Genomic DNA, 144,179 nt, shown 5'->3' with positions numbered 1-144,179 from the left:
AGACTTTAGAGGGGGAAATCTCTACTGGTACCTTGATCTCGGACTTTCAGCCTCCAAAATTAATTTCTATTGTTTAAACCATTCAGCCTGTGTTATTGGTTATGGCATCCCTTATAATCTAATACTCTACCCATCCCATCTCCACTTAAAACTTGTAATTTTTTTCCAAGGCATATAAGTCAAGAACCAAAAGTCCTTAAGCTTAGTTTTCCATAATCTATATTACAAAACAGAATCAATATTTAACTACCTACACTGTTTTTCCTTTTGCATTGAGTAGATGTATTAGTTATTATACAACAACCTTAGCTGCTTTAAGAAATAGACCTCAATATCTTAGTGAGTTAAAAGCAAGTTTCTTTCTTGCTCAAATAAGACATAAACACATTTCTTAGTTGGCTCTATTCTAATTGGACCCTTTCATCTTGTCTCTCTGCCACTTCAACATATGACTTCCATGTTTGCTGTGCTCATCTCATCTAGATCAATGACATTTAAAATTTTAACTTGTTGAAGAGAATGAGCCAGAATATCCTGCAATATAGATCTGTCTTGTAAAAAGAGAATGCTATCAATAAAAAAAAAAAGTAAAATAGAATGAAAAAAGTAATATAAATGAAGCCACTTTAAAATGAGCTGGAGCTCTAATGGATTTGGCTCAGTAGAGAGCATTGGCCAACAGACTGAAAGGTCCCAGAGTCAACTCCAGTCAAGGGTAAGTATCTTGTTTGTGGGCTCTATCCCCAGTTTGGTGGGGGGATACAAGAGGCAGCTGATCGATGTTTCTAACTCTATATCCATCTCTTTTCCTCTCTGTGAAATCAATAAAAATATATATTTTTTAAATGAGCTGGAAAAATATATATTATCAGGCAGCTGATCGATGTTTCTAACTCTATATCTCTTTCCCTTCCTCTCTGTGAAATCAATATATATATATTAAAAATCAATATATATATTTAAAAAAGTATATATATATATATATATACTTTTTTTAATGAGGTGGAAAATATATATATTTTTTTCATCCCAGAAAAAGTTATTTGCTTTTCTTATGTCTCAAACTTTTGGAAAGTTAAAACAGAGTAAAATGACCTTTGGACTGGGCCTAAAACAACATTGTGCTCCAAGGGACTATTTGCCTAGATGACAAGAAAGCAGATATTAAGACTAGGGGACTAATGACTACCAGACTAAAAATTAAAAACATTGTTGAGAATTAGCCTTCTTTCTATTGGTGTCATTGTTCCCTTTCCCTGTCTCAGAAGTACCCCATTTCTTTGTCTCTTAATTGGAATACTATTTGGGCTTTTACTGAAAGCTATTATTGCTTCCTGACAACTATTCTTTTTATTATTATTATTTCAAATAAATGCTTTTTGCCTCCCACTTTGAAAGGCCTTTATTTATTTTTGGTTAAGCCTTATTTTTTTTCATAATGAGAAAACTTGTTTATATAGTTACCTATACTTACTGAACTTCCAGATATTCTGCATCAAATATTATGCAAATAATGAGACAGATGGTATTTCTTTTTTAAAAAAAAATTTATTGTTGACAGTATTAGGGGTGTTCCTCATTTCCCCCTCATTTGCCTCCCTTCATCCAGCACTTGCCCCACGACAGATCTTTTTGACACATTGTCTGTGTCCAAGGGCTGTGCTTATAGGCATGTATGTTCTTTGGTTAATCTTTTCCATCCCCTCCACATCCCTCCCTTCTAAGATCTATCATTCTATTCCATGCATCCAAGTCTCTGGACCTTGTTTTGTCTATCACTTTATTTGCTAAAGTCATATGATATTTACCTTTCTCTAACTGGCTTATTTTGCTTAGCATCATAATTTCCAGATCCCTTCATGCTGTCACAAAAGATGAGAGACCCTTTTTTTAAAGCCAGATAGTATTCCATTGTGTAAATGTATCAGAACTTTAAAAAACAAGCAAACATATTTATATTGATTTCAGAGAGGAAGGGAGAGGAGAGAGAAATAGAAACATCAATGATGAGAGAGAATCGTTGATTGGCTTCCCCACACTGGGATGGAGCCCACAACCGGGCATGTACCCTGAACATTGAACCAGTGACCTCTTGGTTACTGGGTTGACACTTAACCTCTGAGCCACACCAACTGGGCTTGTACCAGAACTTTTTTATCCACTCACCTACTGATGGTCACTTTGGCTGTTTCCAGATCTTAGCTATTATAAATAGTGCTGCTACAAACAGGGGTGCATGTATTCTCTCTGACTGGTGTTTCAGAATTCTTAGGATATTGTCCTAGAAGTGGGATCACTGGGTCAAATGGCAGTCCCATTTTTTATTTTTTGAAGAGACTTTATAATGTTTTCCATAGTGGTTGCAACAATCTGCATTCCCACCAGCAGATACTAGGGTTTCCTTTTCTCTCCTCACCAGCACTGGTTTGTTGATTTATCCATGATAGCCATTCTGACAGGTATGAGATGATACCTCCTTGTAGTTTTAATTTGCATCTCTGATGATTAGTGACGTTGGGCATTTTTTTCACATGTCCATTGGCCATCTGTATGTCCTCTTTGGAGAAGTATCTATTCAAGTCCATTTCCTATTTTTTAATTGGATTGTTTGTTTCCTGGTGTTGAGTTGTATGGGTTATTTGTATAGCTTGGAAATTAACCCCTTATTAGATGTATCATTGGTAAGAATATGTTCTTCTATACAGGGGGGTTCCCTTTTCATTTTGTTGCTGGTGGGTTTTTTGTTTTGGTTGTTTTGTTTTGTTTGTTTTTGTTTTGTTTTGCTGTGCAGATTTTTTGTTTGATGTAGTCACATTTGTTTTTTGTTTGTTTGTTTGTTTGTTTCTCCTGTCTAAGAGATGTATTGGATAAAATCCTGCAATGCATGATATCTGAAATTATGCTGCCTATGTTTCCTTCTGGGATTTTTATGATTTTACAACTTACATTTCAGTCTTTTATCCATTTTGAGTTTGTTCTTGTATATGATGTAGGTTGGTGGTCTAGTTTCATTTTTTTTGCATATCCCTGACTAATTTTCCCAACACTATTTATTGAAGATTCTATCTTGACTCTATTGTATGCTCTTAACTCCTTTGTCAAATATTAGTTGGCCAGAAAGGCATGGGTTGATTTCTGGGCTCTCTGTTCTGTTCCATTTCTCTGCCTGTTCTTATCCATATTTTCTCATCTGAGGAACATGCCCATTGATTGTAGAGAGGAAGGGATAGAGAAACATCTATGTAAAGTGTTAACTAAAATTTTTATTGGTAGTTCATCTCATGGTAAAATTGCATAGTATGTAATGAACCTAAAGCAGTCACATTTTAGTGCAAAAAAATAAATTTAAAAGCTATCAAAACTATATTATAAAATTTCCAAAAGCCTCCTAAGATTTAAATTAAAAAAAAAGGGGGGGGGGGGTAGCCGAAACCGGTTTGGCTCAGCGGTAGAACGGGTAGAATGTCGGTCTGCAGACTGAAATCAGGTCCCAGGTTTGATTCCGGCCAAGGGCATGTACATTGGTTTCGGGCGCATCCCCGGTAGGGGGTGTGCAAGAGGCAGCTGGTCAATGTTTCTCTGTCATCGATGTTTCTAGCTCTCTATCTCTCTCCCTTCCTCTCTGTAAGAAAATCAATAAAATATATATTTTTTTTAAAAAACGGGGGGTAGTAGAAGAATATCATGTAAGGAAAAATATCCTTTAAGTAAATTACATCTAGAAAATTTTTACTTTAGAAAACTTTCATTTGTAATGCTAACAGCAAGACACCCATGAAAAACACAAATGGTATCAAAACAAGCCAGAGGAAAATTGTTCGGGCAAAAAATGAAAAAAGATCCCAAGTCAAATTTATAGAAAATATTCCTTTATTAACTTTTTGTCGACAATATGTTTGTATATTTTCAGAAAACAACTCCAAGACCATATGGATTCCTGCAACAGAGAGGAATTGACAGTTCTGCTCCAGCCATGAAGACAGAAGAGAAACAGTCCAGAGATGGAAGACGCTGATGATGCCTTGCCATACTAGCAGTCAGCAGCTGTGCGTTGCTGCAGGTTGCCCAGACCAAACCAGAGAGGGTCAGACCTGCATTACCACCATTTGTCCATCATCCAGAACTGAAATATCATTTCTGACATGTACACATAAGGAACTGTTTGACATTGAAATTGGGACTCAAAAGAACTGTTGGTCCAGAAAGAAACTCACTACAGACTGATTCATTTGCCTCTCAGCATAACCATTATTGCTTGTCTCATTTTTGGTTCTTATATGTGTAATTCTTATATCACATTATCTCAGTCATCTAGGGGGAATAATGAACAATATAAACTGATAAACAAAAACAGCCCTGGAGACAGGGAAGCATTGATCAGACTGTCAAACCTCAGAGGGAAAGTAGGAGAAGGTGGGGGGAAGAGGGAGAGATCAACCAAAGGACTTGTATGCATGAATATAAGCCTATATTGGTCACAGACAACAAGGAGGTGGGGTCACAGACAACAGGGAGGTGGGGACATGCATGGGGATGGATTTGGGATGGGAATAGGGGGATGAGAACAAATATATGATACTTTAATCAATAAAGAAATTTTTAAAATATATAAAAATCTATGTGAGAAAGAAACATTGATTAGCTGCCTCCAATTCACACCCCAATATGAGATTGAACCCACAAACCAGGTATGTGCCCTGATGGGGAATTGAACCTGTGAACTTTCAGTGTATGGGATGATGCTCCAACCAATTGAGCCACAGTGGCCAGGGCACATTCCATATTTTTTGTAAGGTATGTGATTGTCTAATCAATATGCTGTACACCTGAAACTAATACAAAATAATATTAAATAGAAATCATAATTGAAAATTTTACTAAATTAAAAACAGTCCAGTAATATTCTTATAAAGTTATTCCATAAAGTAATTCTTATGAAGTAATTTTATAAATAATTTTAGCACTATACTTATTCCAATCAAACATTTTATTCAGTTTAGGAAAGGAATGCAAAAAGAATGCATAAATAATTTCCCAGACTTTATTAAATAGTCATTTCATTTATGCCATTTTTTCACTCTACTAATAATATAGCCAATACTAATAATTATAATTAGAGCAACAAAGTACCTTGATGATTGGAAGTATGCATACTCATGCCATAAATAATTTAGAATAAATATTTAAGTCTATTTCTTTTTAAAATATATTTTTTATTGATTTTTTACAGAGAAGAAGAGAGAGGGATAGAGAGCTAGAAATATTGATGAGAGAGAAACATAGATCAGCTGCCTCCTGCACACCCCCTACTGGGGATGTGCCCACAACCAAGGTACATGCCCTTGACCAGAATCGAACCTAGGACCCTTTAGTCTAGGTTCTAATTTAGCTGATCTAATTTAGCTGATGCTCTTATCCATCAAGCCAAACCAGTCAGGGCAAGTTTATTTCTTTTTAGAGTTCTGGGATTTATACTTTCTGGGGAGAGAGCTTACAATGCTGGGTGTTAATAGAACCTAAAAAAAATTACTGAGGATTTTTAGACTAATAATCCCCCTCTTTGTATTTATTGGAGCCAGAGGTAGTGGACAGTGCTATATGTCTTATGCCTGGCATAGTTCAATATAGATGTCTATTGGGACTGAAAAAATAACTCTGAACCCTGGAACAGATTGGGTTCCAATGGTTCTACTCAAGAAAAAGAAACTGAGAAAAAAAAAAAAAAGGTCCTGATTTCTAAATGAAATGTTTCACTATACAGCTGTTTAGAATAAAGGTCTTTTAGAAGCCATCTGCACAATTGTTCACTTAACTGGGAATATGTCCCCTCCAAATGCATGAAATCATCTTGGTGTTTTGCATTGGTGTTTACACTGATTAAAAAGTATTTGAAATTTGAAATAGGATAAGTAACTTGTATAGAATGATATTTATCTCGAATGGAAAAGGTTAAAAAAAATGCTGGAGACTAAAATTTTACAAAAGAAAAAAAAAAAAGAAGAAGGAATAAATGGAAAGTACAGCTGAAACTGGTTTGTCTCAGTGGATAGAGTATCAGCCTGCAGACTGAAAGGTCCCAGGTTCGATTCTGGTCAAGGGCATGTGCATTGGCTGTGGGCAAATCCCCAGTGGGAGGTGTGCAGAAGGCAGCTGGTTGATGTTTCTCTCTCATCGATGTTTCTAGCTCTCTGTCCCTCTCCCTTCCTCTCTGTAAAAAATCAATAAAATATATATATATGTATATTTTTTTTTTTTAAAGAAAGTACACTGCATCGACATGGCCAGTGGTGAATCTGAGGGGGGTCAGAGAAGGATTAAAGAAAACAGACAAGAGAATGTAGCTGGGACTAGGTGGGACATGGAGAAACAATGCCACAGCCTGCAAGCCAAGTCTTTATTTTACAGTCAAATCCCACAAGGCAAAGCAAGGGCATGGTCAAAATGTTTATAATGTTCTCACAAGTTTCAAATCTACTTAAGTACATGCACTTGAGAACTCTATCAAGCTTTGTTTTGGCAGCACTTGCTGTACCTCCCATAGCCACATCACTCAGCCACCTAAGACCACAGGTTCAGACCATAAGGTCAAGCTTACAACCATAACCTTTGGCTGTAATTGTGACCTGCACGTGGCTTTGCCATGAGAGGACCATGCCCTCTCATTAGTTTGAGGCTTGAACCTGTCCAAACACTGTAGCTGCTCTCCACAGAAAGCAAGAAATATAGATTGGAGAATGAAAGGATTAAGACAGCAAAATTTATATAGAATGGTAAGAAGCCACTAGAAGATAATAAGGAAAATTTTATGGCAGAATAAATTAGACAAACATCTCTGGAGGCAGGAGGATGGCTGTAGGTGTTTTATAAAGGAAATGAGATAACTAGTTGCCTAGAATGGAGGTGAGAAGGTTTGGGCACATCCCCGGTAGGGGGTGTGCAAGAGGCAGCTGGTTGATCTCATCGATGTTTCTAATTCTCTCTCCCTCTCCCTTGCTCTCTGTAAAAAAATCAATAAAATATATTTTTTTTTTTAAAAAGAAAAGAAAGTTGCAAAAGTTACGATAAATACATTATAATAATTTCTCTTTGAGTTCGACAGACCAAACTAAGCTATATCCATTTTAAACCTAGTTTTGCTTTCTTGTTTTCCAGAGTTACCTTCCAAAGAGGTTCATTTTTGGAATTTTAGAGGAAATCACACTGGTGATCCAAAGGATGAAGAAAGTTTCTGAAGTCAACAATAAGAATTTAATAGCATGTGCATTGTACAGATTGAGAACTGATCATTTCCAAATACATTTTAAGAGTCAGTCAATTGCTGAAACCAGTTTGGCTCAGTGGATAGAGCATTGGCCTGCGGACTGAAAGGTCTCAGGTTCGATTCCGGTCAAGGGCATGTACATTGGTTGCAGGTACATCCCTAGTAGGAGGTGTGCAAGAGGCAGCTGGTCGATGTTTCTCTCTCATTGACGTTTCTAGCTCTCTATCTCTCTCCCTTCCTCCTCTCTGTTAAATATCAATAAAATATATTTTTTTAAAAAGAGTCACTTCCATCAAGTTATACTATAATTGAATTGTAAAGAGCCAGAAATCCTGACAATGATAGTCCTTAGGAAGGAAGAAATAAATGAGAATCCCCAGCTGACAAGGACTTGATTTTAAATCAGAATTAATAAGGGTTGCAATTAAGATGGGTTTTATTAATCAATACCCTATCTAATTTGAATCTCATCTTCACTTTTCTCATTATCAACCCAGCACTCAGTTAGAGATGTTTTGGGGACTGATGGAAATGTCTACTAATAATGCTCATATGAGAATTGGAAAATTATTTAGTGAACTTATCTACTTAGCTACTTTCCTTTTACCAAACTTTTATAAATTTCCCTTGGGTAGCTTCTCATTATCTTAAATGATTATCTTTCTCATGACACCTTGTTAAGTTTTTGGTTTGCTTTTTTCTCCATAAGAGCAAAGATGATGACTCTCAAGGCTGGTATAACAACAGGGCTGGAATACAGTCTAATTCAGTCATTATATTTGGCTTCCTCCTTGGTCTTCTAAAAGTCCTAAATGAATTAAGATTGAAAAAAAAAGAAAAAAAAAAAAAAAAAAAAGCACTCCTCTGTGCCAGTATCTCTCCAAGTCAGGAACCAAGTGACTTTTTTTTCTGGCCAGTCTCTTCCCACTAATTACCCACCTGGTTATTAACATAATAAGGCTGCCTCTTCCGTAGGAGCCAAGTATCACAAAAGGCTTGTTGTGACATTTCAGATACAGTTAAAAATATGTTTAAAAATCCAGCAGATAGTTCACCAAACTAGGACACAGAAAGTTTTTACCTTTTTTTAATCTCCCCAATTTATTCTGACTCCCTTTATCGGGTACATGATAGTTTACTGTATAGTCTTCAATGCTTGACTAATTCATTAATAAAGATAAGAATACATGCCTGGCCAGTTGGCTCAGTTGATTGGAGCTTTATCCTGTGCACCTTTGGCAGGTTTGATTCCCAATCAGGGCACATATCTAGGATCCGGGTTTGATCCCCAATGGGGGTGCATATAGAAGCAACCGATTGATATTTCTCTCTCTCTCTCTCTCTCTCTCTTTTTCTCTCTCTTTTCCTCTCTCTCTATAAACCAGTTTTTTAAAAACCAACATATCCTTGGGTAAAGATAGAGGGGGAAAAAAAGAGTACGTATAGTATTGATCACTAAACAATAACTATGAAATCTGTAGTAACTTGTCCTAAGGAAATATTTACTTTTGCAAAACGTCAAATATTTTATTTGTCCTCCCTGCTTTTATTTAACACCCTCTTCAGGTTATCCTGTATAGCACTGGTTCTCAACCTTTCTAATGCCTTTAATACAGTTCCTCAACCCACAGGTTGAGAACAGCTAGCAGCGTCGCCTAAGACCATCGGAAAACACAGGTATTTACATTATGATTCATAACAGTAGCAAAATTGCAGTTATGAAGTAGCAATGAAAATAATGTTATGGTTGGGGGTCAGCACAACATGAGGAACAAACACCACAACAAAGGGTCATGGCATTAGAAAGGTTGAGAGCCACTACTATATAGGAACATTATTTTTTTATATTGACCAGTCTTCCAGTTGCAAAGTGATAACCAACAAAAACATGTTTGCAGGCTAGTGCTATCCCTATGTGTTGTTATCTTTCGTATATACTACTAATAAAAGCCTAATATGCTAAGTGTCAGGTCGTCCAGTCATCTGGTCAACCAATCAAAGTGTAATATTAATGATAGGCTAAGGCTGCTCACCCACTTGCTATGATGTGCACTCTCCACCAAGAGGAAGACACTTGGACTAATAGGTCAGCTTGCTGCTGGGGTCCGGCTGATCGGGACTAAGCAAGATGGGCCAGACTCACCCTACAGCCCTTCCACAGTCCCTCCATGGCTGGCCAACCTCCCATGTCCCTTCTCATTATCTATCTTGGGATATTTTTCCATTGATTTTTAGAGAGCATGGAAGAGAAAGGGAAAGACAAAGAGAAACATCAATGTGAGAGGGACACATTGATTGATTGCCTCCTGCATGAGCCCTGATCCTGGGCCCACAACACAGCAGCCCCTGTGGCCACTGCCAGTCTGGCCCTGCCTCACTCCCTGGACCCCACAGCCTGCTAGTCCAGTTCTGCCTCGTTCCCTGGGCCATAGAAGCAGCAGCCATGGCCACTGCTGGTCCAGCCCTGCCTCCTTCTCCTGCCCTTGAAGCAGCTGCAGCCCCTGCTGATCAGGCCCTCCCCCAGTGCAGGCGCAGGGAGGCTCATGCCACCCCGCCCCCAAAGCTGCACATGCAACCGCCTCCTGTTCTGTGGACCTGTTATGGCATCCCAGCCTAATGTGCATATTATCTCTTCTTATATAGATATATATAGATTGTTATTTGTTTTCAGTTTGTGGTTATCATCAGCTTCATGTAGAACAATCTATGTTTCCAGCAGTGTATTTTAAGTTGATGGTTACTTAAGTTTGATTGCATTCTTAAAGCACTGCAGTTTTACTCACCCCTTTCTCATGTTTTATGTTTTTGACACATTTTACAACTTTGGGTGAGGGGGGAGAGAGAGAGAGACAGAGAGACAGAGAGAGAGAGAGGGAGAGAGGGGGAGAGGGAGAGAGAGAGAGGGAGAGAGAGAGAGAGAGAGAGGGCGGGCGAATTCTAAACACACATGATTGTACTAAGAACAAGATCTCCCTTGGAAATCCTACTCCACTGAGGGCAGTTGACAACTCCCGCTTCCCAACCTCCAGGATGCCACTCACATGCCCACTTGGGCCTTAGTTCCAAGATGTTTCTTGGTGTTCCCCCAGTGATTGTCCGCCTGTGGCTGTCAGTTGAAATGGGTGGAAGAGTGTAATACCTGGTCAAGGAAAAATATTTAATACTCACCCTCATTCGTCCCATCACCAAAGTGTCCACCAAAAACACAACCTCAGAAGGTGCAGGGAATGAAAAGAGCAGCCTCACAAATGCCCCACCGCCTCCTAGCGCCCTTGGTCTGCGCTGTTCCTGGCTCCCAGGTGGTACCTGATCTGAAGACCTTTGGTCTGGGACCAACTTTCGTCTGATGTCTTGCAGGTATATCATCTAGGGCAGTGGCTGGCAAACTCATTAGTTAACAGAGTCAAATATCAAAAGTACAACGATTGAAATTTCTTTCGAGAGCCAAATTTTTTTTTAACTTAAACTTCTTCTAATGCTACTTCTTCAAAAATAGACTCGCCCAGGCTGAGGCATTTTGTGGAAGCGCCACACTCAAGGGGCCAAAGAGCCGCATGTGGCTCGTGAGCCCCAGTTTGCCAACCACAGATCTAGGACAGTGGTTCTCAACCTTTGTAATGCTGAGACCCTCTAATACAGTTCCTCATGTTGTGGTGACCCCCAACCATAAAAATTATTTTCGTTGCTACTTCATAACTGTAATTTTGCTATTGTTAATGAATCATAATGTAAACACCTGTGTTTTCCGATGGTCTTAGGCGACGCTGCTAGCGGTTCTCAACCTGTGGGCTCTTGAAGGGCAGTGGTGATGTCCCCGTGCACACCCACCCCAGACAGACTAGAAGGGAGTTGGGATGGAATATGAGTCACCTCCGCAGGTGGAGGTGATGTGGGCTTCATGATGTATAGGACTTTAAATGAGTAATGGTGTTAGAATGCCAAAGCAGTGTGCCTGCGTGGGTGTGCTGTTCGAGTCATTGCACTCCCTAGCTCACATGTGTCAAACACAAGGCCCGGGGGCCAAATCCGTCCCGCCAGGCCTTGCAATGTGGCCCGCACCATGCTGTCATCACTGCACTCCGCTGCGTTTCCATCACAATGACAGTTTATGACTGTTCAGTAAACCATTCGGCCCGCGATTTAGGCTGGATTTTAGATTTTGGCCCCTTCTCTGATTGAGTTTGACACCCCTACCCTAGCTGGTTGGGTCTCCACAGGGCCATGGACTAAATTGACCCTCGGAATAGTGCTGTGAGGTGGGCAGGGGTCTCCAAGGCTGTGAGAAAGTGGTGGTGAACTACAGAGAGCTGACACTAAGCACCACCTGCACATCCCCCAGCAACACTTTTCAGACACCATGGCCTCACCATGCTGACAATTTCTCCCTCATCCCTAAAAGCACACAGTGCTCCTCATAGGCACTATTCAATGGGAAGCAAACACCAAGTCCTGACAGGTCTGAGTCCTGTGGCCCAGCATCTTTGTTCCCTTCTATTGACCAAACCTCAGCATGTGGAATGCAGGAACCCCTGGGCAGGCTCTGGGTCAGCTGGGCTTCCCTCTCTGTGGGTGATATCATCATATCCTCTTTTTAGGTTCAGTGCACCCTCAGCCCTTGGAATGCCTAGACCCCACTGAGCCACATGATTCACTCGATAGGCCTGGACAGCCTGGACCCACAGCAAACCCTGGCACTTACTGGTCTTGGCTTAGCCATGACAGGGACTGGCTGGAGCACTGAAATGGTGCAGGACCTAGCGCAGTCAGTTATTGTACCTGGATGGATCCAGGATGGGGGGATCAAGCTGCAGGTGGAAGGCAGGGTGGTGCTGCCAGCTTTGGAGAGAGGGCAGGGAGAGGCAGAGGCTGGCATCAGTGGACTGTGGACCCCTGGTTCTTTAGGACCTGCCCTAGAGAGTGAGGAGGCCCCAGGAAGTGGGCCCACCTGGGAGCTGAGGCTCTAAGTCCCAAGTATGTGCTCTACCATCACATTATACTTCACCTACAAAATACAAATTCAAAGCTACAATTATTAAGACTTTCAAGACAGCGACTGCAGAGTATTAAACCTCAAGCATGGAGTGTTCCTGAGAGCATGGCCCTGTGTGAAGACACTGGTTGCACATCTAATTCTGCCTATAGATGAAAAGAAATTCAAGGGCCTCCTCAACCAATGATGATGTATGGATCTTATTTGAGACACGATTTGAACAAACCAGCTGGACAGGCAATGAAGTAATTTGAAAACAGACTGGATTTTTGACAATATTAACATGTATTCTTAATCCGTTAGGTGTTATAATTGAACTTTCATTATGTTTAATTTTTAATAGTTTACCTTACCAGATACATACAAAACAGATGAAAAAGCAGTGTGGCTGGGATTTACCTTAAAATCATATGAGGGATGGTTCAGTAGGTAAGGGCCTGGATGAAAAGAGATTGACCAGCAGCAGATAATGGTTGAAGCTGGATGTTGGGTGGGGGAATAGTCTCCATATTGTGATATATACTCTTAATTACTTTCCCATGGTCAAAAGTTTCAAACACTGACAATCTGCTTTGGGTGAAAGATTTAAGTCCACAATTTATTCCTGAAATATAGGAAAAGTAAGCATCACCTGTAGAATTTTGTAATTTAAGATTAAAACAAAATAAAAGAAAACTTCATACAGGAATGTATATAGCACCTTTATTCATAATACACACAGGAAACAGTCTAGGTGCCCCATCAATAGGTGGTTAGAAAAGCAAACTGCAATATTTATACTTATACTATGGACTACTACTCAGAAATAAAATGGAATAAAGTATCAATTTTACATATCAACATGAGTTCCAAAACCATTATGCTAAGTGAAAGAAGTCTTTTTTAAAGTATGTATTGTATCACTTTGTATATATGAAGTGCTATGCCATGCAAAACTAATCTGTAGTGAGAAAGGAAAATCAGAACAGTGGTTGCTTCTGGGAAGGGGAGGAAGAATTGAATGGGGAGGGGTACACTGGAACTTTCTGTGTTAATGGTAATGTTCTGTATTTTTATGGGTTTAGGATTAACTTCACAATATGTAAAAATTCATAAAATGTTCATATAAGATTTTATCATTTCACTGTATGTATATTTTACTTTAAAAGAAAGGAAAGTGTGGTGATGGACAGAGATTTGACGTGAGATGGTGAACACACAATACAGTGTACAGATGATGTATTATAGAATTGTGCACCTGAAACCTGTATAATGTTGTTAACCAGTGTCACCCCAATAAATAAATAAATGGGAATTGTAAGTAAATATTGAATACTAGTTAATGAAATATTTGCCAAGTATATAGGGGGAGGGGTACTAATATATCAGAAAGCAAGATGGGTAGAAGATTAGATTGATAGATAAGGGATAAAACAAGCATAAAAATGTTGATAAGAGAATCTAAGAGTTTGGGGTGTTTACTCTAATATTTCAAATTTTCTGTATGTTAGAAATTTCATAACAAAATTTTGGGAAAATAAAGGGAGCCATCTTCTGGAAGAAATTGGTATTACTGATGGTTCAAAAGGTAGGCAGAAGGAAACATGTTTATATGATTTGGTGTTGATAACTATTTTTCACATATTCTATTGGTTGTCATTCAGATGTCCAAGGTGTCTTCTTTGGCTGGAATATTCTTCCCTTCCACTGACTCGCTTCCCACTCTGATTTTACTTCCTCCAGAAGAGAGGTCTGCAAATAGTACATATTTAAGCTTTGTGAGCTAAGAAGCAAAAATTGATTATATAGGTTATTTATAATGCAAGAGAGAAAATGAATTTCCAAATTTTCAGTGGATGAAATTTAAAACATAATAATATTGAGTACAAATTTTTGTAGAACAGGTTTACTAAAGAGAATGAAATTCGTTTTTGGAAAGGTGGATAACATTTCTCTTAATTAGAGTTCAAAGTTATTTCCTATCATCAAAATCAATTGCAAATGTTCATCTGATAATGCTGATCTGTAATGAGATTTTAAACATTTAATCTTTTACCCCAATTTAGTCTTTTTATCCAAATAAACACTGTCCAATACTGAGATCAATCAACGGGCATGTGACTTAAGTTGAGCATATTAATCTCTTGGAAGGCAGTTATAGAGTTATATTAGATTATTATCTGGACACTTTTCTTTTAGTGTGTGAGATGCAATCATTTCTCATTTAAAGTTAAGTGAAAGCTGCTCAATGGCACAAGTCAATGGGTCTTAAAATATAAAAATTTCCTTTGCATTGGGGTATCTATACTATACTGCTAAAACTGTAGTTTGAGAGTGAAAAGTAAAACTTAAAATCTGTATGGGAATCTTGCTTTTATTGTCAAAATGCCTTTAACCACAGAGTAAGTTTTGCATGACAGGGCTTTGTTGTCTTACAAGGTTAGTTGAATTCATTAAGAAATATCATTGAATGATCGCAATAAGCAAAAAATGAATTCTAAAGCCACCCAGTCGGTGTTCCATAATATAGGTGAAAGGAGGTTCTTCTCACTTAGAAAAAATTTCAATCCTGGCCCTGAGCTAAAAAACAAAACTCACAAGAAAATGTTACCACTGGCAAGTCATCAAATGCTGTGTGTTAGAGCAAGTCAGGATATTTAGCTGCTGATTGTGACAAAATATATGGAGTGACAACAGTTAAGTCCATGAGAGCAAATGAAGTTTATTGTTGAAACTACTGGTTCCGTGATCCATGGAAAATTAAAATGTTTTCCATAAAATACATGTTGATTGATAATGTTATAACCATAGGATTTAAACTCCTTACATTTTCACAAGTGGAAATCTGTCAAAATAAGCCTATTTCTGCTTACATAAATTGTAACGCATAATAGCTGACTTCACCTTAGGTGTATTAATTAGTTTTCTCAATTTTTAAAAAAATATTTTCGCTGGTTGCAGGCAGCTGATTCACAGAGGCTAATTATTCAGTCACTCCAATCACTGACTCGTTGAATAAACAAGCACAAATGAGCATTATCAGTAACACCTGTCAACTTATTAAGAGCCCAGAAAACCACTCAAAATAACTTGCCTTCACTAAATAATTTAAATTGACTATTGATGTTGTTCCCAGTGGCCTCAACACTTTAAGCAGCTGTTCTCAACCAAAGGTTAATGGTCTTAATAAGGTTTATTTTTTCTGATTACTGTACATTTCTTCAGCTGCTACAATGAATTACCATTTAATCCATGTGCCATATGTAAATACCAATACTGCATGGCTAACAAGTCAGTTGGAAACTTACTATGGCTGCAGCCTCATTTATTTATTTCCTTCCTTCCTACCATCCTTTCTTTCTTTCTCTTCTTTTTGATGAAGAAATTTCACTATGATGAGATATTCCAGTTAATTTTTATAAATTTTCTGACCGTTTTCTTTGATTTGGGGATACTTGAAAACTTCTTGGTCTGGTAATGTTGACATATGTTTTATTCTTGTAGCACAGATATAGGTCCATTGCCTAAAAAAAAAAATTGCTTTGCCATTGGATTTGATAGCATTTAAATAAACCACACTTCATTGTACTTACTTCTTTCAAATATAAGTTCTCATCCCAATTAGAAAACTTCGTTTGTTTTATGGAGAAAAGTTTAGCTATCCACAAATACTGTTTCCTTTCAACCTAGTCTCTTAACTTTGTGTTATCTACTCTTGTATATAATACTCTCCTAAAACTGCTCTGTTAAAGGTTACCATCCACTATACAATAGTCTCCTTCCTGCCACTATTCTACTTTTCAATTCATCCTTGTTATCCGAGCAGCTTAACCTTTCTAAAGCATGTTTCATTTTTCAATCCCTAACTCAGAAACACTAAGGAGAAACTACTGGAATGAATGGAGGCCAGATTCTGGTGGCCCTTGAAAGCACAATTTTGAGAAGGGGATTAACACAATAAAAGGTGTTGTTTTACTTAGATCCTGCCAGTAGTAGTGGGCAGATGAGAGATGGGGGAGATGAGTCTGAGTGATCAACTGCCACATAGATCAGGTATACTGTGCTGATGGGAAGGACACACTGTTTTGTGGGCTTGGGCCTGCCAAAAATGCTTGTTGAGTTAACAGTATTGGTTAGAAGCAGCTTGCAAACTAATGTGAGCTTGTGTAACATATATACAAGATGAGGCAATTCAGTTAAAGATTAGCGATTTGATTTTAGATGCAAAAGCCATAGTATATTATTTCACTTGGGCATGTAGGATTATGCCCAGGAACATCCAGCGATTCTCTCTCTCTCTCTCTCTCTCTCTCTCTCTCTCTCTCTCTCTCTCTCTCTCTCTCTCTCTCTCTCTCTCTCCCCCTCCCTCCCTCTCTCTCCCTCTCTTAAATATGTTTTACAGAGAGGAGGAAGGGAGAGAGATAGAGAGCTAGAAACGTCGATGAGAAAGAAACATCGACCAACTGCCTCTTGCACACCCCTACCAGGGATGTGCCCGCAACCAATGTACATGTCCTTGACCGGAATCGAACCTGAGACCTTTCAGTCCGCAGACCGACGCTCCACCACTGAGCCAAACCGGTTTCGGCCAGCGATTCTCTTTTTAAGAACCATGACTATACTTAGCTAACCTCACAAAATAAACCCTTTGTCCCTTTCCTCAGGATTCCAGGTCAGATGAACCAGACAAAATAATCTGGTTCTGCTATTGCTGTACACTTGTAGGAACCTGTGCTCCTCAAGTACCCTCCGGGCTTCCAGAAACCCTCTCCCAGGTCATTCATTACCCTGCTACCTTGGAGAAAAGTTTCTATCCCAGCATGCTTTCACTAAATGTATCAGATGAAATGTATCCATTTTGATGGTCTCAACAAGACTGCCCAATTTATACCCAGAGCAGAGTTGGAAACTTTCAATTTATACACAATTGTCCAAAGAACGGAGAGCCAATAAAAGACTCCTAGCAAATGAGCTCTCAAATGTGGTCTGCATTAAGTAGCGATCATTTTCTAATCAGCCCGACAGTAAAAGTGTCAAATTTCGCAAATACTTACAAAAGGGAGTAAAAGGATCACCTAAGGATAAAGTTTGCTCACCTGACTAAGGGAATTGACCAGCGTGCCTAAACTCTCTGCAGCTCGGATTCTAATCCGGGGTTTTCGGCATCAGGTGTAGGCAGCCAATTGAGTCGTCTGAGCGCCGTGCATCCTGGGAGCTGTAGTTTCCCGCCCTTCAGCCCTACTACAAGTGGAGCCGCCGGCGGACGGTTGCTTGGGGTTATTAGCAAGCGGGAAGTATGGCGGTAGCGCGTGAGGACGCGGCTTTGCCTCCTGGAGAAGGTAAGGCGATCCTCACCCCTGAATCCTAAGCCTTCCTCTATGGAACTGAAGAAAATAATTACCTGGTGGAGAAAAGAAGCCTGGATTTAAGGGGGTGCAGTTCTGGACCAGTTCATTTGATGGGAGCCTGTGGACATCGCGGAGGCGCGCTGCCCTCTGGGAGTTGTAGTCCCCGTGCTCTGCCTCTCTCTGCAGCGTGGTGGCTAGGCCCTGGCGGGGGAACTACAGCCCCCAAGGCTCTTTGCGCGCCAGCATCCCGGATCCCGCGCTCCTTAGTCTACTTGTGTGGTGGGTTTCGGACGGTGGTGACCTTTCTAGGGTGTTTACTTTGAGTCCTGGGTGCCCGAGTGGAAACTGCAGGATCTCCCGCTCTTACTTTACTGCCCCCCTTTCCCTCGGTTCCTGGAACATTCGGGACACCCTCTAGCAAGCGCAGCTCCCTAGCCTGACGCCGAACCCTTTCTTGGAAGTGTCCGGTGGCTCTGATAAAATCAGGGGGTGACCCAGAGCCTACAGTCCGGCGCCCCTGCTCCTGCAGGCGGGGTCCGCGGGCCGGTTCGGTCGCCGCCCCGCGGGGCGCGGGGCGCGGGTGCGCCTGTGACCCGGAGCCGCGGGAACCGAGCGCCTTTGTTTTGGTTACAGCTCTGCCAGCTCCGAGGCGCGGCTGCGCCGTCAGTTTGAGGGCCCGGCTGTGGAGCGGAGCCTTCTCCACGGCTTAGAACAGGGGCTCAGTGTATTTGGGGGACCCTGGGCAATCTGTGGTTCTAAGACGAAGCCTGTCGACTCCTTGGAATGGTGTGCAAAAGCTGTGCGTTTTCCTGGGACACAGTACACAGCTTGCACCAAATCCTCAAAATCCCGTGACTCCCTCCAGACCCCGACCCCAAATGCTAGAAGCCATGAAATAATGGGAAAATATTGAATCTCTTCAGGAGAGCATTCTCGAATAACTATTTCCCTGAGTAGTCTTAGTTTGGGTATGACTGTGACATTGGCCGTTTCTCAGGGCCCTGCCTCCTCCCTCTGATAGCTGCTGCTCACAAACTCCACTTCTCCAGCCCTCCAAGGGCAACTTAGAGGAGGAACAATTAACATTCATAGAGCACGTTTTATAGGAGCTAGAGGACGTTTCAAGTGCTTTTATTTAAATTTTACATCATTTCATTTTCTCTGTATTCACCAAGGCAGGTATTATTATCAAATCTGTCTTACAGATGAGAAAAGTGAGCCCCAAAGAGATCAGTAACTTGCCCAAGACACCACAATGGTGAACTAGTGGAGCCAGAATCTAAATGTCTTTTGTGCTGAATTACTTTAGTGGGTGCTGTGTGTTAGGGATGGGGCTCAGTGCTCTCTTTGCACCACCTCCCTCTATCAATTTAATGAGTTAGGTGCATTATTCCCATTTTGTGGATAAATTAAATGTATATATTTTGATTTGGGGCACTATAGGATATACTGGTAGTTAGACTGTATGCAGGTTAATCTCTAGCAAAAGATGAATTCCACTTAAAAAACACTATGATTACTTAGCCACAGAATGTGAAAATACTAGTTTATATTTAAATGTGAAGAATTCAAAAGTATTTCATTATAGAACTTGAGTGGAATATCACACATCTTGGTATAATTTGATATTTCTGAGGACAAGTGAATAATTGCAATCTGTGGTCCTTTAAAATTTGATTGCTTTCATTTTAAAATCTTGATAATTATTGTGCTGCAGTGTTTTGTAATTCTGAATGGGATTTTATTAGTATAACTAGAGGCCCGGTGAACAAACTCATGCACGGGTGGGGTCTGTAGGCCTGGCTGGTGATGGGGGCAATAGGGGTGGGGGGGCAGGCCCTGGGGGGAGGAGAGGGACCACAGGAGGTTGGCTGTGAGAGCGCACAGACCACCAGGGGCCAGCTTCTGTGTTGAGCATCATAACAACCAATGGACTGATTGTTCAATCACTTAAGCTTTTTTTTTTAAATATATTTTATTGAGTTTTTACAGAGAGGAAGAGAGAGGGATAGAAAGCTAGAAACATCAATGAGAGAGAAACATCGACCAGCTGCCTCTTGCACACTCCCTACTGGGGATGTGCCCACAACCAATGTACATGCCCCTGACCGGAATCAAACCGGTCGCAGGCCGATGCTCTATCCGCTGAGCCTAACCAGTTTTGGCTTAAGCTTTTATTTATATAGATTTCATCCCTGTGTAGTATTTGTGTTTTTTAATAATTTCCTTTCTCTTTTCTAGGATTAGTGGTGAATTGGTCAGGGAAGGGGCTACAGAAATTAAGTCCAAACTTACCCTGTGAAGCTGACATTCATACTTTGATTTTGGATAAAAATCAGATTATCAAATTGGAAAATCTTGAGAAATGCAGACGATTAATACAGGTAAGTATTACATATCTGGGAAAATAGTTATATTAGAACCAGTTTATTATATCTAATAAAATAAACCAAGCAAAAAGTAACTATGCAGGCCTGGAAAGTAGTAAATGCTGCCTTAAATCTTTACATGACAGTTTCTCCTGAAGATGAACACATATGTGCTGCATTAGAGTGGACTAGAAAAAGAGGCATTCGTTTTTAAAAAGACAACATTTTATGTTAGCAAAATATTGTGTTACGATAGCCTTTTATCCCATGATAAGGGTAAACAGTTCATTCATTCAACAAATGTAATTGGGTGCCCCATATATGTCTGGCACTGTTCTAGACTTTGACTGAGATAGTTAAGGACTGCATTCTGTGGAGCTTATATTCTCAGGTAGTTGCTGTGTTAACAACGTTTTCCCTTTAGTAACTGGAGGAGATCTTATTACTGAGGGTAATATGTATTTTCCATTGTTTATGAGTAGTAGCAGCAGCAGCACCAACAAACTACGAGTTATTCTAGAACAGTGGTCGGCAAACTCATTAGTCAACAGAGCCAAATATCAACAGTACAATGATTGAAATTTCTTTTGAGAGCCAAATATTTTGAACTTAAACTTCTTCTAACGCCACTTCTAAATAGACTCGCCTAGGCCATGGTATTTTGTGGAAGAGCCACACTCAAGGGGCCAAAGAGCCGCATGTGGCTCGCGAGCCAGTTTGCCGACCACTGCTCTAGAATATATACCTAAACAACATATGTGAAAAGTACAGATTGGGTTTATATATTTGGACATGTTTGTCCATATAAACAAATCGTTTTAAGCACCCTAATGTGAAAATAATCTATATATTTTATTCCAAAGAGTAATGATATGTTTCCTTTCCATAGTTGTCAGTGGCTAATAATCGGCTGGTGCGGATGATGGGTGTGGCCAAACTGACCCAACTCCGGGTGTTAAATTTGCCTCATAATAGCATTGGCTATGTGGAAGGGCTAAAGGAACTCGTACATTTGGAGTGGCTGAATTTGGCAGGAAATAATCTCAAGGTGAACTGGGTTTTTTTTTTATTTTGTGGGGGAATTTTTTAATAGTTATGTTTGGGGGTTTTTCAATGTATAAAAGTATTCACTGTAAAAAATAAATTTAAGCAGTTTAGAAATTAATAGAGTAAAAAAATAAAAAATGAAAGTACCCACTCACACTGTGCAGGGATAATTTCAGTTAACATAAACTAAGAAAAATCTCATTTTGAAACACATAACACAGTATATTATTTTTTTAAATGTGAACAAAGAACCTATTGTACTTAGAAAAATGAGTCAAACAGAATGAAATGTTAGGAGAAAGACTAAATCATGCTTCATTAAGCTTTAAGTAAAGGTTTAATGGTAGAGTGGAGAATATACTGTTTTAAAGGTGAGGGTTCTGGATTCTAGTCTTATTTCCACCACTTAGGAGCTCTATAATTTTGGGCAAGTTAATAAATATCTCTGTGTCTTTTCGATATGCTAGATGAAGGGACTGGATTAAATGATATTATTAATAGCTGACTTTCATTGAACAATTAATTTAGCTTAGGTATTATTCTAAGCAGCTTAATTGTATTAACTCAGTCTCATGACCGCCTATGAGATAGGTAGTGTCATTATGCCCATTATATAGATGAGGAAACCAAAGAGGAGAGAAGTGAAGTAACTTGCCTGAGGTCACACAGCCAGGATCACAGAGTCAGGATTTGAATCCAGGCAGTTTGGCTCCCCTCTGAACTTGTGAAGTCCTTGCCCTCCCAGCTGTCATGTGACATCACTATGGTTTCTTCAAGTTCTGAATATCTGGGATGATATGATCCTCTACTCCAGTGTTTCCCAAAGTGTGGTACATGTACCCCCAGGGGAACAGGAAGAGTTTGGTGGGGATATGCACTGCACCGTGCTTAGCTGCGCCTAATTCTACGTTCTCATGAGTACGAGGGGTACTCAGCGTTACGAAAATTATACAAGGGTACACATATGTCAAAAGTTTGGGAAACACTGCAGTCTACTCTTGAGAGCAATAATGCAGGTGGAAGCTTGCTCCATAATGTTTTCCCAAATTCCGTTAGCATTGCTTTCTCTTTTTCTTGTTAGGCATCACTCCTCTGCTTCCAATAATAATCAGAGGAGCCCTAGCTGGTTTGGCTCAGTGGATAAAACATTGGCCTGCAAACTGGAGGGTCCCAGGTTCAATTTCGGTCAAGGGCACATGCCTGGGTAGTGGGCTTGATTCCCAAGAGGGGGCATGCAGGAGGCAGCTGATTGATGATTCCCTCTTATCATTGATGTTTCTATCTCTCTTTCTCCCTTCCTCTCTGAAATCAATAAAATCATATTTAAAAAAATAAATAAATAAGCAGAGGAAGCAGGAGACTCAGCTATGAGAAACTAGGGAAGAATTTCTTTATTTTTATTTTGTTTGCATGAACTGATATAATAATTTTCTTGTGCTAGGCCATGGAGCAAATCAATAGCTGCACAGCTCTACAGCACCTCGATTTATCAGACAATAACTTGTCCCAGATAGGTGATATATCTAAATTGGTATCACTGAAGGTAAGTGTGTGTTCTGACTATGTCATTTCTGAAATTTTATACTAAAATACCAATAGAATGTTATCTGATCGACTTTAAAGCAGCCTGCTATATATGAAGAACAGATTATGTTCATTACAATAAAAATTTTTATTACAGTGTGAAACTTTTTTGTTTTTAGTGTCTATAACTGATGTAATTAAAGCTGGTAATTGTAATTCAGGTTAATTCTTATTTACCATCCTTCAAACATGAAATTCCCTTCATGTCCAACCAGCCTGCTAGCAGCTTTGCAGTAAGTACATAGCATGTTGGCGAGGTTGAGCATAATTATTCCTGAACATGAACCTGTGTTCCTGACACTTAAAGTTGCTGTGGGTTTTTTTCTAGTAACAGGCATTAAGTTATCAAAATTAATTTCACTTTAATTTATTTTTATTTTTATTTTTTAAAATATATTTTATTGATTTTACACAGAGAGGAATTGAGAGAGACAGAGAGTTAGAAATGTCGATGAGAGAGAAACATCGACCAGCTGCCTCTTGCACACCCCCCACTGGGGATGTGCCCCCAACCAAGGTACATGCCCTTGACCAGAATCGAACCCGGGACCTTTCAGTCCACAGGCCGACACTCTATCCACTGAGCCAAACCCGTCCCGGCTAATTTCACTTTAATTTAAAAAATAAACTTGTATCATATAACACATTCTATGGAGGGAAATGTATCATGCAGTCAAATAAGTAACAGTTGAACTCACAGCTTCAAAAGACATGTGGGCATTTTCCATATTTTTGTTTCATTGGATATTAATATCAGATGAACTCATTGAGCTTTAGAAGAAGTGCTATTAGCTTAACTTTCCCCATATCTTTAGCAGAACATTCAATGGTTATTTTAAACAATTGATTTAGTCAAATACTAAGAGAATTCAAATGAACTAAAGATGATTAAACTTTTTGTTTTTTCTGAAATGGAGGCATGATTATCTTATTAGAATCTGGGTGTTCAGAGTTTTTGGTTCCTCATCGTTGCTGACCTTGAGTCAGCTTCATCTGTGAGTAGCACATGCTAGCTTGACCAAGCTTTTAGTTTCCAAGAGAATACAGAGACTGTGGGAAAATGGATGCAGAGTTCCAGTCTGGAGCTGGTTGGTCCTCCCCTTTTCCTACCTGTGAAGCAGTAGGAATGAGGACTCCTTCATCTCTAGATCATGGATGGTTTTTGCACCTTAGATCATGATGGGCAAATGATCAGGGGAATTAGAGCAAATTATGAATTGTGGGTTTCCTTCCTCCCTTTCACCCTTCCTCTTTCTCTTTTGGAATTTTTTCTTTATACATGGTTGTTTTAATGAGTATTTTCTTTCTGTTTCCTCACCCTCTATATTGATGTTTTTAAAAGTAATGAACTGTTTGTTGGAAATTGCTCAAGTTTTAATAAACTAAATCTCACAAAATGCCAGTTGCTACAGCTAGCATGTGTTCATGGACAAGTCTTAAAACTTCCTTAGGCTTAGAATGTGGACAAGAAAAGAGAGTGGACCAGAAGATGACCCATGACTCTTCTAGCATTAAGTCTCTGATTTGTGTGCTATGAGATGTATAATAAATAGGTCCCCTGCTTTCATACATACCATTTTGGTTTTTGTCAAAATAGATCCATTCATTTATAATTTTTTCATTTGTAAGTCCTGTTGTTTTTACTTTTAAGACCCTGCTTTTACATGGAAACATCATCACCTCTCTTAGAATGGTTCCAGCTTATCTACCAAGAAGTCTCGCTATCCTTTCTTTGGCAGAAAATGGAATTCGGGACTTAAATGAGGTAAAATTTGAGAATGTTCTTTGGGAACCAGAAAGCTGCAAAATTGTGGGAAAGAAGGAGAAACACAGGAGGAAGTTGTGAGCTCCCTGTTGGACTGTGAGCCTCTTGGAAGAAACTGCATTAAGATGAAACACTGGCTCTAGCTGATCATTATTTTTCTTTCCATTTTTTTCTTAATGTCAGTGGATCATTAAGGCATAATTTCATATGTAATGTGCAGTTGTTCCATTTGTAAATGATTGGAGGTAGAGGGACATCTACACCAAAGAGATTAAGGCACACTGTGCACCTTCCTCTGGCTGCTGTTAGGTTTTCAATTGTCTTTGCTGGGAAGCAGTGCTGATGTTCTCTAAGTGACATTGTGCAGCAAGGAGAGATAGCCGTATCGTTGGAATTTTGGAAGTCGGTGGATAACATGAGTGTTATGTGTCGCTTTTCAGAACAAGAGAGGAATTGTTACATTCTCAAATTGCCAAAGATGTGTAATCACGAAAGCCTTGTGCTTGACACTGAATAGTCCAGTTTGTTCAACAGACATATCCTTTGTTCCAGATCTCTTTCTTGGCATCCTTAACTGAATTGGAACAGTTGTCGATCATGAGCAATCCTTGTGTGATGGCAACACCTTCCATTCCAGGGTTCGACTACCGACCATACATTGTCAGCTGGTGCTTAAACCTCAGAGTCCTGGATGGATATGTGATTTCTCAGAAAGAAAGGTGAACATGACTTTTTTACCATCACATTTACTGTGCAAGTTACTAGACCATTTCTAGCTTTTGACAGATGAATAAGCTGAATATTTCTGTAAATGTGCTTTTAAAATGAAGCTCCTTAGTGCAGTCATATAGCAGACTTTATGCTGCTCGCTTAGGATTTTCTATCCTTTCTGCAAAAGAATTTCAGTTCCAGAGGTTGGGTCTCAGATCAGTCCCACAAAAGCTTATAATTCACTTTTGTAAGGCAGTATTAAGAATAACTTAGGACCCAGCTACCCTTTATGACAGAGACTGTGGGAAAATGCATGCAGAGTTCCAGTTTGGAGCTGGTAGCAGACATGTTGATTGGTCCTACTATGAAGGAGTAGGAATGAGGACTCCCTCATCTCTAGATCATGGATGGTTTTTGCACCTTGGAGTTGGTACCCTGCCTGGTGGGGTCTTTTGGACGCTGGCACTTGATCAGTGCAATTAGAGCCTTAGGAGAGGTAAGGAACTAGGATGTGGGCAAAGGAGTTAGAGGGGATTGTGAGAACTGAAATGAGTTTATTCTCCTCGCTGTGCCTCATTTCACTTCCTCCTCTCAATGCATATGTATATGCATTCATGGACGCAGCACATACATTCTTCCTCACCCTTTTTTGCTCTTCTTTCCTGGAGACTGGCAGCAGTCCCTTGAGGGGTTTCCTAATGAGGGGATGAGTGGTAGATCACAAGGTTTTCCTTTTCTTCTCCCTGCAGTTTCGTCTAGTTGCTGAATCGGTTGTGGGGCAGTGAGGAATGGCAACCAGGAGCTACACAGTGGTGGTGCTGGTGTGGGGTGGGGGACATATGCCAAGTCTAGTTTGCCTACCAAAAAGTGTGGCTTTTTCCTTTATCCTTCAGTAAGTGTTGCCATGTACCCATGAACCTTATTTTGTTTCAAACTGGTTAGTTCTAAAGCTGGAATACGGATTTCCTTGGGTTATCTTCTTCAGATCTTTCTTTAAGTGAAAGAAGTTGTTGGATTTTTCTAAGGTAGTAGGCAACATTTTCACATGAGGGAGGAGCATGGAGAGATGGTTAGAATTGAGAGTCTGGCATAAAGAGAAACCTGGGAGGGGAGGTGAAGAGAGACAAGAGAAGGCTTCACTTATATTTTTCCCTGATCCCCATTAGCTGTGTGGCCTGGGCAAGGCCCTGGCTTCTCCAAACCTTAGTCCCTCATCTGTCAGATGTGGGGAATACTACCTCACTTTCAAAGTAATGAGGATAAAGGATATACTGTAAATAGCATAATACTGGTCATACCCTAGGGGCTTAATAAATGATAACTGTCATTACTTTTGGATAGGGAATAGGGATTGAAGTGGTTTGAAGAAACTAAAGCAAGTGTTAAACAAAATATTTGTTGAGTCTATGAGTAATAATACAAAGGCTATGTTTCTACACTGAAAGTGGTTTTTTACAAGTGACTCAGTTAATTTGTACTTCTTTGAACTTCCTATGAAATGTTTTACAAATGTTTAATTTCAGAGACTCCAAGAGGTAGGGAACAGTGCATTCACTTGGGTAGCTTCCCTTCGTGTGAGTGTCTTGCACCAAAGTCTGGAGGGAGGCAGAGGAAGAGGGCAGCACAATAACAACCCTTTCTCAGATGAATTCTTCTTCCCCCCGGATTTAAAAAAATAAAAAAAAGTGAAGTTTTATAATTCAGGTATAATCTTAAAAATGATATCTACAAATACCCATGTAATCCCCACTGAGAATAAGAATGGGGCATAGCCAGTGCTCCAGAGGTTTGCCCCACTCCCATCATAAAACTCCCTCCCTACTAGAGATAACCATTCTATTGACTTTTGTTGTTGTTGTTAATCCTCACCCAAAGATATTTTTCTATTGATTTTTTTTTTTTTTTAGAGAAAAAGGAAAATGTCTTTAGAGAGACAGAGAGAAACATTGATTGGTTGCCTCCTGCATGTACACACTCTGACTGGGGCCAGAGATTGAACCTGCAACCGAAATACATGCACTTAACCAGAATCAAACCTGTGACCCTTTAGTCTATAGGCCAACACTTAATCACTGAACCTAACTAACTAGAGCTATTTTGACTTTTTGATAATTCAGAAAGATTAGTATTTTTCCTGGTTATTATGAAGTCTTTAAATCACCAGAGTAGCTGAAATTAAAAGGGTGGACAATACTCACAAATAAGTGTTGGTGAGTATGTGGAGCAATTGGAACTCTCATACACTGTTTAGGAATGTAAGTTGTTCAATCACTTTGAAAAGCTGGCAGTATTTACTGAAGCTAAACATACAATACATTCCCTGTAGCCTAACAATTTGACCTCTGGTCTCTACCCTACAAAAAAGGGGGCTCTGTCTACCAAAAGACACATACAAGAGTGTTCATAACAGCCGATTCATAATAGCTTCAAACATTGGGAGCTATTTGGAACATTTGGGAAATGACCCAACTGTCAGTCCACAGAAGAATGGGTAAATAGAAATATTCAGAGTAAAGAACCTAGATTGTTATTGATGCCACACTAGTGAGAAAAATGCTGTTGCAGGTGATGTCTGAGACAACCCTGGAGTCTACACTACTCCCAGGTTTTAGAGTATTTCCGGAAATATGCTATTCAGAGAGGAGGAATTATGCTAAGGGAGAGCTATTGTCTTAAAAATCACTCAGTAGCCTGTGCAGTGTTCAAAACATCCTCCTGGTTAACCTTGGGGATTGTCCTGAGGATAGGAAGGACTTTCCAGCTTTCATATGTATTCAGCCTAACTGTTATTTCCTAAAAACATCCAGGTTAAATTTTTCTCCCTCGTGTAAAGTATCCTAGGTTCCTAGATGACTTCAGGTAGCCAGATCTTAAGTGTGTGTGTCACAGAAAGAGTCACTTGAGCAGCCACCCACCCTGTGGAGCTTTGGCTGGTGCTTTCTGTGGGAGAAGGGCCCCTGTGGGAAGACCAGCACCTTTGTATAGCACATGGGAATTTGGATTTCTTTCTGAGTTTGTGTCCATCTGTTTTACCATTTACAGGACATACTGCGCCTCTATTGCTTAGAGATCAGAACTTAGGAAGCAGAACTTTGGAGATGTTTCTTTTTTTTCCTTTTCTTTTTTTTTTAAAGGATATTCAAATACAGAGAAATAGAGAGAGTAACTAACATAGGAACACCTCAGTACTCACCATACAGCCTCCAGATTGATCAGTATTTTGCTGATCCTGTTTCATCTATCCCCCCATTTTTTTTGTTGGAGTATTTTAAAAGTAAATACCAGTATCATTTTATTCTATACTCTTTTTTGGGGGGAGGGGTGGAAATAGAGCAGGTTTTCAATTTTCTCTCTTAATAGTTGTTAATTCTGTTATATTATGTAAATCATTCCTTTCATCTCAAGAGAAATATATTCCAATGATTTGAAAGTAATGTTATAGCTGAATGAATGCTAGTTTTGTTGGCAATGGTATCTTAATTTTCAGGAAGTTATTTTACCCAGGAGAAAATTTTATGGATTAATACATTTGTATAGTGTATGTTTTTATTTTATTTTATATATATATATTTTTAATAAATCTTTATTGTTCATATTATTACAAATGTTCCTCATTTTTTCCCCCTCCATGGCACCCCTCCCCAGGTTCCCACCCCACCCTCTACCCTTTCCCCACCCCCCATTGTCCTCATCCATAGGTGCACAGTTTTTGTTCAGGTTCTTCCTGCACCCCCCCTCTCCCCCTTTCCCCGAGAATCATCAGTCCACCCCCCTTCCATACCTCTGATTCTATTATATTCACCAGTTAATATTGTTCATCGGGTTTTTAATTCCCTTGGCTTTTAGTTTCACTTGTTGATAGTTACGTATTTGTTGATCATAATTTTTATCTATATCTTCTTCCTCTTCCTAAAGAACTCCTTTCATCAATTCATATAATTCTGGTTTGGCGATGATGAACTCCTTTAGCTTTTTTTTATTAGTGAAGCTCTTTATCTGGCCTTTGATTCTAAGTGATAGCTTTGCTGGGTAGAGTATTTTTGGCTGTAGGTTCTTGCTATTATCACCTTGAATATGTCTTGCCATTCCCGTCTGGCTTGCATGGTTTCTGTTGAGAAATCAGCTGACAATCATATGGGTATTCCTTTATAGGTAACTACCTGCTTTGCTCTTGCTGCTTTTAATATTCTCTCTTTGTCTTTTGCTCTTGGAATTTAATTATGATGTGTCTTGGTGTGGTCCTCTTTGGATTCCTTTTGTTTGGGGTTCTGTGTGCTTCCTGGACTTGTAAGTCTAATTCTTTTCCCTGGTGGGAGAAGTTTTCTGTCACTATTTCTTTCCGTATTCTTTCAGTATCTTGCTCTCTCTCTTCCTCTGGGACCCCCATAATTCTGATGTTGGTTCATTTGAAATTGTCCCAGAGGTTTCTTACACCATCCTCAACTTTCTAGATTCTCTTATCTTCTTGCTTCTACGGAGGAGTGTCTTCTGGCTCTTTGTGTTCCAAATCTTTGACTTGGTTCTTGTGATCTTCCATTCTGTTTTTAGAACTCTGTATAATATTTTTTATTTCAGACAATGTATTCTTTATTTCTAGTTGATCCCTTTTCATATCCTCATAGGTCTCGTTTATTTTATCGGCCTTTTCTAAGAAATTCTTGAAAAACCTTATAAGCGTGGTTTTGAACTCTATTCAGTTGCTTCTTTTCCTCCATTTCTTTTGTTTGTGATCTGTTTCCTTGTCTTGGCATTTTCACAGCTTCCCTGAGTTGGTAGGGTGCCTTTGTGTGCTAAGGTGTCCTATATGGTTCAGTGAGTCAGCCTCCCAGTTACCTGAGGTGGACAGTCTTGGTGTAGCCCTTTGTCGGCTATGTGTGCAGTCTTGTTGTTAAGCCTTGCTTGTTGTTGGTATCACTGGGAAGCGTTGATCTCCAAGCCACTTGGCTATGAGGATTACTAGTGTATGTTTTTTATGAATGAAAAGCAAAGGTAAGAAGAACATTTACATTCGCTGATGCTCCACAGTTTATGGTTTTTCTTGCACTCATACTGTGGAGCATTGGAGCCTGAGCCTTCTTTGTCTTTTTATTTTGTTGTTCCTTCTTCCCAAACTACATGACATCTATAACCTGGAAATGTTGCTTGCTGGTTATGTTCACGTTGACAGTTGCCATTTGCTGTGGACCTTTTTGTGGGGAGAGCTTTTCAAAAAGTGATTTGCTTGGAGAACTTATGGAAACTTAGAGCATATTTCATGAATATTCTGAATGATCTTTATTTTTAACTGTTCTTATGAAATAAAATAAACTTTTTATTAGGGTAAGAATAGGTGATCTGACTTGAGTTAATTACTTGGCATACCACGTATCTCACTGAAGGAAAGCAGTCTCCTTTCTTAGGACCCTGGAAGATCACTAACTAAACTTATATTGTATTGCACCATGACCCTTTTGCATGATTTAACCAGTTATCAAGAGGACAGTTTCTCTTAAGTCTATAATAGGGTGGCTTGACTGTTTTGGACAGTACAGTTTGTATGATGTGGATACCTTGGTATGAAAGTCCAAGAAAATAGTCGTGAATTGGAAGTGATTTTCAAACTATCTGCAGTGCTTAGTTAATTGTATAAAAACAAAGAAACAACGTATATCAAAATGATATAACTTCAACTTCAAGTTGAGGGCCAAGTTTTAAGAATGGCAAAATTGAGGCAGTGGCATGTTAAACAAAAATAAATAAATAAACCAATTCAAACATGTATCTAACTTTATATAAAAATCTAAGTAACCCTTACAACTTGTTGACTGAACAACCTATCAATCGGTCACTATGACACACTGACCACCAGGGGGTAGAAGCTCAACGCAGGAGCTGCCCCCTGGTGGTCAGTGTGCTCCCACAGACAACCACCTGTGTGGCTGGCCAATCTCCCGCAGCCGGCCAACCTCTCTCAGTCCCTCCCCCTGGCCAGCCAGACCCAATTGGCCCTGACCACTGGCCAGGTGGAGGGACCCCACCCATGTACGAATTTGTTCACTGAGCCTCTAGTGGGAAAATAGACAGTAATAGAATTACCTTCCATGAATACAATATCTAACTTCATTGGTTTCCAACTCATGGCCAACCTTGTTCATTTATATCTTCAACTACTTTCTGTTCTCATGTGTTATTTTTAAGATCTCAGATTACATGTAATTTCATCTGTGAATATTTCAGTATATATCTCTAAAAGATAAGGGCTCTTCAAGAAATAACTATAATACTGTTATCACATCTCATCTGAAATAAATTTGGGTACTTATGTTTAACAGTGAATGGAGGGGATATGTATTGCTTCTTTGAAAATAATTTTGAAATATTTGGAACCATTAGTACAAATCTGTGAAAATGTCCCTAAACAAACAAACAAAAAAAAGGTTTAAGTCATGTTAAGAGTAAGGGGAGTAAACCAGAAGGATCGATTAAAAGCTGAGTGAGTTTTATTTATGAAAAACATCCATCAGTGCTATAAAGGTAATTAAGATGGGAGATCATGGTGCTTAAAATTGCATACTAGTACTGTCTGCCTGGTGTCACCTCTTTATATTCCCCAATTCCAGTTTGAAAGCTGAATGGCTCTATAGTCAAGGCAAAGGGAGAGCATATCGGCCTGGCCAGCATGTCCAGCTTGTCCAGTATCTAGCTCTGGTCTGTCCTCTCACTTCTACACTGGGTCTTCAAACAGCAGAGGATGCCAAGCTAGAGAAGATTCTGAGCAAGCAGAGGTGAGCCCACTTATTTATAGCAGTTGATGAATTCACAGTGAAAATACCTCTGAGTCTTTGCTGCAGGGTCAATAGGACTGAGGCAAGTGCCACGGCCCACATTTCTGAGCGTTTTGGCCCCTTGTCACTGCAGCAGTCGGGCAGGGAACTGAACCACACAGTGCAGTCCAGTTTGCTCCATAGCAGCCGCATCGCTAATCATGCCTGAGGAGAGCCAAGCAGAATGGGAGAATGGACTTTTAAAAAAAATGGATCTTCTCTTTTAATGTAGTCACTCCTTTGGGGTTTTTAAATACTAACATTAAGAAGTACAGCTAACAACAAGTGTTAGTGAGGATGTGGAGAAAAGGGAATGTTTGTGCACTGTTGGTGGGAATGCAAACTGGTGCAGCCCCTGTGGAAGCAGTATAGAATTACCTCAAAAAACTAAAAACGGAACGGCATTATGACCCAGGGATTCCACTTCTGGGAATTTATCCAAAGAAACTCAAAACACCCAATTCGAAAGAATATATGTACCCTATGTTCATTGCAGCATTATTTACAGTAGCCAAGATTTAAAGCAGCCTAAGTGTCCATCAGTTAACTAGTAGATGAAAACTGTGGTACATTTACACAATGTAATACTACTCTGCCATAAAAAGGAAGAACATTTTATCCTTTGCAACAGCATGGATGGTCCTAGAGAACATTATTCTATAATAAGTGAAATAAGCCAGTCAGAGAAAGACAAGTATCATGATTTCGCTCATATGTAGAATTTAATGTATTAACTGAACTACCAAGCAAAGAAAGCAGGCAGACAGCTCTGGAGTGGGGAGGAAGAGGGGATGGTGGGGAGGGAAATTGAGCAAAAAAGAAGAAAAGAAGTATAGCCAGAAGCATTTAGTGGTCACTTTTATTTTTTAAACCAGAGATCCTGCCTTAAATTTTGTACAAGTGTATGCATATGAGTTGTCTGTTTATGCAATTTAAAAATAAAGTCCTTAACCCTTTCTATCCAGTGCTTTCAAATGAGACTTTGTAATTTGGTTGTGATTAGAGGTATCTACTTTGAAGATTTTAACTTCTACCTTCCTAATAGGAAGCAGAAGAGCTTGCTTTTCTGGGTATGTGTTAAATCACATCCAATGTTATTGACTTGTAGGTTTCATCAGAGGCAGTTAATGAACCAAAGCCAAAATGAAGAGTTGTCCTGTCTTCCTCCTGCTGAAGCAAAGGCACCAGAGCATTCGAGCCCCCTTCAAGATGGCCAGACAGTCCAGGAGTGCGGTAAGAAAGTAATTCATCTGTTTTCTTCAAGTTGTTGGATCTGTTAAGCATCATAAAACAGAAAAGGTGCATATTTTCATAGTTTTATTAGTTTTTTTACTTAAGTGGTCATTTGGATCTTATATTTCATACATATGTGTATACAGACTCATACATATATATGACCACTTTTTGACTTAAGTGGTCATTTGGATCTTATATTTTATACATATGTGTATATTATACATACTCATACATATATACACTCTCATACATATATATTTTATACATATGTGTATACACATACACATATATTTTTAAAATATTTGTAATTTTTAAAAATTTAGAGCAATGCTACTTTTTGTATTGAGCTGATACTTTGATTATTGAAATAATTTGTTTTCTTAAAAATATTTGGTTTGATGTTTTAGGCTTATTGGAGGAATCAATGAAGGCATTTTATTGCATTTTGCTCTATTTCAGGGATTAGATTTTCTTAAAAAGATGTAACTGAAAAATACGTCTTAACTCACACAAACAAATAAATAAATTTGTGAGGTAATTGATATTTTAATTAACCAGATGTCAGGAATCTTTCACAATATATACATATATTAAATCACCACAATATATACTTACAATATCTTATAATTTTGTATGTTAATTACACCTTGAAGAAGCTGAAATTTTAAAAATCTTTACATATGTAGTGGTTTAAATGAGTCTCTGTTGATTCTTTTAGAACCTGTCATCCAAGTAAATTCTTGGGTTGGGATAAGCAGTAATGATGATCAATCATATGCCGTGAGGAGTAACTTTCCAGCCTCTATACACACTACAAAGTATTCTCGAAATGACCTGCACCTGGAAGACATACAGACAGATGAGGACAAGTTGAACTGTAGTCTGCTCTCTTCAGAGTCTACTTTTATGCCAGTTGCATCAGGACTCTCCCCAGTATCACCTACAGTTGAGCTGCGGCTACAAGGCATTGACTTGGGCCTAGAAGATGGTACAAATGACTCTGTGAAAGGGCAGGAAGACCAGGAAATGGATAAAGAAGAGGATAAAGCTTTGTGGGCTACAAGTGAGAATTCTGTTCAAGTGATAAAAAGTGCAGTTGGTGCAGAGGTCAATGAGAAAGATGGGCAGGTACCTTGCCCTGAGCTAGCAGTAGCCAGTGCTCTCTCGAAAGGTGACACGAACAGCCTTCCATCTTATCCTGAGTCGCTTGGACACAGTGTCTTACCTACAAAACCAGACAGAAAAGAAACCACGTCTGAAATTGCTTCAGAAGAACTTCCTTGTGAGGCTTTTCCCCAGAGCTCTGTTGCTTTGGTACAAGATGAAGTTGCCCTTCAGAAACTGAATGAAGCAGCCACCACACTGCAGGCTTGTTGGCGGGGCTTTTATGCCAGGAACTATAGCCCTCAGGCCAAAGGCGTGCGCTATGAGATCAGGCTGCGCAGAATGCAGGAGCACATTGTCTGCCTCACCGATGAAGTAAGGAGGTGAGGCAAAAGTTCTGTCAGGTGCTGTTTTGTTGGTTTGCGTCATTCTTAGAGTTGACTCGGAACACTGCATCAATGCTGTGGTGCTCAGGACACATTCATACCACATTGCCACACGTGGCTAACTTGTCTCCTACAATAAATACACTGAAAGCATCTCAAGGGCAGACACCATCCCATGCATCTCCATGTCGGTACATAGATGCAGTTTAGCAATAATGTTGAGTGAATACACGCCTTATAAGGCATCTATAAACCTAAACACACAAAGGTACAGAAAATGTAGAAAAACTGGGTAAGTAGAGAAGATGAGAAAGACTACATAGAACTAACTAGGTGACCTGAGAATTAAAGAAAAGAGCAGGAACTTAAAAGGGGTTAAAATACTGGGCAATGGTAGGAATTATGCCTTCATTCCGTGGCTCACTTGTTTTACTGACTGCTGACTCAGAAAAATTAGGATTTCAAAATTTATTTTGAGTATTAGTATTCCAGTCACCGATTATCTATTAATAGTATCAAGTGGGAGAGGAGGAGGCAGTAAAAGAGACTGAGAAGGAACAGCCAGAGTGGTAAGAAAACCACTGGAGTGTGTCCCAACTCCAACAAGGAAATGTTTCGGGAGAGAAGAGAGGCGCTGTAGGGAGGATAGAGAAGTGTACATTAGATTGAGAAGCTGGGGTTATTGGTGGCTTTATTGGGGCTTCAAAGCAATCTTCAGGTTTGATGATTTGCTGAAAGAACTCAGAAAAGCTATTCTGTTCATGATAGTGGTTTATTGAAATGAAAGGATATGAGACACTTTAAAGTCAGCATCGGAGAAAGATGGATGGGGCAGAGCCCAGAAGAAACCTGGCACAAGCTTCTCGGTGTCCTCTCCTGGTGGGTTGTACAGGCAGAGCCTGATTCTCCCAGCAACGATGTGTGACAATACCCGGGAAGCATTGCCAACCAGGGAAGTCTCTCAAGTCTGACACCCAGGATTTTTATTAGGGGTCAGTCACATAGACAGTGACTAACCTTCATACAAGGCCTCAGGTGAACAAAAACACTTATTCACCAGCCCTGGCCAGGTAGTTCAGTTGGCTAGAGTGTTGTCCCAGGTTGTGAGTTCAGTCTCCAGACAGGACACATAAAAGAATTAACCAATGAATGCATAAGTAAGTGGAACAACAAACTGATGTTTCTTCTCTCTCTCTCTCTCTAAACCCAATAAGTAAAAATTAAAAAACAAAACACTTATTCACTAGAAAGCACAGCATTAGCATAAACTATCTGGTTTAGTTCAAAGTCTTACCAGATGGGATATTCCAAGGGCTTAGGTTCCCAGGGCTTACAGGCTACCTCCTGGGAGCCAATTAAGAGCAGTCTGTCTTTAGAATACATTGAGTTTGAACACCCCAGGCCTGCTGGAATTAACCTTTTTCGCCCCGTGAGGTTCTGAAAAACAGCTTCAGTGGCATTGTGGGATGGTGGCAGTTTGGAATAGATTGAGAGTGAATGAGAGGTAGGAAATGAGTGTAGCTAACTCTTTTGGGACGTGTTGCTCTGAGGATGAGAAGAGCTGGAGAATCTGGACTTAAAGAAAAAAAAATTAAAGACAGGCAATAAAGAGCATGTTTATGTATTGATGGAAATGACTCAATAAAGAGGGAAGAACTGATGGTGCAGAGGAAAGAAAGACATGCAGGCTTGAAGTTTTTGAAAAGATTCGAGAGGAAGGTATCCAGTGTGCAAGTATCGGGAGTGGGCTGAGGCAGGAGCAGATATAAGGTGATAGGTTTGATGGTGAGGGGTGGGCAAGTCCTGTATGATGGATACCTCTCCTTTTTCCATACGTATAAGATGTGGTCAACATTTGAAAATGAAAGAGGAGTGTGTGGGAGGTTTATGGAGAGATGTGTGAGTTGAGAGGTGTGCGGTATTCATTTTAAAAGTGAATTTATAAGGGGAATGGAGGAGGATTGCTGGACAGTGTGAGGAAAACTTAAAGCAGTAGGTCAGGTTGTATGGTTTTCATCAGTTCTCGGCTGTTCTATTCTGATGGGGGTGGTTAATTTGGTTCATTCAGGAATGATTTTCCCAAATGTGTATGGAAGGGGAAAGAAGGAAAGGCAAGGAGTCAAAGGTATTTGGGGGTGTTGATTATAATGGTGGATCTTGAAATTTAACTGAGGTAAGAGCCCGGCCGGCATGGTTCGGTGGTTGAGCATCGACCTATGAACCAGGTCTAGGTGAAGATTAGATGTCTGGATTGTCTCAGTGGGGTGGGTGGAAGTGCAGGTGAGCTGGGAAGATGGGAGGTAGTGTCTGTGTGGGCACTTTAGACCATTTTTTAAAAATGGTGTAGTCAAAATAAATGACTGGGACTCCAGTGAGACAATGAGGAGTGGCGTGGGTGTATGGATTATTCTTAGATAGAGCATCAATGGGAATGTTGAGGTCTCCAGAAATGACAAGTATGGGGCAGTGAATGGAGACAGATAATGGGAAATAAACATTTGAAAAGAGTTTGGGGAGATTTAGTTCCTCAAGAAAGAAGGTAAAGAATAGTTTGTACACATCAGTGAGAAGTAGACGCCTGACCCCAATGGTTAATTGAAAAAGATATCTTCCACTTGAGAGGGCTACAATGCCCTCAAAAGTGTGTCTGATTTGGTTAAGGAAAAGTTCACCTAAGAGGTTGACTATATAAGGTGAGAAAAAGTAGGCTTACAATTGAGAAAATGCAAAAATGTAGAATTTATTATTGTACTAGAGGCCCAGTGCATGAAATTTGTGCACAGAGGGGGAGAGTTCCCTCAGCCCAGCTAAATCCACTCCAATCGGGACCCCTCGGTGGTTGGATACCCCTCTCACAATCTGGGATCGCTGGCTCCTAACCACTCACCTGCCTGCCTGCCTGCCTGCCTGCTCCTAACTCCTCTGCCTACCTGTCTGATCACCCCAACCTCTCTGCCTACCTGCCTGATTGCCCCTAACTACCCTCCCCCGCTGGCCTGATTGAGCCCCAACTGCTCTCCCCTGCTGGCCTAATCTCACCCCCAACTGCCTCTGCCTCTCTGATCACCCCTAATTGCCCTCCCTTGCTGGCCTGATCTTGCCCCCAACTGCCCTCCTCTGACAGCTTGGTTTCCCCCAATTGCCCTCCCCTGCCAGCCTGATCTTCCCTGCCAGCCTGATTGCCCCTGACTGCCTCTGCCTGCCTGATCAACCCTAACTGCCCTCCCCTGCCAGTCTGATCTCACCCCTAATTGCCTTCCTCTGCTGGCCAATTTGATTTTGATTGGTCAATTTCTATGCCAGTTAGCGTCAAAAGCTCCGCCTCCTAGGCAGCCATTGGCTCCTTACATTCACCCAGATTTGGTTTTGATTGGTCAGTTTCAATGTCAGTCAGCATCTCTGGGCCTATCAACAGGACCTGATCAGAAAGGCGGGGCTGATCAGCAGCCTCCATGGAGGCCTAGAGAGAAAGGGAGGCATGACTGTTGGCCAGGCTGGGAAATAAAGAGAGGCAAGTTCTGATCAACCCTGCCTCTCTCTGCTGGCCTCTCTCTGAGCCTGATCCACAGCCCCATAGGTAGGCAGTGCTGGGTCAGGGCACTGGCAGCTGCCCCAGTCAATGCTGGATCGCCATGGCAACCCAGTACTGACCAGGTCTGGTTGAGCCTTCGGACATAATGGTCGTTATGACCCTGGCTCTTTATTATATAGATTATTATTGATAATTATTGTATTTTCCACATGAACAACTGTAAGCCTATACTCTGTATAAGAGACCTGGCTAATTACAATTCAGGAATCTCAGTAGGCACAGAAGAAGAGCTTGTGGGGCTAGAGAATGTGAGGAATTGGGTCAGAGATTCAGAACAAGGTGATGGTGACAGTCTGGGAGATAATGGACAACTAGGGGAGCCTTAGATGTCTGATAGGCATAAGTACAGAGGGTGACAGTGAGCCCTTGAAGAGTAAGGGGAAGTGCTGGGATGTGGTGGAGGTGGCTAATTGGAGGGAGGAAGAAGCTCATGAGGAACTAGGGCAAACGGAAGTTTGGTGGGATTAGTCCTGCTAGTCTAGAGGTGTTTCTCACTATTCCTTAACTTTTTGCACCGGATGTCTCTCATGTGTTTGGGTGGAAATTGAGGCCAAATAAAGAGCCATTTAATATTGTATTTTTCATCACTGGCAATACTTTGTGGAACCAATATAATCTGGATTTCAGTCTCATCTCATTTGACTTCTTTGTTGAATCATAGTTTGAAACTTGTTCCAGCTTAGGTATTTTAATAGTGCAAAGGTCTGTTATTTGGTTTTTAATGTCTACAATGCATGTGCTTATTAGTTGTTATAAGAAGTGCAAGTCAACGTTCCCTTCCTTATGTCAATAATGGATTTTGAATTATTATAGATTAAGAAAAGAAAGAGATGAAGAACGAATTAAAAATTTTGTACAAGAAGAGGCTGTTAGATTCCTTTGGAACCAGGTAAATGCCTTCCTGCTGATTTACCTAATGTGTAAACAAAGAAAAATCCTAGATTTATTTAGCTAATCATAGAGTAGTTAGGCATACTAATCACTCTTCCCCAAGGATGTAATTTGTGCTCTTTGTCACTAACTTGAAACTAGGAAGAGATCTTTGTCACATTTTACTTAATCTGAAAAAAAATATTATAATTTTGAACAGGAAAATGAAGTATAAAGATGAAGGCAAGTGACTAAATTGAGGGTTGTTGTTATAACTTTTCAATACATAGGTATAAAAACCCAATTTGAAGTTTTATGTAATTATCTTGTCTTATCCTTTGGTAATATTTGAATGAAAAGTAACTAACATGATTTTTGATAGTTACAATATGCATGTCCTAAATACATGACTTCTTGGGAGAGAGAGTTTGAATCTTATAATAGCACACTTTAGGGACAGTTCAGACAGTTGATTTTACTATAATTATATTTAATTAAATATTTTTTTAAAATAATTCCTTGTAAATATTTTATATAAGAATTTCTCGTAATAGGGTCTTAATACTGAAAAATTCAAAAAACTTTTTTAGCCCTAGTAGTTTTGATTACCGTATTTTTCGGACCATAAGATGCACTTTTTTCCCCCCAGAAGTGGGGGGGAAAAGTCCCTGCGTCTTATGGTCCAAATATAGCCTACACATATACTTTTAAAAAAAAAAGTTGTTTTACTTGCCCGGCTCTGTGTGGTCTCTGTGTGCTTGCCCGGCTCTAAAATGGTTCTAAATGCTGCTGTTTACTTTACAGGGTTGATTACATGTGTTTATGACTGTGATGTTGGGTTTTAATGCACATAAAATATTTTAGGACACTATTTGTTTCAGAATCTTTTTTTCTTCATTTCCCTTCTCTAAAAACTGGTGCGTCTTATGGTCTGGAGCGTCTTATGGTCCGAAAAATACGGTAGTTGATAGAGCATCGGCCTCTGGACTGAGGCGTCCCAGGTTCAATTCTAGTCAAGAGCACATTCCCAGTGTGCTTGATCCCCAGTGTGGGGCATGCAGGAGGCAGCCCATCAATGATTCTCTCTCATCATTGATGTTTCTATCTCTCCCTCTCCCTTCCTCTCTACAATCAATAAAAATATATTTTAAAATAATTTTTAAAAACACCTTTTTAAGGTTTTATAATTACTGTTACTAGGGGTATGCTTAAATAAATTTTATAAATAACAATACTGTGGGATGCTATAGAACAGTTAAAAAGAAGAACTAGGCTGACATGGGAAGATCTCCAAGATAACACTGTTCAGTGAAAAACAGCAAATTGCAGAACCTGATGCTCCACTTCATTTTAAAAACTCACTTTGTATTTGAAAATATATAGTAAAAAGTCTGGAAGGATAAATATCAAACTGCTATCAATAATTACCTTGAAGGATAATCAAAGGGAAACTAAAAATTTCTATATATTGCTTTTTTGTTATAGATGTTATAGTAAAATTTTGACTTCTTCATTGTACTTGAAAAAATGTAAAGGACATATTACCAAGAGCTCAGGGTGTTTGAGGGTATTTTTTAGTTGTATATACGATATTGTTAGATAATATTAAACTCTTATTCCAAATGGATATCTAAAATGAAATTCTACTTATATCGATATTAGAGAACCTACTTATATTAGTAGACTATAATCTGTCTAATTATATGGACCTCAGTGTATATTGAGTACCTTATTGGCCCCTTAATCAGCTAGACAAGTGCTGTTGTACTTCTGATTGTTTTTCTAGTAGAAGCAAGAGAATTGCTTTGGGCCAAGGACATGTACCATTGTGCCAGCCTGGTTTAGACGAAAGGTGCTTTGGAAAGGGTAAGGGAAGTCAGGATGCTTCTAACTCCAGTTTTGCTGCTTCCATTTACCAACTTAATGTGTGTTGGGAATAAAACTCAAAGGACAATTATAAAACAGGCATGACTTTTTTTTTTTTTTTATAATAAAATTACATCCTTTGGTTCATAGGTAAGATCTCTGCAAACTTGGCAGCAGACTGTGGACCAGCGTCTAAGTTCCTGGCAAACCGATGTTCCTCCTATTTCAAGTACTCTGGTGCCATCTGAACATCCATTATTCCCCCAAAGCCAGGAGCCCTCTTCTGATCAAAATTTGGATTGGTTCATTGCTCCTGATGAAGCTCCTCAAAAGAAATCCTTGCCAGAATTTCCAGACTCTGGGTTTCATTCCTCTCTAACAGAAGAAGTTCGCTGTTTGCAGGATTCTTTGGATTTTGAAAAAAGTTCCGGAGAAAGCACTGAAAGTTCGATAATGGGGAATTCCACTGACACAGTCAGACATCGCAAAAAGTCAGGTGTAGCGGATGTTAGCGAAGAACATGGTGAGTGGAGTAAGGAAAGCTCAAATAGTGAGCAGGACAATAATCTGCTTGAGCAGTACTTAACTTCAGTTCAACAGCTGGAAGATTCAGAGGAGAGGACACATTTTGCTGAAGGGGCAGGAGATAGTATGCTTCACCTAGATCATTCCCCTGAAAAGTTAGATGCCTTGTCTGACAATGCTTCTGTAGATGGTACTCATGTCACATCTGCTTTGCAAGATGCAATCAGCCAGACGCCAGAGGATTGTAAATTAAATGCAGAAGTTGAAGGGCAGCAGTCAGAGTGTGATTCTACATTTCAGGAATTGCATGTTGGTATTGCTGTGTAGCATGTCTGGGTGCTTCAGAAGCAGAATCCACTTAATTTTTCTTAGGAATATTTTCAGTTGCTTTTTTTTTTTTTTTTTTTTTTTTTTTTTTAAAGGGGAATTTGAATAGACCCTCAATTTTGTTATTATTTATATAGAATGTATATTCTGATCTCATATTTTCCATATTCTAGATACTGAAGTCAATCTTCATATTGATTGGGTTAGCCTCTTTTACATAGCTGTAATTTATCAAGAAATATTTATATTGGAAGCTATAGGCACTTTATTTCTTAACTGGATTGCATCAGTAGTGTTTCTGCTTTTGTATGTATTCATTTGCTTTCAAAAATAAATTAAAATATCTTAAATAAGATAGAAAAAAATAGCTTAAAGATATAAATAAGAGAAGTGACTCCTCTGTGTAAGGAAATTGTTTGGTTAAGAATGCAATTAATTAAAATAAAGGTAAACAACATAAATGAGGATTGTGAAGTATTAAAATTTGCCAGCCTCCTTCAGGGAAGACCTTGTGTTTTTAAGCCTTTTTCCTCCCTTATTAGTCAAGGAAAACTTTTTCTTATTAGCAAATAGGGGGAGAAGGTAAGATTATAGAATTTTTCAGTAGGGATGATAAATTGTCTCTTGGAAAACTTCAGTTTATATCATGTATTAGTTTTAACATATGAAGCCAAATGTTCCATCCATAATTAAAATCAAACTTATTTAAAGAGGCAATATAAGAATATTTCTCTTAGATATGAAAAAAGTAAATACACTAGGCTCTATTCATTTGGAATAATGTCATGACAAACATTTGTTACCTTTCACTTAGTCCTTTTTTTGCCTCCCAGATAAGTATGCATGTGCCAATATATTGCCAGAAATTCATGTATATTCATCTTGTATACTGCTTTATATTTGCATATGTATTTCAGCAGAAGATCTGTGTCATTTAGTTCACTTTTGATCTCTATGTCTTAATGAAGAACATTTAAAATGATACTAGTGGTAGAATATGGTGAGTTGGTTTTTTTTAAGAACAATTTTCTATCTAAATCTCTGAAAAAGGTGCCACATTTGCAAGACAGTTTAACAGTGAATGAGAAGAAATAAACCTCACTTTTATTTTTACTTGTTAAAAAAGAATATATATCTAACTCTGGGAAGAAATGATAATATTGTGTTTGACTATTACAGGTACCTGTATATGTAAATCAAGGATAATTTTTTGGAATGTTCTAATACAGTTAAATAATTCATATCTGATTTTCCTCAGTCTGTGAACATACAACTATTTGAAATGAAGGCAATACTTATTCTCCAAATTTAGGTGCTAAATATCTATTTATTCTGTGACAGTCAGTAGATACCCTTCTTTAAAGTTATATACAATAAAAACTTCTGATTCTTAAGAATAAGGTCAGGGATCACATGTTATTCTTTTCTAATAGTTAGAAACATTTCTCCAGTATGGGTAAGATATATTTTCTTGGTTTATAAATATGTAGCACTCAGGTTAAGAAGACTTGAACTTCATTCTCAGAAATCCAAAATCTCTTGAAAAGGAATTATTTTCTGTCTCTTATAATCTGAACAACAGTCCTGTGTTCAAAAGTATTTTTCCTAATGAAGCTTGTGTAATGTTGAAAGCATGTTAAATAAAAATAGAATTTTTTGCTTTTTGAATAATGCTAATTATCTTTTACGAATGATTTTTAATTTCTTCTTAAATAGTCCCTATTTTTCTATTCTACAGTTAAGTGCCTCATTGCTGCCCATTGTTAGACAAAGAAAAATCAACTTGCACTCCACTAATTACAAAAATGCTGCTTCATAGTTCATTAATTTCTCATTAAAGCTCCTGAAATGTCCTGGTTCAGTATTGCTTAAGTAGGTTACTGCCGAAATCTTGTCCCTCTTCTCTTTTTTTAAGAAATAGCAAAACACAACTACATTCATTTGAACATGAGCATTGTCAGTAAGATTTCCCTTTTACCTTTCCTTTGTATTTCTAGTGTATAAGTAGTGTTCAGTGTGCTTTTATTTTAAAATTAACAGAATAGCCCAGTCAGTGTTCTCGGTGGTTGAGCGTGGACCTTTGAACCAAGAGGTCACTGTTCGATTCCCAGTCAGGACACATGTCTGGGTTGCAGGCTCGATCCCTAGAAGGGGATATGCAGGAGGCAGCAATCAAATGTTTCTCTCTCATCATTGATGTTTCTATCTCTCTCCCTCTCTCTTCTTCTCTGAAATCAATAAAAATATACTTAGGATTGACAGAATATGTTATTAATATCCTGCTCTTCATTCTATTTAACTCTTCATTCTATTTAACCACGGGGGCAATTCAAGAATGAGTTATTAACAGTGATTTTTTTTTGCATTTTTTATGGTTCTATGTGCTTCATATATATATTGTGACATATTTATGCATTTCAATTCTCTATTATGTGTTGAAACTTTGCTATTTTTTCATATCACTTCATATTATTTTTTTTTTAAATTTCTTAGTGATTTCCTCCTCAGTACTTAAACTGTCCTTTTGTTCTATTGTTTTTCTCTTTCATGGAAACCATGTTCTTTAGAAGCTTGTTTAAACCAAGTTAATGGCCTTTTAGGCTTCCTCCATGTGAATGGGAGTTCACTTTTTGAATAATAAGAATTATGTGTCACGGGGGGCATCAGGATATTAGAGATGCTTGGGTGGGGCATGGGAAAAAAAAGTTGGGAACCACTGATTTAACTTTACTAGGGTTTTGAAGTGCAAGAATATTAAGTAGCCCCCTACATTAACTTTACAGATTATCTTGAATATAGGTAGAATGAAAAAAATGTAAATTAGAATGCAGGAAAACTGGCATATTTTAAATATTTAATAGGCTTACAATGTAATTTAAAATTATTATTATTATTTTTTTTTTAAATATATATTTTATTGATTTTGCACAGAGAGGAAGGGAGAGAGATAGAGAGTTAGAAACATCGATGAGAGAGAGTCATTGATTGGCTGCCTCTTGCACACCCCTACTGGGGATATGCCCGCAACCAAGGTACATGCCCTTGACCGGAATCGAACCCGGGACCTTTCAGTCCCCAAGCCGACGCTCTATCCATTGAGCCAAACCGGTCTCGGCTAAAATTATTTTTTTAACTAAAGTATTTGGTTTTTAATTCTATATGTGCTGTTCATTGGTCTGACTAGAGAGTGAATGAATCTAATAGAGTTTGGAAAGTTGACCTTTAATACGGTCTTTGTGTTTTTTCTTATAGGAGAAATTTAATTCAGCTGTGTTACTTTAGTTCATATTAGTTCTCTTGATTTATGGAAAAGTCAATGTGTTAAGTAGATAATTCTGCAGAAGCACAAAATCATACCATGTGAGAATTGGAAGGAACCTTAAGAGATTATCCATACTAACGTTGTAGCTAGTTAGTAGTAAATAAACTGAAAACTTACAAGTTATTGTGTTCCAAAGTTACTATACACTATTAATCTTTATATTTAGTGAGTCAGTAAGAAAATCTCATGTTTTCCGTTCTCTTTGAAAGAGAACAAACATTTCTGAGAGCTAGAACTCTACCCCTCAAGGCAAAGTTTTTTAAAAAAAACAATTCATTCAGAACCATGAGTGAATTTTCTCTAAAAATTTAATTTGATTAAAATGGTTTTTAAAGAGCAATAGTAGAAACAAAACATTTTAAAGAATAGCTGAATCTTGGAGTTCATTTATTTGATGGCAAGTATAACAGGTTTCTGAGAGATATAAAATTTTCTAGTGAAATGCTGAATTTAATTATATTTCATCTTCAGTTTTACAGAACGACAGATGCTAAAAGTTTTAACTCCTGGTGTATAGAAAGCTCCAATTATAATAGTTGATCCATATCTTCTATAATAATAAAAGCATAATACGCTAATTAGACCAAACATCCTTCTGGATGAAGCCAAGGCTGCAAGGGAAGCCCAGGTCCCTAGTGCCAGAGGGAAGCCTGTGCCAGGAGCCAGGGGAAGGAAGGCCTACTCTTGCACGAATTTTGTGCATCAGGCCTCTAGTATAATATAACTTGGTTTTATAAGTTTAAGGCTCAGATGTTCATGTTTTAGGAAAACCTTATAATTATTTGTATAATTGCAAATAATTATATTTTTGAATGATGAGGATTCCTTTGAATGTAGATTTTTTCTTTCGTTTTGGATTATTTTAAATATACAAACACCATAATAGTGTATTTTTCAGTTTTCTCCTCAAGACAAGTTTAGTTCCACTTTTATAAATATGGATGTAAAACAATATGGATGTAAAAATTATACTATCAAAAACAATATGGATGTAAAAATTATACTATCTCCCTTGTTGCCTTTTTTGATGCAAATTCTTAGAATTGGATTTATAAAAATAATATGCAATCTTTTTTTTCTAGAGAATTAAGACCTAGTAAAAAGGGAAGACATAAAATGTGTCTGATCAATTTTCTATTCATAAATGAAATAAGAGATTTTATTGTTTAATGTATATTTTTATTTTGCCATGCACCTTATTAAGAGGTACCTATTATATTGTAATGTTTTAACTTTTAAATATATGACCCCTCTCATTCATGAAATTAAGCAGAAAGAGTCTAAGAAACATTGTAAACATTTTTAGTGATACGTTGCTTTTGCTGATCAAATCTATTGTGCCATATTAAAATTAAAAGACAAACAGCCCAGCCGGTGTGGTTCAGTGGTTGAGCATCGACCTCTGAACCAGATCGCAGTTTTGGACAGGGAACATGCTCTTCTCTACCCAGACCATTTCTTGATCCCCAGTGTAAGGCATGCAGGAAGTAGCCAATCAATGATTCTCATCATTGATGTTTCTATCTCTCACTCTTCCTCTCTGAAATCAATAAAAAGATGATAGATAGATAGATAGATAGATAGATGATAGATAGATAGATTTTTACGTCAAGTAAAGAAGACCTCACGGTGTAGAGAGAAGCAAATAATTGTCTTTTTTTTTAATGAGGTGCTTTTATTTGGATATAAATCATACTAAATTTTAATTTAATTCATTTTAGTGAATAGCAGGAGTATCTCTGCAGTAGCTGTGTTCATTTTCTAATTAAATTTCTTTGAGTGTTTTGTAATAATTTTAATGTTGAAAATAACTTTAAAATACTTTGATTTTTGGACACTAGGTTTTAATTTTGTTGTAGAAATAGTAGATGATTTGAAGGGGTTTGGTCTGTTTTTATGAAGGTTTCGTATATCGTACTTATTTAATTTGTATTTGAGTAATTCTAAATAAAAAGTTTGTACATTTGTTTGAGTGATTATCTGTTTATTATAATTAGTAGTAAGGATTTTTATTCATTGTGCTTATAATTAATGGTCAATTAAAAATCAGAACAAACTACAAACAGAAGTCTACCAAAGAAAGTTCTGAGTAATGTTATCGTGTAAGTGAATTCACAATAAAATAGTCCTACCTTTAAAAAAATGGATAATGAGTATGAAATGGAAAGAATGCTCATTTACTTTCATTTGGTATAGATTTAATTACTTTCAGGATAGTTACTGAAATGGTCTGGGAAGAGAAGAGCAGATGTGGTCCCTCCAAGAGCACAGGTGACACTGCAGAATGCTGTTGAAACAGTAGATGCTGAAAGTATTAGGGGTAAGTGAATAAATTGGGTAAAAGCCTTCTTATTTTAGATACACAGTTAGAACCTGTAGTTTGTTCCTGTTATGGACTGATTGTATTCCCTGCCAAATTCATATGTTGAAGGTCTAACCCCAATGTAACTATTTGGAGAGAAGGGCTTGAGGACGTAATTAAGGTTAAAAGAGGTCATAAGAGTGGGACCCTAATCCAATATTTCTGGTGTTCCTATAAGAAGAGGAAGAGATACAAAATATTTTTTTCTCCATGCACATCCAGAGGAAAGAAAGGCCATTAGAGGATACAGTGGAAAAAAAGAACCCATTCATCTGCAGACCCATGAAGAGAGTTCTCACCAGAAACCAACCTTGCTGGTACCTTGATCTTGGACTTGCAGCTTCCAGAAATATGAGAAAATACATTTCTGTTTTTAGCCACTCAATTGTGAGGCCACAGCCGCGAGGCCTGGGTTCAAAGGACTGGAGGAAGGGCTGATGTGCAAATTAATATACAAGACAAGAAATATAAATTTGGAAATTATGGGGGAAGACAGGTTAGTCTAAGCTCCACTGAATCTCTGCACCCATCTTCTTGGAATACACAATTGTCTTTTAGGAATGCAAACAGGCATATCAAAGGTAATGTTTAGTAAACAGTAAAAGGATTATCAGGTTAGGGGGGTTGCCTTCAGTCATTGAGTCAACAGCAGGTAATAACAATGCAGACATTCAGCTTTCTGAATATCAAAACCCTATTCAGCCTTCTGCCCTGGACTTCTGGCATTTGTATTAATTACTGTTCATCTTGGCTTCCAGCACTCAATTAGTGGTATTTTGTTATGGCAGCCTGAACAGACTAATATAGTTGGTTGATCAAAGAATTGGTTAGAGTAGGAAATCACACAAAAAATGACATATCTAAACTTGAATTTTAACAAAAATTTTTAATGAAATATAATTGCTCTATTGTGAACTGAACTTACTTAAAGTTGACAATTTAGCCTGGCCAGCATGGCTCAGTGGTTGAGTGTTGACCTTTGAACCAGGAGGTCATGGTTCTATCGTTGGCCAGGTCACATGCCCGGGTTGTGAGCTTAATCCCCAGTGTAGGGCATGCAGGAGGTAGCCAATCAATAATTCTCATCATTGATATTTCTTCCTCTCCCTTCCTCTCTGAAATCAATAAAAATATTTTTTAAAAATGAAGTGGACAGTTTGATAAAGTCTGACACATATACAATCATCTGCTGCATAATGACATTTTGGTCAACAGTGAACCTCATGCATATACAACAGGGGTCCCATTCTATATAATAAAAGGGTAATATGAAAATTGAGTAGAATGACTGGGAAAGACCAGTTGCTATGATGCGCACTGACCCCCAGGGGCAGATGGTCAACTCAGGAGTTGCCCCCTGGTGGTCAGTGTGCTTTCACAGGGGAAGCACTGCTCAGCCAGAAGCACTTAGACCTGCTTCCCCCTGAGGGCTCCTGGGCTACCAGAGGGATGTCTGGCTGCCAGTGTAGGCCCAGTTCCCCAGGCAGCAGGCCTAAGCCATCAGTCAGACATCCCAAAAGGGGTGCTGTGCACTGGGCCTCTAGTAAGATTATAATGGAGATGAAAAATTACTATTGCGCCGAAACTGGTTTGGCTCAGTGGATAGAGCATCGGCCTGCAGACTGAAAGGTCCCAGGTTCAATTCCGGTCAAGGGCATGTACCTTGATTGCGGGCACATCCCCAGTAGGGAGTGTGCAAGGGGCAGCTGATCGATGCTTCTCATCAATGTTTCTGGCTCTCTGTCCCTCTCCCTTCATCTTGGTAAAAAATCAATAAAATATCTAAAACAAAAACAACCCAAAAAACCTTTTAAAACTTACTTGCAACTTTCAAGGTGTTTTATAGTTTCAGGTTTTATGTTTAAGTCTCTAATCCATTTTGAGTTAATTTTTGTGAGTAGTGCCCCCCTCCCAACTGCTCTCCCTTGCAGGCCTGGTCCCCCAAGCTGTCCTGCCCTGCTGACCGTCTTGTGGCGGCCATCTTGTGTCCACATGGGGGTGGCCATCTTTGATCACATGGGGCAGCCATCTTGTGTGTTGGAGTGATGGTCAATTTGCATATTACCCTTTTATTACCCTGTTTCCCTGAAAATGAGACAGTGTCTTATATTAATTTTTGCTCCCAAAGATGCACTAGGTCTTATTTTCAGGGGATGTCTGATTTTTCCATGAGGAAGAATACGGTACACATTTATTGTTAAATGAAAATAAAGGAAATTTATTACCTGTATATGGTACGGTAGTACAGTAGTTGTCAACACAAACCAGACAAACTGTGAATCCTACAGTATCAAGAATTTACTCATTTATTCAATGACAATCATGTCATCATCTTCTGGAACATCATTATAACAATCCAATTCCTGAATTTCCTGGTGAATTTCTTGTGACTCCATTTCTTTCAGAATCAGTGGACCAAATCTCTCATGTTTAGCCTGGGGGGGGGCCTTATTTTCAGGGGATGCTTTATATTTCACTCAGAAGGAAACCTGTAAGTAGGTCTTATTTTTGGAGGATGTCTTATTTTTCAGGAAAACACGGTAGATAGGATAAGATAGGATAATTAATACTACATGATGTACAAATCTACAAGTTTAAGTGACTTTTTGGACAATTAAAAATCTACAAAGCTGCATATATATTTTAAATTAGAATATTTAAATTAAAATAGAATATTTAAGGAAAAAATAAAATATAATATTTTATGCTAAGTGCCAAATGCACTTGCCAGGTGTGCAGTTAATTAATTTAAGACTTAGAATATATATATATATATATACACACACACACACACACACATATCAATTACAAAATCTGAAAAATGTAGTTTGGTGAAGATCTGATTTGAGTCAAAGATGCATCTTTTAAGTACATTTCTATCATTGCTGCTAAGAGAGAATCCAAACATTCTGTGGCTGTGAAGAAGCTCCATTTCTTGGTGTGTTACAGCAAATCTTATGTTCTTTACACTTGGAGGAATCGTCCATGCAGGAGCTGACCGCTCTATACAGCTTATGGAGGAGGAAGAGTCCAGCCTAGGGAGGTATCCACTGGTCTCAGGTGGAAGTCCAGGTGGGCGGCACAGCTGGCAGCTGGAGAGGCCATGTGGAGAAGAGGGAACAGCGCTGCTTTAAGACTCGGGTGCACTCCTGAGGAGGGGACCATCCGGGCTTGGCTCCTGGCATCTGGCAGGTTTGGAAAGTAGCTTTGACGTGGAGATTTTCAAAACCTCTTCCAGGGACCTCAGCATCTTTAGCATTTCTGCCACCTCCTTCTCTTACCTGAAGCATTTGGATCTCTCATCCTTCAGTTCATGAGACAGGGATGTAATTCCCTGCTTCTGCTCCCTGTAGGTTAGGGGTGTCGAACTCAATCAGAGAAGGGGCCAAAATCTAAAATCCAGCCTAAATCGCGGGCCGAATGGTTTACTGAACAGTCATAAACTGTCATTGTGATGGAAACGCAGCGGAGTGCAGTGATGACAGCGCGGTGCGGGCCACATTGCAAGGCCTGGCGGGACGGATTTGGCCCGCGGGCCTTGTGTTTGACACATGTGCTGTAGGTCATGATGACCTCTCTGCAAGCATTGGCAAGGCTGGGTATACTGAATGCCTGTTTCTCACTCCTGCCATCATCTGAGAATGACTGGTTCTCCATGCACGCCTCGTTAGCTGTGCCCAACTGGTCAATGAGCTGGCATATCTCCTCAACCTGTGCGGCCGGTGCTTCTGCCAGTTGCACTTCACGTCTTACATAAAGTCGACTCCAAACAGACAGAACAAGTCTAACTATAAATACCAGATCCACCAAGAAGCAATGAAAGGTGAAAAGGCCAATATCTCCCACTGGAGGACATGGACTGGGAAACGTGGACTCAAGCCATGGGGGGCAGCAGCTGCACCACCTCCTCGCCCAGCTTCCCAAGGATGGGCCCAAAGCCCAGCTCTACAAGGACCACAGTGCCTCCATGGACCATCCGCACAGGGACTGCCCGGTCACTGTGGAGCCCTTGGCCATAACAGACCCCATGACACACCTTTCACCTGGAACGAGCCAGCAATGACAACCCTGGTTGGTCATCAGTGACATGGTTGAGAGGGGGGAAAGGTTTTTAAATAAAACGTTGTTATCTCCATGACTACTGAATGATTCTCCATCCCTGCCTGTATGCTTTTGCATCATTATAAATTAAAATGTAGTGAAAAGAGCAGTCGTAAGTGTGCAAGTTGACCAATTTTTAAAATCACCTCCCTGTGGTATGTAGACAGACATACCTCAAAGACAGTGTGCGTTCAGTTCCAGAAGACCTCAGTAAAGCCAGTACCATGATCAAATGTCAGTGACTTTGTATAGTAAAAGTTTACTTTTCACTTATTGGGCCCCGTGGATTTAACCCAAATGATGATTTTGAGGTCCAGATTCCTTTCATGCCACCTCAACAGGTGGCTAGGTTCCCTATCTCAGGAGGTTTTTCCACTTGGGATGTTCTATTCAATAAGAGATGTGGCTGCCATATAGTCTTACTTGCAAAGAAAAGGGGAGACAGGGGATTCCCATCCAAAGCCTCTGTCTCTGCCAAGGGAGGCTTAGCCATTGCCTATATAAACTATTCGATTAATTACATGTTGATTTCTTTTATTTATTTGTTTACTTATTTTGCTACACTTTTCTGGTTGGGTTCCCAAAAAGCACATGTTTTTTACAGCTCTGTCAACCAAATACTGTGATACATTTTAACCTGCAGCAAGAATAGCATTTAGTAAGAACAGCCCAGTGAGACCCTTGTTCTACCCAATAGCTTTAAGATTCCCTTGGCATCCTGCTAACAAATAGAGAGGAGAGATATTAAGGAGAACCATACAAGATATTTAAGTACTGGAAATGGCACACATTTGTCTCCATAATGCCAGTTCCATTGCTCTGAACTTAGTCACAAGGCCCTACCTAACTGCAGAGGAGGCAGAAAAATATAGTTGTACTGTGTACCCAGGATAACAATAAAAGAAATAGGTAATCACATTGAATCTTGGTTAGCACAGCCCACTAACTTGTGCAGCCCACTCTCTGGACTATTACCCTACTCAGGGAATCCTTCAGATGAAAATTCTAGGAGCACATGTTGGCAAGAATACAGCACATTCTTCCTTCTAGCCACAGATCATCAGACTACATACACAGAGATTCCTACTGTTAAAGTCCCAAGACCCACATCGAGTCTACAATGGTCCTCTGATAATCCTGTGCAAATTGACCGTCACTTTGAGATAAAGATGGTGGTGTCCACAGCCAATAAGGACGGATTATGCAAATTGATACAACAAAGATGGTAGCAGCAGGAGCAAAGTGGGTGGGGGTTGGGGAGAACTTGGCTTCCCTGGTCGCAGGGACAGCCACCTTGGGGGGCCAGATTGACGTCCTCCTGGCCTCGCCGTAGGGGTTTGTGGGTCTGCACAGCTGCAGGCTCCAGCGCACGTATCCTCTCCATCCTCCATGGCATGCGAACATCCCCTCACAAGCTGTCACCCACGCATGCCTGTGACAGTCCGGGACCATGGCATGTGCAAGTTCCCCCCACACACACCCCTCTGCCACATTTCCATCAACCCCAGCATGCCCATGTCCCCCGCAGGACGCGCACACGTCCCCTCCAGCACGCTCACGTCCTTTGGAGAGTGTCTGGGTGTTCTGGGTGCTGGAGGTGGGCACCTGTGAGATGAGAGTGAGTGGGCAGAGTGGTGATTCCCTGTTCCCTCGGAGGCCAGGGCAGCGATGAGATCACCTCCACGGGGCTCATGCAGGTGCTGGGGTGGGAGCAGGTGCGGACAGACACACCTGGTGGGTGCGGGCGGCCCTCGCTGAGGTGCCTTCGGTCAATCAGCCTTCAAGACCGGGAACCCAGAGGAGGCAAGGAGGTCTGTCCTCTCAGTGAAATGGTGGGATAGTCGGGGTGACTGCAGAGGAGGAATGTGCACTTTGGGTGCCAGCACCCATGAGCGAAGGCTGCCCTGACTGAGCCTCGCTGGCTTGGGGCCTACCGCACTCCTGCCAGGCAGAGGGTGACAGGACGTGCTTTTCCGAGTTAATGAGAGAAAACATTGATTCTCCCGCTGCCCGCGAAGGTGGAAAGTGGAGTGGGAAGACATGCAGGTTCCCCACAGATCACCTTCTGATCACTGGCCAAGCCTAGGGCCCCTACCCATGCCCGAATTTCCTGCACTGGGCCTCTAGTAGTTCTATAAAGTCTTGTTTGTTGAAATTTTTTAGATGCTTATTTGGTGGTGTATTTTTACAGGGAATATACACAATTTGAGGTAATTTAAATGAATCTCCTATCTTGTTAGAATTTCTAATTCCTATTTAACATTAGTCCTCATCTTTCCCTCTGGGCACTTCAACGTAATTATCATGAACCTTTTAAATCGCACACATCAAAGCCAACCTCATCTTTTCTCACCTAACCTAACTTCTTCATAACTTTTAATATTTTTCAGTGACAAAATCATCAGCTCTTTGGACCAGAGGCTGGTTAACTTTGACTTTTCTTCTTTGGATATATATTTTTGTTTCCCTACATTTCGCTTTTATTTACTAAGCTATACTTCTAGTTCTGATCATTATATCAGTGGAAAATATCACCTACCTCGATGCCTTGCAAATTCATTTTTTAAAAATATATTTTTATTTATTTCAGAGAGGAAAGGAGAGGAAGAGAGAGAGATAGAAACATTGATGATGAGAGAATCATTGATTGGCTGCCTCCTGCATGCCCCCGACTGGGGATCGAGCCTGCAACCTGGGCATGTGCCCTTGAGTGGAATCAAACCTGGGACCTTTCAGTCCATAGGCCAACACTCTACAGCACATGTGTCAAACACAAGGCCCTCGGGCCAAATCTGTCCCGCCAGGCCTTGAAATGTGGCCCGCACCGCGCTGTCATCACTGCACTCCGCTGCGTTTCCATCACAATGACAGTTTATGACTGTTCAGTAAACCATTTGGCCCGTGATTTAGGCTGGATTTTAGATTTTGGCCCCTTCTCTGATTGAGTTCGACACCCCTACTCTACAGCCTGAGCCAAAGCAGCTAGGGGTTACAAATCCATTTTACACGACACTAGATCTGACTCTAGCAACATCACTCTCAATTACAAATGTGTTAATTTACTATCCAGTGCTCACCTAAAAAAAACCCATAATAGTTTAGAATTAAGAATTCATCATAAAAAATTTTGACCTATCATTACTATTTTCTTCTTTTCTCCTAAATTGTTTCTATAGTCCCTATAAATTGGTATAGGCTTTTGTTAATAGGCATCCTCTTTTAAGCATGAATTATGTATTACCTGCTAAAAGGCGATTCTTTCGTTTAATGCTAGCCCAATTTAACATATTGATCCTTTGAAATATTTTAATTTATTTTTGCTTTTACAAAAGTATTTGTGTATATTTATGTACAGAGGTATTTGTGTACATACATAATTTTACTTTCATTTTGACTGGTGCATTAAAAACAAAGCAATTGCTAAAAATATCAGTTATTACTTTAAATATGTTGAATGAATGACTGTAATTACTCTGGTGATGAAACAAATTATTTCAGAAAAAAAAAAGGTATATAATTTTCAATAAATGTTTGCTTGGAACACAGAATTCTCAACTAGATTAATTTCCCCTCAGAATGACATAATTTCTTTCTTCTTGACATATACACATATAACATCTTAACATCTATCATTTATTTCCAACTCTTTTAATTATCTCAACCTTTAAACTTTTTTCTTTACATTGAAAATTAAGCTAAAATAACCTTAATTATAATTTATATATTAGAAATAATACAGTGTATTATGTCAAATATAAAAATTAGATAAAAAGGAAAATGAGGCATAGTAATACTCCAGGATCCGCCAAAGCCTGTTTGGCTCAGTGATAGAGTGTCAGTCTGCGGACTGAAAGGTCCCAGGTTCGATTCTGGTCAAGGGCATGTATATTGGTTGCAGGCACATCCCCGGTAGGGGGTGTGCAAGAGGCAGCTGGTCGATGTTTCTCTCTCATCAATGTTTCTAGCTCTCTATCTCTCTCCCTTCCTCTCTGTAAAAAAATCAATAAAATATGTTTTTAAAAAAACACACAAAACAACAACAACAACAAAAAACTCCAGGATCCTCAATATCTACATCACTTAAAAACAAAACAAAACAAAAAACCTCCACCAGAATAACTTTTTCTAGTTATGTTCTCTTTCTTTATACTAGAGGCACAATGCACGAAATTTGTGCACTGGAGGAGAGGCCATTTCCCTCAGCCCGGCCTGTGTCCTCTCACAGTCCAGGGCCCTCGGAGGATGGCCATCAGCTGGACATGCTGAAGAGGTGCTGTGGAGGAGGGAGAAGCTCCTGCCACCCCTGTGGGAGTACACTGACCACCAGGGGTCAGCTCCTGCCTTGAGTAGGATCAGTCTGAAACCGGATCTCTGACATCCCCAGAGGGATCCCAGATTGCAAGAGGGCAGCCTAGGGACCCCACTGGTGCACAATCGGGGCTGGGGAGGAACCATGGGAGGGCCCTGGGGAGTGTCTGGCCTGTCTCACTCAGTCCAATTGGCCAGACCCCAGCAGTTCCATTTTTATTTTATTTTTTTTTAAAAGAAATTCCATACTGTTTTCCACAGTGGCTGTACCAATCTGCACTCCTACCTGCAGTGTTCTAGGGTTCCCTTTTTTCCACATTCTCACCAGCACTTATTTGTTGATTTATTGAGTGTAGCCATTCTGGCATGTGTTAGGTGATGCCTGATTATTTTAATTGGCATTTAATATTATTGGTGATGTTGAGCATTTTTTTCATATGTCTAATAGCAATCTGTATATCCTCGTTGGAGAAGTACTATCTTGAATAAAAGTGGTGAAAGTTCTTAAGAGAAAGGCTTTTAGTTTTTGACCATTGACTATAATGTTGACTGTAGGTTTATTATACATGGCTTTTATTAAGTTGATATATGTTCTCTCTAATCCCACTTTGCTGAGAGCTTTAATAAAAAATGGGTGCTGGATTTCTCAAATGCTTTTTCTGTATCTATTGATATGATCATGTGAGTTTTATCATTCATTTTGTTTATGTGACATAGCAAATTTATTGATTTGCATTTATTGTGCCAGCCTTGCATCCATGGAATAAATCCCACTTGCTCATGCATTGTTGGATCTGATATTTTTAAAAATATATATATTTTATTGATTTTTTACAGAAAGAAAGAGAGAGGAATAGAGAGCTAGAAACATCGATGAGAGAGAAACATCAACCAGCTGCCTCCTGCACACCCCCTACCAAGGATGTGCCCACAACCATGGTACATGATTTTGACTGGAATTGAACCTGGGACCTTTCAGTCCACAGGGCCACACTCTATCCACTGAGCCAAACCGGTTTTGGCTGGATCTGATATTTGACTGGATCTGATACTTAACATCTATGTTCATCAGAGATATTGGCCTATAATTTTCTTTCTTTGTAGTGTCTTTATCTGGTTTGGGAATTAGGGTAATGTTTATCTTGTAAAAAGAGCTAGAATTTTTTGAAAATGTTTGAAGAGAATAGGTGTTAATTCTGCTTTGAATGTTTGGTAAAACTTGGTGTGAAGTCATCTGGTCCAGGACTGTTTTTTGCTAAGAGATTTTTGTTTTTTAAAAAAATATATTTTATTGATTTTTTACAGAGAGGAAGAGAGAGGGATAGAGAGTTAGAAACATCGATCGATGAGAGAGAATCATGGATCAGCAGCCTCTTGCACACCCCCTACTGGGGATGTGCCCACACCAAGGTACATGCCCTTGACTGGAATCGAACCTGGGACCTTTCAGTCCGCAGGCCGCTCTATTCACTGAGCCAAACCGGTTTTGGCTGCTAAGAGTTTTGTTTTATTACTGCTTCAATTTCATTAGTTGTTATCAGCCAATTCAAGTTTTCTGGCTAAATATTCATCAATCTTGTTTTCATTGTTTCAAAGAATAAGCTCTTGGTTTCATTGATGCTTTGTATTGTTGTTGTTTTTAGTCTCTATGTCATTTATTTCTGCTCTGATCTTTATTTCACTTCCTGTTCAAAAGGAAGAAACAAAGGAACCAGATCAGGAACTGAATGAACTCGGTTCTACAACATTTGCCATCAGATAGGTAGTCAGATTTGCTGGTGAATAGCCCCCAAGCTAGCTGCATCAGAAACAGGTTTAATTTGCTTTTGCTTATCTAATCTTAGGAACCATGCTTTGCTTTACTTAAAGAAATAAAGTTTGGTAACATTACCATCTAAACTATTTTTTTCAGACAAGTCAGAAATGACCAGTTTTTTGTTTTGTTTTATATCATAGCATACATATATTTAGAAATTTGTTATGCTGTGTGTCATAATCTGAGATAGGGAATTCAAGAGGAAGAGATTTGGGATGCCGCGCTGGGCCCTTTTCATTAGTCATCTCGTTTATTTCGAAGTACAGATAGTTCAGCCCCTAATTAGTAAATCGTGTTTCCTTGACACACGGAACTATAAAACATTCGGCCACAAATAGGGGCCTCTTCGGTCTGGTCTTCTCGCAGACAAGAAAAGACTTGAAACGGATCCTCCAGGGGAAACCCTGACTGTCTGGAGGCAGCGAGGAGCTGGGCCCCAGAAGGCCAAGAGGTCAGGCCCCGGGGCAGTAGCCGCGGGACAGGCCAGCGGAGATAACAGCTTCGGGGCTGGGCTCCCGGCTCCGCCCCTTCGCGCCCCGCCCCCGCTTGGCGCCGCGGCGGCGGCCTCTGAAGTCCTGGGCCCGCCCCTCCCGGAGCGCGGCCAATCGCAGTCCGGGGCGCGGTGAGACGTAGCGGGTCACGAAGCGGGGCCCAGCGGCCGCATCCCGGTGCGGAGCGCAGCCTCAGTCGGCGCCCCGCGGGGAGCCTGCAGGTGAGTGCGGGCTGCGTGCTGTGTGCGGGCGCCCGGCTGCCTCTGCTGCCCGTTGCCGGCTCCTCGCGCTCGGCTTCCAAGGTCCCCCCTCCGCACGCGCCGCCTCTGAGTCCCCGTCCCCCGCCTGCAGCCGAGGTTGTGCAGCTGCAGGAGGCGGGGCTGGGGGCGTGGGCGCCGGAGAGGAGAGGCTCCGGCCCGCGGCGGGGGCAGGGGTGGAGTCCCGGGCCGCCCTTGTCCCAGGCTGGGACCCGAGTAGTTGGAGCCGGGGCTGGGAAAGCATCTCCATCCTCCCCGTTCCCGACGCGCTGCACCGCGGGCCCGTGCAGTGCAGCCGCAGCGCCCCGGAGCCGGAGCTGGGGACCGGCGCTGGGCACCCCGCCCCCGCCCTGCAGCTCCATCTCGGGTCTCAGTGCTGCCCTGGGCCCCCGCGGGGACTGTTCTGGCCTTGCTGACAGCTGATTCAGGTCGTAGTGGGTAAAACGAGTTTGACTTGATGTGGAGACCGCGTGGCCTGTTGCCCATCTCCGCTCCATCAAAGGCCCGTACGGTGGGAAGAGGGATTCTCAGACGGGGGTTGTTGTGTTTTCCATTGTGTGTACTTGCCTGTTTGTAAACTTTTTTATTGCTTTTCATTATTTACGCTAAAGAAAGACCGCTGTCACATTTCCTCAAGATGAGGGAGGAGTCACACTGCTCTGATGAGCCTCCCCTATCCACACTGCAGTTAATTATCTGGAACATTAGAGTGTGCTTGGACGCTGGCAGGATTCCCCGACCCTGATACTTTGTCTGATTCCACGGTGGAGGTGGTAGCAACACTGTTTTTTTTCCATAGTGTCGGGTTCTGCTTCTCTTTGATTGTTGAGTATCTTCTCTCCCACGTCTTGTTATCTTCACACTCTCTGGGGCTGATAAAGTGCTGTTGTTTGTTACTGAGAATGGAAACAAAGGGGTAGATCTCTAACCTGGCTGTCTGTCCCCTGTGCCTCAGAATTGGGGTGCCCTGAGGATACAATGTAAGCTTCAATTCTAACATTTCAGAAAGGTCATCCCTGCCCAAGCGTTACAAATAACATTCTCTGGCCACCCCGTACTAGTGGTTCTGTTACCACCCTGCCCATTATAATCATCTCCAGACCTTTATTAAAAGCTGCATTCTCTTGTAGGTAGCTAACTACTTTTCTCTTGTTAGTTTTAGGATTCTCTCGCTGTATTTAACCTTTGGCATTTTAATTATGATGTGTCTTGGGGTGGGCCATTTTGGATTCCTCTTGTTTGGGACACTTTGTGCTTCCTGGACTTGTAAGTTCATTCCTTTCACCAGACAGGGGAAGTTTTCTGTCATTTTTTCTTCAAATAGATTTTTAATTTCCCGCCCTCCTCTGCAGGCCCTCTCTCTTCCCTTGTGGCATCCCATAATGCAAATGTTGGTATACATGAAGTCCCAGAGGCTCCTTACATATCTTCTTTTTTCTTTTTTTTCTTTTTTGATTGGGTATTTTTTGCTTCCTCTTAATCCAAATCATTGATTTGATTCTCAGAATGCTCTACTTTTGAATCCCTGTAAATTATTATTTATTTCAGCTTAATTTGTGACTGGTCCTTTTACATGTCTTTGAAATTCTCACTAAGATCCTTGAAATTCTCACTAAGTCCGTCCAAGCTCTCATTAAAATCCTTAAACATCCTTATAACCATTGTTTTGAACTCTATATCCAGTAGTTTGCTTGCTCCCATTTCATTTAGTTGTTTTTCTGGATATTTCTTCTATTCTTTCATTTGTTACATGTTCCTTTGTCTCCACATTTTTGCTGCTTCCCTGTGTTTGCTTCTATTTATTAAGTAGAGCTGCTTTATCTCCTGGAATTGATAAAGTGGCTATGTGTAGTAGGTGTTCTGTAGGGCCCAGCGATTCAGCTTCCCTAGTCACCTGAGCTGGGCACTCTAGGTGCACCCCTGTGGGGCTGTGTGCACAGTCTTTTTGTAGTTGAGCCTTGATTGCTGTTTGCATCATGCGAGGAATTGACCTCCAGGCCTCTTGGCTGTGAGGACCAGCTGCGACTACAGTGGAAGAGCTGCTGTGCAGGAGACACCCCTAGAGAGTAGGACTTGCTTTAGTAGGCTTTGGTGCTGACCAAGTCTGCCTCTTGAGTGTGCCACTTGTGGCAATCTGGTGTGGTCTGGTGTGGTCTGAAGTCCACGGGGTGCACTGGGTCTGGGGACTCCCTGGAGGTACAAAGTCCGTCATTGCCTGGGGCCACCTTGCAGGAGCTACAGAGCAATCTGCTGATGACTGCTACTTGTGTTGGGCTTAGAATTCCCACATGAGGTGTGCTGTGAAGCAAGGCAGGCAGGTGCTATTGCTAGGTCTTGGGCCTCTTATTAAGAGGATGGGGCATGCTGATGCCAGCTGCCACTTGAGAGAATTTAGAAAGGCTGAAGCCTGAGCCAGGACAGGCCATTCATGTGGAAAAACCACTGCAAATAGCGTGGGTGGGATTGCAAATTGAATGGCGTGTGGTCTCAGGGAGTCACCAGGCTAAGTGAACAGTGTGAATCAGGCTAATGGAAACTCACATATGGCTGCCAGTCAGCTATGTGATGGGGGAGGTATGAACATAGGAACAATGATCCCTGTGAGTACCCCTGTCTTGGAGAAAGCTGCCCCCAAGTTCTTGCTCCAATGACAATCTGGTTCTCCCCCTTATGTCTCTGAATCCCCCCAACCTACTGCCTCAGAGAGAGCGAATCCAAGTAGGTCCTTGTGTTGGCCCTTTAAGTGGAACTGCCTGGGTCTCCAGCAGCCTCTGTGTCACTTAGACACAACTCCTTCTAGTTTTTACAGCCAGATGTTACAGGGACTACTCTTCCAGGTTCTGGAACCTAGGGCTGGGGGTCTGGTGTGGGGCTGAGACCTCTTGTTCCTCACGGGAGGCCTCTGCAGTCTAAATATCCCTCCTGATTAAAAAAATGCCACATGTGGTTGTTGGACCAGGCAGTTTTACTCCTCCAACCCTCCTACCAGTCTCAATGTGCTTTCTTCTTTACTTCTCTAGTTGTAGGACTTCATTCTCTAGTTATAGGACTTAATTTCAGGTGGTTCTGGATGTATTTTAGTTGTAATTTTGATGTGTTTGTGGGAGGCAGTGCATAATAGTGTTCACCTACACCACCATCTTGGTTCTCCTTCAATCATTCTACACTTTAAGAAAAATGACACATGAAGTTTTTACCTTTGGTTTATATATGTTTTTTTTTCATTTATATTGCTATTTGTAAAGTTTTCATCTTCAGCTAAATTCTGCGGGTGATTTGCCATATTTATGTATATAAATAGCCAGCTACTGTTTTTTATTGATAGGAAAGGAAATGTTCCTATCTCCACTCCTCTCACTATCTTGTCCTGAAGTCTATGTACATGTCTGCTATAAAATTGTATTCTTGATTTCAAATATGTTTTTCTTTACTTCATTTCAATCCCTTTAACCTCTACATTATGTGCTTATCTCTGTTGCAACAAGAAAAATGGTATAAAAATGAAAAAAAAAAAATCAGCATGTGGCAAGATAAGGGCTACTGTTATGATTGGTTGAGATCAGGACTTTACATTGGAAATAAATTTAGATGTCAATTTTAATTTTTAGTTCTAATAAGCATCTTTTCTTGGGAACTGGAAATTTCAAAAAAAAGGTAAGATATGTTTATTATATGTTTTTATTTTTTGGGTGATTTAGGAAACATCATTCTAGAGTCATTCCCATCTAGCATTCTTGTTCTTAATTCTAAGGCAATTTGAGATACTAAAGGATATTCTTCTGCTCTCTTTGCAAATAGCGTTTTGTTATAATGGCCTACTTTTAACATTTGTAAGAAAATCACAGAAACCTGTGACATATTTTTTTTACACTTTGAAACCTTTTCATTATTTATTAACTTAAATTTTATTTTCAATTATAGTTTACATTCATTATTATTTTATATTAGTTTCAGGTGTACAGCATAGTGGTTAAACAGTCATATACTTTACAAAGAGTTTCCCCTGATATTTATAGTAGCCGCTAAGCACTATACAGTCATTGTAGTATTATTGTCTATATTTCCTATGCAGTACTCCACATGGCTGTGATTATTTTGTAACTACCAGTTCATACTTCTTAATCTCTCCACCTTTTTCACCCACTCCCCCCAGTCCCCTCCCCTCTGGCAACCATCAGTTTGTTTTTTCATATCTATGAATCTGTTTCTATTTTGTTTTTTGTTTATTTTGTCCTTTAGATTCCATATATAAATGAAATTATATGGTATTTGTCTTTCTCTTACTGACTTATTTCTCTGAGCATAATACCTTCTTCATCCATTGACAGTGTTGCAAATGGTAAGATTTCTTTTTTTTTCTTTTTTATGGTCAAGTGATTGTCTATTGCAGCGTTTTTCAACCGCTGTTCCGCGGCACACTAGTGTGCCGCGAGATGTTGCCTGGTGTGCCGTAGGTGCAGACAAGACAAGAATTTTATAATTTTTCACTATTTTGTTTACTTAATATTTCATAATAAAGTAATTATAAAATACTTTCTTTGTGTTTGATTCCTATTCAAGAGAATTACTTTATATATAGTCAATATAGGCAGAGTTAAATTTTTTTTAACATTTTCTAATGGTGGTGTGCCTCGTGATTTTTTTCATGAAACAAGTGTGCCTTTGCCCAAAAAAGGTTGAAAAACACTGGTCTATTGTATATATGTAACAGAGCTTTTTTTTTTATCTTCTTTGTAAGGTTTGAGGCGCAGGAAACTGACCACCAAAATATTTTAAAGTAAAGTTTATTCCCCAGTAATGAACGGGTCTCATTAGGGAGGTAGAAAAATCAGAATTGAAGGAGTGGGAAGGGGGATGGACCCAGCCGGGCTGCCACCTGGAAATGGAGGATCAGCAACACGTGGCTGGTCTGGGGGTCTTTTTAAGGGGAGGAACAGGAGAGGGTTGGATCCAGGGCAGAACAGGAAGGGGTGGGCTCCAGGACACTTTGGCATGCACTGATTGGTGGCTCAATGTCTTGGGGATGTCTCTGTGACAGATGTCAGTAATCTCATAACTCCGCCCACCAGTTGGGAGGAGGGAGAACCTTATATTCTTGTCTATTGAAAGGTGCTTGGGTTGCTTCCATATCTTGATCTTTGTAAATAATGCTGCAATGAACATAAGGATGCATATATTCTTTCAAGTTAGTATTTTGATTTTTTGCAGATATATACTCAGAAATGGCTTTGCTGGATCATAAAGCAGTTCCACTTTAAATTTTATGACGACATTTCTGACTTGTTCATAATGGCTGCACCAGTTTGTATTTCTGCCAACAGTGTAGGAGGGTTCCATTTTCTTTACATCCTCATCAACACTTGTTTGTTAATATATTGATGATAGCCATTCTGACAGGTGTGAGGTGATATCTCATTGTGGCTTTAATTTGCATTTCTCTGGTGATTAGTAACAGTGAGCTTCTTTTCAAATGTCTGTTGGCCATCTGTATGTCTTCTTTGGAGAAGTATCTTTTTAGGTTCTTGCCCATTTTTTAATTATATTGTTATTTTGTATTTAGTTGTTCGAGTTCTTTATAAATTTTGGGTGTTAACCCCTTATCATATATATCATTAGTGAATATCTTCTTCCATTCAGTAGATTGTCTTTTCTTTTTGTTGATAGTTTTCTTTGCTATCTAAAAACTTTCTAGTTTGATGTCTATTTGTTTGTTTATTTTTTTGTTTCCCTTGCCTGAGGAGATATGTCAAAAAACAGATTGCTAAGAGAAATGTTCAAAATGCTATTGCTTATGTTTTCTTCTAGGAGTTTTATGGCTTTGAGTCTTTAATTCACTTTGATTTTATTTTTGTATATAGTGTAAGAGGGTGGTCTAGTTTCATTTTTTTTTTTGCATGTATAATATCTGTCCAGTTTCCCCATTATCATTTATTGAATAGACTGTCTTTTTCCCATTGTATGTTTTTGCCTCCTTTGTCATTTATTAATTGACCATAAAGTCATGGGTTTATTTCTGGGCTCTCTGTTCTGTTCCATTGATTTATGTTTTTGTTTTTATGCCAGTATCATGCTGTTTTTTTAAAAAAATTTATCTTTATTGTTCAAAGTATTACAGATGTCCTCTTTTTTCCCCCACTGACCAACTCTACCCTCCCCCTACCCTCCCCCTCCCCCCAGATTTCATCATACTATTGTCTATGTCCATGGGTTATGCATGTATGCATTTAAGTTATTTGGTTAATCGGCCCTCTCTCCCCCCCACTTTCCATCTGACAACCAACATAAAGTTCTTGATCTATGATTCTGTTCCTTGTTCATTTTGTTTGTAGTTCAATTGTTGATAGATATATATTTCTTGCCATTGTATTATTCACATTTTTTATCTTCTTCAAGAAGACCCTTCAACATTTCATGTAATACTGGTTTGGTGGTGATAAACTCCTTTAGCTTTTTCTTGTCTTGGGAGCCCTTTATATGACTATCAATTCTAAATGATAGCTTTGCAGGATAATCTTGGTTGTAGGACCTTGCTTTTTATCTCTTTGAATATTTCTTGCCACTCCCTTCTGGCCTGCAATGTTTCTGTTGAGAAATAAGGGACCTCCCTGGTAGGTAACTTAAACTATTTTTCTCTTGCTGCTATTAAGATTCTCTCTTTGTCCTTAACTTTTTGCATTTTAATTATGATTTGTCTTGGTGTGGGCCTCTTAGAGTTAATCTTTCTTTTTTTTTTCTTTTGCAATATAACAATTTTATAAGAAATTAGTGTTTATTTCCATCACCTATGCAAAACAACAAAGAATTGTGGTTGTATGATACAGAATAAGTTCCCTCATGCCAAGACCTGTGCCATCCGTTAGGCAGGCTCTGGTCAGATAACAAACTGAATAAAACCTAATACTCATTCATGTCCTTAAGAGCAAGCTTCCAGTCTTTGGAGAAACTGATGAGAAAGTTTGACCTTCACCCACACTTTTTGTTTACTTTTTCCCTGGGCTGCTTAGAGTTGAAAAAATTCATACAACCAAGAGTGCTTTTTGAATGGAGCTAGGACAGTGGTCGGCAAACTCATTAGTCAACAGAGCCAAATAGCAACAGTATAACGATTGAAATTTCTTTTGAGAGCCAAATTTTTTAAACTTAAACTTCTTCTAATACCACTTCTTCAAAATAGATTCACCCAGGCCGTGGTATTTTGTGGAAGAGCCACACTCAAGGGGCCAAAGAGCTGCATGTGGCTCAAGAGCCGCGGTTTGCCGACTACTGGGCTAGGAAATGCAAAATTCTCTAAGTCTTTACACTTCAAAGTCTGATTAAAAAAAGTAAGATTACTTCAATGAGCTCAAGGTTAGTATTTTTCTTAAGAATAAGGAAATATTTTCAATCTGGAAAAAGGTGTCTAGCGTCCCAGGAAGAGTAGTCAGATAATTTGACATAATTTGAATGTCAAAGCAGTAAAGAGGCTACAGGAGCTGTGAAGGTCAAAGGACAATCATTAAAATACTTCAGTGAGGAGCTGGGGCTATGAGTATTAAAGGACTTAGGGAGGACAGTTGAGGAAGTAGGCCAGTGGCTTATTATTATTCCAGGCTCTGTGAGAAAGGCACCAAACCAAAGAAATGGATTTTTCTTCATCTTACTACTTCACTGAGGGTTGAAAGAACTATTTAAAGCTGATCATGAGGGTGCCTCACCTGAAAGTCTTTATACATTCAAGACTTACAAGAGTAAAATACCTGATTTTACTCACATTAGTCACATTTCCCTGCCCCATCCTGTCATTTTGACCTTTGTTGCATCTATTAACCCTGGCCTAGCATTTGTCCATAGGCTCTGTGGAATCAGCCATGACCAGCCACTTAAGGGCTTATTGTAAGAGTAGTTGAGAGTTGAACTTGATAGCCGGGATGTCTCTTCTTGACTGGGTGGGTGCTAAGTAGCTACTTTGTTTTTTGTTAGGCTGGCTGAATATTCCCTTCCTGAGGTCATTCCTTTGGAAAAGAACTCAATAAGCAGCCTCCCAAGGGCAGAGCCAAACAGAGTGAAAACCAAAGCCCTGAAAAGGAACTCACATTCTTGCCCAAGAACTGGTGCTAAGTTACCCAACAAGAAAGAAATGAAGAAACCTTTCAAGGGACTTAGGCTGCTCACAATATCTTGTGTTTAGAGACTCACCTTGGGAAGAACCCCCATTCCCAGCCAGGACACAAAACCAATAGCATGGGTGGGGGAGAGGGGATGCATGGCCAAGCACATGCCATCTCTGTACAGGGCTGCATAGAATGCAGGGCTGTGTCCAGTAGCCATGGCTTCCACAGCCTTCCTGCTGTGGCTCATGCTCCTGGCCCCTAAAATGGCTTTGGCTCTATAGTAAGGACATCATTCCTTGGAGCTGACAGCAAGAGAATAAAAAAGAGCAATCATAGTAAATCCTCGGTGTCAGTTATATGACTCCAAGATGGAGTAAAGTGTCCTTTTTCATTTTATTAGGACCACAGGTCCCATCTTACACAGCCTTTCTCAGTGCTCTCCGGGTAGGCTGCTTGGCCAGCCTGGCAAAGTGAAAACTGGTCAGTGTTTATTGCTGCTTCTACCTCCTTACTCAGATTGATTCTGCAGGAAAAGGGGATTAGGGTCAGAAAAATACAACATAGGTCAGGAAAGAGTATAAAATCTTTAGGGTTCATCTTGTTTGAGACTCCTCTGTGCTTCCTGGACTTTTATGTCTATTTCCTTCACCAAGTTAGGGAAGTTTTCTGTCATTAGTTTTCAAATACGTTTTTAATTTCTCACTCTGTCTCTTTTTCTTCCAGCTCTTCACATTCCATGATGCAAATGTGGGTACACTTGAAGTTGTCCCAGAGGTTCCTTACACTATTCTCATTTTCTTAGATTCTTGCTGTTGTTAATCCTCACCTGAGGATATTTTCCCATTGATTTTTAGAAAGAGGGGGAGAGACAGAGAAAGAGAAACATTGATGTGAGAGAGAAACATCAATTGGTTGCCTCCCGGTTGCCAGGGATTGAGTTTGCAACTGAGGCGCATGCCCTTTACCAGAATTGAACCCGGGACCCTTCAGTCCACAGACCGATGCTCTATCCAGTGAGCCAAACCTGTTAGGGCTCTTTTTTCTTTTTGCTGTTCTGATTGGGTGCTTTTGCTTCCTTATATTCCAAATTGATGGTTTGATTCTCAGCTACATTTGCTTTACTGTTGGTTCCCTTTAAATTTTCTTTATTTCATTTAGTGCATCTTTTATTTCTGATTGGTTCTTTTTTTAGGCTGTTGTGGTCCTCACTAAGTTCCTCGAGCATCCTTATAACTAGTGTTTTGAACTCTGCATCTGGTGGATTGTCTCCATTTTGTTTAGTTCTTTTTCTGGAGTTTTGTCCTGTTCTTTCATTTGAGACATGTTTCTTTGTCTCCTCATTTTGACTGCCTCCCTGTGTTTGTTTCTGTGTATTAAGCTGCTATGCCTCCTAGGCTTCATATTGTGACCTGATATAGTAGGTGTCCTATAGCTCCAGTGGTATATATAGCCTTCCTAACCACCCCAGCTGGGCACTTGAGGTATACACCCCTCTTAAGTTGTATATCCCTTTGTTGTAATTGAGTCTAGATTGCTGTTGGCATGTTAATGGGAGGGATTTACTCAGGCTGATCAGCTGCAAGGACTGGCTGTGACCACTGACCCCTGACCTTTAATCCACCTTGGTGGATCAGCTGTGCAGGGGTTTATCACACAGAGCAGGACTTAATTCAGCAGTGCTCTGGTACCCACTGAGTCCACCCTTTGAGTGTGTCACTTGTACAGGTGATTGGTTGGTGGTACTTTGATGTGGTCTGAAGCTGTCCACTGGGTGTGCTGGCTCTGAGACCTCCCGGGAGGTGCAAGCTAAGGTCAGCCATCACCTGTGTTACAAAGGCATAACTTACAAAGAGATCTTCAGATGGCTGCTTCTTGTGCTGGGATTGGAGGTGCCCAGGTAAGGCCATGCTGTAAACCAAGGCTGGCTGCTGCTAGTGCTTAGCCTGGGGCCACTTAGAGATAGGTATGGGGCTCATTAAGACCAGATGGCTGCTTGTTTGAGATATTTTTAGGAAAATCTGAAGCCTGAGCCAAGACAGGCCATTCCTACGGTAAAGCCACTGGAAACAACTAGAATGGACTCAAAAGCTGGGTGGGACAGCATCTCCAGGAATCAACAGTGGGAGCTAGATGGATGGGCTCTCAAATGTCTATGGCGCCCAAATGCTGGCTCTGTTGGGAAAGGGCTCATCAAAGGAAAAATGGCTTTTGCCAGCATTTCTGTCTCGGAGAAAGCTGTCCCTCCAGCTCTCACCCTGATGTCACACAATCCAGTTCCTCTCGGTATGTCTCTGGTACTTCTCAAGTTGCTGCCCCTGCGCTGGAGCTTAGAGGGGGTAAGTCTGAGCAAGTCCATGCATGAGCCCTTTCAAGAGGACCTACCTGGGGTTCCAGCAGCTTCAGCCTCCCTCCTCAATCCACACTGGTTTTTAACGCCAGAAGTTATGGGGGCCACTGAAACCTTGAGCTGGGGGACCTGATGTGGGACTGGGACCCCTTGCTCCTCAGGGGGGAATATACACAGTTGACATATCTTCCCTGATTTTTATCCACCACACATGGGTGTGGGACCAGCCCTTCCATGTCTCTGCCCCTCCTACCTGATGTGATGTGGCTTCTTTAATTTTGTGCTTGTAGAACTTCCATTCTGCTTGATTTTAAGTGGTTCTGAATGATGGTTATTCTGTAGTGTAGTTGTAGTTTTGATGTGGTTGTGGGAGGAGGTAAATACTGTGTTTACCTACAATTTTGTTCTCTGATACCTCCAACTTTGTTCTTTTTTTCTCAAGATTGCTATGGCTATTCTTGATCTTTTGTGGTTTCATGTAAATTTTTAGGTTATTTATTCTAGTTCTGTGAAAAATGCCATTGGCAGTTTGATGGGAATTGTGTTGAATCTGTAGATTGCTTTGGGTGGTATGGGGCATTTTAATTATGTTAATATTTTTATCCATGAACACAGTATTTGCTTCCATTTATTTGTAACTTCTTCAAGGTCTTATAATTTTTTTAGTATAGGTCTTTTTCCTACTTGGTTAAATTTCTTCTTAGTTGTGTTGTTTTATTTCCTATGCAGTTGTAACTGGGAATTTTTTAAAGTTTCTCTTTCTAATAGTTCATTATCTATATAATAAAAGCCCAGTGACCACTATGGTGGAATGACCCGTTGCTATGATGCTGGCTGCAGGGGCCACCACCAGCGTTGCTGAGCCCGAGGGCCCCAGGGCCAGTTGTGCAGCTGCCACCAAGGCACAGGTGGCCAGTGTGAGTGTGCAGCTTGAGATGAAGGCTCTGTGGAATGAATTCAGTCAGCTGGGCACTGATATGACTGTCACCAAGGCTGGCAGGTCAGGGCGCCCCTCTTCTCCCCACGGCCCTCCCCGCGTGGTGCCAGTCTCGGGCAGTGGGCTTTGGATCTATCCATGTGAGCGAGACTGAGTAGCAGGTGGAGGGCGTGGCCTGGCCACCTGCGGGCCCCTCTCGGCGTGGGCCAGCTCCTTCGTTCTCTGAGTTCTGGCTCTAGTGACAGCCGCCTGGCACACCCGGCTGGAGGGTACTGCTCGGGCCAGGAAAATGGCAGAGAGAAATACTGTGGACCTTCCCGTCTCTCCCACTCCCCCTTCCCCCCCGCAACAGGACCAGCAGCCCAGGACCCGGCACTGTCAGAAACAGATTGGATCAGAACACTCTGAGCTTGGGAGGGAAGGCAGCTGCCTGTGAGGGGCCTTGCCACCAGCTGGCTCCCATTGGATACCACCTCAAAGGAAATTCAGTCTTTCGTTCCCTAGTTCAGTCTATTGCTGCTAAAGAGGAGCAGCTGGGCACATTTTAGGGGAGAATTAAGACTAAAACAGTGTGTTCTGTTCTGTGGAGATTGCTACCCAGTTGCCTTAGGCCTAAATTCCGGGTGATTGTGAGGCCTGGCTCTGCCACTTGGGACCTATGTCTCCCACTTGGCCTGTATTTGTTGTAAGGTCCCAAAGAGAAGAAGGGAACAAGTTTTCGATGCAATGGATTTGAGCAACAGACAAAGGCGAGTGCTGGGCTGTGTCTAAGGTACACACAGAGGCACCAGCTCTGAGTCCGCCTGGCCAAAGGGAGCTCAGGGCCTGTTTGCAGAGCTTTCTGGTGGTTTCTGTTTGCTGCTGAGGCTGTCCTCCCTGAGAAGCCTGGGGCCCATGCTCAGCCCCAGCTTCTCCAGTCCCCTCTCCTTGCTGGCCCCTCTCCAACCCTGATTAGCCCCTTCACTCCATCAGGGGAGGGGCCTGCTGACCAACCTCCTATGGTCCCTCCCCCCTGCTGGCTAGACCCCATTGGCCCTGATCAGGGTGGGCTGGCTGGACCCCACCTGTGCACGAATTTATGCACTGGGCCTCTAGTTGGTGTATAAAAATGCAACTGATTTCTGAAATATTTATTTTTATATCCTGTTACTTTACAGAATTCACTTATCAGTTCCAGTTGTATTTTGGTAGGGTATTTATAGTTTTCTATTTACAGTATTATGAGTCATTTGCATATAATGACAGTCTTATTTCTTTCTTTCCAATATGGATGCCTTTTATTTCTTCTTCTTGTCTGATTGCTATGGCTAGGTCTTCCAGTACTATGTTGAAAGTGGACATTACTGTTTTATTCCTGATCTTAAGGGTAACACTTCTAGTTTTCCCCATTGAGTATAATGTTAGATTTTTTTAATATATGGCCCTTATTATATTGAGGTATGTTCCCTCCAGTCCTACTTTGCTGAGAGTTTTTATCATAAATGAGATCTGCACTTTTAAAAGTGCTTTTTCTGCATTTTTAGGTTGATAGAATCATATAATTTTTATTCTTCATTTTGTTTATGTGCTGTTTCACATTACTTTATTTTCAGATTTTGTACAAACATTGAATCCCAGGAATAAATCCAAATTGGAGTGAGGCAGTGTTGGGGTACTATGAAATGGTTAAGTGCAGCCTTTCACAGTATTTGGCCTCCCTCTGGAAGTGGCTATGAGTGCTGATTTATTCCTCTTTAATTTAGGAGGGAACTACCTCTTGCCAGGGGAATTTCTGGTACTTAGCACAATGTACAGTACAGAGTAGGCCTCCAGAATTATTTGTTGTGTGGAATATTGAATCAACTTATATCATGGAAAGAGCTACTAGTAAGTACTGTGAGAGAGTCAAAGAGTATGATATACTGTTATCAATAAGTGTTTTTTTTAAGTATATATAGTTTTTAATATAACCATAAATGGTATAGTTTAATTGGGGAGACAGGAAATACATAAAAATAGAAAGATCAGCTCAGAAGTGAAAATAGTAAGTGCTGTGGGAATTTTGAGGATGGAGAGTAAGTTGCCATAGCTTAGCCTTGTCTCCTTCATGGAACTGGGGTGAGGAAGGGTTGATATGGTCCTTGTGGTACGGGAATGAGTTACACAGGGCGAGAGGTGAGTGAGGAAATAGGGGGCTTGCCAGTTCCAACACAGCTTCGGGCAGTGATGGTGCAGCTGCGGTATTCTGAGTTGCGGTATGGCTCACCTTTTTCTTCTTTACCTCTCCACCCTGCCCTCCATGGAAAGCCTCACGGGGAATAAAATGCTAACACTTTATCTGCTTACCTATATCAAAATAGCAGCTGGGGAGAGCATTTTGCATTCATTACATGGACATACAGGAGTGGCAGACTCTGAAGTGCTCTGCCTCTAACAGATGAAGATTTGGTGATGAAGGATTTGGATGTCCTCTCTCTCTGCAAGCTTAGCTTTCCTCTCCTGTATCTTCAGGGCCGGTGTCTTTACTTCTGTCGCTTGTTTCTCAGCTGAAGGAACATAGGGACCACATATGTGTTGGGGGAGCTGGAGACCCAAAGGGTGTTTCCTGATTTCTCCCATACAGAGGGGCAGCACTCTTGTTTTTTAGAGTATGTCAGGGGGCTTGCACAGTATTCCAGAATTCCATATAAAGTCACAAATGTTTCCTCTTAATGCTTTTTAAATATAATTACTCCAATAATATTATATGACTTGCACTAAAATGGAATTGAAGTGATTTTTTTTTTTTTACTTAGACTTCTGTAGAAATTTAACAGTTACTTTAACTTTGCAATTTCTAAGAGTTTAAAGACATTCATCTTTGCTCTCTTACAAGTTAAAACCTAAATAGGTAGTAGGACCAATATCATCGTATTTACACAGAAGACTGGGGTTGGGTTTCAGTAAATTGTCTGGATATGGAATAGATGTTACTGTCCCTGGCTGGTTTCTTTCCCCACATGACTTTGGGCTTTCTCAAGGTCAAAGAAATGTGGTATCTTTCCTCTTACCCTGTTTTCTGATCTTCCCTGCTTGCAGGAATCCTCTGAAGAAAAATGTGCTGCTTTCCTGAATCCCAGCATCTTCTTTATACTCAGAACTCTGAAGGATGCTAGCAGAGAAGAAGCAAATGAATCTGAAAGCTCACCTGCAGCTCAGAAAAATAAAGACATGGAGTTTTGAGAAGTGAAGGTAGCATGGTGTTAGCCATGGGTGATCAAGACACAGCCAGATAATGTGGATCAGTTTTTATAAACTCCGGTTTTTCTGCTGTCTGCTTGCAGTGTTGACTGTGGTGGTGCTGGTCATCAATGTTACTCAGGTAGAGGTGAGTACTCAGTATACTCTTAAAACAAAGGGGAACTAAATCGAGGGATTTGGGGGCTAACTACCTTGTGAATTGTTGATCATCAGGAAACTTATCCTGGTCATGGTTCTTATTTTCAGTAAGTATTTGAGAGCCCACAATAGTTGTATACTGCGTTAGTCACCAAGGGTATAGTGGTAAAGACAACAGACATGATTTCTTCACTGTGGAACTCATTTTCTAAATACACATGTGAGAAAATAGTAGGACTAAGTAATTATAATCATAATAAAATAAATGATAATTTGAAATTGTGAAAAACGCTATAAAGAAAGGAAAGCAGGCTACTATAGAGTAGGGGTTAGGGTGATGGAGGAAAGCCTTTGCAGGGAGGGACCTTTTAGTTGAAGATGCAGACTTTGACCTTCAGTTGTACCAGTTCCAGGAGCTCTGCTGACCTTCAGCCATAGAACTAGGATGATGTAGGACAAGGATGATGAAGATCACAATGTCACACATTAGACCATCACTTGACCAGATTCGAGGCCCTTATTGACCAGATTCGAGGCCCTTATTGACCAGATTTGAGGCCCTTATTGGAATGGACTGTGCTGGCCTGCACATAGAGAACTTTTGAATCCCCTCTCCTTGGTTTATTTGCTCTGCTTTGTCTTTTCATCCTTATAAAACCCTCTGCCTGCATTGAGATGTTGAGATGGATTTTGTGACAAGAGTCCCATCTCCTCAGGTGACTGGCACTTGAATAAAATCACTTCCTTTTTCAGCAGCATCTGTCTCATGAGTTTGGTTTTTGTGGCGGCAGGCAGCCAAACTTGGGTTCCCATTACAATTACACACAGGCCCTTAAGAACTCTGCTGAGTACTTGCGTGGGACTCTCTGGAGATCTCTTGAGTTCCCTCTCGTGCAACTGTCCTGTGGATTCTGATAAGGTTGGTCTTTTAAGACTCTTAGCTCCATTGTCTCAAGTGAAGTACCAGTAGCTTACCAGGCTGCACCTGGGTTCCCTACTTTGTGCTGCAGCTTAGAAACTCAAGGCTGTAAGCAAACACCCGTTACAATTATCACTTCCTTCATTTCCTTTCAGGCATCATTGTCTTTTGTTGTCTGATGTCTAATGTGTGGAAAACGATTGTTTTGTACATATTCTTTTAAAAAACATTTGTCTCAGATGGAGAGGCAAATCTCACTGTTTCTCTATCTTGACTAGAGGTAGAAGTCTGAGGGACTTAATTTTGAGGGGAAGAAGATAATAGAGAAACTGGAGAGGGGAAGGTTAATAGACGCAGGGGAAGAGGAGGGGATGGGATGTAGAGCACAAATGGATCATACAACTCTCTGTGGGATGAGGGGAATGGTGCATTGTGTGTGTTGTTATTATCATTGGTTTTGCAAGTGTGTGTTTTCTTCTACCACATTCAATAGCCTGAGTATAAGAGTAGAGAAATGAGAGAGTTGTGTAGATCTAGGGTAGGTAAAGGGAGAAAGAAAAACTTGAGAGGATAGGCCAATGTTTCACATCATTAGTGTTAGAGTCAAAAAGGAATGTTATCAAATTTCCCTAATGGTCCTACAATAGTCCTTGGAAACTTCTGGACCTCATGTCAGCTAACATTATCAGCACAAACTGAACAATAATGGAGAAGAAGGCAGCTGTAGTAAATTAGGACAATTCTGACACCAAAAATAATAAGTAGTTCATTTAGTGGAATGAGGTAAACTATTTCCCTTGCCTAAGAACTCATCTTGTCCAGGTTGAGAATATTGCCATGACTTTTGAACTGTTCAATATATTACTATGATTATGATTGACTAGAGGCCCGTTGCACCAGGATTCATGCAATAGACCTTCCTTCCCCTGGCTGTTGGCACTGGTTTCCTTCCGGCACCCAGGACCCAGCCCTTTGCTTCAGCCAGTCTTCTGTCTTCACTGTGGCTGGAGCCTTCAGTGTTCACTCTGGCCAGAGCCTTTAGTCTTCTCTGCTCTGTCTTGAGTGCCATTCCTGTAGCTCCCTATGTTGCCTGCCCTCCCCCTCATAGCAGGTGTCTGGCCCTGTCCTGCAGCTCTGCGCCTTTGTATGCAAATTAACCCACCAGGTTTTTTGGGGTTAATTTGCATATTCACTCCTGATTGGCTGGTGGGCATTGCAGAGGTACAGTCAATTTGCATATTTCTCTTTTATTAGTGTGTGTTTGTTTGTGTGTGTGTGTGTGTGTGTGTGTGTGTATATATATATATATATATATATATATATATATATACATTTTTTTTTTTTTTTAAATTTTTAAAAAATAAATCTTTAACTGAAACCATTTTGGCTCAGTGGATAGAGCGTCAGCCTGTGGACTGAAAGGTCCCAGGTTTGATTCCGGTCAAGGGCATATACCTTGGTTGCAGGCACATCCCCAGGAGGGGTTGTACAAGAGGCAGCTGATCGATGATTCTCTCTCATCAGTGTTTCTAACTCTCTATCCCTCTCTCTTCCTCTCTGTACAAATCAATAAAGTATATATAAAAAAATAAAAATAAATAAATCTTTATTGTTCAGATTATTACAATTGTTTCTCTCCCCCCGCCGCCCATACCTTCCCTCCACCTGGTCCCCACTCCACACCTCCACACTCTGCCCTTACCTTCCCCCCCACTGCTGTCCTCATCCATAGGTACATGATTTTTGTCCAGTCTCTTCCCGAAAGACACCCCTTTCTCCCTGAGAATTATCAATTCCCTCCCATTCTATGCCCCTGATTCTATCGGGTCTAGTAATAATTAATGTCGTTTTTAAACATTCGTTTAAAATCTTGCTTGGCGTTGACTTGTATTGACATAACCTTCAAACACGTGGTATCTACAGAACGTTTTAATTGCAATTAACAAGTTTTGCTTGAAAAAGTTTGTGTTTGGTTTGGTTTCTGTTGCAAAACTAGGGCTAAGAAGATGGCGGATGAAGAGCGTATTCGGCACTGCATGCTTTACGAGTTCCAATTAGGAAGAAAAGCAAGTGAGGCTGCAAAAAACATCTGTAGTGCTCTTGGTCAAGATGCAGTTAGCGCCAGAAAATGCCAGCGTTGGTTTGAGAAATTTCACGAGGGAAATTTTTCGTTAGATGACAAGAGTGGTCGAGGCCGTGTGTCCAATTTTGATCAAGAAGCTCTTCAAGCTCTTTTGGTGCAAAATCCTCAAATTACCCAACAAGAGCTTGTGACTTTAAATTGTTCACAAAAAACAATTTCCAATCAATTGCGTGCACTTGGCAAAGTCCAAAAGTTTGGAAAATGGGTTCCTCATGAGTTGACCGACAACAACTGTAATCAAAGAGTCACAATTTGCAGTTCGCTCCTCTCTCGTCAAAACCGTTTGCCGTTTTTAGAGCAAATTGTTACCGGAGATGAAAAATGGGTGCTGTATGTTAATTTGAAAAGGCGGCCTCAATGGTTGGACAAAAATGAGGCTCCGCAGCCCACGCCAAAACCTGACTTGCATGCGAAAAAAGTGATGTTGTGTGTTTGGTGGAATTTTAAAGGAATTCTTCATTATGAACTTTTACCATCTACCCAAACCATTACAAGTGCAGTGTATAGTGCCCAATTGGAAAGGTTAGCCCAAGCTTTAAGAGAAAAAGAACCCGCGCTGATTAATCAGAAGGGCGTAATTCTTCACCACGATAATGCACGACCGCATACTGCAAGAATCACTGCTGAAAAACTGCGCCAGTTGGAATGGGAAGTTCTCCCTCAACCTGCATATTCTCCTGATATTGCCCCTTCCGATTACCATTTGTTTCGTTCTTTGCAAAACTTTCTTCTTGGAAAAAAATTTAATAATGAAGAATGCCTCAAAAATGCATTGACCAAATTTTTTGCATCAAAATCACAAGAATTTTACAACAGAGGGATTAAAATGCTTCCTGAGCGTTGGGCACAAGTAGTAGAAAACAACGGCAACTATATTGTTGATTAAATTTTGTTGTATTGTTTAAATAAATTAGATTTAAAAAAGTATTAGAAAACGACATTAATTATTACTAGACCTAATATTATATTCACCAGTTTATTCTGTTCCTCATATTTTTAATTCACTTGACTTTTAGATACACTTATTGATAGATATGTATTTGTTGTTCATAATTTTTTATCTTTACTCTTTTCTTCTTTTTCCTCTTTTTAAAGAACACCTTTTAGCATTTCATATAATACTGGTTTGGTGGTGATGTACTCCTTTAGCTTTTTCTGATCTGTGAAGCTTTTTATCTGCCCTTCAATTCTGAATGATAACTTTGCTGGGTAAAGTAATCTTGGTTGTAGGTTCTTGCTGTTCCTCACTTTGAATATTTCTTGCCACTCCTGTCTGGCCTTAATAGTTTCTGTTGAGAAGTCAGCTGATAATCGTATGGGTACTCCCTTGTAGGTAACTAACTGTTTTTCTCTTGCTGTTTGTAAGATTCCCCCTTTGTCTTTTGCTCTTGGCATTTTAATTATGATGTGTCTTGGTGTGGTCCTCTTTGGATTCCTTTTGTTTGGGGTTCTGTGTGCTTCCTGGACTTGTAAGTCTATTTCTTAAACCAGGTGGGGGAAGTTTTCGGTCATTATTTCTTCAAATATGTTTTCATTGTCTTGCTCTCTCTCTTCTTCTGGCACTCCCATAATTCTGATGTTGGTACGCTTGAAATTGTCCCAGAGGCTTCTTACACTATCTTCAATTTCCTGGATTCTCTTCTCTTCTTTTTTCTCCAGAAGAGTGTCCTTTACCTCTTTGTATTCCAAATCTTAGACTTGATTCTTGCGCTCTTCTAGTCTGCTGTTGGGTCTCTGTACAATATTTTTTATTTCAGTCAGTGTATGTTTAATTTCTAGTTGGTTTAATTTCTTTTTCATATCCTCGAGGGTCTTGTTAAATTTATCAGTCTTTTCTAGGAAATTCTTGAAAAACCTTATAACCGTGGTTTTGAACTCTATATCCAGTTTTTTGTTCCCCTCCATTTCTTTTGTTTGAGATCTCCTTCCTTTTCTCAGCATTTTCGCTGCTTATGCAAAAGCAGCTGTGTGGAGCCTGGTTGGGTTTGTAGAATGTGCAGGGTGGGGCCTCAGAGCGGGGTAGGGTCTCAGGATGTCACTAGGCTAGGGCATGGCAAACACGATGACTACCATCAGCTGTCTCTGCCTTTCAGCGTTTCCAAGTCCCCGAGCTCCAGTGCAGTAAACAATGATAGCTGCGCTCACCTCTGCAAAAATGTCAGTCTCACTTTCAGACCCGTTAGCCGACAGACCAGCTTCTCCCCGTAGGCATCTGGGTCCCCCGCATGACCCCCGAAATTGCATTTCAAAGTGATCGGGAGCTTGTTTCCCTTCTGGTTGAGAAAAAAAGCCGCGGGCCCAGTTGCCCATCAACAGGCCAATTCCAGTGCCTCCGTATCTAGGTTTTTCAGCTTTTCAGCACTTGCGCTCTTTTCTCTTTCAGCCAGCTTTCCCATGGTTCTGGGTAATAGACGTTTTGTCTTTTAGTTGTAGTACTGAAATTGTTGTGCCAGGCGGCAGATTAGTTCCTCACCTACCCCGCCAACTTGTTTTTTTCAGTGTAGATTTTTTATAAAGTAGCTTGATGGAAGGAAGTGGGAAAGGCTCTGAAATTTAGTAGTCTCTTCTCCCTTAAGCCCCTTTCCATTCTATGTCTCTGATCCTTATTCTTCTTGTGTTAGCATGTCTGAGCATTTCATAAAAAGCACAGACTCAATTTTAAAATATATTTTTATTGATTTCAGAGAGGAAGGGAGAGGGGGAGATAGATAGAAACATTAATGATGTGAGAAACTCATTGATTAGCTGCCTGCTGCACACCCCACACTGGGAATTAAGCCCACAATCCAGGCATATGCCCTTGACTGGAATCAAAACCAGGACCCTTCAGTCTATAGCCAATGGTCTATCCACTGGGCTAACCTGGCTAGAGCCACAGACTCAATTTTAATTAAAAATATCACATAATATGAGGAGGAGGTTATGTACCAATCCAGCAAAAGGTTATAGGGAGAATTGTCTGGTATTTCAGGGATAAGCTCTCATTGAGCATGGCTTGTATTTTATTTGTGTTTTTCCCCCTTACTCATTGATATTTTAAGAATATACATATTTATGATTATAGAAACAGTACTAGTATAATATTGAGAAATGTTACTCATTTGAATGGAAGTCAGGAGGTAGATTGGGCATAGTTGGGCGTAATTTAGGCTGTTTCTCTGTAAGTTTCTCAGCTGTGCCCGCCTTTGTTAGTTTTTATCTGTGGCTTTTATCTCTCTTGTGGTTGGATTGTAGGATGCAGCTATAATAAGACATGCTGTTTTTTTGTAATCTCCATTTAAAAAAACAACAATTTATTCCCTTAAAACACTTAAGAGATTACTTACATCTTTTCATTTGCAGAGCACTGGTGGTGTATGGATTAGACTGCATACATCCATGAGAAACCTTGAACAGCATGTTGATATTCTCAAGTTTTGTCATGCCCATTCCTGAAACAGTCATTTGGGATTATCCCTTGATCAGTCAGAGCTACATGTCAGCAAACAGCAGTGCTGTTTTTTAGTAGGCAAGAAGTGAAACAGATGTGGGACAGGCAACCTAGTTCACAGCTTAAGTGGCTCCAGGAGGGACCACTGGTGTTTACTCTTGGCTCTGCTTCTAAAAAGATCTCAGACCCTGATGTTCCTTATTGTCTTTTAGGAAAATTAAGCAAATTGACCTTTTTGAATTCCTTTTCATTTGTGATTAAAATTCAGGTGGCTTAGCACCAAGTGTCTGGAGATTTTGGGATGACTGCATGGGTTAGTGGAGATACCGAAGGAATAAGAGTGAGAGTTAAGAGTGAGTGTGGGAAAGGAAGAGAGAAAAAGGGTAAGAAGGAGAAGGGTTATGTTGTGAATACATTGTATACTATTTGGTCCTTAATACAATAGTTTACATCAATGATTATATCTTCACAACAACTAAAAACAAAAGGGAGGCTGGAATATTTCCTAGGTAGTAGTAGGTAAGGCAAAATTTACTTTTTTTTTAAATTGAGATATAATCGACATATAAATGTGTAAGTTTAAGGTGTACAGTGTGTTGATTTGATATATTGATATATTACAGTATGATTACTACCATAATGTTAGCTAACACATCTGTCATATCACAAAATTATTTCTTTCCTGTGGTATAAACAATTAAGATCTTGTCTGTAAATATTTCTCTCTTTTCCACATCTACTGTGGCTAGAGAGTGGTCCGGCTCCTGCTGGGGATTGAGAAAATGAAAGAAAGAGATAGACACAGAGATGTAAGGAAAAAGCTGGGGCCCTGTGGGACCACTGTCCTCTGATGGAGAGACAGGGACCCAGAGCCAATACAACATGCTTATTTTATACAGCAAAACCCAGGAAGTTTTACTAAAGGTTAATTCAAAGGAAATTATGTGCATTCTTTGGTGTGCCTGAGTCGTATTCATTGCCAGTGCTTGGTTGAATTTAGATAACAAAACCCACCCCCTGGCTTCTGGGCTGAAGGTCAAGCTGACAACACTCCTGCCTCTGGCAGGGTGTGTTTCCAGGATGTGGCTCTGCCAATGCTACTGAATTCAGCTGACAATTAAAGAAATGCTCATGTGCTTTCCCAGGTACTCTTTACATTTGTCTCTTAGTAGTTATAACACAGTTATAAAACAGTATTGTTGACTGTAATCACTTTGCATTAGATCACCAGGACTTACTGATCTACTAGTTGATCAGCATCTCCCAAATTCCCCCACCCTCTAGCTCGTTTTTACTAGTTCATCCTTTTTAGATTCCAAATGTAAGTGATGTAATACATTGTCTTTCTCTGTCTGATTCATCTCACTTAGCATAGTGTACTCAAGATCCAGGTTCATCCATGTTGTCACAAACTGCAGGATTTTCTTCTCTCTTATGACCCAATAATATATTACCATTACACACACACACACACACACACACACACACATACACACACGCATATTTTCTTTATTCATTGGTAGACACTATGTTGTTTCCATATCTTGGATGTTGTGAGTAATGCTACAATAAATGTAGGAATACATCAACAAAGAGCCTTAATATCTGTAACACATTGTTTAATGACAGGGAAATAGTGTTCAAAGATCAAAGAACCAAGTTGGATACTGGTTACATTTATATTTTAGTGCCAATGAGTTGGCGTTCTTGAAAGAAGTTTGGTTAAGCATTTAAATAGGAAGTGCTGATGTCATCAAAGAGGAGGGGCCATGTGGACAGGCTCAAGATATCTTTTTGATACATTTTCATTTCTTTTGGATATATACCCAGAAGTGGGATTGCTGGATAATATGGTAGTAGTTCTATTTTAATTTCTTGTGGGATCTCTATATTGTTTTCCATAGGAGCTCATTTACATTCCCATCAACTGTATACAAAGATTCCCTTTTCTCCACATCCTTGTCAATACATCTATCTTCTTGAGTTAGCTGTTCTAACAAGTGTGAGAGGTTATTTCATTGTGGTAATTGATTTGTATTTCTCTGAGGATTAGTTATGTTGAGCATCTTTTCATGTACCTATTGGCCATTTGGATGTCTTCTTTGGAAAAATGTCTATTTATTTCATTTTTCCATTTTTTTTTATTGTCAATTCCTCCCACCAAGTGGATGTCAATTCCTCCCACCAAGTGGATACGTCTAGATTTTTAAATCTGGACACACACACACACACACACACACACACACAATTTTCTTTAATATGGTTCTGAATTTGTTGGCAAAGAACCATATTCCTATTTCCTCCAAGATTGTTTTCAGTATGGGTCCTTGTGTGCTAAGGCTTTGTATGCATACACAAATATCTACTTTGCTGTCTCACTTGAACATTTACTTAGACATATGTAAAGCCCTAGGTTCAAGCTTATTTTCCTTTAGTACTATAAACCATTATTTTATTTTCGAACCTATCAATTCTGCTGAAGTCTAATATCAATCTGATTGTTACTCTGTTATAGGCAAACTGTTCTTTCTGTGAGCTTCTTTGCACACTTCTTTGTATCATTATAATGAGCCTTGGTATGGAGTTTTCTTATCATTCTGTTTGGTACTTTTTCAACCCTTTATTCTGATGTTTTTCATATTTCTGTAATATTGGGATGTGGAGATGAGGTATGGTGTAGCTCCCAGGACCCACAGGTTCCCAGCTATTATATTCTCATTGTTTCTCCAGCATCAGCTTACCTTGGCCACTTGAAGGAAGACACCCCTTATTGCTAGTTTTGGCTGGTGGGATTGGCCTGGCTCTTGGGCAAAGATCCTGCCATTCCTCAGGACCTTCTTACTCTAGGCTCTACCTTCACCCACTCTGGCACAGACACTCTCTGAGCAGCCCCATTGTCTTAGCCTATTTGATCATGCTTACCTTGAGTTAAGCTTCCCTAAATCTACTGTTGGATTCCTGGAGTTATTTGGTGTTTCACAGAAAATAGCCCATTCTCTTTTCTGCCATAGTATATCTAGTAGGGGGTCCAGACAGGCCGAGGAAAATGGGGTTGGTGACACAGTGGCATTGACTAGTGGAGGAACAACTTATGGAGTTTGGTGGATGGCAGGGCAGACCTTGATCAAGATGGAAGGGGGTGAAGGGGCCTCCAGAGCTTCTGGGTGCCATTGAGGTTGGTCTGGTAGGAGGGTAGGGGGGTAAGTAGAAGCCTTTATTACTGAGCCAGAATGGTCGGTCTCATCCTCAAAAAAGCACTGCGGGGAAGCAAAAAGTGATTACAGGTCTGTCTGAGCAGGAAGCAGAGAGCCACTGGGTCCCCTGACATGAGACAAAGGAGTAAACCCACAGACTCAGGAGAGATGATGTCCGCAGCTTGTGAACACTTGCTGGGAGTGTTGACGAAGTTTCCCTGGGTCCCTTACATCCTCAGTTGCCCATTAAATCCTCAGTTGCCCAAGCTTAGACTGTTAAGTGAGATACTATCTGAGATTTCTGTGCAGCAGTGAATATAAATTTGACCCAAAAAGATACTTATAATGCAAGGAGTGCTGATCGTGCCAAAATTTTCAAAGAACGGTCCTGTAAGAACATGGCCACCCTTGAGCAGTATGGCTCCTGAGGAAGGTGTCTTCCTTGGGTAGACTTCAGGGTTTGGGATGGATGGGGACATAGCTAACCACCTTGAACAGGTAAGCTGGGATCCAAATATGAGCCTCTCCCATCAGCACCTGCATCCGGATGAAATCCTTGGGAAGCTCCCTCCTCTGCATGCTCCTCCCTTTGCCATGAGGCCTATAAAATCGTTCCTTCCCATCTCTGCCCCCATTCCCAACTGCTGGGTTTTGCTCAGATAATTTCCAATTTTCTTTTCAGATATTTTTAGGCATTTTTGGCAGCATGTCTATATATGTTCTTTAAGGTTGCTATGGAACATTCATGTCACCAGCAGGCCGTACAGCACGGATGTGAGTCCGATGCCAAGTTTTTGTTCTGCAGCCTCCACTTACCAGCTGGGTGCCTGCGACTGGGAGTTCAGCTTCTGAGCGCCTGCTTTCCTTGCTTCGGAAATGGAGACTGTGATAGCACCTTCCCCATTAGTAGTTGGAAATGAAGAAAATTGATATAAGATGGACATTATGCTCTGAGAGGAGGGATAGTATTGGTTTAAATTGAGATTATGCTCTGCCTTCCTCGTGGGTGATTAGGAAGGTGAAATCAGTCCACTGAAAATAGAGAATTTGACCATCTGTTTCCCACAGATTATTACAAGAGGGAATTGAATTGATGGAAAGTGAGAAGATTACAGTGGCTCTTCACGGAGGACCTGGACAGTAAATTGAGTTGATGGCACGTTGTGCTTGCATATGCTTCAGTGGAGGAAGTGGTTGAGGTATAAATGAGACGTTAGTATACCTACCCTGTGTGTGGTTGGCAGGTAGAATCAGATTGTGGTATAATGAAGTTATGATTTGCTGTCCCTTGATGAAAAATGGAGATTACTATATAACTCTCGGAGAGCTGTTGGGAGGAAGATGAGGGTTGAGAGAATATTTCACAGTGACTTCTTTTTGATTGGTTCGAAGGGAGAAATGGGTTGATAAAAAATGGAAAACCTGACAAACTCTTCCCAATGGGGAGTTGGGAGGGTAAAAGGGTTGATGGAAAGTGTAGGTTATGGCAATGTCACCACATGGAAGTTTGGTGGACATTGGAGATGATGACCATGCTCTCCTCATAAAGCCAGGGAGTGGCAGTAGTGGAGGGAGTGTGTGACTTGGCCCTGCAAGGCCCAGCTGACTGACATGCTTGGGAGAGCAGAGAGGAGGGCTACTTGCACAGGGCCTTGAAAGATCAGCAGGATGCTGAAACCGGTTTGGCTCAGTGGATAGATTGTCGGCCGGTGGACTGAGGGGTCCCAGGTTCGATTCCAGTCAGGGGCATGTACCTTGGTTGCGGGCACATCTCCAGTGGGGCAGCTGATCGATGTTTCTCTCTCATCCATGTTTCTGGCTCTCTGGCTCTCTCCCTTTCTCTCTGTAAAAAAATAATAATAAAAAAAAAATTAAAAAAAAAAAAAAAGATCAGGAGTTTTTACTGGGCCAAGCATAAGAAGGCCCATGATCCCCCCAACCATGCCTCTTCTGCCTTTTGGGCAGTCCCAATTGAACCCTAAGGCTTTCACCTCAACCCTTCTCGTGCTGCCCAGTGTTCCCCAAACTCTCTGCTAGGATCCACCTCTTCAGTGGCACCTACAGACCACTCACCAATCCCTGATGTCTCACCTACCCACTGTCTAGCTGTGGTCAGGCCAACTGGGGCAGAGCTCAGACCCCTCCTGGTGTTCCTAGGTCTGCATCTCTTCAGACTGTGCCTACAGTTTGTCTCATTCCGGAACTTCTTCCTTTATAGGCTGTCCTCCCCACTGGCCCTCAGGCTCTTGGCATCTACCCTGATCACCCCTAGTAACTTCACTTGCCCCAGAGATCCAGCCCCACGGGATCTATCCTGTGTCTTCTTAAAGACAGGAAGGTGGGATGCAGTTGCTGTGTATTTCCCTGTTTCCAGCTGGACACTGTACTGGCTTGTGGATTGTCCTACAACCTCTTTCAGCAGCCACCTCCGTGAACGGAAAGTGGAAGAATATCCTCAAGCTAGCAAGGACCTGGGGAAAGGGAACCTGAAGTACTTGTGTATCTGGTTAGGGGCTGTGATGGGTGAGGAGGCAGGGAGCCAAGGATTTTATGTGCTCTTCATGGGGTTCTGCCCACTGCTCCAGGAGCTGGCTCTTTCATCATGTCCAGTTTCTGGGGTGCAGTGGTCATCTGTTAGAAATTACTGCTATAGTGAGAAAAGGCCTGGGTGGAAATCTATGCAAGGACCTTGTGACTGAGGCCTTGACCCCACAGAAGCAGAACGTGAAGACTTGTGAGCCCACACCTCTGCAGGTATGAGCACCTTCTGTGTGCTGGGACTGTGCTGAGGCCAGGGTGGGGGAGACGTACTGAGGGGAATCTAAACAGGGCTTCTTGCTTTCAGGTGGCTCAGTGTCATGAGGAAAGAAGCCATGGATCAGACGGTCCCACACGTACATTTATGATCACAATTGTGATGGGACAGTGAGTAAGTCAGGAGGAGTCTGAGCTAGTGGAGGCTCAGGAGGACACCCCAAAGGAAATGACTGAGAGTGCAATGATGGGTAGGACTAGCCAGGTGGCCAACACTCCAGGATGAGGAAGAGCATATGCTGAGGCCCAGTGGAGTGAAGGAGGTGGAACAGTTGGGGAATGAAAAAGTTGCTGTCACCTTTACAAATTGTGACTCTGGACGGTGAGAACCCCATGCCTGGTACTGCGGAAGCTGATGGGGAGATGCAGGTCCAGTAGATCCCTTTCCGGGGGGGGGGGGGGGGGGGGGGGGGGGGGGGGGGGGGGGGGGGGGGGGTGGGGGGGGGGGGGGGCGGCTATGGAATGGGGAAGCAGCCTTGAGTCATTGTGTCTGCATAGCACAGAACGCCAATGTAGCAATGACTGGGCAGTTCTCTCTCATGTAAAGAAGTCTTGGGTTATCTGTGATTAGGGAGGGCCCTGTTGCCATCTTTCTGCTCCATCGCCCTCCTGTGGCTTCCAATCCCCAGGCGACCCCTGAGGGCTTGTGGCCATCACATGCACATTTGTGGATGTGAAAGCCATTGAAAACGATGACAGGGATGTAGTGGTGCCAGCAGCGATTGGGACTAAAATCTTCAGTGATGACCACAGTGATGGGAAGGAGGCAGAAAGCTGCCTAAGAGGGCAGATGGGGTGCTTTTTAGTTACAGCACTTCCATCTTCTCAGATGAGCAGCCCACTCTCTGGACCTTCAATATGTTGACCTTTCCTTTGGGGATCTCCTCCTCTGTCCTTGACCTAGGCCACCTGCAACCTGTCCATGCTGAAATGGAGTAGCAAAGGGAGCAGCTGTAGTACCAGGATCCAGGGAGCCTATAGTATCACCATGGAAACCCCTGGACTAAGGATCCACACCGCATAAACAAGAGCCTGTCCCTTGCTTGCTCTGGGACCCTCCTACCCCATGCTCCACTTGTGATGTAGACTACATTGAGAAAGAGGGATTCAGATGCTGCTGCGGGCAAAGCTTGGCACTGGTACCTGTGAAAGCTGCCTGGCACCTGAGCCTGGGGGCGTGAGGGGATGTGGAGCAGGCCCCGATTCAGGGTGTCATGGCTATAAAAACCCCAGGTAGTGGCCCAAGGCCATAACGAACAGAGAGATGGACTGCCCACTGCAGGTCCTCCTGCTGGTCGCCTTGATCTCCCCTTGCCATTTGCCTCCCTGATGGCATACCACTTGCTCACTCCCTGTGCTACACCTTCGTGTTGGCACCCACCTTCCTGCTCCTCTCTGGCTCAAGTCTGAGCTTCATCCCATTCTGCATGCAGCCAGCCTGGCTAGGCTATTTACCCTGGCACTCCCATTAGGCCGGGGAGTGGAGGTACAGGGGTGCCGGTGGACCCTTGCCAAACAGGAGAGCAGAGTACCTCTGACACCCTGCAGACTGTGAGACTTCTAACCCATTGCCTGCCCCTTAGACCACACTCAGCAGAGGGTAGCTTGGCACTATACTTGCTTCCAGGCCCCAAATCCGAGATCTCCTCCTTGGACTTCCATTTCCACCAAGGGCAGCCGCTGACCAATAATGAGAGTGTCCTGGATCCCTGCCCACCTCCAGGGACTCGGTGTACTCAACCCAGACCAGGGCAACCACAGAACTGCAGGCAAAGCTTCGTGTGCCAGGTTCACCTGGGGCCCTTCACACCAAGGGCTGCCCCTTGGATTCCTCCCTGGTGTTTTGTTCCACAGAGTGCAGCCACTTACAAGGAGAGTGCCCTGGACCTTGGCTCACTTCCACATGAGCTCTCGATAGACTCAGCACCCAGATGAGGGCACCTGCAGAACAGCACTCACAGGGTCCTTCCTGTGACCTGGTGCACTTAAGAACCTTAGGAGCAAGATGTCTCACTTGGACGTTCCTCTCCACCGAGGGCTGCCCAACTTCCTGGGACCAACGTGAGCCTAATGTCGTAGTGGCATACCACCTGGAGGGCCTTTGATAAAGACCAGGCCTCCCTGGACATGCCACTGGATGAGGCTGGGGACTGGGAGCAAGATCTGAAGGAAACCCAGGCCCTGAGCACAGGGGGTCCCTGGCTGAGCTCCTCCAGGCCAAGGAGCAGGAAGGGGAGACATTACAAAGCAGGCTAGCAGTGGTGTGGACCGCAGGCCAAGGTCCATGCTCTGGCGCAGTGGTCGCTAACCGGTGGTCCGAAAGGTTGGCAACCCCTGCTCTGTATGGGCAGGTGCAGGGGCTGCTGGGAGATTTTGGAAGGCCTAAATGGGCAGGGGGGACATCCCTGGGCACTCCCACCCTAGAACAACACAGAAAGGGAGCTGCGTGGAATGTGGGGTACCTCCTGGGTGGAGAGAATGAGAACCAGCAAGACACCATATTCACACATTTTTATTATTTTTAATAAAAATTATTGTTCACTCATAATTTTCTTCCATCACAAATTAAAGTTTGAAGTTACATTGTTAGGAGGTTAACTACTTTTTCTGTTGTATCTACAGCATTGGGAATGTTTTAAGGTAGCATTTTAGTATTTGTGCAACAACCATAATATTAATTCCATTTTTAACCAATGCCATATGTCAGCTATGGACCCCAGGGTCACGCTGAGGGCATGGGTGGGAGAAGCCCAGGTCCCCTCTCTGTAAGAAGTGCCTCTCCCACACCCAGAGCCACCCTGCCTCTCGGAGACCCCAGGCCGGCCACACCCCTACTGCAGCCCTGCTTCTCAGTGAACTCTGGGAGCAATGCCTCAACATGCTCCTGTCCTCCACTTGGTCCCACGTCTTCCATTTGCCCGCAGGCCTATTCTCTCCTATTCTCCCATATTCTGATTGGGGAAAGTACCTTCAAATAAATCCCGGATTTATTTTTATTGGCCACTTAGAATCAAAGCATTTCATTTGTAAACGGCTGAAATCTGAAAACACAACAACCCAGGGTTAAATAAGATAGTCTCCCAAAGTTGTGTGTACTCTTTTCAAGCTATGCGGGACACAGAGATGGAGTTAGTTTTGTTCACATTGACACCAATCATTCCACCTCTGACATCTTTGTGGCCCACACAATCTTAACTGCCTGTCTTCTTCTGAGCCCCGAGGGCCAGGCATCAGGAGGTGGTCTACATGCTTAAAGCACAGTAGTAATATAAGCAGCAATAGGAGCAGAGTAAGCCTACAAGGCTTAACATGATCCTCAAAGTAGCCAAATCCCATTTCCCAGGGAGGGACTAAATGAGTTGCAAAGGAAATCTGATCAGCCTTATTGATAGCAGGTTTTATATGGGATAAGAGGTCAGTAATGTTAGATTCATAAGAAAGTATATAGGTACATTCTTTTTTAATGAGCACACAGGTCCTGCCTTGTGCAGCAGTGAGAATATGTAAAGCCATTCTATTTTGCAAAATCTCATTTTTCCTTTGCCCTGTTTCTTGGTTGGTTCAGCAAGAAAATGCTCTGTCTAGAATAATTTCAGACAGTTGCTGTGAACTTACGTAAGGCTTAAATTTCTAGCTCAGTACTAACACTGGTATACTTGAGTGAGATAATGGAAACAGGCTACTCCTTCCAAGATAGACTGTGAGTGCCCTTGGACTTTAAAGCAGGTAAGTTTTGGGGGATTTCCGGTAGGGAAGCCCAATGTGCATTGACCAGTCTATCCATAAGGGAGATAAGGCCATATATGTGTGCCACATATCCAGATACCTTCTTTGGGAGTCAAAGGGGCACTTGCCTTTAAAGATTTGTTTTCTTCTTCTGTCCACTTAGTATCTAAAATCTTGTGCGTTATTTGACAAGTAATGGATGGGAGCCACTACGTGTGCCTATGTGTAGGATGGTTCATCCAATGGAGCAAACACAGCCAGGCCATTGTAGTCATACACAATGTCTATGCTCAGATTCCAGCAGAATCAGTGGGGACCATGTTCCTGACTGAGTGGCAAGAAATGCTGTATCCAACCTGGGGGGAGTTGCCAGCCAACCTACATTCAAGTGTCCCCTCCCTTGGTTCAATGTCTCAAGGAGCTCCGAATTGTAGTGGACGTGGCCCCTTTTCAGCTCTGCTGTTAAGGCATCAGGCCGTAGCTTTCCAACTGATGTGATCAGTGGAATGTCTCTTGTAACAGTTCCCAAGCATTGGTAGGGATAGAACTCCATGCTGGCATCGGCCAAATTTATTTTCCTAACTGCCTTGGCAATGACCTTTGCCCACTTGTGCAAAGTGGAGGATTGCAAAAGGGCATGTAGCTATGCTTTTAAAATTCCATGCTTTTTTGGGGCATGGGGACAATACCTTCTTTCATTCATGGGGGCATCTCTTGTGGGGGCTCAATAGTAGGGGCTGAAGTGGTCTTGTAATACATTGATTCTAGAATGGCATGAAACTCATTGCCCAAGGAACTTGTGGGAGAGAGCTCTGTGCTGTTGCAAATATGCATGCCATTTCTGCAGGGTATAGGCTGGGACAAGAGCTGAAGTGGGTCTTGTAAATAATTTTTCTCTCCATCTCTTAATTGAGAGTGATGTTCTTAAAGTAAATGGCTGCTTTCTGGAGGTGTATCTGATCTCTGCCTCATAGTAGAGTTGGGACCAAAATCCAAGGGACATTTGCTCCTTTTGCTGTTCGTGTCAGAATGCCCAGACCATGCTTTCTGGGGTTAACATCTAATTCAGATGGTAACCCCTCCTGTGAGATTCCCAAGAGCTTTAATCTGTTTGACCAGCTCTTAGTTTCAGTGATATTTTGTATTTTTTTAGACTATTTTGTTTATTTCTGCTCTAATCTTTATTATTTCCTTCTGTCCACTTTGGGCCTTGTTTGTTGTTCTTTTTCTCATTCCTTTTGATATAAGGTTAGGTTGTTATTTGAAAATTTTCTTGTTTTTTTGAGGCAGGCTTGTATTGCTATAAACTTTTCTCTTAGGATTGCTTAGCTGTGTCCCATAGATTTTGGATTGTTGTGTTTTTATTTTCACTTGACTCAATGTATCTTTTGATTTTTTCCCCTTGATCTTATTGTTAACTCACTTATTGTTCAGTAAAATGTTATTTAGTCTCCATGTCTTTGTGTGTTTTTCAGTTTTCTTCTTGTAATTAATTTCTAGTTTTATACCATCGTGGTTAGGAAAATGCTTGATATGATTTTAGTCTTCTGAAACTTATTGAGGTTTGTTTTGTGGCTTCATATGTAGTCTATCCTGGAAATCTTCCCTCTGCACTTGAAAAAAAATGTATATTCTGGTGCTTTGGGGTAAAAAGCCCTAAAAGTAACAATTAAGTTCATCTAGTCAAATGTGTAAATTAAAGTCACTGATTCTTTGTTTATTTTCTGAAGATCTATCTATTGATGGCAATGGGGTGTTAAAGTTCCCTACTACAACTGTATTATTGTCCAATTTTTAATTTATATATTATGTGCTCATATGTTGGGTACATAAATGTTTATAAGGGTTATATCCTCTTGTTGGGTTGATCTCTTTATAATTATTAAATGTCCTTTGTCTCTTATAACCTTTGTTTAAAAATCTATTTTGTTTGATGTAATAGTTCCTAAGCATTAGTAGGGAGAGACCCTACTAATGTAGTATTGGTACTCCAGTTTTTTTGTTTTATTCATTCCTATTTGCATGAAATAGTGAAATCCTCCCACTTGAAAATATCTGCATGTAAGTATAAAATCTGCCCCATGACCTGTTTTGGTATAGCCCAAGAGGTAAAAATCTATATATATAAAAGCCTAAGTGACCATTATGACCGAACAACTAGAACAACTGGTTGACCAGCTGCTATTATGTGCACTGACCACCCAGGGGCAGACACTCAATGAAGGAACTGCCCCCTGATGGTCAATGTGCTCCCACAGACAATCTCCCTTCCCCCAGCCAGCCCGCTGCCTCTATCGCCCAGATCAGAACCTCCGGTGCCCCTCCTCCTGGCTGGCCAACCTCTTGCAGCCCCTACCCCTGGCTGCTCAACCACCCTTAGTCCCTCCCCTGGCTGGCCAACCTCCTGTGGCCCCTCTCCCCAGCCAGCCAACCTTCAGCAGCCCCTCCCCCAGGCGGACCAACCTCCCATGGCTCCTATCCCTATAGTCAGCCCGCCCCAATGGGCTCTGATCTCAGCCAGGCTGAGGGACCCACTTGTACATGAATTTGTGCACTAGGCTTCTAGTGATTTATAAAGACAAACATTTGCAATAGAAAGGGAACATGTAACTTTGAAGTATTGCCCCACAAAGAATTCCATTTTGTATTAAAAATTGTGTTCAGCTGAAACCGGTTTGGCTCAGTGGTAGAGCGTCGGTCTGTGGACTGAAAGGTCCCAGGTTCGATTCCGGTCAAGGGCATGTACATTGGTTGCGGGCACATTCCCTGTGGGGGGTGTGCAGGAGACAGCAGGTCGATGTTTCTCTCTCATCGACGTTTCTGGCTCTCTATCTCTCTCCCTTCCTCTCTGTAAAAAATCAATAAAATATATTTTTTTTAAAAAATTGTGTTCAGTTATTATTATATTTTGAATTTCATAAGTAAAAGTTTTGTGTAAGAAAATGAGAGTTAAGATAATAGAGTCCAAGAAGATCATTAAAACTTCTCTTGTGTTTTGGGAGTAATTTTAGCTTGTGTGGGATTATTTTTATATTGTAAAGTATTTTGAACTGGTTTGGCATGGGTGGGGAGCCCGAGCCTTATTTCAGTGGTAACAGGTAATATTAGCTGTTGAAGAGAGTAATTTTTGCTTTGTTACTGTTCTGTCTTTGTTTGTTTGTTTTTGTTTTTTGTCTTTTTCTCCCCCCTCTTGCAATTTAACTCAGCTGTTTCATGGGTTAAGTACTAAAAAAGTTATGCAACAATTTGCAATGTATATGTGTGGGAGATTTGTCCTTCAGCTTTTGAATATTGTGTTCCCATTTTTCATTCTTTTTTCCTCTTTGCTTTTTAGTTTTTAGAAGTTTCTGTGGACATAGCCTCAAGCTCAGAGATTCTTTCCGCAGCTGAGCCCTTTATAGTGTTTCTGAGCTCTGGCATTTCTTTTAAATTTAAAGACATTATATCCTAGAGAAGTTTTATGCTTGCAATGAAATAGAGAGGAAGTGTTTTGTGCCAGTCTCAGTTTTTGATAACCAGTGTTGTGGCTGGGTTGGCCCTTATGGTTCTTATGATTTCAGGACACAGCAATAACCATCATGAAACTTGGAAAAAAAGAACAAGGTTTATTATTCATAAGTCTCAGAGGACAGGGGTATATTGTATGTCTAGCCCCATACAGTGAGGTTGTGTGTAGAGAAAGAGAGGGACTATGGACCTGGGGTTCTACTTTTATTTGTGTCAAGGGTGGGCTGTGAGGGTCTAGCACTTTTTATTGGTGAATTCAAAACATAAGAGTGAGAATTTAAAGTGTGGAAAGAGGAAAGAAGTGACCCAAATAGTTATCTAAATCAAAGATCGGAGGCTGGGGAGAGGCAGGGCTGTGTGTGTGTGTGTGTGTGTGTGTGTGTGTGTGTGTGTATTTAGATAGCCATCTTTGAAGTGGATGCCTCTTTAAAATGCCTGATCAATTAAATTTGAAGTCAGGCTCTTATATTACAAAAAAAGTGAAGGAAAAACCAACTGGCAGGATTTACCCAACAGAAAGATTACAGGTATTTCCCATATGCTCCCTGCCCCCATACATGCATAGCCTTCTCCATTATTATCTTTTTTTTTTTTTTTTTTTTTTTTTTTTTTTTTTTTTTTTTTTTTTTTTTTTTTACCAAGAATGAACCTCCATTGATACATTATAATCATCCAAAGTCTATTGTTTACCTTAGAGTTCACTCCTGGTATTATACATTCTGTGGGTTTGGACAACTGATAATGACATGCGTCAATCATTATAATGACATACAGAGTATTTTGCCTGCCCTAAAAATCCTCTCTGCTCTGTCTAGTATTTCTTTTTTATTCTTTCTTGGAATTTCCATTTTTGTTTTTACATTGCCCATCTGTTTTTGTATGCTGTCTGCTTTTTCCATTAGAGCCCTTTGCACAAGCATGTCAAACTCAAAGACTAACACGGGCCAAATAAGACATGCAGCCAATGGGCTGTGAATTTGACATGCTTGCCTTAACATATGAATCATAGTTGCTTTAGGTATCTGTTCTGATTATTCCAACATCCCTTTTGTACCTGAATCTGTTTCTCATGCTTGATATGTCTGTGTCTTTTTTGCCTTTTAGTATAATTTCATAATTTTTTTATTGAAAGCTGGACATGATGTACTGGGGAAACTCCTACAAATAGGCTTTTAGTGGAGTGGTGGTAAGGTGTGGGGGAGGTGAAGCATTTTAGAATCCTGTGATTAAATCTCAGTCAGTCAGTGAGCCTGTGCCTCTGGGCTGTGAACTTAACAGTGCTTCTCAGCCCTCCCCACACTCCTTAAGTTGGACAGAATGGTCTGGAGATGGGCATGTCCCTTATCCAGGTTTGGTTAGGCTCTGAGAAAACCCCAGTGGATTAGCAACTGGTAAAATAGTTTCTCTTGAGGTCAGGCCTTGATAAGAACACAGTGCTCTGGTTGGTACATTTCAGAATGATACCTTTTCACTTCTTTTGGAAGCACAGAGGGGATTTTTCTTCAGTATTTACTTTTGAACCTGATTGAGCTCCTGGAGGTAAACCTCACAGAAGTGTGGGGATCCTTCTATGACTGTTCCTCATTTTGATTTCACTATGTTACAATAACATAGCCCTGTGCAACTAGTGAGCTTTGCTTTTTGAAGCAGTGTTATCCCACGTAGTTATATTAAAATTTAAACTGAAGTAGAGATTTATTTGGTTTAATATAACGACATTTATTGTAGCGATGGTTTCTGATTTTGTGTTTTTCTTTCCAGTATTTGGACCGTGAGACTGTCTCAACCACATTCATCGACAGCAGTGGACAGTTTGTTTCCTCTCAGGTGGTAGGAACTAGCCGGAATCCTTACTGCGACTATGAACACCAGGCTCTGTCCAGCCAGGAGCGCGTGGAGGAGGACTCCCTGCTGACCGCCTTACAGTGGCAGATACCTGACGTGGGCCCTGTCCCCTTTTTGAAGAGCAGCGACCCTTCTTCCAGCTACTTTGTCATCTTGAACTCTGCGGACTTCTTCAAGGTGGGAAGCCAGCTAGAGGTGCTGGTTCACGTGCAGGATTTTCAAAGACAGCCCAAGAAATATGGTGGAGACTACCTGCAGGCCAGAATCCACTCCCCTAAGCTGCAGGCAGGGGCTGTGGGCAGAGTGGTGGACTACCAGAATGGGTTTTACAAGGTCTTTTTCACTTTGCTCTGGCCAGGCAGAGTTAAAGTGTCCGTATCTATGGTCCACCCCAGCGAAGGGATCAGAGTCCTTCAGCACCTCCAGGAAGAGAAGCCAGACAGGGTCTATTTCAAGAGTCTCTTTCGTTCGGGAAGAATTTCTGAAACCACCGAGTGCAACGTGTGTCTTCCTCGGATCCTGCCCCTGTGTAACTTTACAGATCTGTACACCGGAGAGCCCTGGTTCTGCTTCAAGCCAAAGAAGCTCCCTTGCAGCAGCAGAATCAACCATTTCAAAGGTGGCTACCAGAAGGGCCTCCTGACCACTGCAGAGAGTGCTTTCTTCCAGAGGTACAAGCTTCCTGTCCTGGGGGTGACCTAAGAGTCCCTTTTCGCTGTCTTTGTCCCCCTTAGGACACATTGTCACACTGGGGAGGCGTTCTTGTTTTGCGTATGTGCTACTTACATCCTCTGAACTTGGCCCAATTCAGGAGAGGTGGTGAATAAGAAAGTAAACATAGATTTATGCTTTGTGATTGATTTTTTAAAAGTGAAGCTTAGCGTTTATTTCAGTTCAAATTAAAGACCTTTGACCCTCGATTTTTCATTTTTTACCCTCATATTTATGATTCATTTCAGAACTGGGTAGCACATCTATAGCTCTATAACACATGTGTCAAACACAAGGCCCGCGGGCCAAACCCGTCCCGCCAGGCCTTGCAATGTGGCCCGCACCGCGCTGTCATCACTGCACTCCGCTGCGTTTCCATCACAATGACAGTTTATGACTGTTCAGTAAACCATTCGGCCCGCGATTTAGGCTGGATTTTAGATTTTGGCCCCTTCTCTGATTGAGTTCGACACCCCTACTCTATAAGCAAGATCATTAATAGGACATATACAAATCATCCAAGAACAAGGCTGATAAGAGGACTTATATTCAGGCCAGTGTTTTAGCTTCATGTCTAGTAAACTAAAATAACATTTTAAAGCTTTTTAAAATTCATCACCCAAGGATATGTGTTCTTTATAAATGGATTTTTAGAGAGAGGAAGGGGGAGAGAGAGAGAAAAAGAGAGAAACATCAATTGAGAGGGAAACATTGATCAGTTGCCTCTCATAGGCTTCCCTACCTGGATTGAACCTGCAACTTAGATATGTGTCCTGACCAGGAATCAAACCTGCACCCTTTCAGTGTATGAGATGATGCTCCAACCAACTGAGCCACTGGCCAGGGTTAAACTAAAATAATTTGAAGTGACATATCAGTTGTTAAAAATCATATAAACATTTATTAATAGGAAGAAGACTATGAATATAGCCACATTACTGGGTTAATTTAATGATGAACATGGGAAGCCAGGAAATACCACAGCAAACTATATATTTTAAGTTAACAGTTTTATATTCTTGAGCGTAAATATAAAACTTAAAAAAAATATTTTATTGATTTTTTACAGAGAGGAAGGGAGAGAGACAGAGAGCAAGAAACATCAATGAGAGAGAAACATCGACCTGCTGCCTCCTGCACACCCCCCACCGGGGATGTGCCCACAACCAAGGTACATGCCCTTGACCAGAATCAAACCTGGGACCTTTCAGTCCGCAGACCGACGCTCTATCCACTGAGCCAAACCGGTTTCGGCAAATATAAAACTTTTTTAGCATAATGATTAATATATGTACTAATGTGCAGAATGGAATGCGTTATTCATAATAATTAGTATGAATTAAAATTTATATTTTCTTCAATATTCTATGTAGTGCTGAAATAAAACAATATTTCTAAGATATAAAAAGTTATGAAAGCTAATGATCAAAATTATAATTATTTGAAAGAATAAATTTTTTTTAATATTAATGAAACATATACTTTTTAAACATTTTTTGGTAAAGAGATATTTTTGTTGATTAGATTGGACACCCTGAAACATTTTATATTTTATGTCCAGTCATTACTTGATGTGGTAAAATTTCCTACCAAAAGGTATGTGGTCTATAAGAGTTTCTTCTGGAGTAGGTTTGCTCACACATTTGATGGACTCATGCTATGCTTTTAGAAGGCCAGTAGAGGGAGCACTACTCAATGTATTTATTATGCTGGCTTTGAGAAGTGCAAAAGAACTTCAGCTTTAGTTTTAATCCCGTGTTCTATCTCAGATATGCTATTTATTGATAACTATAAACAAATTATTTTACTTCTGTGCACTTTTTGTCTGTAAATGAAAACTGCTCATTTATGAGTTATGTTGTCAATCTATCTAGTGGCCTAACAGAGGAGAAAGCACAGTTTATAATTTATTCGGATTCCAGATGAGAGAAAGGTTAGAGAATGAAATTAGTGTCAAATTTAAAATATGTCTAACATAAATATTACCACTAAACAAACAAACAAACAAACAAACAATACATCTGTGAATCCAGAAGGATAAAATAATATTTGTCCCTGCCCTTTCTTGCAAATTTAGGGTGAGGCTGGCTGATGGCATTTTGCAGTAGAATCATTAAGAAATTGTACTTGCCCTGGCCTGTTTGGCTCAGTGGATAGAGCATCAGCCTTCAGACAGAAGGGTTCAGGGTTTGATTCCAACCAAGGGTATATGCCTGGGTTGGGGGCTCAATCCCCAATAGGGGGGGGTGTGCCGGAGACAGCTGATCAATGATTCTTTCTCATCATTGATGTTCCTATTTCTCTCCCTCTTCCTTACTCTCTGAAATCAATAAAAATATATTTTAAAAAAAGAAATTCTATTTACCTGGGATTTTGCTGGAAAAATTATTTAAGATGGTGTGCCAAATATTTGACAGAGTCCTGATACGAATTTTATTTTTTGCATTGTTTACCCTGTTAAAATTCTGAAACTTTGCACCAGACTAACTGAAAGAGAAAGATTGAAATTGATCACTTGAAAGATCTTTGTGTATACTGTTTTGAACTTATGGCCTGAATATGGTAAGCTGATAGCCATTTTTACTTCTCTTCTTGGTAGCTCATAATGTTGCTTAATTCAGAAAGGATTAAGAAACTTAATCTTGGTCTTAGGGTTCCTAAACGATGGATAAATAAGGTGAGCTAATGCTTGTTTTTTTACTCTTAAGGAAAAAATAGTATTGGTTTTGGAGAAACAACAACAATACTTTGCTTGGAAGATCCTATTAATACAAGGGAAAATCTTTTGAAAAAATGAAATTATCACATACAAAGCTTCCCTTTATTATAGCATGATTTGTAATTCTTTTTTTTACTTTGTATTAAAAGGACTTCAAATCTTTAGAAACTGCAAGAATAATGGGCATATTTATATCTTTAACTTAGATTTACCGTTGTTAATGCTTTACCACAAATGTTATCTCTTTCTTTCCCTCTGTAAGTGTGTTTATATGTGTGTGTCTATGTATAATTTTTCCACCCAGACTATTTGAGAGTAAGCTGAAAACATCATGGCACTGAATTCCATGAATATGCATCTCTTAGGAACATGAGCTTTCTCCAACATATAACCATAACACAGTTATCATACTTTGGACATTTGTCATTGATACGATACTATTATTTAATATGTAGCCCATATCCAAGTTTCTGCAGTTATCCCAATAATATGCTTCATAGCTATCTTTTTTATTTTAACTAATTGACTCAATGTTTACGTACAATGTGTTTAGTTGTCTCTTTAATCTCCTTTATCCAGAAATGGTCTGCAGTTTGTTTGTTTTTACAGTGCTAAGAATTTTGATATCACTCTTTTGTAGAAAGTCCCTTAATTTGGATTTGCTGCTTTATTGTTTCTTTTAAAAAATATATATATATTATTGTTTTTTTTACAGAGAGGAAAGGAGAAGGATAGAGAGTTAGAAACATCGATGAGAGAGAAACATCAATCAGCTGCCTCCTGCACACCTCCCACCAGGGATGTGCCCGCAACCCAGGTACATGCCCTTGACCGGTATCGAACCTGGGACCTTTCAGTCCGCAGGCCGACGCTCTATCCACTGAGCCAAACTGGTTTCGGCTGCTGCTTTATTGTTTCTGCATGACTAGAGTGAGTTAAGCATTTTTACAGGGAAATTGCAGAGGTAAAGTTTTCTTTGTTTCCTTCACTTAAAGTTCTAAATTCATGAACTTGATGTGTGCCCTTTTAAAAGTTGTATGCTCTCTTAAGTGTCACTTATTTAAGCTATGAAATTTAAAATATATATATATATATATATATATTATTGATTTTCCACAGAGAGGAAGGGAGAGAGACAGAGAGCCAGAAACATCGATGAGAGTCATCGATCAGCTGCCTCGTGCACACCCCCTACTGTGGATGTGCCCGCAACCAAGGTACATGCCCTTGACCAGAATTGAACCCGGGACCCTTCAGTCCCCAAGCTGACGCTCCATCCACTGAGCCAAACCGGTTTTGGCTTGAGCTATGAAATTTTGTTATCCTCTAATGTAACCCCCTATACTTCTTTCATTGTTATTATATTTTTTCTGTCTCCCCCGTTAAATGCCATTTCCATAAAGGAGGAGATGCTGTGGAGCTTGTTTACTATTATATCCCTGGCATCTAGGAGTGCCTGGCATATAGTAAAGTTTTAGAATTATTTAAAAACAAATCTCTGTTGAATTGACTTTTGATGAAACAAAAAATCATGACTGCAAGTTCCCATATCAAGAGTTTGTAAAGTTAGCCTTTTATTTTTTTAATTTGCTTTTGGTGTAAGTGTAAAAGACCTAATTATTGTGACCCAGTTTCTGGAAGAGTTCACCTGGTTTTCAATATTTTTCTCTTGGGCTCCATTCTCTCCCACTTTTCACACAGCCCTCCATCAAATATGTTCTAAGCACAGACTCTAGACCAGGGCCTGTGCGCGTAGGTACTGAAAACAAAAGGTGAGGAAGACACAATCTGTGTCTTCAAGGAGTTCATGTTTTAGTAAGGGGAACAGACCTTAAAGAGCCATAGTAATGATGAACAGATGCTGCGTGAGCACATGTGGGGCCAAGAGCCTACAGTAGGACTCCCCTCAGCTCTGGGCAAGGCCTTAGGAATCTGGCCTGTGACTTACTGCTGCACAGGCTTGCAGCCTGAGAACTAGGAACTAGGTAGTGACAAAAGATATTATCATCAGTGTGAGCCTTCTCTGAGTCTAAGCAGTGAAAAATTAATCAATTTAATTCCTATCCAGATTATAAGACCTGTTTATTTCTGGAGACCTAGTTATTAATTATTGTGTTGATTAATATTTATGAAAATATTTAATCTTAATGAGCCTCTATGAAATCATATCCATTTTTTATTTGTAAATACACATATTGGAAAATAACTATTCCTGAATCTAAGTCTGTACCCTTTTTATTCCTTTTTAAGTGGTGTCAATATCAAAATGCCAATCAACTCCAGCGGACCTGATTGGGTGACCGTAGTTCCCAGGAGAAAAAAAGGTAAAAAGGAATGAGCTCTATGATTTGCTGCTTTTCTTGCTAAATGGGTTGAGGCGCTGTAGTTTCACTGATGTTACAAAACCCTTCCTACCCTTTAATGTGACATGGTTTCTTCTGAGCACAATAGAAAATACTGAAAGAGCTGTTAGATTAAATTAAATCAGTTAGACCTTATGTGCATAATCTTGACTTTTGCCATTTATACTCATGTAAATGTTGTCTTCTTCCCCACTCCTCTCTTCTTTGGCTCCTCAAGAGCCTTTAGAACTGTTCTGTCCATTATGGTAGGTATTAGCCATATGTGGCTATTTAAATGTAAATTAATTATAATTAAATAAAATTTAAAAATTAATCCTTTTTAAATTTAATTTTTTACTTAATTTTATTTCTTTCCATGTATCCCCTCTATGCCCTCTTCTACCTTCCCCCCCACACACTCACCACACTTGTTCATGTCCATGAGTTCTTTAAAAAAAAGTTAGTACTTGAGTCACACATGCACAGTAGCCACATGTGGCTAGTGGCTACCATTTTAGATAGCACTTTGTAAAGAATGTATCCATCCTTGCAGAAAATTTTGTTGGATGCCACTGCTCTTGGATAGCACTGCTCCAGATATATTCAAGAAATGTGTGTGCAGTTGTCATGGAAATTTCTTAAATAAAAAACATTGGGTTAGTGAAAGGAAGTTGTTCTCAACGTGTAGTCTCTGAACTAGCAGCATCAGCATTACCAGGGGACTTGCTAGAACTGCAAATTCTCTGGTCCTATTTCAGAAATTGGGGGTAGGCACAGCAAGCTATATTTTAACAAACCTTCCAGGTAATTCTGATCCATTGGTACAGGATATTATTAACATTAAAAGAATGATTTTCAGAAGAGTAACTGTATGTGTTATATTTTTACAGAGTAGATATAATTAGTTATAGTGACTTTTAGTAGAAAGAAAGGATGAACATTATTATGGAGGCTTATGCAGATGGCAGACAATTGTTTCTTGGCCTTTTGGTTATCATCAAGTGCAGATTGAAGCAATATCCTTTTAGCTGTTGAAAGCTTATATATATATATACTAGAAACCCAGTGCACAACATCCCAGTCGGGGGGCCCTCGGGGGATTTCTGACTGGCAGCTTAGGCCTGCTCCCCATGGGGATTGGGCAGTCGGACACCTTAGTGCTACTGTGGAGATGGGAGAGGCTCCCACCACCACCGCTGCTGCTCTTGCCAACTATGAGTTCAGCTCAGGGCTTCTGGCTGAGCTGCACTGCCCCTGTGGGAGCGCACTGACTATCAGGGGCAGCTCCTGTGTTGAGTGTCTGCCCCCTGGTGGTCAAGTGCATGTCATAGCCACTGGTCGTTCTGCCATTCGGTTGATTTGCATATTACCCTTTCATTATGTAAGACATATATATGTACATATATGTGTATGTATATATACATGCACACACACACACACACACACAGCATTCCTCACACTTCCTCATCTTTGATACCTCAGGAGGCCCTGTCCCACTACCGCATCTATTCTTATTTCTGTTGTCTGGCTTGCCCTCCTTGTGATGTCTTTAGGTGTCCAGTGGGATGGTCAGTAGGAGGAGCTTTGGGTGGTATACTTGCATCTGACAGGTCTTGAGTTTCTTCCAGCAAGTGGTTGTGGAGAGAAGGCAGGTTCAGTAACTAGTGAGGCTTTTGATAGATTTTTAGAGGAAGAAAGTAACCATGAATCAGTAGGAGCAGAAGAGCCTGGCTTTAAGAAAACCATTTTGGAGCATGTGCTGAACATAATTAAAAAGAAAAAGGCAGTTGCTGTTTTTCCGATGGTCTTAGGCTCTACAGCAGCGGTTCTCAACCTGTGGGTCATGACCCACAGGTTGAGAACCACTAGCAGGGTTGCCTAAGACCATCGGAAAACAGATATTTACATTACGATTCATAACAGTAGCAAAATTATAGTTATGAAGTAGCAACAAAAATAATTTTATGATTGTGGGTCACCACAACATGAGAAATTGTACTAAAGGGTCACGGCATTAGAAAGGTTGAGAACCACTGCCCTAAACAAAGCACTCATATCCTCCCTTTAACCCTCCCTCCCTTTGTTTCTTTATTCTGTTTTTAGATAATTTTAGACTCAAGAGTTGCAGAAATAGTCGAGTTCTCATATAACCTTTACCCAGCTTTACTTATGCCGACAACTTAAGTAACCACAGAACACTTACCAAAACTAAGAAGTTAACACCAGTACAATATTATTAACTAAGCTATAGAATTTATTTGGATTTCATCAGTTTTTCTACTAATGTCCTATTTCTGTTCCAGAATCCAGTGCAGGATCCCGCATTTCATTAAGTTGCCCTCTCTCGGTGATAGTTCCACAGTCTTTCATATCTTCTGTGACCTTGACCCTTTCAAAGAGCATTGGTTAGATATTTTTTAGAATATCTCTAGCTTTGGGTTTTTCTGTTGTTTCTGTATGATTAGAATGAGGTTATACATTTTTGGAAAGAGTAGCACAGAAATGATGTGGTATTCCTTTTAAGGGGTTACATGTCAATGCATTGCTAACAGCCTTAACCTTTTTTGAGGGGATACATAATACTGATATGTATCGCTAATGATGTTAACCTTAATCAGTTGGTTGAAGTGGTGTCTTCCAGGAGTCTTCACTGTAAATTTATTATTTTTATTTACTTATTTTTAAAAGTTGTTATTTGTATCTTTGTATTTATTTGGGGACATACTTTGATACTCTGGTCAGCTATCGATAAATACTAACAATCCCCCCCATATCCAAATCCAAATCCTTCAGATTTTCGAATGTTAATTTATATGGCAAAATAAACTTTGCATATGTGATTAAGTTAAGATTTTGAGATCAGAAGAGATTACCTGGATTATCTGAGTGGGCTCTAAATGCAATCCCAAGTGTCCTTTTAAGAGGGAGATTTCCTATAGAAGACAAGGCAGTGTGAAGGGGGAAGCAGAGAGAGATTTGAAGGTGCCATGTTGCTGGCTTTAAGAATGGAGAAAGGAAGGGGCCATGAGCTAAAGAATACAGACAGCTCCAGATAAGGCAAGGCCACCAATTCTTCCCTACATCTTCCTGAGAGAGCGTGACTCTGCCGACACCTTGGTTTTGGCCTTGCGGTAACTGACTTTGAACTTCTGGCCTCCAAAACCGAAAGAGAATAACTTTATGTTGTTTTAAGCCACTGAATTTGTAATAATTCATTACAGCAGCCACAGGAAACTAATGCAGAGACTACATAAACATTCCATTTCCGCTTACACTTTCACCCAATGATTTTAGTATTCATCAGTAGATCTTGCATGTGGGAGTTATTTCTGTGGTTGTTCTATTGATAACTTGCTATATATCTCATTCTTGAGACATTTGTTAATTGGTATTTTTTCCTTCTTTCCCATTTATTTGTCAAAATAAACTCATGACTATTTATTTCACTCTTTGGGTTATAATTCAGTTCAATATCTTTTTAAAATATTTTGGCAATTAGGAACTTTTTTGGTTTGTCTTCTGGGTCCTTTTGACCTGCTCTTGTCATTTTCTTGTTTGTTTACCAATGACTTTCTTTTTGGCACAACAAGTTATTTCAGGCCCATCTTGTATTTTTTTTTTTTTTTTTTTTTTTGTCCTGGCCTTAGAAGAGTTCACAGTCTTTCTCCTTTTATTATTTCACTTAGGAACCCTATATTTTGGAGGGGTTCTTTTCCCCTATGAAATTTTGTTAAATATGTATTAGTTAAATGATTTGCCTACAAGGCAAAATTATTCTAAGGTGCATATTTAGAGTTTGGTGGACTATTTGAGATGCCAGTGCTAGCTCCATGCATGGGTGTAATTCCAGTCAAAAGCAAAGCAACACACCTTTTAATTAGACTAGACAAACTCATTAGTCAACAGAGCCAAATATCAACAGTACGATTGAAATTCTTTTGAGAGCCAATTTTTTTTTTTTTTAACTTAAAACTTCTTCTAACGCCACTTCTTCAAAATAGACTCGGCCAGGCCGTGGTATTTTGTGGAAGAGCCACACTAAAGGGGCCAAAGAGCCACAGTTTGACGAACTAGACTACCTTATCAAGGGCAAGCATCTAGTTTCTGACAGGCTTTTTCAGTGTCCCAATTACTGTTGAATTTTTGTAAGCAGCACTTGAGATCCCCAGACTATCATAGGCTCATAACTTAGGAATCTTCATGGCTTTTAACTTCACCAACAACTCATAGTTTTTGAGCAGTTTACTTACAGTTTAGGATAGGACTAGGTCTAATATTAGCAGAATAAATGTTAACATCTTTATAGCTCTTTAATGTTTTTCTTTATCTATTGAAATATATCTTATACACAATAGAGCACACATCATATAGTTTTGCATTTGTATATATCTTTGTAACCTGGCTAGGCCAAATTCTGAAGTGACTCCCAGTGATCCATGCCCTTATTAATCCCTTTTATATTTGGAATATTAACCCTTTATCAGATATATCTTGCCAGATATGTTCTCCCATTCAGTGGGGCTCCCTTTTCATTTTCTTGGTGATTTCTTTTGCTGTGCAGAAGCTTTTTTTTTTTTTTTTTTTTTTTTTATGTAATTCGATTTGTTTATTTTTGCCTTAGTTTCCTTTGCCCTAGGACTGTGGCCGGCAGATTGCGGTTCTCGAGTGGTGGTTGGCTGCTCTGTTGACGAATGAGTTTGCTGACCACTGACATAGATTCTTGATTCCAATAATTACAGGCAGTTGTTGTACCTTGTGAATAAGCCCTTATCCCAGTGGTTGGCAAACTCATTCGTCAACAGAGCGGCAATCTGTGCCTCGTGAGCCGCATGTGGCTTGCAAGCCTCAGTTTACCAGCGACTGCCCTAGGAGATGTATCCCCAAGCATATTGCTACTAGAGGTGTCTGAGATTTTGCTGCCTATGGTTTCTTCTAGGATTTTAATGTTTTCATGACTTACATTTAAGTCTTTTATCCATTTTTAGTTTACCCTTGTGTAGGGTATAAGTTGGTGATCTAATTTCATTTTTTTTCATGTATCTGTCCAATTTTCCCAACACAATTTATTGAAGATACTGTCTTTACTTCATTGTATGTTCTTGCCTCTTTTGTCAAATATTAATTGAGTGTAATGTCTTTGGTCAATTTTTGGGTTCTCTGTTCTATTCCATTAACCTATATGCCTGTTCTTGTGCCAGTACCAGGCTATTTTTATTGCAGTGGCTTTGTAGTGTAACTTGCTATCTGGTATTGAGATCCCTCCAACTTTGCTCTTCTTTCTCAAGATTGCTGCAGCTATTTAGGATCTTTTATAATTCCATGTATATTTTGTAGTGTTTGTTGTAGTTCTTGAAATATCCCATTGGTATTTTAATAGGGATTTCATTGAATCTATAGATTGCTTTGGGTAGAATGTACATTTTAATTTTACCAATCCATGAACCAGGGCTTTTGTTTTCTGGGATGGGAGTTTTTTGTTGTTGTTGTTGTTGTTGTTTTTTTAAATTACTGCTTCAATTTCACCTCTTGTTATTGGCCTATTCTGATTTTCTGATTCATTCTGATTCAGTTTTTGGAGATTGTAATTTTCTAGGAATTTGTCCATTTCATCCACATTTTCCAGCTTGTTAGCATATAGTTGTTCATAGTATTTTCTTACAATCCTTTGTATTTCTGTGGTGTCAGTAGTTACTTCCTCACTTTCATTTCTGATTTTATTTGTTTGAGTCCTCTCTCTTTGTTTCTTGATAAGCCTGGCTAAGGGTTCATAAATCTTGTTTATCTTTTCAAAGAACCAGCACTTGGTTTCATTGTATTTTGTATTATTTTTTTTCAGCCTCCATGTCATTTACTTCTGCTTGAATCTTTATTTTCTCCGTCCTACTTATTCTGGGCTTCTCTTGGTGTTCTCCTTCCAATTATTTAAGTTGTAGGGTTAAATAATTCATTATTAATTTTTCTTGTTTTTTAAGATAGGCCTGTAGTGCTATTATCTTCCCTCTTACGGCTGCCTTTGCTATATCCCAGAAATTTTGTGTTGTGTGTTCATTTTCATTTGTTTCTAGGAAGTTTTTTATTTTTTTTATCTCATTGGTAACTTATTCATTGTTTAATAACATGCTATTTAGCCTCCATGTGTTTTAATATTTTTGAGTGATTTCTAATTTAATTCCCTTGTGATCTGAGATCTTTGATATTGATTTCATTCTTATTGAACTTGTAGAGACTTTTTTGGTGTCCTAACATGTGGCCTGTCTTTGATAATGACCTATATGCACTTGAGAAGAATGTATTTTCTGCAGCTTTGGGGTGAAATGTTCTATAAACGTCAATTACATCCATCTGAAACAGTGTGTCATTTAGAGTCACTGTTTCCTTGTTAAGTTTTATCTGTAAGATCTCTCCATTGAAGTCAGTAGGGTGTTAAATTTCCCCACCTGAACTGTATTGCTCTCGATCTCTCTCCCTTAAAGTCCTCTAGAAGTTCTTTTATATTTTAGGTGCTCCTATATTGGATGTATATGTGTTTACCTGGGTTATATGCTATTATTGGATCATTCCCTTAAGTATTATACTAGAGGCCTGGTGCACGACATTCGTGCACGCAGTGGAGGCTGGGGAAAGAGGAGGTCCATCAGCCTGGCCTGTGCCCTTTCACAGTCTGGGAGCCCTTGGGGGATGTCCAACTGACAGCTTAGGCCCGCTCCCCACCCTATCGGATGGAAGGATCTGCAGTATGAGGGAATGACTAAGCACAGGAAACTAAAGTGTCTGCCTTCTGAGCTCTAATCCCAGAGCCCCAACCCTTGCTTCTGCTCACACATCTGTAGTTTACCCTCTCTCTCTCTAAGCTCAAGGTCAGTGGCTGTACTCAAAATTTTGTGGATTGGCCCTTGATGAGGGTCAATCAGCAGCCTCTCCCTGGCAAATAGCAACACTGCTGCTTTTCACAGCCAGATGTTGTATGGGCACCTTTCTCAGTTCTGGTGCTCTGGACTGTGGGGCCAAACTTGGGGTTTAGACCCCAGTGTTCTAATTGGAATCCCCACAGGTGAGATATCCCTCTGGAACTTAAGCTATTGTCTGTGGGAGCCTGGCCAGCCCTTTCACGCCTCTGGCCTTCCTATCAGTCTCTGTGTGGTCTCTGCCTTCCGTCCTTTGCTTTTTTATTTTTTTTATTATTATTTTTTTTACCGTTAAGAGATATTTGGACTAATGATTCTCTGAGGTCTTTCAACATTCCCTGTATTTTCAGGTATTTCTTCCTATATAGTATTTTTAGCTTTCCTCCATAAAATGCTTATTAGCCTTTAGGGGACTAAAATATAAAGAACCACCCCCCATACACAAATTCCCAGAGTTTTATAGGGGGATTCAAGGGTAAATTCAAATTCAACCTTTTATAACTACTTTGTACCTAGGACCTTCTCATATCCCCTGCACTTGACTGTTTGTACCTAAACAGCTTGACACACAGTCCTCATTCCTTACCTCCCTGAGATGGCACCCAAGCAATCCCGTGCTCACTGTGTTCCCTGGTCAAGGAGTTACCGGGTATTTGACTCTGTTTCTTCTCTATCTTGGCTTTCTTTCCTGTTATGAACCATGCACTCCACTGTGGCATGCCTTTACTGTTCTTTCTTCTATAGATAATTCCGGGCCAGAAAATTAAGGATGTATATACACATGTACACATAAATATATCCCACCTTTAATTTGCACTGTGTCTCTCTCTGACTCTTTCTAGATAACTTAAAGAAATTTATCTCTCTGCTTTTCTGTCTCTTCTTTTGTCCCATTTGTGGCCCACATGGTCCTCGGTATGGCTAATGAATGACATGGGATGACACCCTTTGAAGAAAATTTAAGTCGTGGTCTTTAGAGAGAAGCCAAGGCATTTAGAGAAGCAGGGACCTTACCTGTGAATAATCAAACCATCCCTTCTGTTTTGCATAAAGATATTTATATCTGCCCTTACCACAACCTGTGTGTAAACTCAGTTTTATCTTTTAAATTATTTTTATCCCACATGTGTAGTACACCAAGGTTTATATTATTTATTTAATAGGCTTTCATATCTCAGTTATCTTACGTGAAAATGCATTTTGAATTCCAAGAATTGCTGACTTTGTAAATAACATTTGTCTGCTTCTTAAAATCCTGTCAGGAAATGTTTTTGTCCCAGCTGACCAGCAGAGGGCAATGTAGGTACATACATTTCACTTAAAAATGCATTCTGTTATCTAGGGCTGCAAGTTGAAAGAATTAAGGTCAGGTTCAGTAATTGATTTGCTTTGCTTGTCTTAACTCTGGTCATAAATATAATAACATTTGAATAGAATATAATAACATTTGAATTGAATAGAAGTGTATATTTCTGTGTAATATACACTTTTCTTTATAAAAAGTATTTGACACAGAATAGCCGAATTTACTGAGTTAATCTTGATAAAAATTATAACTTCAAAATCACTTATAAAAAATGATTTTAGAGGAAGGGAGAAGGATAGGAAGATAGAAACATTACTGGGGGAGGGAGGGAGGGAGAGAGGGAGGGGGAGAGAGAGAGAGAGAGAGAGAGAGAGAGAGAGAGAGAGAGAGAGAGAGAGAGAGAGAGAGAGAGAGAGAGAGAGATATCAATTGGCTGTCTTCTGTATGCCTAGAGAGAGAGAGACAGACAGACAGATAGACACACATCACTTGACTGTCTTCTGTACGCCTTCTACTGGGAATTGAGCTTGAAACCTGAGCATGTGCTCTGACTGGGAATCGAAGGACTGCCGTCTTTGTTTACCGGCTGGGCCAAAATAATTTTTAATTTCCATCCTCGTAAATGTTTTCATGGGCCCCAGGTGTCTGCTCTGGTGCTCTCTGGCATGTATAGCCTTGACCTGCTGATAAGGTGTGTTTTGAGTAAGGTTTGGTAACATGATAAAGCCACACATGGTACATGTTAAGAAATTGTTTTTGAATAAGCCAAATATATATTTAAATGAAAAGGGCTTCTTCTTTAGCCATCAACTCAATTCATCTTTATCCCTTCCTTTTCCTCATTCGTTCATCCATTCTCTCATTTATTTAATAAATATCTCTGTACCTACCAAGGTCTGGCAATTGCTGTGCTTTATCATTCATTCAAAGTCCCACAGTTGGAAGAATCTTAGGGCAACATTTGGGTCAGGAAATTAAAGATTCACTGTGTGAGCAGAACCCTCTGGATGGAGCCCGGTCTATGCAGTATCTATTAGGTCTAGTAATAATTAATGTCGTTTTCTAATACTTTTTTAAATCGAATTTATTTAAACAATACAACAAAATTTAATCAACAATATAGTTGCCATTGTTTTCTACTACTTGTGCCCAATGCTCAGGAAGCATTTTAATCCCTCTGTTGTAAAATTCTTGTGATTTTGATGCAAAAAATTTGGTCAATGCATTTTTGAGGCATTCTTCATTATTAAATTTTTTTCCAAGAAGAAAGTTTTGCAAAGAACGAAACAAATGGTAATCGGAAGGGGCAATATCAGGAGAATATGCAGGTTGAGGGAGAACTTCCCATTCCAACTGGCGCAGTTTTTCAGCAGTGATTCTTGCAGTATGCGGTCGTGCATTATCGTGGTGAAGAATTACGCCCTTCAGATTAATCAGCGTGGGTTCTTTTTCTCTTAAAGCTTGGGCTAACCTTTCCAATTGGGCGCTATACACTGCACTTGTAATGGTTTGGTTAGATGGTAAAAGTTCATAATGAAGAATTCCTTTAAAATTCCACCAAACACACAACATCACTTTTTTTGCATGCAAGTCAGGTTTTGGCGTGGGCTGTGGAGCCTCATTTTTGTCCAACCATTGAGGCCGCCTTTTCAAATTAACATACAGCACCCATTGTTCATCTCCGGTAACAATTTGCTCTAAAAACGGCAAACGGTTTTGACGAGAGAGGAGCGAACTACAAATTGTGGCTCTTTGATTACAGTTGTTGTCGGTCAACTCATGAGGAACCCATTTTCCAAACTTTTGGACTTTGCCAAGTGCACACAATTGATTGGAAATTGTTTTTTGTGAACAATTTAAAGTCACAAGCTCTTGTTGGGTAATTTGAGGATTTTGCACCAAAAGAGCTTGAAGAGCTTCTTGATCAAAATTGGACACATGGCCTCGACCACTCTTGTCATCTAACAAAAAATTTCCCTCGTGAAATTTCTCAAACCAACGCTGGCATTTTCTGGCGCTAACTGCATCTTGACCAAGAGCACTACAGATGTTTTTTGCAGCCTCACTTGCTTTTCTTCCTAATTGGAACTCGTAAAGCATGCAGTGCCAAATATGCTCTTCATCTGCCATCTTCTTAGCCCTAGTTTTGCAACAAAAACCAAACCAAACACAAACTTTTTCAAGCAAAACTTGTTAATTGCACTTCAAACGTTCTGTAGATACCACGTGTTTGAAGGTTATGTCAATACAAGTCAACGCCAAGCAAGATTTTAAACGAATGTTTAAAAACGACATTAATTATTACTAGACCCGATAGTCACTCTCCCTTCTACCACTGTCTGTGTTGGTATGGATCATACTGAGTGAGAACTCAGTTCTGATACATTAACTTCCACAGCACAGGAATCACAGACCTCTCCTGCATATTGGCAGTTTTGATCCCCTCAATTCTGATAACAAATAAATGGGAGGTAGAATATATTCTTTTGTTGTTATTTGGTTTTGATAATCACAGTTGCCAAATAAAACTTTTAAAAAACTTATTTACTTTTTACTTAGGCACTGAACCTGCAAAAAATTAGCAGATGCAGCCCTAGAAGGTGTGGCTCAGTTGGTTGGAGCATCCTCCATACACCAAAAGGTTGTGGGTTTGATGCTCTAGTGGGACACCTATGGGAGGCAACTGATGTATGTTTCTCACAGTGATGTTTTTATTTCTCTAAAATTAATGGTAATGTGTTCTCAGGTGAAGATTAAAAAATTTAAAGTGCCCTGGTCAGTGTGGCTCATTGGTGGGTTATTGTCCTAAATACCAAGAGGTGGCAGGTTTGAGCCTTGGTCAGGGCACATACCCAGGTTGTGGTTCTTTCCCTGGTTGGAGGGTGTGCAGGAGGCAACCAATCAATGTCTCTCTCTCACATGTATGCTTCCCTATCTGTGTCTCTCTCCTTTCTTCTCTCAAAAAAAATTAGCAGATGCCTTAGAAAAAAGATGCACTATCTGTCAAACAGGGCATCTTTCTTGAAGTGGATACAACCAAAATAATTTTTAGTAATATGAATAATAACAAGAAGTCAAATAAGGTTGAAAATAATCATAAGTAGGGAACTAAAATTTTTGAGTCGTATAAGCATTTGGATTTTGAATTGTGGTTTAATAGGTGAGACTATAGAATTTTTATATTATGATCAATGTTTGAATCTTGGGGCATTTAAGGAAGTGATATAAAATGATTGGGGATTTTTTGAAGATTGTGGATTTGAATAAGTATTAGAAATGAATATGTGAACGCCTTCAGGAAAAGGCCAAAAAGAAAATGGCTGACATCTATAAACATCTACTTTTTAAAAAAATCCTCACTGGAAAATAAATATGTTTAGAGAAAGAAAGGTAGGGAGAGAGGGAGGGAGAGAGGGAGGGAGAGAGGGAGGGAAGGAAGGAGGGAGGGAGGGAGGGGGGGGAGAGGGGGGGGAGAGAGAGAGAGAGAGAGAGAGAGAGAGAGAGAAACGTTGATCAACATTGTCCAGTTGCCTCATACAGTGAATACATACCGTGACTGAGGATGGAACCTTCAACCTAGATATGTCTAGATATATACCCTGACCAGGAATTGAACCTGCAACCTCTTAGGATGGCATTCCAAACAGCTGAGCTACCCAGCCAGGGTTACAGACATCTAATTTTGTGATGTAGCACAGTAGTTAAGAACATGGGGCTTTGGGGCTCACCTGGCTTTGCTACTTGCCTGCTCTGGCACCTAGATCATGTTGCTTAACTGTTCTGAAAGGTTGCTTACTGTGAGCGTCTTGTGAGATAATATGTTTAGTTGCCTACAACAGTGTCTGGTGCAAAGTAAACTTGTAAGCAATATTAATAGTTCCTGTCTGTTTTGAAGCAAGGAAAACTTGTTGTTTCCCACAGAGGCATTTTCCAAAGGAGATGTTAGGGGTGAAGGATGTTGACTCTTTCTCCAAAAGGTGTCTTGGCACTGTGTTATCATGTGTATCTGGGCTACAACCATAAACACTCACTGCTGGTGTACTTTTAATACTGTTCATTGTGCACAACGACCTCCTGAACCTTTCCTATTGTGGGAATAATTGTTTAGATTGTATGTCATTGGCGTGGTTTCCCGGTGGTTCCCTGAATTAATACTTGATTGTAGGACCCGTGGGTCAAAACTTTCCTTTGAATGGACTGAGAAACAGTTGACTATTACTATGCATGCGTAGAATATGAATTTAAATTGTTACTTGCCTCACAGGCATTTGGGTGAGAAGCTCTTCTCCTCTCCTGGGATATGCTGGACAATGCTTGTATCTACACATTTCCTTGTTTTTTGCCTGCCTTTAGTTTTGGCTTTGATAAAAACATGCATAATCAGAGAAAATGCTCAAAAAAAAAAAAGAAAAAGAAAAAGAAAAATCCCCTTTCCCCTTCTGTACAACAATATCCTCACATCCATTTCAGACCTTCCTATTTCTGTACAAAGGAGAACAATTTGTAATAAGGGGAAGTCTGGGATTTCTTTGAGATATGATGGCAGGAAATGTTACCCATATGGTATCAGGCTAACAAATATTGGGGTTGGGGCATAATTGTGTTGCTAGAACATTATGGTTTATTGGAGGAGAATCTCAGAATATCTATCTTATTTTCGTATTTTTCTTTTTCAGAATCTAACAACTCAAAACTATCTCAAGGCTCAGGAACTTTTCCTTCGGGGCATTATTACAAAGATCAATGGAAGCCTAGAAACTTTAAGATCCGCCAGTTTAATGACCCTGACAACATTACTGAATGCTTACAAAGAAAAGTGGTGTATTTATTTGGTGACTCAACAATCAGGCAGTGGTTTGAATATCTAACTGCATTTGTTCCAGGTTGGTACTTTGCTTTCTGTTTCATAACACTTTTAGACATGGATGAAGTCAGCTTTCATGCAGACTCACTTGGGTACCTGAAGAAAGACATCAAGTAAAAAAATTAAAAAAAAATGTTATTTCTTGTCAGACTAAAGAGATATCCTAATCTTGAAAAGCTGTGTGATCATTTTTTAAAAATCAATATTGGGGTTGTGATGCATTGATGGAAGTACCGGGATCTTGTTGAAGTTTATACCACTGATTAGCTGTGTGACCCTGGACAAAACAGTTGCTTCTTCAGATTTAATTTTTAGAAGGAAAGGAGGAAGTACATGTGACCCCAAAGAGTGAAAAGTTAATTCCAGTTTTTGTTTTGCTTGTATTTTTTTAATTGAAACAGACATATTTGAGTTCTAGTCGATAAAGCATAAATTAAAAAACAAAAGAAAGGAAGTAATTTGTATGGCATGATAGTTTGATGTTGGCTTGGCAGGGCCTTCCATATGTTGCTTGATTCTTATTTCTAATGATGAAGTGTGGTATTTCTTTTGTAGCAGTGATCACATTGTCTTGATCATTTTCTACCATACCCTTTGTAGAGCTTTTCACCTCATAAAGCTTTGTAATGGTTCTTGATATTAATCTAAAGGAAGAAGGGGAGATTGAGTTTTTATTCAATTTAAATGGGGTTAAATACTAAATAGTAGATCCAGAAGATCTCAGAGGAGCTGGACTTTGAAATACAACTTAGATCCAGGGGAGGAAGAGAAGGTAATTCTAACTTGTGTTGTAGTCTTTATTATTTTTATAACAGAGATAGAAGTTCTCTAAGATATTAACATGATTGTCCATCTGTAGAGCGGATTACCTTCTTTCTTTGGCCAATAGCAGTAAGAGGTATTTGGTTACACAATAACAAAAAAAGGTATTTGATTACTATTATGTGTTCTAATATTATGTGTTCTTTTTTTAAAAATATATATATATTTTATTGATTTTTTTACAGAGAGGAAGGGAGAGAGATAGAGAGCCAGAAACATTGATGAGAGAGAAACAACCATCAGCTGCCTCCTGCACACCCCCCACTGGGGATGTGCCCACAACCAAGGTACATGCCCTTAACCAGAATCAAACCTGGGACTCGTCAATCCATAGGCCGACGCTCTATCCATTGAGCCAAACCAGTTTTGGCACTATTATGTGTTCTTTAAAAAGCAGGAATTATAGCTGTTGCTCTGGAAGAAATATTTATTTAGAAGAATAATGTGTAAATGTTAAGTTGATTTTTAGATATTCAACAATCAGGGCAAAGAGGTAGATTTCTTGACCTAATGGAGGTAAACTGATTATTTTGCTTTTGAGTGATAAAAATAGGCATAGAATCTATCACTGATATTATTTGTAATATCCTGTTTATGGAGTGATTTACATGGTATTAACTATGTTAGAATCAAGGTCCATTGAGGTAAAGAGGGACAAAGTACAGTGAACTAGGCATTCCTTTTATATTTGTATTGCACCTTTTTGTTGTATTTTTACTTTAAAAACGGTTCTGAAGCCACCAAGTAAAGAATAATAAAAAATTTTTATGTGCTTGGTTTGAACATTTTTATGAATTTGAGTTTTCCTCCTTTCAGATTTAGTGGAGTTTAACTTGGGTAGTCCCAAGAACGTGGGTCCCTTCCTTGCGGTGGACCAAAAGCACAACATCCTGCTCAAGTACCGCTGCCACGGCCCACCCATCCGCTTCACCACTGTCTTCAGTAGTGAGCTCCACTATGTGGCCAATGAGCTCAATGGTATTGTGGGAGGGAAGAACACCGTGGTGGCCATAGCTGTGTGGTCTCATTTCAGCACCTTCCCCTTGGAAGTGTATATCCGGCGGCTCAGGAACATCCGTCGAGCAGTGGTCCAGCTCTTGGACCGAAGCCCTAAGACCGTGGTAGTTATCCGGACAGCCAACGTCCAAGAGCTGGGGCCTGAGGCGAGCCTTTTCAGCAGTGACTGGTACAGCTTTCAGCTGGACACCGTCCTTCGGAGGATGTTCTCAGGGATTGGAGTATATCTCGTTGATGCCTGGGAGATGACCCTAGCCCATTATCTACCCCATAAGCTACATCCGGATGAAGTTATTGTGAAGAACCAGCTAGACATGTTCTTGTCCTTTGTGTGCCCCTTGGAGACATAGCCTGCCCTGAGGAGGACTGGAGGAATTACTTTCAGTGACCTTTTCCATCACCTGCATTACAGAAAGTCTATGGATGTCCCTGTGGAGATAGGTCCATCACTGATGTGTAAAAAAATTTTTTTAAGAACTGGACTTTATATAATGACTTATGAAGAGCTTAGAAAACACAGGTTACATTATATCTATGTATAGGATATTTTTCAGTCTTGACTTAGTTACGGAGAGCCATTAATAGCATCCACACACCATACTGCTCTTTTAACCAAAGATGCAAATTAGTGTGTTTTAACTAGATTCTCCTGGGAGAGGAGATTACTGTGCTAAAAAAAATGTGAAAAATGTTCTGATCTAAATGGAAGGGACAGTAGAGTATTTGTAGCTTATCTGGCAAAAGAGATTAAGCACATCAGCACGAACAGCACAGTTGTCCATCTTCAGCAGTGCGAACTAACCAGACTTATAATCAGTGGCTCCTATAACACACTGAGGACTCATGTGTCTCAGAGTTTCTCTTGATAATCTACTTTTTCTGAATTTACTTGAAATGACCAGTGTCCTTGCTCAGAATTTTTAGTGAAATATTTACTATGTCCTGCTTTATTTAGAAAAGAGTCGAAGGGGAGCTATGAAAACAGTATGCCTAAAATCTTTGTTGTTCAGTTGATATTTGCATGAAGTGATTGTTATTTATTTAATTCAGCTAAACTTTACACTATGAATACTTGTTTTAAAATAACTGCTTTTGGAACTGGAAAGGTGAAGTCTGTAAACAGAAACGAATTTTTATGTTCTGAAATTTGAGGGTTTTAAGAATTGACTTTTATGTATAGAGTGCTATTGTTTATTATAAAGTTGTGAAAAGTATTTCCATCTATTTCAAGTGGATTTGTTGTTGTTGTTGTTATTTTTATACCAGATATTAGACTTTGGTCCTTGAATTTGGCTAAGGAAAAAAGTCAGACCCAAGGAAGTCAAATACAACAAAAACTTATTTAGAAAGTTAAAGGGGTTGAATAAGTGAGTTATAGAAGAAGTGAGCCAGCTGGATTATGTGAATTCAATAAACAAGTTACAGAGACAAAAGAAAAGATGGGCCCTTGGAATTTAGGAGGGAAAAAAGGCAAATAAAAAATGTCTGGGGGAAGGAGAGAGGGAAAGGCTCAGGTGTGCTCCCAAGAGAGCCCACCTGTGGAAAGAAGGGGGTAGGGAAAGGCACAGGAATGCTGTAGAGGGGGAGAGGAAAGGAGAGGGAACCTTTCTTCTGCCAAAGCACATTTGGGGATTTATAATATCACTAGAGGCCCAGTGCATGAAAATTCATGCACTGGAGGGGGGTCCCTCAGCCCAGTCTGCCTGCCCCTCTCACAGTCCTGAGGGGCAGATGACCCGGCAATCAGAGGAAGGTGACACCCCATCACACCTCTGCTGCTGCCACTGCTGCAGCGCAAGCTTCGGCTGGCCCTGGTTACCTGAGCCCCAGGCAGCCCTGAGCAGCTGGGCAGCCACCATCTGAGGCTTGCCTGTGACTTGGGCTGGCCCTGGGCGGCTGGGGGACTGAGGGGACTGGGCACTGACATCTTGTGGCTGTGGGTGCTGCCATCTTTAAGGGTGTGGCAGTCAATTAGCATCTTCCCTCCTTATTGGCTGTGGGTGCCACCATTTTGCAACTGCATGAGGGTCAATTAGCATATTCCCTCTTTATTAGATAGTATTTGAATCCTTTGTCTTAAGGGTTTTTATCTGGAGATTTCAAGAGAGGATCTCAATAAAATATATATTAGCTTTCCAGATGTGTCCTTTCAAGTATAGTTGGCACCAGTGCAGGGGGTCATTAGTCATTGCAGCTGGTCCTAATGTCAACCATGGCATCACCCCTGCCTGGCTTTGCTGCTTTTCTGGGCCTGGAGCTGCAACTCAATTCCTACATGTTATCTCTAGTTTGACAGAAACTCTGTCTCTGTGGTCAACAAACCCAAGGCTTTGTTCCTAAGATTATTTGATGCAGGTCAGAACCTTATTGTCTTGAGGGCCTAATGCTTCAGGAAGTAGTCATGCAAGGGTTTGTATGGGAGGCCTATGAGACTATTCTCTGGCCTTGCCCTGTACCCCCTCTAAAGTGTCTACCACGTGACTAGCCATGTGCCAGGGAAGGAGAGATTGGGGAGGGTCTGAGCCACGTGACCGGAAATATGAAAGGTCAGGGGGTCTACACGCCATGACCAGCCATATGCCACGGTAGGAAAGGTAACTCTGAGGACAGAATCCCACCCTGTAATATTAGTTCTCCAAGTCTTGCCCATTGCTAGGTACCTGGGCTTTCTGCCCTGGTACCTTCTCTATCTGATCTGCTCTATATCTGCTCTGCTCTGCTTATGCCTGTCTTAACTGCCTACTATATCATTTTTCAATTGAATACCAAAATTAGAAATTAATATCTAATTAGAAATTAAGGTTAGATATTGAATCCTATGACAAGGTTTTACTTGATTTGGGCATAAGATACATATAATTTTCTTATAATTAGAAGTCAGAAGCTGCTATTTTTACTGGCTATCTTTAAGTAAATGTTAATTGACTAAATTTAAGTGAGTTTAAGTTAATTTGGGGCCGTTTAGTAAGTACTCTTTTCTTTCTGAGCCACAACAGATTATAGTTCAGTTCTAATAATCCTAAGAGGACATGGGAAGAAACTGCAGATGCTTTAGAGCTGAAGACAGGTGCATAAAGTATGGGGAAAAGCACTCTTAGAAGATTGGGTCAAGTAAATTTTTAACACTTAAAACAAAGTCTAAGATCTTCCTTTCCTATCTGTGAGGGCCACTTTCAAGTTTATAAAATACATATATATGGGAAAAGACTTTTAAAATTATTTTCTGAGTTCAAAGAGGACCACGTAATTAAATATATTAAAACTAGAGGCCCACTGTGTGAAATTGTTTGAGACCCAGATCTGCCAAGCCTGCGGGACCCCACACCTCACCGAGTAGAGCCACAGTATAGGATAGCTTAATTTTTATGGTATTTAAGTTTTAGAATGTCTAAGGATCACATGGAATACTTGATAAGAATGTAGAATTAGAGGCTATGTCTCCTGGGAATTAAGGAATTGACCTTGGTGACAAGTGCCCAGTTATTCCGATGCAATGGTGGTATGCTACACTTTGAGAAACACTAAGGGAAGAGGGAAGATAGAACAAGGAAATAATGTTCCTTGTCTATTATTTAAGGGTCTTTACCCATAACAGTTCTGATCGTGATCTAATAGTGTGGGTGGTATTAACTTCATTTTAGAGATGAGGAACTGGAGTTTGGGATTTGAACTAAAGCATGTGAGAGTCCATAAACCTTTTCAACTACAACTTGTTAGACTTTGGTAATGAGAAGTTTTCTTTTTCACGAAAGAATTGAGCATTTTCTCAAGGATTGCTAGAGGTGGCTAAGTCATCATCTTCCTAGGAAAATTTCAAGGACAGAGAGGACAGTCTGTCTAGGCTTTGGAGTGATGCTACTTGTGCAAATGATTTCTCGTGATCTTGTCCAGTTTCTGTTATTTTTTATTTAGTGACATGAGGTCCTACAGATTTGATGACACAGTTTCTTGAAGTATTCTCAGTCCCTCTTCTAATTTGTCTTTCTAGCCTCTGGTGTGGAAGTTTAAAAAAATGTGTAAGTGTAGAATTTGAAATATTATCTAAATTTTCTTTACAACAATTACATATATTTTAATTTCTTCTGGAAAGCTCTTTTTAGGCCAGTACCACATAGTTGTGAATATTAACATGCCAGACAAATAATATAGTTTTAAGTACATATTTTTCATTATAAAGGGAAACATCTTTTTTAAAAATAATTTTTTGTATAATGTTGACATACAATATTATGTTAGTTTCAGGTATACAACATAGTGTTTAGACATTTATATAATTCACAAAGTGATCATTTCAATAAGTCTAGTATCCATCTGACACCACATATGTTGTTACACTATTACTGGCTATATTCCCTATGTTGTACTTTACATCCCATGACTGTTTTCATCATAATTTTTAAAATCTAGAAGAAAATCTACAACTAGAACCCATAATTCTATGATCTGAATGCAAGGACCTTTACCATTTTGGTATACTTTCTTTTTTTGGGAAGGTGAAATTTTTTTCTTTATTGATTAAGGTATTAAATATGTGTCCCTATCCCTCCATTGCATGCCCCCCCTCTCCCACACTCAGGTATATTTTCTTTTCTTTTTTTTTTTTTTAAATAAATCTTTATTGTTCAGATTATTGCAAATGTGATCCTCTTCCCCTCCTCAATTGCTCCCCTTCACCAGGTTCCCACCCGACCCTCTGTCCTTTCCCCATCCCCCATTGTCCTCATCCATAGGTGCACAGTTTTTGTTCAGTCTCTTCCCGCACCCCCACTCCCTTTTTCCCTGAGAATCGTCAGTCCACTCCCCTTCCATACCTCTGATTCTATTATATTCACCAGTTAATATTGTTCATCAGATTTTTTAATTCCCTTGGTTTTTAGATTCACTTGTTGATAGCTACGTATTTGTTGATCATAATTTTTATCTTTATCTTCTTCCTCTTCCTAAATAACCTCCTTCAGCAATTCATATAATTCTGGTTTGGTGGTGATGAACTCTTTTAGCTTTTTTTTATTTGTGAAGCTCTTTATCTGTCCTTTGATTCTGAGTGATAGCTTTGCTGGGTAGATTATTTTTGGCTGTAGGTTCTTGCTATTCATCACCTTGAATATTTCTTGCCATTCCCATCTGGCCTGCATGGTTTCTGTTGAGAAATCAGCTGACAATCTTATGGGTGCTCCTTTATAGGTCACTACCTGCTTTTCTCTTGCTGCTTTTAATATTCTCTCTTTGTCTTTTGCTCTTGGAATTTTAATTATGATATGTCTTGGTGTGGTCCTCCTTGGATTCCTTTTGTTTGGGGTTCTGCGGGCTTCCTGGACTTGTAAGTCTATTTCTTTCCCCAGGTGGGGGAAGTTTTCTGTCACTATTTCTTCTAGTACTCTTTCGGTATCTTGCTCTCTCTCTTCTGGAATCCCCATAATTCTGATGTTGGTTCGCTTGAAATTGTCCCAGAGGTTTCTTACACTATCTTCAACTTTCTGGATTCTCTTATCTTCTCCCTTCTGCAGAGGAATGTCCTCTGGCTCTTTGCGTTCTAAATCTTTGTCTTGATTCTTGTGATCTTCCAATCTGTTTTTAGGACTTTGTATAATATTTTTTATTTCAGACAATATTTTCTTCATTTCTTGTTGATCCCTTATTATTTCTAGTTGCTCCCTTTTGATATCCTCATAGGTCTCATTTATTTTATAGGCCTTTTTTAGGATATTGTTGAATAACCTTATAACTGTAGTTTTGAACTCAATGTCCAATCTTTTCTTTTCCTCCATCTCCTTCCTTTGTGTCCTTCTTCTTGTCTGCATTTTAGTTGTTTCCCTGATTTGATGGAATAGCTTTGTGTGCTAGGTGTTCTGGTAGAGCCCAGTAGCACAGCCTTCCCAGTTACCTGCGGTGGACAGTCTTGGTGTAGCCCTTTGTGGGCTGTGTGTGCAGTCTTGTTGTTAAGCCTTGGTTATTGTTGGTATCACTGGGAAGCATTGATCTCCAAGCCAATTGGCTGTGAGGATCAGCAGTGTCTCAGCTAGGAGGGTTTCCGTACTCTGCTTGAATAGGGTGGGGTCTCGGGGTGGTGCAGACAATCTTTGGTTCCCTGTCAGTCTCGCCTTAGAAAAGTCCTGTTCCTGGAGAGTTTTGGAAGATTGGTTGCAGGCGCGCGCACGCACCTCTTTGGTAAAGGCGCAGACAAGCTTTGGATTCCTGCAAGTCCCTCCTTAAAGAAAGCCAGCCTCTGGAAGAGCTTCTGTGCTCAGACACAGATGGGGCGGAGTCTCGGGTTGGTGCAGACAAACTTTGTTTTCCCTTCGGCTCCTCCCCAAGTCCCGCAGTAATGGCCTCTGGCTTCACACACCTCCAAGAAATCTCTGCCCGCTGCCAGACAGTCTGGCCTCTCCCTGTCTGGGGCCGTTTATCAGAGCAATAGGGTGATTCTGTTTTCCTCTCGGACAAGAAAGCCAGCCGCGTTAGCTGTTCGCCCTCTCCGCGCCAGGAGTAAGCCAGCAGCAATCTCGGTCCGGCCCTTCCTCTCCACACCGGGATTAAGCCAGCGCCTTTTCGCGCACACAGTTCTCCGTACCTTCACAGTTCCTGAGGTTCAGCGTGCCTTCTCTCTCCTTCCCAGATGGCAGAGCCTTCTCTCAGGTAGCCGTCTGGAACTTCAGGGCAATGCCTCCCCTGTTTTTCAGTTCTAAATTCAAATTTGTTGCGGTAGGCTGCATTCGGGTGTCTACCCTATGCCGCCATCTTGGTTTCTTTTCCTCAGGTATATTTTCTTAGTTTTTTTTTTAAACCACATAGCAGTAATCATAGAATATGTAATTTTTGTTTTATTTTTAACATACAATTATTTTTCTATGTTAAATAATCTTAATAACTTAACCCTTTGCACTCCGAACCATTCTGGACATTGGCTACCAGCTACTCGACACTACTTTGCGGCAGACACGTGCGTTGAATTAACTCAATTCCCCGTAATCACTAATAAACTGCAATGTCCCCCCTGAGAGGGGACATCCGAGTGATATGCTAGAATTCCGATGTCCCCTGAGAGGGGACAGCAGAGTGCAAAGGGTTAATTATAAAAGTCTTAACAAAAGTTCACCTAATGTTGTTATTATTTATACAAGTTGGTCATTATGATTGGACATTGAGGCTTCTAATAAAATATTAAAACACTGGTTTATTACAATTTAATTAAGTTAAAATATGGATTTTTATTTTGGAACTGGACAGCACGACTATCATTTAGTGGATCTCCTTATATACTAGAATTCAAATGATTGACTTGGTGTTGCTTGTGAACGGGGAAAATCCATAAGACCCTTCTATGCAAATTATATTTTAGAGATGTCATCCTTTTAAGAGTAACCTTTCTTTAGAAAATATTTTTAAAAAAAGACCTTTGGTGTTCCAATATGATCCATTTTACCATTCTAAACAACCATCATCTTATTAAAAACCCATTGACTGACAGTTCCTGGCTTCAGGTACTGTATTAAAATTCAGATTGATACAGTTGGGTTCTTGACAAGAGTACCTACAGTGAGCCTTTACGTGTCCATATGTCATATGCCAGAGATTAGTCTGTTTCTGGGCCCTCTTGAAGGACATAGCTATTACTGAGAGAGGTACAGAGAACTAAACATCCAAAGCAAACAACAAAAACAAGCTCCTCCCTTCCCCCAACACAAAACACAGGTGCTCAGCATTATCTTTGTGGGTCTTGATAGATTCAGCTTTTTAACCTTAGTTACTTATGCCACTTTAACTATATTTATTCTTGTGTTAAGCATTATTCTCCAAGTGTTTATGACGGCAGTACCTTCTCAGTACCCTCTCAGTGCTCTTAGAATGCCTGACCCTCAGTGTGCAATACATAAGACCTCCAAGGTGCCCTTATCTCTTTGGAAATGAGACCACAGTCCCTGCGTGCCAGGGGCACCTAGGAATTCTGGGGCAGTGGGGCAGCAAGTAGAAGAAAAGATGGTTTTGAGGACAGAACTTGATAGGATACAGAAGGTAGAAGCACAAGATGCTCCTCACTCACTTCAGTCTCACCTTTTCTTCAAAGTCCACTTACATCTTAACTTTAAAAAAGTGTGAGTTTAAGTGTATTCTATTTTGCTTTTAGGTGTGCTGCCTTAAATGAGAGAGAGTTAGGCTTCTTTTAAGAAGGACCAGGTATTCCCTGTCTAATTATAATATAAAGCTGGATTGTGCCACTTGGGGGGGGGGGGGGGGGGGGGGGCAGGAGCTGGGGAGAAAGCTGCACAGAGATTACAGTAGGAAGTGTCCCAGGAGGAAAAGAAGCCACAGTGAAACCAAAAGTCATAGAAGAAACCCTTTCAGTATTGTGCAGGTGGCTCATTCTCTTTAAATTCACCCCCTCTGCTGTCCCCCTACCCCCAAAATAACGTGATTTTCATGTTACAGGACCACCGCTTTACTTGTGGCAGATTCCTTGTCCTTTAATTTGTCAGTGAAGGCACCCCATAGCCATCCTTTCTGATCGCCACGTTTAAAAAGCTGTGTTGTAGAAAGTTACCGCCTCCCTCCAACACCCCCCCCCCCCCCCCACACACACACTCAGAGGCCACACAGAAAAATTGGAATAAGAGAATAAGGAGTATCTAAGGAGGTGAATCTAAGGAGGCAACGCTGACGCCTGACAGTGAATTCATTGAGATGTTTTCTTTTTTTTTTCTTTTTTCTTTTTAAAAGAAGGCGTCCCTAAGGGAAATGATCTGACAGATTTGTTTCTGATTCCTCTGCGTGGTTCCGGGCCAGGTCTTGGAGCCCGCCCTCGAGGGGGATGTCCGGGACGGGAGGCGAGCCGGTGCCTTTGGGGCCTGGGAATTTCCAGTTTGCAGAAAAAACCCACCGCCCCCTCCGCCCCCGGGCCTGCCCGCGCCCACGCGGCTCCTTCCCGGGGGGCCTGACCGCGCTCTGTGCTTTGGAGGACTGTCCCCCCTCCATCCCCCCCAGCTTCCCCGCCTCCCGCCTCCCACTGACCCCAGCCCTCTCTGCGGCCCTATAAAGGGGATCGGGAGGGGGACTGCCTCTCGCCACGAGGTCGGACGCCCAGTGCTTAGAGAAAAAGGCTGCCCCACTGCTGCTGCTGCTTATCATGTAACCTCAAAAGGAAACTAACTGGTCGCCTTTCTCATGCTCTCACGTACTTGGGTTATTATCGCTGATTACAGCTGGAAACAATTGATTTGCCTTTACGTATGTGTATGGCTTGACTCTTCAAAGGTATATTTTTATTACTTGATATTTAGTAGAAAAAGAATCTTAAATGCTAAGCCTTTTTTTGTTTGTTTCTTTTCCCCCCCTTTTTCCCATGGTCAGTCTTTCCTTTGGAATCACTTTCTGATATTTGGATAACCATCTCTGTTTTGGGGGGGATAATTGGGGAGGGGGGGAGAGTTTGGGGAGAGAGAAAATCCGGGATGTGTTTATAATTTGCTAATGGTTGTGAATCATTTCTGTTTGCCTGGAAGGCTCCGGAAGGACTGAGATGCTGATGGAGGGGATGGATGGGAGAGTAGTGAAAATAGCGTAAATCTAATGTAACAATTTATCTAGTCAGTGAGAAAGAACGGTGATACCCCAAGGCAGGAGTCTCCCAAGTTTGAGTGTGGGTTTAGAGATATACTTTCTCACCAAGGGTAGGCATACCATTATTTCTTTCTGGGAGAAAGGTGGAAACATTTTATTTTTAAAAGTATTTTTATTGATTTCAGAGAGGAAAAAGAAGAGAGAGAGAGAGAGAGAGAGAGAGAGAGAGAGAGAGAGAGAGAGAGAGAAACATCAATGGTGAGACAAAGTCATTGATTGGCTGCCTCTTGCACTCTCCATATGGATTGAATCCGCAAATGGGAATCGAACTGTGACCTCCTGGTTCAAGTTCGATGCTCAACCACTGAACCATACCAGCTGGGCTAGATGGAAATGTTTTATATCATGTTTTCATTAATTCTTATATTCTGTAAAATTAAAGGCAAATATTACCAGACCTCATTGAGAATGAGGAAGATCTGAAATTTAATGGCTTGGTGGGGGTTCCAGATTTATAAAAATCTGTATAAAGTATGTTAATGAATTTTATGCACCTAAAAGCACATTTTTTGGTGGGATGGATTAAGGAACTGGCTGTTGTGGGGTGGGGGTGCCCCAAAGAGGATGACATTTAATATGTAAATGTTAAGCTCTTGGTAATATATATTCCCCCAATTTAAATCTGGCATCTGAAGAAATACATTATTGGGTCAGGTGGAATTTTTTTTTTCTTCTTCTTCTCTTAGATGGTACGTTTTTAGACAATAAGAGGAGAGAACACTTTTCAAAGTTAATTCACTGCCCTCAGTGATCCCTGATAGAGGAGGGGATTGGCCACACAGGTCATCTCAACATGCTGATAACACTGACATTGTTTTATGTGGCTTCCGAGTACAGTGAATGACCCATCATCTCTCTCCATTATAACTTCTTGTGTAGACTAAAGACGAGGGGAGGGGTGGAGGGCAGGGTTCAGGCGGAGCCCTGGGCCAATGGAAGAGTCCTTCTGGGGTGAGTGAGCAGAAGAAATCAGAGCACAGCACACTTTATGTTAAACCACACTTTATGTGGAAGTGGTGACCTTGGGCAGCATAATTTAGTTGGCCAGGCACAGACTTTTTCTGAGAGCATGGAGGCAGACCTCTCCCGTTCTATTTTGTCCTGAAATCCATCCTGCTCTCAGAACACAGAAGAAACCCTCTCAGAGGTTAAGGAGCCACGAAGAGCTACCGAGGGGAGAGATTTTAGAATTATTCTGAGATCCACAATGAATTGCTTCTGAGAAAACCAGTTCCTTTGGCTCATAGATGATACTGATCCGTCTGTCTCTTGACCCCTTCAACTCCAACTCCCCCAGGTTAACAAGAAGATCAGGAGGCAGAGCATCACCTTTTGGCTTTCTTGGCCTAATGCTGAACTCGAAAGGGTAAGGTGGATATTCCCAGATGTTACCTGGGCCTTGGTGGATATAGTCATGTCAAAATGGGCAGTGGGGTGGTTGCTAAAATTTCTGTGATACTTGGAGCTTCTCAATCACTTCTAGGCATTTTACTGTGATTTCTTGTGAACTAAGATTTTTTTTTTTTTTTTTTTTTTGTCATTTAGTATATTTTAAGCCAATTTGAATTTCCACTACTTTCCATGAGAGGACACATGAAAAATACATCGTAGAGGGGAATTTAGCTCTCTGCTGACTGACAGTTTCAGGGTTATGTAATCTTGAAAGGACCCGGAGAGCCTCATGACCCCTATGGTTTTTGTGAAGGTGCCATTCAAGCTAGCGTATGTGGTTTCTGATGTAAAGCACTTCCTGTTCCTTTAATTTGGGACCATCTGTGAGGTAAAGCAGTTTCCTTCCAGACTTAGTGGATGAAAAGTATTTTATGCTCCTTGGGGGAAGTTAGTGGATGGGGATTTACATTTATTAAACACTTATTTTGCGGGTTGACCAGCAAGACCTCATTTAGCCCTTGTAATAGCATCTAAAATAGACACAATTAGCCTTGTTTTACTAGTCTAGGTGAGGAATTGGAGGCTTAGAGGGATTGGCCAGTTGGTTCAAGGTAAGTGGCAGAGCTTGAATTTGAATGAGAGGGATTGTCTCCACAGCCAGTGCCCTCGCCACCAGGCCAGTGGGATGTTAGCAGAGGTGCACTGAGGAGAGGTCAGCCTTTATCCGGGGCTCTGAACTCCCTAGGCACGCATGTCAAACTCGGCTGGCTTAAACAAGGCATGACTCATTAGTCCACAGAGCCAAATAGCAACAGTACAATGATTGAAATTTCTTCTGAGAGCCAAATTTTTAAAACTTAAACTTCTTCTAATGCCACTTCTTCAAAATAGACTCGCCCGGGCCATGGTATTTTGTGTAAGAGCCACACTCAAGGGGCCAAAGAGCCGCATGTGGCTTGTGAGCCGAGGTTTGTCGACCACTGCCTAGGGGCTCTCCCTTTCCCTAGCTCACGCCTGGTTACCACCTACTCTCTGTTCAGATGTAATCGATGTAAGTTTTAGGTGGTACCCACATAACCCTTTATATTTTAAGAAGACGGCAGGAAACTTTTCATTCCCCTAAGAGAGGCTATATGGTGGAATTGATGGGAGTGATTGGGCTAATGTTTGGGGAGAGGCAGCCTCTTATTAATGTTGTGGGGTAGAACCCTGGGTTCAAAATAAGACCACTGGAGGCTGATGATTGATTTAAAAAAGCAGGAAAGGATTTATTGAATTGGCCAGGATGGCCGCGAGAGCACCACACGCAGATGGAGTTCGCAGGACCCCACTGTTCCAGGTGTAGGCAGTCCTTTTAAAGGTCTAAACCACAAAAATTTTCCTTTGTTCTGAATTCTAACTTCTAAATGCTGGGAACAACCCACAGGGTCGTTCCCAGCCACATCCCGCTGGACATTGGAATGTGGCCCTATCTTGTGATAGCAGATAGTACAGAAGCAGAGCACAGCGGTTAATCTCTAAAAGTTACCTGCAGTTTCTACTCCTGAAGCTACTGAGTCAGTGGGAATCAAACTCCTGTGGTCCCGGTCCACAAGTACAGGAAAACTGCCTTAGCCTCCAGGTCTCAATCTGGAAGCTGAGGCAACTACCCTATCGTTTAAGCAAGAAGCGAGTGCCGAAGCCAGAATAGCAGGGTTAAAATTCAAACAGCAGTTTTTACCCAAGTATGGTTGCTACCATATTCCAATTAAGCCAGTTTTGGACACAACAGCTGGGATTATAAAATAAAGGGGAACCCTACTGCTTGTGCACCTTGCTCCCTCTCAGGACATTTCCTTCTGTGCTGGAAGGCTGGGGCTTGGAAGAGCATTTCCGGTCTCCCCTCGGTGAAGGGCCCCTGCTGCTGCTTCTGAAGAGAGGAGCTGCCGGGCACATGGCAAACCTTTCACTGCTCTATCGCAGAGCGAGTTAATTATATGAATTAACTTCTTTCAGAGGTAGTTCCTCCCACACTCCCTCTCCCACCCCCAAATAGAAATTTGTGTGTTTTATATCTGGTGTTTTTTTTAAAAAAGGTTTTGTTTTACACGATTCTTTTTTAGTTTGCCTTTTCCATAGGCCCATTAGTGCAGCAATAAATCTACTTGGATGATTGAAAAATAAAGTTCTCTGAAGAATTAAGGAACAGCTCAGATATTTGTTTTTTTAAGGCCGTGCTTGTCAAACTTAAATGTGCATCAAAATTACCTGCAGATCTTGTTGAACTACAGATGTTCCAGTAGGTCTGGGGTGGAGCTTGTAATTCTGCACTGTTAGCAGATTCCCACGTGATGCTGATATTGTTGACTGAAGGTCTACCCTTTGAGTTGCAAAATTATAAGGTTCCTTAAGTTCTAGTTAGTAAAAAAAATTATGTAGTTTTCTATGAAATCTGCATGTCATTTGACCATGTAAGGTAGTGATTTTCAACTGGTGTATTGCAAAAAGTTTTTGTTAATCAAAACTATACCCTAGGATATATTTTTTCCATTGATTTTTTAAAAAGCATTTTTTTTTAATTGACTTTAGAGAGAAAGGGAGAGGGAGAGATAGAAACATTAATGATGAGAGAGAATCATTGATCATTTACCTTCTGCATGTTCCCTACTGGGGATCGAGCCTGCAACCCAGGCATGCTCCCTTGACCGGAATCAAACTCGGAACCCTTCAGTCCCCAGGCTGATGCTCTATCCACTGAGCCAAACCAGCTAGGGCTCCATTAATTTTTTTTTTTTTTCTTAGAGTTGAAGTGCCAGGGAAAGAAGGAGGGAGGGAAGAAGGGAGAGAGAGAGAGAGAGAGAGAGAGAGAGAGAGAGAGAGAGAGAGAGAGAGAGAAACATCTATGTGAGGGACACACATTGGCCTGGAATCAAATCTGAGACAGTTTGTTGCATGGGCCACCACTTTAACCACTGAACCACACTGGTATGGCTGCAAAAAATTTCAAAGCATGCAATACCTGACTATTTAGTCAGGACACTGACCTCTTTTTCCTTAGATTGTCAAATTAAAAAAAAAAAAAATGACAGTAGCCAACACAACAATAGTTATCCTGTATGAATGAATAAAAATTATACATTTTTTTTTGGTCATATCATCAAAACATATTTTTTTGGTGTGCCCTGGGATTTTAGTAATCAGTTTACGTGTGACATGAGATTGAAAAGGTTGAAAATTGCCATTGAAAAGTGCTATGAACTGATTTGGCTCAGTGGATAGAGCGCTGGTTTGTGGACTGAAGGGTCCTGGGTTTGATTCTGGTCCAGGGCATGTGCCTCAGTTGCAGTCTGAATCCCCAGCCCTGGTTGGGGAGCGTGCAGGAGGCAACCAATTAGTGTCTCTCTCTCACATAGATGCTTCTCTTTCTGTCTCTCCTCCTCCTTTCCACCATCTCTAAAAATCAATGGAAAAATATCATTGGGTAAGGATTAACAAAAAAAGAAAATGTTTAAAAATTCATTGATATAGGAAAATAAATTCTGTTATGGTTATGTTAAACAGCAATGGTAATGCTACGATACACGACACCAAATACTTCCAAAAATGTTGTTAATCACATAGATGTTATATTCATACAATGGCAATTACCAGATATTTGAAGACATGAAAAATAAATTTCTCACTTTTTGCTTAGATATTTAGCAGTGTGTAGATATTTTTAATATTGGTACAAGACTTTTGGACACATTTTACCATTGATTATTCCCACTATGTGTGCATCCCCAGTCCTCTGACTATTTTAGTGAAATTTACTATCAGTCGTGGCACCAGAGTGGATAACCCTGTAAATCATGCCTTTTCCAAGAGGGTGCTATTGTCCCTGAGAATAACATTGGTTCTTGGGGGGAAATATCTTAGATATTGTAATGGTTTGTGGCTACCTGAAGGACTACAGAACATTAACACATACAGGGTATCTGTGTTTTTAAAATTTTAACAGGGCGCAATTGGGGGGGAAAAATGTCTGGAAGTCTCCTTTGTGGGTGGGACGAGAGCCAGGTTAGACACAGCTGTCCGTGCTCTTTCTGAGGCCAAAAGGCTTTTTCTCTGGCCCGGGTGTCTTAGTGTCTTGCTTTATGTCCCCATTGTTGTCATGGATTTTTAAAATACTTGCTTCCAAAAGAGGGGTGATTTTTTTCCCCCATGTATTTTTTTCAGAAACATTTTCTCCTATGTATTGAATATTTTAAGAAATTGTGATAAAATGTGCATATAAAACTGTGTCATCTTAACCATTTTTGAGTGTACAGGTCAGAGGTATGAAGTACATTCACATTGTTGTGCGACTATCACTGCTAGTCATCCGCAGACACTTTCCTTCTCGAACTGAAACTCCGAACCCATGAAACAGTCCCCCCCCCCCCCACTCCTCCCTCTCCCTGCCCTGGGCAATCACCTTCTACTTCCTATCTCTATGGCTTTGACGATTCTAGGTACTTCATATACGTGGAATCATACCATATTTGACCTTTTGTGACTGGTTTATTTCACTCACATAACATCCTCAAGGTCCACCCTTGCAGACACATGTGACAGAAACTTCTTCCTTTTTAAGGCTGAATGATATCCCATTGTCTATGGACACACCCAGTTTTGTTTATCCTTTAATCCCTTGATGGACATGTGGGTTGTTTTCCCCTTTTGGCTATTCTGAATAGTGCTGCTGTGGACCTGGGTGTACAGTATCCTTTTGAGTCCCTGCTTCCAGTTCTTTTAGGTGTGTATACCTGGAAGTGGAATTGCTGGGTCGGATAGTAATTCTGTGTTTAATATTTCCAGAACTTCCATACCATTTTTTATGGCAGCTGCACCATGATTTATTCACTCATTTTTGTAGAGTGTTTCACAGATTGCAGTGAAAAAGTGTGTGCACCGTGAAAACACGACAGAAAGGGATCTGAAGTTAGAGTACACAGTCTGCTGAGTGACTCAGCACCATGACTATTAAAACAAGTTAACCTCCCGGAGACACTCCCCCTCCCTCGTGTGTCCACATACTGCAGTGTGCACGCTTATAAACAGGTGCATGGCTGGGAATGAGTCCATTGAGAATCACGGAGGTAATGAACTTAGACTATATGGATCAGGTCCTTTTGAAAATGGGGACCGCTTGCCATGCAATCGCACAGTTCAAAGAAACCCAGAGAGACTTGTGGGAGGTTTAAAAGGGTCAGAGCCACACAGGTGGTCCGCAGCTGTGAATGAAGATGAACTGAGCCGAGAACACCTTGAGTAGAGCTGTCTGAGTTCAGATTGTCACCCTTCTCTTCCTTTCCTCCACGTCTTCCTCACCTCTGCAGTGGAAGCACCTGGTCACTGTGGGAGTTTTGGTTGAACAAATAACTGAGATAACCAAGAAGGGGGAAGAGGGTGAAAGAGTTATTTATTTTCTGGTCTATGAAAACCTATTTTGAAGACTGTAAGGCCGTTCTGTGTTACCCCTCTGTCAAGGGTAAAGGAGGTGGGTTTAGTCAGGAGCAGAAGGCAGGGCTGCATTTACCCTCGGCATCTCTAGTGGCACCAGAGAGGAACTGGGACGTTCTGAAGGATGGCACTTGCTGATATTTCATGGACCTTCTCAGCCCTGCTGTCCTCTGCTGATGAGTTATATATTTTAAACAGCCGATGAAAACGGGTTTTGTTTGCTTATCTGTGGTGTGGAACAGCACCCAGCGTTAGGATGGGAAGAGGTTCCTAAACACAGCACGAACGATAAAATCTGGGGATGGTGCCAGATTGTAGCCAGATGAAATGCTTGCGACAGACAGGAGGTGGAAGGTGCGGTGGTGATGATAAAGGACAGGCTCTCTCCACCTGATTGTCAGCTATCCAGACCTCACGGTGGTTCATCCTGGGGGGCCTCTCTTACATTGCAAGCCTTTGGGAAAGGTTACTGTTTGTGTCTCGATGTGAATTAGTTTTGAAATGCCTTCTTGAAGTTTTACCAGAGGCTGCCCTGGTCAGAATGCAGGTAACGGGGTGCCGTGCAGGGGCCGGAGCAGCACTGCGAATGGGATGTGAAGGTTAAAACCTACCACAGTGCCTCCCCCTTTCTGTCAGCTGGCTTTTATATTTCTGCACATGGTGCTACCACTCTGTGGATCTGAGAGGTATACTCTTCTCTTTCTATGTTCAGTCTACTGCCAGTCCTATAGATTATACAGGGTATATTTGTAACATTTCTCTAAACACTAACCTCCTTCCTATTCTCTTAAGGCCCTGCTCTAGTTCAGTCCTCATGACCTGTCATCTTGACTATTGCAGATCACCTACACACAGCTGCCACTTTCCTTCCTGAACCAAGGTTTTGTTCACGCCTTTACTCGGTTCACAAACCCTGAATGGATTCCCGTGGTATTACCTTAGCTTTAGCATTCTCAGGTGGCATCAACATGACACCCCCCTTCCTCTACATCCTCTTCAGGTTGGGCTGGTGGCCCAAAGAGGCTAGAATACTTAGCAATCAAATATCAAAGGGCACTTTGATAAATGGATAGTAATTATAACTACTGTCATTGAGTGTATACTGTGTACCAGGAGTGTTTTAGAAATATCATTTAACCTACAGGGAGAGAGATAGAGTGATAGAAACATTAATGATGAGAGAGAATCATTGATCAGCTGCCTCTTGCACACTCTACACTGGGGATTGAGCCCACAACCCGGGCATGTGCCCTGACCAGGATTGAACTGTGACTGAACCATGACCTCCTGGTTCATAGGTCAATGCTCAACCACTGAGCCACGCTGTCGGGGCTTAACCCACATCCTCACTGAATGAGTTCATGCACCCATTTTATAGGTAAGAAAACAGTCTTAGAGAAGTTAATTAAAGTCACATGGCTATTAAATGAATGGAGCTGGATTTGTTTGACTTCAAAGTCCTATGCTTTTATGCAAAAGATGAAGATATATATAATACAGGCAATAATTCCATCTTGGATAAATGTTTGGGACAAGAATTAGTGTGCTGTTCCAGAATTCACGAGGACTTCATATTGAGTAAGTAGGAGGTAGAAGTATGATCTGATAGGGCATTCATTTGGTAGGGCTGCCATAACACAACAGCACAGGTGGGTGGCTTAAGTAACAGAAGTTTATTACCTCACAGTTCTGGAGATTGGAAGTCCAAGATCAAAGTGCCAGCAGGGTTGGTTTCTCTTGAAGCCTCTCCCCTTGGCTTGCAGATAGCTGCCTTCGCCCAGGTCTACATACGGCCTTTTCTCTGCACGTGCATTCCTGGTGTCTCTCTTCTAAGGACACCGATCAGATTGCATTGTGGCACATCCTAATGGCCTCCTTTTAATTTAATGACCTCTGTGAAGGCCCGGTCTCCAAATGCAGACACATTCTGAGGCACCGGGAGTTAGGGTTTTAAGCTATGAACTTTGTGGGAGGGTCACAGGTCAGTGGCTAACATTGAGATTTAATGCAGATATATTTTAGAGGATGTGAAAAGCAGACATAGGAATTGAACTTTGATGTGGAAGGTCGGAGGGTCCAGTTGTGGTCAAGCAAGAGAAAAGATGAATGTCACGACTCTCTGAAACTTCTCTCTTGTGAAGGAAATTGGAATGAGGGCTGTGGGGGAGGTAGGAAGCATTTTGGAGAAGGAACTTTTAGGACTTTGTACAGTGGAATAAAGGAGCAGGAAGAGTCAAATGTTTAAGTCCTCTAGAAATTTCTAGAAAAATGAAGATAGTGTGTTAGTGGGGATAGAGGAGCAAAGGGAGAATATGGCAAGTTTGGCTTTCAACCTGTCGGTTATCCTTTTGGCACCATGGAATTAGAACTCAGAAACAAGGTCAGAGCAGTAGATAGGAATTAGAACTCAGAAACAAGGTCAGAGCAGTAGATAGGAATCAGGAGTCACTATTCAGGTCAGGGTTGTACCTGTGGGACTGGGAAAGCTTGCTCAGAGTTCAAATAAGATAGGAAGCAGGAATTCTCAGGGCTCAAATGGCCTTGTTGTCACATAAATTTGGAAGATAGTATGGAGGTTTTTCTAGGACCTCTCTAGCTAAAATAGCACCTGGGCTCTCTCCCTGTGCCTTGCTTTATTTTTCTTCATAGCATATTATCACTGCTTGACATTATATCATAGCTATTTGATTAATGCCTATCTTTTCCAGTAGAATATAAGCTTCACCAGGACACAGCCTGCCTCTTGGTTCAGTACTGTATACCCAATACCTGGGAGAGAGTGCAGAACATTGTGGCTGCTCAATCAATATTTGCTGAGTGAATCTATGATTAGTTTAATTTAAAAAAATATATATTTTATTGATTTTTTTTTACAGAGAGGAAGAGAGAGGGATAGAGAGTTAGAAACATCGATGAGAGAGAATCATCGATCAGCTGCCTCCTGCACACCCCCCACTGGGGATGCGCCCGCAACCAACATACATGTCCTTGACTGGAATCGAACCTGGGACCTTTCAGTCCACAGGCTGACACTCTATCCACTGAGCCAAACCGGTTTCAGCAGATTAGTTTAATTTTTTATGATCAATAGAATTTACTGTATTTTTCGGACCATAAGACGCACTTTTTTCCCCCCAGAAGTGGGGGGAAAAAGTCCCTGCGTCTTATGGTCCAAATATAGCCTACACATATACTTTAAAAAAAAAGTTTTTTCACTTGCCTGGCTCTGTGTGGTCTCTGTGTGCTTGCCCGGCTCTAAAATGGTTCTAAATGCTGCTGTTTACTTTACAGGGTTGATTACATGTGTTTATGACTGTGATGTTGGGTTTTAATGCACATAAAATATTTTAGGACACTATTTGTTTCAGAATCTTTTTTTCTTCATTTCCCTTCTCTAAAAACTGGTGCGTCTTATGGTCCGGTGTGTCTTATGGTCCGAAAAATATGGTAATTGATGATTGCTGGATATTGCCTTTTTATCTTTCCTTAAAATCAAATGTTGTTCTTTAACAAATAACTTTAGGTAAATGCACACACATATACATATACTTGAGAATCTTGAAATATACAACCTAAAAACTTAGTTTTGCTTCTGTTTTCCTTAAGTTGTGTTTTCCTGAAGTCAAGATCTCCCCAGTCCCTTCTCTGTAACAGCATTTCTTTATGAGAAAGTAGGTGTGACTTTCTTTAAAAAGCCAGGCATTTGAGCAGTCTGGTTACTCTTATCAGATTATCTGTTTGCATATCCTTTTGTGTGTGTGTGTGTGTGTAATTTTCATAGAATGTTATTTTCAAAGACTTTGCTTTCTGTCACTTTTCTTTTGCTGTTACTCACAATACCTGTCTTTAAAGATTCCCATCTCATTGTATCTGTAAAGGTCCAGCAGTTCATACAAACATACTGTCCCCTTTCTCTGTAATTTTCTCCAAGAAGACTGCTGGCTCTTGTATGGTGTAGATAGGGTAGGCATTTAAACCAAATCCAACCCTTTCTCTTTATTCTAAGGAATCATAATCAAAGGTAAATCTGAATTTGTTTCTAGTTCACACAGGAAAATACCTTATGGAATCTAGCCTCTCTTTTTCAGATAGCCTGAGTGGTATAAATGGTAGTAGAATTACTGGGTAAAGTAATTAAAAGGAATAATTCTCTAACAGGTGGGGCGTTCTTCTTTAATAGATTATTGAAATCACTGGGCAAGTGTTTTCAAGGGCCCCACAACATCATGAAGATTGTACTAGCCAAAGAGCACCTTACTGATGACGTGTGTCAGACCTCTCAGCTGTGCTGGGAAAAGAAAAGGGACGAGAATCGCTGGTCACAGATTCTGAGGGTACAAGTGAACAGAACACCTGAAACTGAAAGATGCCTTTGTTTCTATCTATCCTCTTCTCTTTTGGTCCCCCAGACAGTTTGCTAGATTTTTGGGGACTTTAAAATTTTAGAGGAAGATATGGGCTGATGGGAAGAGGACCCTGCAGGGCAGCAGAGCAAGTCTGTGAAACTCAGCATGAGGTTAAGAGGTGAAATCTGAGCATGCTTGTTTGCAATAGAGAAAACTGGAAGTTTGCTAACAGGAAAACCTGGTTACTGAACCTTATGGCCAGTTTAGCACATCTTTAGGATTAGTTCCATTACTAGAGGCCCTGTGCATGAAATTCATGCATGGGGGAGGAGTGTCCCTCAGCCCAGCCTGCACCTTCTCCAATCCAGTACCCCTCAGGGGATGTCCGACTGCCTCTTGCAACCTGGGACTGCTGGCTGCTAACCACTTTCCTGTCTGTCTGCCTGATCGTCCCTAACTACCTCTGCCTGCTGATCACCCCTAACTGATTCCCTACCAGTCTGATTGCCCCTAACTGCTCCCCTGTTGTTCTGATCACCTCTAGCTGCCTCTGCCTTGCCCTGCACCTGGGACCCAGGATTCCCTCCTCAACCTGTCACAGGCACCTGGGACCTGGGCTTCCATCATTCTAGCCAGCCACAGGCACCCAGGACCTGGCAGGCTTTGCCCAGGCCAGCCACAGCCTCAGGCACTGGTGCCCAGGATTGCAGGGAGGGAGGCTTGTCCCTCTTCACAGGCCGCAGGCACAGGTGCTGGTGCCTGGGACCAAGGGGTGTGTGGCTTGTCTGTCTCCTGGGCCGCAACCTGGCTGGTCCCCATTCCTCTCTTGTGAGCTCATTTGTGCCTGGCTGGTCCCTATTCCTCTCTCCCCACTGTTGAGTATCTGAGCCGTTAGGGTGTGGGGGCATGAGGGCATGACGACTCTTTGCATATTTGCTCTTTATCATATAGGAGGATAGTGTTTTCTGACTTACAGCTTCTTCAATTACGATTTAAAAAAAAATGCATCAAGCTCCTTCTTAACCAGTTTGGTTGCACCAATGTGAAAGTGCTCTGAGAGAAAAATGCTATGTACACAGCAAGGCATGACTATCCCTGGAAGGGGACCAGGCCCAGAGTAGGTGTGCCTCAGGCTGGCCGGTAGTGTGTGGGTTCTTGACTTCCTGCAGGAAAGTTTTCACAACATGAGTCAGGTGATTTTGAGACTATGTTTATTAAAGCTGCAGATAGTGAAACAAGGAAGGGTCTAGGGTAGAAGAAGTAACAGGAGAGATCCTTGGTGTGGCTGCTTTGACTCCCTATAGGAAAGAAGTGAGCTAGACTAGGTGGGGTTGCGTGGACTCACTGGGAAGTAAAAGTCACAGTGACAGAAGAGGGCCAAGGAGGGGCTGCTGCAGCTCACTGGAAAGTCGGAGAAAAGGGGGCTTGGGAGACAGGCTCTGGGTGTTAGCTCTGGATGAGCTGCTGGTGCCTGGTGCTCCTGTAGCTATAAGTCTGTGGGGACTCTTAGAGTTTGGGAGAAAGAGAGCATATCACAGTTCATATGTGAGTAAACTGAGGCTCCGAGGTTAGGGGACTTGCCCAGGTCACATAACAGGTAACTGTTAAGGCTGAGTTTGCAGGCTTCAAAGCTGTGACACTACTACTGAGCCTTTTGCTTGAAGCAGGGGTTGGTAAACTTTTTCTGTAATGGGCCAAATAGTACACATTTTAGGTTTTGTGGACTAAGACAAGATGGAGGATATTATGTAGGCACTTAAATAATCATCTATACTAATAAAAGGGTAATATGCTACTTAGATTGGGAGACCTTCCAGGAGATCTTTCGAACAAAGCCATGGTGGCAGGGCTGAGGCAGAGGTGGTTAGGGGCAATTAGGTCGGCAGGGGAGGGCAGTTGGGGGCAGTCAGGCCAGCAGTAGGGAGCTGTTGGGGAGCAGTTGGGAGATCGGGCCTTAACTGACAATCAGACTTTCCACGAGGGGTCCCAGATTGGAGAGGATGCAGGCCAGGCATGAATTTCATGCACCAGGCCACTAGTTTAAAAATATAACTACTTAAAAATGTGAATCATAGGTGACAGGTTATGCAATAGTCCAAATTTGGTATGCAAGCCAACTCCTGGCCTAAAGCATTCAGCAAATATAAGCAAAAGCAATTTTGAGGGAGGTGAGGTGATTGCTTCAACCAGTAATTGTCATTAATATATGAAATTTACAGTCTTTTAGTAAATGAGAGTTCAGTTCCTCATTATTTCCAATGTTAAATTATCCACTCAATTACAGAATTCTTTTTATAAATAGATATACAAGTTTGTTGTATTTTGTCTGCTAATGTTGTTTGTAATTGGCAATATTTCATAATTGTGTATTTCACCTTAATCTTTGGCCATTCTTTCAGGCATCAGTTACATTAGAAATAAAGTATACATAAAGTACCTGACATAGTATTCAGTACATGGTGAATAGTAGTAGTTATTATTAAGCTTATCAGTATATAAAAATATCATCATATTGTGGGTCTATCATATTTTATTTTAGGTGTCTGGTTTTTTTGGATATATTTCCAGAAGTGGGATTGCTGCACATGATCTGAGCTCATTTCTCCTCAGCTCTTTCTCTCTGGCACATGCCACTGTCCTTGTTTATAGATATTCAAAATAAATCCCCATAGAATATGTAAAAAACTACCTTCCCTTCCCCCCAAAAAACCTCAAAACCCCCAAACCGCAAGTTTAGAAGTCTGAATTAAACGTTTTAGAAGCAAAATTCTTCTTGATAAAATGCAGCATGTATAGCATTCATGGTTTCATGTAAGGCATGGAAGTATATGCTTGTCCCTAATCAAATTTGACAAAATATGTTATCTGTGTTTAAAGGGGAAGGGGAAATGAGATTATGAATCTGGAACTTTTAAAAAAGATAAGTCAGTATATGAGTCAGTCCAATCATCATGTTTATTAAACAACTATATACTGGACATTTATAAGTATAAATTTCCATGTTAAAAATGTGTTTTGCTCAAATTAATCCACCTTTCAAATGTAACTTTTTCTTTTGGGGGGGAAAAAAAAAGCACGTTTAAATCAATACCTAAATGATGCATGTACTAAAGAAAGAGTGAAGGGTCTTTGTGTCAAAAATCTTTTTTGCTTAATTACTTCACATTCCAAAATTCAACTATGAAACATTCAGTCCTTTGAGCTTGAATTATTGCCTTCAAAAATTTATTCTCCTTAAAAAGTAGATATTCCCAGGAAAGGTAATGAAGTTATTTATTTATGTTACAATGTGAATCAGCTTATCAGAGTTTTCTTTCTGAAAGCTGAGCTGACTTCCCAGAGGATGTGAGTTTTTTGTCGAAGGATATGTAGGGAAGACTAATTTTGGACTGTGTTTAACTGTCTGGAATCTGCCGGAAAGTGACAAAAAAGAGAATGGAGTGGAGGAAAGGGAGGAAAAGGGAAGTTGGGGGAAGATACTTTTCTTTCTTCACCATTCTGTTTCAAGCAGTTCACATTTTAGTAACCTTTCAAGGAGGCAAGAGCTGATGATATCCCCACAGTCAGTGTTTATGATGCTGGTTTCACTCATGTATGTGGAAATGAAACCTCTGCATTGTCAACAAGGCAGAGAAAGCAGAAGCAGCCACGGAACTTGTAAGGCTCTGCCCTGTTGGATGAAGCTCACCTACATCATTCATATCACTCTGTGTCTTCTATGGATAAAGCCCATCGTTGCACAGGAATCAGGAAGCACCGCTGTGAGCTCAGAATGATTTAAGGGTGGATTTTAGGGAAGTGCTCTACTTCCATGTGGATGTTTTGTTAGAGAGCAGGGTACCCCTTCAGACCAAGGTCGAACATTACTCCATCATATCATATGATTTGGGATGTTTAGCTGTGACCTGGCCTTGTACACAGAACCTTTTCTGCCCACCCATCAGCAGACAGGCCTTGTGCCCCTACTGGAAAGTGATGGGAGTACTTTACCTAGTGGACGCCTCCCCTGGCACATCATTGGGGTTCAGAAAATATTATGGGACCAAGTGGTACATGACACCTTTTTTTTTTTTTTTTTTTTTTTTTAAATTCTCACCTGAGAATATTTTTTCTTTGATTTTTAGAGAGAGTGGAAGAGAGGGAAAGACAGAGAGAAATATCAATGTGAGAGAAACACATCAATTGGTTGCCTCCTACACAAAGCCCAGGACTCAGGCCAGGGAGGAGCCTGCAACCTAGGTACATGCCCTTGACCCAGAATCGAACCCAGGACTCTTGGATCTGCAGGCCAACACTCTATCCACTGAGCCAAACTGGCTAGGGCACATGGCACCTTTTAATAGATACTTTCAGCAAGAGAAAGCTCCAGAGAGGTTTCTCTAGGGATGCTCCAGCATTATTTTTGCCTTGACACAATCAGTCCATAATCTGTAAGGTTGTACATACTGCACATACCGTACTGAGAAGTGTTTCAAGTTTATTCTGTCCACACTGAGGAAGATATTCCAAGATGTGGAAACCTTTTGCTTATTCATCAGTATGATGATTAGGATACTAACCAGGTCTACTTATCTGCTTTGAGAAATTTTCCTCAAACCCATCACCCACATATGTTTCCTGACTAGAAATTGAACGCACCACCTTTTGGTGTTTGAGGCAATGCTCCAACCAACTGAGCCACACCAGCCAGGGCTGCTGCTGCTTTTCTTTTCTTTTTTCTTTTCTTTTCTTTTTTAATTTTCATTGAATTTATTGGGATGGCATTGGTTTATAAAATTATATAGATTTCAAGAATATAATTCTATAACATATCATCTGTATATTGTATAGTGTGTTCACTACCCACAGTCAAAAATCTCCTTCCGTCACCATTTACTCCCCCTTTAACCTCTTCTACCTGTCCCCACCCCCTTTCACCTCTGGTAATCGCCATGCTGTTTTGTGTCTCTAAGTTGTTTTTGTTTGTCTTTTACTTAATCACTTCATCCTTTTCATCAAGTCCTGCTAACCCTCTTCTCCTATAGCAACCACCCATCTGTTCTCTGTATCTATGAGTCTGATTCTATTTTGTATGTTTGTTTATTTTGTTCATCAGATGCCACATGTAAGTGAAATCATTTGGTACTTGCTTTTCTCTGACTGACTTATTTCACTTAACATAACTCTCCAAGGCCATCCATTCTGCTCAAAAGGTAAGATTTCCTCCTTCTTCTTTTCTTCTTTTTCTTTGTACAGCTGAGTAATATTCAGTTGTGTAAATGTATCAGAGCTTTTTATTTATTTATTTATTTTTTTATCCACTCACCTATTGGGCACTTGGGCTGCTTCCAAATCTTGGCTATTGTAAATAGCAGTGCAATGAACATAGGGGTGTAGATATTTTTTCGTATTAGTGTTTCAGGTTTTTTCATATATATTCCCAGAAATGGAATTGCTAAGTAAGAAGGCTGTTCCATTTTTAATATTTGTAACTCCATACTATTTTCCGTAGTGGAAATGCACCAGTCTGCATTCCCACCCAACAGTGCACGATTCTTACTTTTTCTCCACATCCTCACCAGCATTTGTTACTTGATAATTTCTTGATATACCCATTATGACAGGTGTGAGGTTTTAATTTGCATTTCTCTGATGGTTAGTGACATTGAGCATTTTTTAATATGTCTATTAGCCATCTGTATGTCTTTGGAGAAGTACCCATTTTTAAGTTGGGGTGTGTATGTGTTTTCTTCCATAAGTTGTTTTTTTTTTTAATTTTTATTGAGTTTTTACAGAGAGGAAGGGAGAGGGATAGAGAATTAGAAACATCTATGAGAGATAAACATTGATCAGCTGCCTCCTGCACACTCCCCACTGGGTATGTGCCCACAACCAAAGTACATGCCCCTGACCAGAATCAACCTGGGACCATTGAGTCTGCAGGCCGACGCTTTATCTACTGAGCCAAACGGGCCAGGGCTCCATAAATTTTTTAAAAAAATAAATTTTGAATATTAACCTCTTATCAGATGTATCATTGGTGAATACCAGTATATTCTCCCACTCAGTGGGTTACCTTTTTATTTTGTTGATAGTTTCCTGTGCTCTGCAAAAACTTTTTGTTTGATATAGTCCCATTTGTTTATTTTTTCTTTTTTCTTTCCCTTGTCTGAAAAAATATCACTATGAGAAATGTTTGAGATTTTACTGCCTATGTTTTCTTTTAGGATATTTATGGTTTCAAGTCTTAAATTTAAGTCTTTAAGCCAGTTTGAGTTTTTGTGTGTGGTTTTAGAAGGTGATTTAGCTTCCCCCCCACCCCCCCATATCTGTTCAAATTTACTAACACCATTTACTGAATACTAGAGGCCTGGTGCATGAAATTTGTGCATGGGTGTGTGTGTGTCCCTCAGCCCATTCTGCACCCTCTCCAATCTGGGACCCCTTGAGGGATGTCCGACTACCCTCTGACAATCCAGGACTGCTGGCTCCCAGCTGCTCGACTGCCTGCCTTTCTAATTGCCTCTAACTGCTACTGCCTGCCAGCCTAATCACCCTCTAACCACTCCCCTGTCAGCCTGATTGATGCCTAACTCCTCCCCTGCTAGCCTGTTTGCCCCTAACTGCCTTCCTCTGCCAGCCTGGTCACCCCTAACTGCCCTCCCCTGCAGGCCTGATTCTCCCCCCGCCCCTCCAATTGCCCTTCCTTACAGGCCTGGTAACCCATAACTGCCCTCCCCTGCAAGCCTGATCCCCCCCCCCCCCCCCCCCAATTGCCCTTCCTTGCAGGCCTGGTGCCTCCCAACTGCCCTCACCTGCCGGCCATCTTGTGGTGGCCAACTTTTATCCATATGGGGGCAGCCATCTTTGACCACTTGGGGCAGTAAGCTTGTATGTTGGAGTGATGGTCAAATTGAGTATTCTTTTTTATTAGAGAGGTTAGAGGCCTGGTGCATGGGTGGGGGCCAGCTGGTTTGGCCTGAAGGGTGTCCCAGATCAGGGTGGGGGTTCCCATGGGGCAGCCTGGGTGTGGGGCCTGTAGTGGTTTGCAGGCAAGCCCCCTCCCCCCACCCCCACCCCCCCCCCCCCCCCAGCGACCCAAGCAGAGGCCCTGGTATCTGGGATTTATTTATCTTCAATAATTGAAACTTTGTTACCTTGAGTGGAGGCCTAGGCTGGCCAGGGTGTAGTGAAAGCTTGGCTTCCTCCATTACCAGGGAAACCCAAGCCTGCTGCTTGCTCTGTGGCCACAGCCATCTTGGTTGGGTTGATTTGCATACTCACTCCTGATTGGCTGGTGGGTATGGCTTGTGGGTATAGCAGAGGCACAGTCAACTTGCATATTATTCTTTTATTAGATAGGATACTGTCTACTCCATTGTATGCTCTTGCCTCCTTTGTCAAATGCTAATTGGCCCTAAAGGCATGGGTTTATTTCTGGGCGCTCTATTCTGTTCCATTGATTGTGATGTCTGATTTAATGCCAATACCATGCTTTTTGATTAGTATAGCCTTGTAGTATAGTTTGATATTAGGTAGTTGGTGGTATTAGCTTCCAACTTTATTCTTCTTTTTCAAGATTGCTATGGCTATTTGGTTGTTTTGTTGTTTCATAAAATTTCTTTTTGAAATATTTGTTTTAGTTCTGTAAAATACACTATTGGTATCTTGATAGGAATTGTGTTGAATCTATAGATTGCTTTAGATAATATGGACATTTTAATACTGTTAGTTCTTCCTATCCATGGATACGGTATATGCTTCCACTTATTTTGTTGCCACTGCCTTGATTTGCTGTAAGGCACCAGTGGTTTTACCTATTGCTTTTGTACCATTAGTGCAAGTGTTAACACAGTTGTTCCTTGTAAATGGTGATATTTAAAAAAATTATTGTATACTTTGAATATTTTAGCACCTCTTATGTTTGTTGTCATTCATATAAGAGAGCTTCATTGATTAACTGGTGCTG

General features: G+C 40.8%; 2 protein-coding genes and 1 long non-coding RNA gene across 4 annotated transcripts; 2 read left to right on the top strand and 1 right to left on the bottom strand.

Moving 5' to 3' along the window:
- Nucleotides 1-17,455: 17,455 nt before the first annotated feature.
- Nucleotides 17,456-43,436, top strand: CEP97 (centrosomal protein 97). Its single transcript, XM_036445048.2, has 11 exons — nucleotides 17,456-17,569; nucleotides 19,820-19,962; nucleotides 20,837-20,995; nucleotides 22,436-22,537; nucleotides 24,230-24,343; nucleotides 24,896-25,062; nucleotides 31,654-31,818; nucleotides 32,966-33,090; nucleotides 33,812-34,580; nucleotides 38,989-39,064; nucleotides 41,062-43,436. Exons 1-11 carry the CDS (start codon nucleotides 17,527-17,529, stop codon nucleotides 41,761-41,763), a joined length of 2,565 nt encoding a protein of 854 aa, XP_036300941.1. The 5' UTR covers nucleotides 17,456-17,526; the 3' UTR covers nucleotides 41,764-43,436.
- A 12,657-nt stretch (nucleotides 43,437-56,093) lies between these two features.
- On the bottom strand, nucleotides 56,094-63,872 carry LOC118722906. Its single transcript, XR_004989164.1, has 3 exons — nucleotides 63,781-63,872; nucleotides 56,464-56,467; nucleotides 56,094-56,186 (listed from the first exon to the last, which is right to left on the bottom strand). It is a non-coding gene; the product is annotated as an uncharacterized LOC118722906 (long non-coding RNA).
- On the top strand, nucleotides 58,280-116,629 carry NXPE3 (neurexophilin and PC-esterase domain family member 3). 2 transcript variants are annotated; one of them, XM_036445049.2, is made up of 6 exons: nucleotides 58,280-58,384; nucleotides 72,852-73,140; nucleotides 94,646-95,400; nucleotides 100,410-100,483; nucleotides 113,389-113,595; nucleotides 115,215-116,629. In XM_036445049.2, exons 2-6 carry the CDS (start codon nucleotides 73,048-73,050, stop codon nucleotides 115,763-115,765), a joined length of 1,680 nt encoding a protein of 559 aa, XP_036300942.1. In that variant the 5' UTR covers nucleotides 58,280-58,384; nucleotides 72,852-73,047; the 3' UTR covers nucleotides 115,766-116,629. The 2 variants fall into 2 exon arrangements, with proteins under 2 accessions (XP_036300942.1, XP_045439977.1); XM_045584021.1 differs by lacking the exon at nucleotides 58,280-58,384 and adding an exon at nucleotides 58,607-58,848.
- Nucleotides 116,630-144,179: the final 27,550 nt, after the last annotated feature.

The sequence above is a fragment of the Pipistrellus kuhlii genome, unplaced genomic scaffold (genome assembly GCF_014108245.1).
Source record: "Pipistrellus kuhlii isolate mPipKuh1 unplaced genomic scaffold, mPipKuh1.p scaffold_m20_p_2, whole genome shotgun sequence".
Classification (NCBI taxonomy): domain Eukaryota; kingdom Metazoa; phylum Chordata; class Mammalia; order Chiroptera; family Vespertilionidae; genus Pipistrellus; species Pipistrellus kuhlii.
This window is presented reverse-complemented; position numbering and strand designations above follow the sequence as displayed.

Excerpts from the sequence above, each read along its gene's own strand:
- CEP97 (XM_036445048.2), top strand. The coding sequence starts at position 17,527 with ATGGCGGTAGCGCGTGAGGACGCGGCTTTGCCTCCTGGAGAAG. Across the intron at positions 20,996-22,435 it reads TGGCAGGAAATAATCTCAAG|GCCATGGAGCAAATCAATAG; the intron begins GTGAACTGGGTT and ends TTCTTGTGCTAG. Across the intron at positions 34,581-38,988 it reads CTCACCGATGAAGTAAGGAG|ATTAAGAAAAGAAAGAGATG; the intron begins GTGAGGCAAAAG and ends GAATTATTATAG.
- NXPE3 (XM_036445049.2), top strand. The coding sequence starts at position 73,048 with ATGTGGATCAGTTTTTATAAACTCCGGTTTTTCTGCTGTCTGCTTGCA. Across the intron at positions 73,141-94,645 it reads TCAATGTTACTCAGGTAGAG|TATTTGGACCGTGAGACTGT; the intron begins GTGAGTACTCAG and ends TTTTCTTTCCAG. Across the intron at positions 95,401-100,409 it reads GAGAGTGCTTTCTTCCAGAG|TGGTGTCAATATCAAAATGC; the intron begins GTACAAGCTTCC and ends TTCCTTTTTAAG.